General features: G+C 33.0%; 1 protein-coding gene across 1 annotated transcript; it reads right to left on the bottom strand.

Moving 5' to 3' along the window:
• Positions 1 to 30,001: 30,001 nt before the first annotated feature.
• Positions 30,002 to 73,537, bottom strand: LOC148284012 (uncharacterized; the record flags this gene model as incomplete). The annotated part of the gene is made up of 2 exons (XM_088242831.1): positions 73,289 to 73,537; positions 30,002 to 31,024 (listed from the first exon to the last, which is right to left on the bottom strand). A coding segment is annotated over exon 2 (841 nt), but the record flags the coding sequence as incomplete, so codon positions are not given.
• Between the last annotated feature and the right edge of the window lie 70,642 nt (positions 73,538 to 144,179).

A 144,179-nucleotide genomic window follows, 5' to 3' on the forward strand; every position in this document is an offset into this window, starting at 1 on the left:
GTTGTTCTTAATATATGCTTTAAAAAAAAGTTTAAATTATTTACGTCCGAATTAAGTTGTGATAACTCCTGGGAATGGAATTCAAATGTGTTTTACTTTATAAGTGATTTATATAATCAATAAATAAATAATATTTAAAAAAAAAAAATAATTTGATATGTTTAAAACTTGCCTTACATACTCGTATTATTATGTTAAATTTATGTTTATGCAATCATTTTTACTTGTAGTATTCTTTAACAATATTTGTCTTTATATGAATAAATAAAAAATATAAATTTTATAAGAACGACAGGAATTCGCTCAAAAACAAACAAACTAGCCAGAAGCTAGCTTCCAAAGTTAAAAACAAACTTTTCTGTGTAATGCTGATTTCCGATATATACAAAAAAAAATAGAGACGTGCTTAAGGGTTGTAGTCATTAGAAAATAAAATCACCGATTTGGAATTTTGATAGATACGTGAGTGAAAAATCTTTAAATTCGTGTATACCTGGGATAAAGGGGTCAAAATGATCAATTTCAACGTGTTCGCGATAAATCTTTGGGTATTAATTGTTCTGAGAAGAAAATATTACTTTTTTTTAAAGATTCAGGTGTTGAGTCATTTTCTATTTTTGCCAGTGAAATTAATTAAAACGAAGGCTTAAAATAACGCCAAGAAAATACAAAAAAATCTAACAGAAGCGAATCGAAACTTTAGTTTGACAGGTCCTCTTGTGGCAACTAGCAGCTACTTTAGTAGTGATAAATCCTCGCAATAAATTTGCCGGACTCGAGGGAGAGGGCGAAAGGGACGGCGACATATTTTACCATAAACCCCCTTTAGAACGAGCGAGACAAAAAAATTGGCAACAGGAAGCGAAAAAGACATACCGACATTTTTTTAAATCTGTGATACGGCGCGTGAAGGGGACGAAGATATAATTTTCGTTCATGGAAGACGGCGACAGGAGTATTTTGGGGTGTGGGTTGCTGAAGATTTCGACGTTTGAAAATGGAACGAGATTAATAATTGAATGTAGTTATGCAGAAAGCAGCCAGTCCAGAATTTAGAAAAAATGAGATTTTGGTGTTATCGGGTGCAGTAAGGTTAATTCTATGTTCTGCCAAAAACAGCCAGGCCGCTTTTATACAAAAAAAAATATGTAATAATGCGCTCTATAGCAGAAAGACATGATGTAATCTAGCTCCTATCTGTTATTGAATTAAATAATAATTTTAAACGAGGAACTTGAATCCCAAACGTCAATGCGCAATGTAGCTGCAAGACGTGTTGGGATATTGTAAAGCGCCCTTGAGGTGATTTTCACAAAAATGGCGCTATATACATTATCCACAATAATAGTAGCTGCTTCAATCAGTCCATGCGCTCAGTAGCTGCAAGACTTGTTGTAATCTAAATTCAATTTTTTTTTTTTTGAATATCACTTAAACTCTTAACTTCATTGCCACATAAAATATTTTTAAAAAATGTAAATAGGGGCTAGATTGCTTAGTGTCCATGCGCTCTGTAGCTGCAAGACGTGCTGTAATCTAGGTCCTATATATCGGAATTGTAATATTTCATAATTGGAGACAAGGAACTAGAATCCCAATCGTCCATGCGCTCTGTAGCTGCAAGACGTGCTGAGATATTTATTTATTGTACAGCGCCCTTGAGGTGATTTTCACATAAATGGCGCTATGTTAACTATCCAAATATATACATAATCGCCTTCTAAAAATAGTGTAGATCGCAAAAACGGCATTTCTCAATTTGCAAAAAACACCCACAGCACTAGAAAAATCTTACGGTATAGCTGCTGATGGGAACATTAATGCCTCCAGAAATCTAGTTTTAATATGTTTTAATACAGAATCTCACCTCATACATTCAAAATTTGAATAGTTTTACTGTTAATGTGTTTACTGCACACCAAAATAAAACAGGGACGAGTTTAAAGCTAGGGTTTCCTAGGACAGCGGTGCCCGTATTTTAACGGCCGTAGTGAACGGTGATGCGGTGGATAACCGTCGTAACGGTGACTAGAGTGTGGTTTTCTAGGAAAACGGTGTTATCAACACCATTTAACACCGTTTCCCTAGGAAACCACTCTCTAGTCGACGTTTCGACGGCTGTCTACCGCATCACCGTTTACTACGGCCGTTAAAATACGGGCACCGCTGTCCTAGGAAACCCTAGCTTAAGTATCGTCTATTGTCTTGTTAACCTCAATAATAAGTTAAGGAATGGTATCTTTGTTTAGTTTTTTACATTTTACTTTTTGTGCTGTTACATGTTCACTTAATTGCCATACTTACTAGTTCTTTGCTCAATGTATTATTATTGCGTTTCTAAAAATTATTTTTAATTATTAACTTTTTAAAATCATTCTTATGTTGTTGAAATTCCATTTGTCGATGCGTTTTGAAGCTGCAAGACTTTTTGGGATGTTAGCTATCATATTATTTTTATCATATTATGTAAATGTTATCAAATATCTAAATTTAGTAAATCGGGTCTAGAATTTCAACCGTCCATGCGCTCAGTAGCTGCAAGACTTGTTGTTATCTAAATTCAAATTTTATAAATTTGCTTTTTATTTCGTTTTTAAAATATCACTTAAACTCTAAACTTCATTGTCAAATAAAAAAATAAAAAATAAAAATGTAAATAGGGGCTAGATTTCTTATTGTCCATGCGCTCTGCAGCTGCAAGACGTACTGAAACCTAGCTACTATATATCAGAATTGTAATATATCACAATTGGAGACAAGGAACTAGAATTCCAATCGTCCATGCGCTCTGTAGCTGCACGACGTGCTGGGATATTTATTTATTGTACAGCGCCCTTGAGGTGATTTTCACAAAAATGGCGCTATATAAATTATCCAAATATATATATATAATCGCCTTCTGAAAATAGTGTAGATTACAAAAACGGCATTTCTCAATTTGCAGAAAACACCCACAGCACTAGGAAAATCTTACGGTATAGCTGCTGATGGGAACATATGCCTCCAGAAATCTAGTTCAAAATATGTTTTAATACAGAATCTCACCTCATACATTCAAGGTTTGAATATGGTATTATTCAATATTAGATCTGACTGTCTTCTGCAAAATACATATTTCTTGTGTGGTCAGAAAAACTTAACAAAACCACCAACATTCATTTAACACATAAAAAAGTTATTTTTAAAGTTACTACACCAAATCATTTAAGTGATTCTTTACAATTAAGTACCCTTATATAAATATAAAATACATTACATAATAATACACGAGAGTTTTACTAGGGCTGTCTGTTTTCTGCAAAATGCATACTTTATGTTGTGTGGTAAACTAGAGATTAAAAACGATCAAAAATTGTCAATTACATAGTTAAATTATTTTTTGTATTATGAAACAAACGAATGTAAGCATTATTTATCATTTGTTAAAGTAAAAAAACATTCCAACTGTTGAATGGATTTGATTATTCACTCTTTTCACAAAAGTGCTATTATCTCAGTTTCACTTTTCTATAGCTGGCTGCTTTATATATATATTTTGATGATTTATTTAGCGCCGTTTTTGTGAAAATCACCTCAAGGGCGCTGTACAATAAATAAATATCCCACCACGTCTTGCAGCTACAGAGCGCATAGACGGTTGGGATTCTTGTTCCTCGTCTCCAATTATAATATACAGGAGCTTGATTGCAGCACGTCTTGCAGCTACATAGCGCATAGACAATAAGAAATCTAGCCCCTATTAACATTTTTATTTTTTTATTTGACAATAAAGTTTAGACATTTAGTGATATTTTAAAAAATGAAATAAAAAATGCTTTCTGCATATTTACGTTCAATTAGTGATGTGGTTAGGCAATATTTTTTTTCACACAAATTAATTTTAAACCCATTTCTTCGTTAAAAAAAAACTAAAAAAGAAAAATTCATGGTCAAGAAATGATATATTTAAAACACGAGATTGTAATTAGTCAATATGCATATTTTCCAAATTAACACGAAACATTTCCAACAAAATCATTGAAAAGTAACTCTTAATAAATATTGCATGTTAATCTCATGCTCGGCAGTGTAATGCGCTAACCACTATACCACAAGTTGGACAAAATACTTTTTTTTTTTTAAATATTAGTAAATTATAATCATTTAATAAAATATAATGTGAAAAGAAAAGTAACATGCTGTATAAAATTTGTACATCTATGTGAGTACAGTAATGACCTTAACTTGCTACCAATACTGTTCATATATTTTTCATAACAAATTGATCCTTAACAATAAGTTTATAAATGAGTTATTTATTATTTATTAATTACTAAATAAATATTGCAACTAATTGTACTCACGTTGAAGATTCAGTTTGTCAAAATAATCTGGTACTTACCTGAAAAATAAGAAAATTGGGCATTAAAAAAATGAATACAATATCTAAATACAAACAAAAATAAATTATTAATGCCCACAACGTAAAAATATCAACATTCCCTTATATTGGTGTAAAATTGGTGCACCGATCGCCGAGAATCTTGAAAATTTATTGTTAAAATATGAATGAATAAAATTGATAAAAAATTCTCAAAGTTCTAACCGTGGTTTGAACAAACTTAATAAAGCATACATAAATAAATAAAAACACAATAATTATTTTAATTACATATGTTTAAGCAATCGACGCAGTATCATAAATGTACTTTACGCACCAAGAAAGTTCAGAGCGCCAAGTTGGTAGGTAACATTACATTCCCCATAAGGCGTTGGCGATTCTGAGAATGTTATTTTGGGCGAGAAGTCGCCCTCGGCGTCGACAGCATTTCTGGACCCAAAAATTAGCATTTTAATGTAAAAATATTTTGCAAAGGAGTAATACGTAGAATGTGCAAGCATACAATGTATCTTCAACAATGTTTGGAATATGCCCAAATGTTTGTAGACGGGTTAAATTTCCTCCCTAGGGAGTCATTTACATCTAAATTTTTGAGAAGGGAATACGAAGTCCAGATATTTACAGGACTTATGACCTTTCAGTGGCTGGTTAAAGTGGCCACTTTACACACTGAGTAGCATTCACCATTCTGCCTGTGTTTGAACATCTATGTTCCTTTATTTATTTTGCCTGCTAGTGATAGAATCAAACTTATATTTTGTTTGAATTCATTTAAAATAAAACACTTTGTAATTTTTACCACATAAGAGTTTTATACATAATAATACAACTTGTTTCAGGTATTCTGAATTACCCATCATCAGGTGTAAATATAAACTGAACTAAAATATATATACAGATTAGTACTTAGGTTCTGATGGGGTCGGGTGGAAGGGGCAAGCCAATGTGAGGTGGAGAGGGGTGGAATTTTCCTAATTATGGGGAATATTGATAGCAGGGGTGTAGAATTTTGGAATATAATATTATTAATTAACGTTTTCTCTGAATTCATTTTATTTTGAATTTCAATTTAATTTTTTTTCTTCTTATATTTAAAATAAAATCAAGTAAATTACGATTCTTTAATTTTAATTGTATTATTTTACTCTATTTTCTTACTTTAAAAACAAATATATACATTTCTTTAAACTATTTATTATGTTTATTATTTTATACGTATACAGTATTATGTCTGTACTCTTCTTATTTGATTATTAATTAAAACTAATGTATGATCACCCGATGACAAACTATTATTGAATAGTTTATCGGGACAAAATATATCTTAATACTTTGTTTTCTTTATAATGTATTAATATTGTAATAATGTGTATTTTATTGAATAAAAAAACTGAAAAAAAAATCATTTTTAATCATTTTCAAGTTAATTATCATAATACTTTTATTTGTGATAGAATGTATTCAATTTCATGTCAATAAAAAAAATGATTTGTATCCATAATATGGTTTGTGAATTAAAAAAAAACTATTGCTAGAAAGTCCACGGCGGTGTTCGTTAATACATTTTTTAATTTCTCACATATTGGCCAAAATATTTACTTAAAGTAATAGTAAAATTATATATTTAGTTAAAATTTATATATTAATTTATGTGTTAAGTGACAGTCCATTATTCAGAATAAAATTTGACTTCAATGGACGTACGAGAAACTTGAAATACTTCGATTGTTTTGCGGAAGAATGAGACGAATACTGATTCAAAATAATGTTCATGAAACGTTGGCATTTCTCGATCTGATGCAGAACGTTGTTTAAGGACGTCGGAAGAAACCTGTTGTGCCATGGACGCCAAATCTGAAAACTGGACACCCTGACGTATTCCGAGAGTCATTTTAAAAACAGATGCGATGTACCAGAAGGAACGCGAACGAATAATAGCTATCATCGATATTTCAACAATGTTTCGAGTGTGTCCAAATGCTTGTAGACAGGCTGAATTTACTCCCCAGGCAGTTATTAAGATCTAAATTTGTTGCAACAGAGAGGGAAAATATTTAATATAAGGAAACATGGAAGTCATTAATCTCTGAATCTCACCCATACCAATAAAGGTCAACACAAAAGTCAACGGATGGAAGAGTTGAGGAAATTTGGATGTTTAACATAGGCAGAATGGTGAATGCTACACAGTGCGTACATTGGTCACTAAAACCAGCCAATAACAGGTTATTGATCCTGTAAATGCCTAGGCTTTCATATTCCCTTCTTAAAAAATATTTTCCCTATCTGTTGCGACAAATTTAGATCTGAATAACTCCCAAGGGAGAAAATCCAGCCTGTCTACAAACGTTCGGACATACTCAAATCATTGTTCATTAATGAAACAAACAACAAACCATCACGTCCGATAGAACGCCACATCACTCTATCTTTGCATACAGATCTAGCTTCCTTTACATTCATACATCTTCTCATGCACGTGCGCCGATTGTTCCGACTTTTAACATGTCCATCTTTAAGTATTTGATGGACTTGATCGTGCCATGTCTTTCTAGGTCTTCCTCGTTTTCTGCATCCATCAACATTTGCATCGTAGATCCTTTTAGCCGTTCTTTCGCTGACCATTCGCTCTACGCGTCCAAACCAACGCAGCACCCCTTTCTTGATTCTGTCGATAATGCATGTCTCAGCCTTACACACTTCACGGATCTCGACATTTGTGCACCTATCATACATCGTTTTACCACACATTTGCCTTCAATGATCGCAATTCGACAGCATTCAACCTACTTTCATAATCATTTTGCCAATTCCATACTTCGCTCCAATACATTAGAGTTGGCACTAGAACTCCGTTGCGAATTGCTAGATTAGCCTCCTGCGATAAACATTTGTTTGCCAAAGTATATTTCAGTGCACCGCTCACCCTCCGGTCAATATCTTTCTCGGTCTTTCCACCCCTAGTAAACATACTTCCCAGGTACGCAAATTCTTCTACCTAATTCAGAATATCTCCGTTCACACTGAAATGCTTTCTCTAAACACATTTCTTCATAATACGTGCTCTAGAAAGGGTTGAAAAAATATATGGTAAAAAAAAGTATCGCATCGAAATCTACTGAATGTTGATATTGTAATGAATACATTGATTATCATGAGTTTTGAACAATAATTGATTGGCACAGGCGTAACCGCTATTAGTAATGATTACACGTTCAGGGGTTGGACAAAGTCTGGTTCATGAGGTTGGAATTAATATGAACTGTCTTATTTAATTGCCCCCCATAACTCATCAGCAGAGAATTATTTCATAGCCAACAATTCAAGGTATTATTTCATTAAATTACTGTGGTACAAAATGTTTCTAGCAAATTAGACAGTCATTACGAAAATGCAAAGTATGTATTTGTTATTAGGCATTGTTTTCTAATTTGGAAAACTTTTTAAAGAAACACATTGTTAATACATTTGCTTGAAAATTTATTTATTTTATTTATTTATTTAATCCAATATAAAAAATACAATACAATACAAATACATAGTTCACAAAAATGTCTATACAATAGGTAGGTACATTCAATATATATATATTTTTTATGGATATAGCCACTCCACTGGCCCACAGGCACGTTCCGGAGTGTCAGTGTATTTTTTATTTATACATAATTGTACATAATTTCACATCAATTGTGTAAAAATTAAAAAGAAATAAAAAAATTAAAAATTAAAACATATCTACATCAATAAAACGAAAAAGGATTTTCAAGAAACTACAATTACATTCTTATATATGAAACATATTCCTCAGCTTCCTGTCTAGTCTTTTTAGCAATCCATTTATGTACTCTAGCTTTGAAAATATTGTTTTTAATTTTGTTCGCCAATATGTCCTTGCTTAAAAAGTTGTATAGCTTAGGGGCCAGAAACGTATAATGCCTTTGTCCGTAATTTGTTTTTTTCTTTGGGAGCAGAAGTATTGTCTTTTGTCTTTGCCTAGTGTCGTAAATTTGTTGTCCGTCATTATGTCTGTCAGGATTTTGATGGAAATGTCTTAAAATTAACTTGAATTTCGTACATTTGTCGAAAAAACACAATTATGTAACTTTCTTCCTTCAAACCATTTTTTTGGAAAGCAGTTTACTCGTTTTCATTAAAAAAAAAACAAAAGACAAATGATTACTTAAACTACAAACTTTTCACTGTAATATTAATTTAAGTCTCTGGACTAGGGTGTGAAGCGTAAGACTTATCATCTCGTCTTTCACCAAAAAATAATGGATATATGCATCAATTGGTGTAAGAATGTAGTGTCCTATCTCGTAGGGGCGGAGACGCTAAAAAATAAATAATAAAAGTACTAGAAAACCCCTTTTAAAATACATCAAATATTGTAATTATTTCTTTCAAAGGTGTTATTTTAAGTTATATACATAGTCAAATAATCCTTTCTACGGAAACGCCAGAGAGATAAATTTTCCATTAATGGTCATTAATTGAATGCCCAACGATTACTGGATGAAACTCGACAATCGCAAATGAAACAAAATGTCCTTCCTTTGTTTTAGCAATAGATAACACAACATTACATAAATGCAACTATCATGGCGATCACATTTCATGCGGTTAACAATTAATGGCGCATTACACGCACGATACACGCGGTAACAACCCATTTGTTAAAATACTGTTTTAATTAGTGTGCACAATGATGGAAACAATTCGTAAGGAGAAAAATCAACAGCCCGCATTAAATTATACGTGATTCATAAAGTTTTATTCGTTAGTAGTACTCCGTTTTCCAATGACTCTGACCAATGAGATATAATCAACAATCAATTCATTTAACGTGATTTTTAAAGCTAGGGTTTTAGCGTTGTAAAATGTTAAGTGTTGATGGCCAGGTATGGTCTTATAGAGAAGTAAACATAAATGAAACAATGACTCAAATAACTAATATCGCAGATGACGTACAATTTATTTATTTATATCGTACATCCGATAAAACAGAGTCATAACGATGGCTTCCAGTCTCGACACGAATTTGAGTCTCGAGACTTTGAAACTATTCGATACTAAGGATAATTCGGTTTAAAAAATAGTACAATTGTACATGTAGTAAATATATCACATCACAGCATACTTTCAATGAAACTTTTTATTTAAGTGAAAAATATAATAATAATAACAAGAATCTTTTTTAACCAGAATGTACAATGTGATAAACCCTAAAATAAATAAATATTTTTTCATAAATAAAACAAAGGTATACACGGTTAAATGGTGGACTTATTGCCACTGGCAATTTCTTACAGTCTGACCAAATACAAATAAAAATATACAGTAATAAAAATTAAAGATGAATTAATAAAGTAAATAAATAAAAAGTGAGGTAAATACAAACAGTAAGTTATGGTGTCTATTGCTTACGTTATTTACATTTAATGCATTTTAATTCATTCAATCGCATCTTCCTAATATTCATTTATACTATAGAAATAATAGAGAACGGCCGAGGACGACGTAACATGATCAGATAAACCAAAATCTTAAGTCTGGTCATGTCAAAAGCAGGCAGAACTGAAGGGCATGTATGTGTGGAAGAAGCTAGAAATGTATGCCGGGATAGACGTGTGTGGCGGTCCATTCTCTCTGCCTACCCTTACGGAGAAATGGTGTGATGGTTGTAGTAGTAGTAGTAGTATATGTAACTAAAAATAAGATTTTTTTAAATTATGACTCAATTTTATCGGATGCGCGAATTATAGCCGGCATTTCTTTATGGGTTATACTATCCATTACGTGACGAAGACTGTGAATATCAGGTAGAATAACATAACGGGTGAAAACTTTTAAAAAAAGAGGGGTGATAGCTGCTAAACTGCCGATATGTATAGAAAAATATGTCCAGATTATGTGCAGAAGCCGTATTCAGAGAGTGAATCGCCCTATTAACATGTGAATTCTGACATCCATTTGTACGGCTTCCGGGTGCGTAAAACTACGCACGAGATCTTACTATGGTATAATTGGAAACATGCAAACTGATCTCTTTCAGTATAATACGTACTTGCTACTACTACTACCATCACGCCATTTCCCCGTAGGGGTAGGCAGAGAGAATGGACCGCCACACACGTCTATCCTGGCATACATTCCTAGCTTCTTCCACATTCATACATCTTGTCATACATGCCCTTCGGTTCTGTCTGCTTTTGACATGACCAGACTTAAGATGTTGGTTTATCTGATCATGCCACGTCTTTCTTGGTCGTCCTCGTCTCACGTTGCCGTTCATTTTCGCCATATGTACTTGTTTTACTATTATTTCGTCGTGCATTCGTTCTACGCGACCAAACCATTTCAAAGACCCTTTCTTAATCTTATCAATTATACTTGACTCAGATTTACACTCTCGCCTGATTTCATCATTCGTAACCCTGTCATACATTGATTTCCTACACATTCGTCTAAGAGATCGCATTTCAACTGCGTTCACTCGGCTTTCATCCTTCCTCTGCCAGTTCCATGTTTCACTTCCATACATAAGCGTTGGGACTAAAACTCCGTTGTGCACTGCCAGTTTAGCTTCGATTGACATATTTTTATTAGAAATTACTGTGCTTAGTGCTGCTATCATTTAGTTGCCCGCATTCACTCTTCTTTCAACATCTTTTTCTACTCTTCCATCTCTTGAAAACATGCTTCCCAGATATACAAATTCTTCTACTTGCTCGAGACATTCGTTGTTAACATTTATTATGCAGTCAGTAACCTCACTATCCCTTTCAAATACCATCACTTTTGACTTACTTTCGTTCATCGCCAATTCGCTCTCCAGGCATACATCATACATTTTAGAGACTATTTGCTGCAAATCAGCCTTGCTGCTTGCTAACAGAACTGCATCATCAGCATACAACAAGCAGCTTACTGAAAAATGTTCCATTTATGCTCCAATACCCATACATTCTATCTCTTTCATACAGTTGGCCATGTATAGATTAAACAACTAACAAAAAAAAATACGTACTTGGATTTAAAATTATACTTCCAGAAATCAACTTACAAAAATATTTCCATAACATAGAATTTACAATAAGAGACCGCTGCTTGACGGAAGTTGGTAAGTTGTTTTAAATAACATATTTAATAAATACACGAGAAATAGTCTTATTTACAAACTAAATCTGAATGTAGTATCATTTAGGGATTTTAATTGGGGTCAAAAATATTTCCTTGAGGAATTCCATTACACAAACAAAAAAATATGCCTATGCTAGGTAATAATTATACTAGATAAGAATCATACACATTTAACTAACTACATAATTTGGTCATGTACTGTGAAGGGAATACATGAATTAATTATGCCGTAAGCCATAATTTCATAGAACTTTAGTGCACAAAAAAAACAACGCACAGTTCTGTCCGTATGACCGTCTGTCGCCATATGCATTAGCTGTCAGTCATTCATAGATACGGTCCCCGCATTGACCAAGAGCCATTCCAGTAAGTGATTGATAACAAAACGGCCAAACCCTTTTGTGAAATGCGTATTTTATGATCATTTTTAAAACGATACACTTTTATCAAGTTTAACCATTTTGCAGGTGTTGTTTGGTCGAGTCCAACAAGTAACGCCCGTTATAAAAATTTAAGTTGTAGGACTGCATAAAAAGGGTAAATGTTTTATGTGAATGAATGCATCGGAGTTTTAATTTCTTTACAATGTGCCAGTAAATTATCGTCATGTTGAGTTTTTTATTCAAAATGCGGCACTTACAAAAAAATGTTCTTGTTATGGATGTAGCCTGAAGGCTTCTTGTTCAGGATACGCGGCGGCCTTGTTCCATCTCGCTTCACCAAACTGAAAGTGCATAAGGGAAAAGAGGGATGGAGCGAACACGCAAGGTAAGGTGCTGCATTTTGAGTAGTTTGCAATAATACATTGATTCTCAAGGCAGCTCGCAGGATTCTTTGTGAGGGTTAAAGTTTCAGCTCTAAGGATGCGCATTTTTAATTACTATAAAACAACTTTCCTTGTGAAGAGAAACTTAAAAGTTCTATTGTAAATATTTTTAGTTTAAAAATGTAAAAGCAAATTAAACAGTTTATTTTATAATATCAATTCGTAGCGCTAAACAGAACGCCATTTTATGAAACTAATTTGACGCATTTACTACTTAATTTGTATAAAAGACCGGGTTCGATTCCCAAATATGTCATCGGTAAATACTATTGAAAAGTTGCTATAAATACATCAAATTCGATATAATTATCTGTTACAAATATTTATAAACACAATACTTAGTTTAAATTTTATATTTGAAGGACTAACTTAGCGGTTATTCATTATAAAAAAATATATACGTACAAACAACTTAGTTTGTATCAACTTATTTCACATATGATTTAAAATAAGTTGTTAAAAACAAAGTTGTTTTTTTTATTTTATTACAATACTGAGTATTCTGTTACATAACATTAAAAGCAAAAACAATGGATAACATTTAGTTACGATACAAAAAAATACTGAAAATCACAGCAGTATCAAAATCTAGCGATAAAAATAATAATACAAAAAAGGAAGAATAAAAAAAAGACATACAAAAAAACTAAAAGGAACAATTACATTAAAAATAAATGCTCATCATCATCATCTTCATTTTCTTTTCGCACCTAATGGTGCATAGGGCACTGCATTGGCACACCAATCAAATTGGAAAATAGTTTTCAGGCGTTGCTTAGTAGGTGAATTGGTTCAGCCGGATGAATCTCACCCACATGATGAAATCAACAGATGGAAAAATTGTAGAAATATGGATTTTTAAAGTTTTTGTAAAGTGGCCACGTAAACCAGCCAACGACAGGTCGAAAGCGCGGTAAATGCCTAGACTAACATATTCCCTTTTCATAAATATTTTCGCCCTTTTGTTGCAACATATTTAGATCTAAATAACTCCCTTAAATCTAGCCTGTTTGCAAACATTTTGACATACTCAAAACAACGTTAATATCTTTATGATTATTTTTTCTCCGTAGTTTGATACTTAACATACCACTAATTCTTTCCTGATCATAAAAACCGACACATTTTAGCACTATCAAAAGTATCCTAATATATGTATATCTATTTTGAAAAAACCCAAATTTATCTTCTTATCAAACTTCAAGGATTAATTTTTTGTTACGATTTTAACACAATGGTTTACCATCGTCTACAAATCTCAAGCCTCTAGTCGAAAGGATATGTTTTTAGAAACGTTGCAGATCCTAACTTCTACAACTGGCTTGAACTCTTTTATATATTCATGATTACAGTTAGTGGATGGTTTCAAAACCTTTTTCTAAAACATATCCTGTGGCGCCATATAAGATACGATTCGAAGAAAAGCACTCCAAACTCTACCAGGTAAGTTTCGGTTACCCAGAAATGCTTGGAGATCGGTCTTTTAAGGAAAAATGTTACGCTTCGTTATTATTGACCACTCGAGGTTATTTTTAAACTTTAGTTAACGTAGAATTAGTATATATATAATAAATCTGATTTTATGATCAAACTACATACTTACAATAATTAATTGAATTAACCATGTTTTTTATCAAGGATGACGTAAATTTTATCGGCAGCATTCTAACCATCCACCATCCACCATCAAAGATGTTACTACATTATCTCTGTTTAAATCACGTCTGAAGAAACATCTCCTTTCTCTTCCTTAATCTCTCCTCCTTTCCTTTTTCCTCTTTTTTCCTTTTTCCCATTGAGTAATAGTTTTGATTTAAGGTAATTTATAAACAAATACGTTTATTTCTATTTTTATATATTTTTAACTTTCTAATCTTTTTTTTGTCTATTGAATATGTTCTGTAACTTGAATTATAAAAATAAAACTTTTATTTTATTGGTTGGTTGGAAGAAATTGATATTTGGCAATAAGCCCGCCAATGTACAAATAACATTATGCACAAAAAGTTAAATAAAGAAATAAAAAATAAAAAAACTTTTGATTTCCTATAACAATACTATTCAGAAAAAGGTCTGGCATAATTTCTCAAGCTTTTTACGAATTTCTTGGCAGAGTCTCCGATTGCATTAATGCCTTAACCCTTAACAAAAGGATGCCATAATAACTCAACGGCCATAATATATCATGTTTCAGGGCTCAGAATAAGTACAGAGCTGTTATCATATTCATTTTAAGCACACATTGTAGTCGACATCAACAATCACCGACCATATGGTACAAATTGATGGCGCGTGGGTCACGGGAACAAAACCGAAAAAACCTTTTGTTGAGAGTGTAGGAGGATTCTTGTGAATTTTAAGTGATAAATCAAGGTCCGCTATTTGGTAATACTTCGTGATATATTGTATCGAGAATAATGAAGATTCTAAGTAATTATTTTATGGTGAAAGTGAGGTGTAAAACAATAAACTTCCGCCCGATTTGATGGATATTCGATTAAAGATACGTATTTGATTTAGCCCACGGTTTTTCGGCAAGGTGTTACTTAATCTTGCAGAACATGGTATATACTGTGTCAGTGGTTTGGTGAAATGATGGTACGAGAAGCAAACGTGGAAATCTTTATTGAAGTAGTTACTGAGATATTTGCGAAAAACTTTAAAAAAAGAATTGTGAGATTTCTAATTATGCTTCACCAACTTAATGGAAAATGCTAAGTTTGCGGTGTCAAGTAGTATAATGGAAATGCGTGTATGTAAGATTTAGAGACGGTTTTAAATTACGCTGTTATTTAGGTAGTAGGTCTAGTAGGTTTTTATGTATAGTTTATTTTGGCATCAATAAATAATTTTCCGTTTTTGGTGGAGATTTCTAAGTGTGCTTCTAATACCCTAAAATCTATTTTATTTTTTATTTAAATCTTAAAGTAGGGCACACATATCATACATATTGTTATGTGTGTTCTAATAATAACATTGCAAATATATTTAATTTATAAATTGTTTATCACACATGTCTTGACTATTATTTTAAATTTTGATATGTTTTTTTCTTCATAAATATTTTTTTCCATTTCGTAATACTTTTTAATTGCTTTAAATAAAAGTGAATTTTGTGCGTTTGCCTTTTTCCTAAATGGAAGTCTAATTTTGTTCTTTTCTCTAGTATTGTGATCGTGTTCATGCTGGTTCCGATCAATTTTTTTCCAAAATTCTGTTTTTTTATTAGAGTTTATAATTTTATGAACAAATATCATTGTATTGTAAAATATTCTTTGTTTATATGTTAATAATTTCATTTCATTTACCATCGACTTTACCCTCGTATATCTGTTTTTTTTTCAAAATGATTCTAAAGGATTTATTTTGTAATACAGTTAGTTTATCTATGTTTTCTTTGTTTGATAAAAATAAAATGCTACTACAGTAGTTAACGTGTGGTTCAATAATTGCTTTGTAAATAGTTTTGCAAGAGTCCTTATCAATAAATCTTCTGATCCTTCCCAAAATTGATATTTTTTTGCAATCTTATTTATTACCATCTTAGCGTTTTGGTGAAATGTAAGTTTTGAATCCAACATTACACCTAAATATTTAATTTCAGTGACTTCGTTAAGTTTTTCATTTTCTATTACAATTGATGGTGTAATTTCTATTCTTTTGTTTCCTATATTCATATATTTAGTTTTGTTAACATTTAATTTTAATTAATTAATTTTTAGCCACAGTGATACATTATCTTAGACAAAAATATTTTCCTTAGCCTTGTAGACTAATAAATTAACCTAAATTTTGCATGTAATTGACTGCTATTTGTTTCTTATAGGTAAAAACCTAAAAAGTAATACTATAAACTTTAACGTTTTTTTCTTGAATGAGTATTTATATATTTACGGACGTGTTAACAACGTCAAATACATTTATTTATAATTTATACAGGTACAATTGAAATAAAATACAACTGAAGAAAATTAAAGCTAGGACAAAAATTAAATAATAATTACTCCTTCCAGACAAGATCTGGTATATCTTAGTGATTGAAAAAATCTAGAAAGACTTGCACCAAAAGAGTCCACATCTCGTCTCGAGTTTACAATGCGACACGATCGGGACATTGGTGAATGCACGCCATAGTTTGCGCTGTGCTGATCAAGGAGCAGCGCATAATTATTTCGCAACCGGTATGCAGAGAGCATGAAATGCAACCTTGCCCTATTTGCATACAGACCTCACATTACATTTATTCATCTTTTCACTCACACACGTCGATTATTCCGAATTTCCACGAGACAAGTATTTATTGTATTTGGTCACGCCATGTCTTTCTCGGTCTTCCTAGTTTTCTGCGTCCATCAGAATTCGCATCATCAATCTTTTAAGCCGTTCTTTTGTTGTTCATACGCTCCACATACATGTTCAAACCAATGCAGCATTCCTTTCATATATTGTTGTCGATAATACTCGTTTCAGTTTAGCATGCCGCATGAATTGTGCACTGTTCTTAGACACGATCGCCCGAGAAGGGTAATAATAAACAATAAATAAATAAAATTTAACAGTTGAAGCACTAACTTTGTGATTTTCCATGTTAACGATTAAACAAGGTGGAAATAAAATTTACAATACGAGCTATGAAACGCGTCTTAGAAGAAAATAGCTATACATGGCACCTAAAATGACATCATTTGGTCAAAGGAGTCAAATATACCTTGGACAGAGAATTTATAACAATATCCCATTTGCCACAAAAACAGATAAAAATCTTGAGAAATTCAAACTATTTGTAAAAAAATGGCTACTTGATTTGGGTCCCGAGAACTGTCTCGAGATGGTCACCCCACCAAAGCAGTAAACTTGTTTAAATATAATTATTTTTGCATTTCATGTTTTGTATTTGTATCCACACAGTGTCTCTATGAATATATGTCATATACTCGTATTTTTGGCATTTGTGCGGATGTTGGGCCACCGAGCTGACAGTAGCTTGTTACTTGATCTAATGTCTGCCCAGCAGTTAAATGTGTGAGCTGTGAGTTTTTCTTTTTTTTTTCTCTTACTATTATATATGTTTATATATATATATATATCTGTGTGGATTTAAATATGAATATGTAATAGTTTATATGTATTATATATATATTTTTTAGACACTATAAGTATAATAAATTAAATCATATAAATGAATGCCTCGACACGGGTTGTGCCCAGTGAGGTATTCATATTTTTTTTTGCGCTAAACCGGCTGTCATTTCGGATTTAGGTAAGAAAACCAGTCCAATTAAATTTTATTATGAGCAAACCTTATTTAATAAGCATCTAAGGGCGCGAGTTGCATTTTGTTTTGTAATAAATGGTAGCATTGTTTTAATGAGCCATTGTTTTCGTCAATATAAGCCAGGCGCTCAGCGGAATCAGTTCCGCGAAGTATAAACTTTTTTCATTTCGGTAGTTTTAAAACGTGTTCGAATTTGTAATGTGATTAAGTTATATCTTTACTAACAGAAAAATAATTTTATCAATATAATTAACAAAATGTTCGTCAGCGATAAACTTTAAACCTCGATTGAGGGCCAAAAGTAGTATGGATTTTTTTTTTTTTTGTTTTCGTTCAATGTGATCCAAAATGCAACTTTTTAGACCCCTTTCACTTTGATGTCTAAAAAGTAAAAAAATTCATACATCATCAGCCCACTCGACTGTACATAGACCGTCAAGTCGCAGAATATAACGTTCGTTGCCGAAGCAATATATATAAATTTGTTTACAAAACAACAAAACAAACCATCACGCCGTTTCCCCATAGGAGTAGGCAGAGAGGATAGAACGCCATATCACTTGGCATATATGGCATACATATATCTTGGCAGTAGCGTGCCTAGGGTTTACGAGTAAGGCAAGCCCATATATATATTTTTAAATCCACATGTGGTGTAATTTCCTGACGGCCTCATAGTATAGTGGTCAGCGCATTTGCCTGCCATGCAAAAGGTCTCGGGTTCGATTCCCGACATGGTTGATTTGAAATATTTATTTAAAAAGGTGTTTTTACACTAAAATGTGTCATAGTCCCTGGACTGGTACTTGAAGCGTAAGACTGATCATCTTACCTTCATGTAGTAAAAAATATTAAGATATACTGCGATTGCAGTGCTCTATGCACCATTAGGTGCGGAAAATGAATGATGATGAATTCACTTTTGTGAAAACATGATGTATGCTTTCGTCACTACAGTTGTACAGTCTACAAAGCATCCAAAACGTATATTATGACGGATAACAATATTTTATGAAAATATGCATAGGATAATCTTTCTGAGTTCGTTTAAATAAACGAAATAAAGAAAACACAATATTATTTTATATAAAGTAATTCCTCAGATATCAACCATTACCAATAAGTAACATTAATAAAATATAGCATGCGTAGAGTTGAATAATAGTCATCGGAACCCATAGATACATAAATATAATAAAGATAAATTATAATTGATATAGAATATTGGAAAAGGAAAAGGATAGTAGATAGGCAAATAAAAAAGAAACGTCGGCCATCTCCGAATTCTTTTTATATATGACGTTTGCACAAAATGAAGTAAATTATCATAAATCTTAACCAGTACGGGTCTTTAATCAATGAAGATAAAAATAACCGTTTAAAATTATCAAATTCCGCAAAAAAGAGCATAATAAACAATCGTAAAGTTTGTTCGATACGAAATACAAGATACGCTCTCTGCCAACTTTACCTTAAAGAAGCTGGCTTCAGATTCCCATATAAAACTCAACATATACAGACAAACATTTTATGAGTTTACTGTTTGTTTACATGCGAATTGCACCGTGAAATAAACCCCATAAGAACCCCACGTGCTAGAGTGAGATAAGAAGACATAGTGTCGTTCGCGCACACGGATTTCATACGGTTCGGATCTCGGGATGCGTACAATACCAACGTCGAACAGATCTCTAATTCTCATTTGGCGCGAAATTTAAACAACGAAATAAATTATTTTTAAGCGTATGGTCCAGATTTGGTAATTTTGAAATAAAATTAATAGGCAAGCCCGGCTTATGGGCTTCTATGGAAATACCGCCACTGTATCTTGGCATACAGACCTCGCTTCCTCTACATTCATACATCTTCTCACGGACGCACGCCGATTATTCCTACTTTTGACATGTCTATCTTCAAGTATTTTATGGACTTGATCGTGCCATGTCTTTCTCGACCTTCCTCGTTTTCTGCATCCATCAATATTTGCATCGTAGATCCCTTTAGCCGTTCTATCGTTGTCCATTCGCTCTACATGTCCAAACCAACGCAGAACCCTTATCTTGATTCTGTCGATAATGCATATCTCAGCCTGACACAGTTCACGGATCTCAAAATTTGTGCACCGCTCCTATCATACATCGTTTTACCACACATTTGCCTGAGGGATCGCATTTCGACAGCATTTAACCTACTTTCATCATCATTTTTCCAATTTCATACTTCGCTCCAATACATTAAAGTTGGCACTAGAACTCCGTTGTGAACTGCTAGTTTAGCCTCCTGCGATAAACATTTGTTTGCCAAAAGAGATTTCAGTGGACCGTTCACCCTGTTCCCGGCACTCACCCTCCTTTCAATATCTTTATCTGTCTTTCCATCCCTAGTAAATATACTTCTCAGGTACACATATTCTTCTACCTGATTCAGAATATCTCCGTTCACACTGATCTCACATTTAGTTATATTTTCATCCCTTCCAAAAACCATCACATTCGATTTATCAACATTCATAAGCAAATCGCTTTTCTCGCATACATCGTCGACTTGTTTACCATAATTAAATTATTGTTTTACTGAAAGCATTTCTTTTATCTGTGTTCAATGTACAGTGATACAGATAGTAAGTATTTTTTTACATTATTAATATAAAACATAATAAAAAAGACTCAGCTTTGGGGTTAAATGTGACGTTAGTTACCATAGAATTACCCAGTATGGTTTTAATGTCTAAGTGTGACGTTAGTTACTATAGAATTACCCAGTATAGTCTAAATGTGACGTTAGTTACCGTAGAATTACCCAGTATAGTCTAAATGTGACGTTAGTTACCGTAGAATACCCAGTATGGTCTAAATGTCTAAATGTGACGTTAGTTACCATAGAATTACCCAGTATGGTCTAAATGACGATTTAACAATCATTCGTTCAACTAGAAATTATAATAACGAATCCGACCACGCATTGTAGCGGAATCAGAGGTTTTAAAAGAAATAGTGCGACAGGCTACGTACTTTATTCCCGTTTGATTCCGGTCCCAGAACGGTAGCCGAGTCGTGACCGCTTAACATTAGCCGCACGCACTTGCGCTTAAAGTATCGGCCATATGCCTTATCACGTCAATTTGAAGGTGACTTCATGGTAATTAGTCTTATTTCTCCATAATTTATCTAATAGACGTACTTTATAATGTAAATTCGAAATGTGGGCTTAAAGATCTATTACCCGGGTTTTATGTGTGCCAAGCCGCGAGCGAAAGATCGATAGCGCCCATGGTTTTACTTCAGCTTTTATTTAATAAATTAAAAGTCATTATTACTATTATTATGGATAACTGATAAAGCGGCATTTTCGTAATATAATTTATTTATTTTTATTTGGGAAAAAAACAACAGTTTTTACATATATTGTATAAAAAAAATAAGAATACATACGTACGAAAATTCTGAAAACAGTGAATAAAAATTTTCCACTGTGGTGTAAGATATTTATTTATTTTTTATTAATTTATTAGTTTATACATACAATGTTACAAAAATGGCACAAAAAACACTCTGGCAAATTCTGCTAGTACTAGGAGTAGGCTCAGTATATGAAGGGTCGGCAAGCCAGAAATATTAATACGCCTAATGTTGCAATCGGTTCCTATATGGGCAAATGCCTGTTCTAAGAAACCGATTTGTTGCGGCAAATATGGTTTTCGAATATGTTTCCTATAAATAAAAGCAAGCAATATCGATTGAGTACATTATCAAAATAAAAGCAATTAACAATTGTTAGGCACTTAAAAATTGCAAATAAAATAAATAAAATGGGTACTTATTTACAGTTATAAAAATAAAGTTAATAGAAACAAGATAAATTTAAAGAATATGAAAAGAAAAAAGTTACATGAAAATAATGTAAAAGGTACAAAAATATAATAATGAATACCTCAAGGGCGCTTAACATAGTGATCCTATAGATAAATTAATTTAATTTAAGCTTTAACATTTGTAATTTAATTAAAACCACTTATTTTGTTATCACGTGCCACGGATTTATTCAAATGATTTAGAGAACAAGCGGGTTTTAAGATTTTTCCGAAACATCTCTTCACTCTCACAGCCTCGCACCTCTGCTGGGAGAGCAGTCCATGGCAGGGCCTGCGACCGCAAATGCGCGTTCACTGAATTTAGTGCGCTGTTTGCGTAGAGCTATAATAACTTTTTTTTGCCGCAGACGTAGACTTTTTAAAATTCTTATCGAGTCTTTTAGTCTTCTTATTGAAAAAAAATAATAAGTATTATATCTTTTAATTTTATTTGTCGGCCTCGTGGCGTAATGGTCAGCGCGTTAGCCTGCCATGCAAGAGGTCTCGGGTTCGATTCCCGACATGGTTGATATGAAACATTTATTTAAAAAGGGTATTTTCACACTAGAATATTTCATAGTCCCTGGACTGGTAACTGAAGCGTAAGACTGATCACCTTATCTTCATGTAACAAAAATTATCAAGAAACTCTGCGATTGGTGTACCAATGCAGTGCCCTATGCACCATTAGGTGCGGAAAGGGAATGATGATGATGATGATATTTTTTAATATGAGGTGTTTTTAAATACCACCAAATCCATTGTTATTATTAATTTGGATTATATATTTAAATATATATGATATTATAAAGCGTCATTTTCGTAATTTTATACCTAAGGCGACTTTACAAAATCTTTAAATGATTGTACATTTAACACGAAATTCCTGTAATACAAAAAATTAAATCGAATTCCATCAAACATTGTCTGCAAATCTCATAAAACTATTCTCCAATAGACTGGAACGTGGTTTGCCTCAAAGGTCTCAACTTTATTTTCAGGATATCTCAAATGAGATCTGGGAGTGCACTCTCCGGGTAAGTGACAAGGTCTCGAGTGCGTTGCTCTCCTGAAGCCTTGAGCAGGAGAGTCGTCGAGCTATCCAGATCAATATACCTAGACTCTCCATCGCGACTCTCATTAATCTAGTGTAGCAGTCGGAAAATTTTGGGCAAGAAGGTGTTATTTATAATTTCAACAAAAAACATCATGCCGTTTCTCGTAGAGGTAGTCAGAGAGGATAAAATGCCACATCACTTTGTCTTTGCATACAGACCTCACTTTCTCTATATGCATACATCATCTCATGCACACACGGCGATTACTCCGAATTTTGACCAGTCCATCATTAAGTATATGTTATATTTTGATATGCCATGTATATCTTGGTCTCGTTTTCTGCATTGATTAATATTCGCAACACCGTTTTATCGTCGTTCATTCACTCTACATTTAGCAGCCGAAATTCATTAATAATGAACGAGTTTATAATGTAATAAATGAGTTATTAAAATGCAAGCTTTACTGGACAGTATTCAAATTCCTTCATGAAATGTCTCCAAGATACCTATCGGACCTATGTATTAGAGAAAATACACGCCAAAGAAAATCTAGCGCTCCCCAAACACTAGATTCGGAGATCGTGCTTTTGCCGTTGCCGGCCCCTCTGCCTGGAATCAATTGCCTTCAAATGTACGAATCATCGACAGTCTCAGTTAGTTCAGATCCCAACTAAAATCTCACTTCTTTATTATACCTCAAAAAAAATATATATTTTAAATTCTCAACTCACTCTTTGATGCGCCTGAACTACTGAGCTCAATAAAATTAAATATCCCGACTAGAAAAATCAGACAGAACTCACTCTTTCATACTGATAACCACAGAACTAACTATGGTTTTCATTTCCCTATGTCCAGAATTCAACAACAATCCTGAATTCTTAGATCTGCCAACAAACATACCAGTCTTGATTTCTTTGATAAAAAGTTGTCTTCTTTCAAACGATAACTGAATCAAATTTAATTATAAACACCTCTCTCCCGCTTCCACTCCCACAAAGTCTACTAAATACCATTGAGTCTTTCTACTTTTTTTATAATATTTTTTTGTGAATAAATTTGTCTTTAACAATGCCCATTGGGCGTATATACTAATAAATAAATACCCTCATTTTAAATCAGAAAATATGTCGTTTTTGTTAGTTAGAATGTATGTTTACGTATACAATTGTAAAACGCCCTTGATGTGATTTTTAACAAAAATGGCGCTATATATATTCAGACAAATATTATTATTATTACTTGTGATGAGACACATTTCTTTTATGTATTATTTTTTTTAAAAGTCGGTGGATCACTGCACCGCACTGTCAGATTTCAAAATATCGTATAAACTCAAAACGAACCGATAAATAAAATCTACTGACGCAAAATGCACAATTTACAAATGATCTTGTTTACAGTTGTTCGATTCTGGTATATTTTAGAGTTTGCAGATGAAGGGGCAAGATAAGAACACGAACTTGTATGTTCAGAATGGTTGGTTCGATTTAAAATTGGCTGGACTTTACAATGTGCTATCGCAAAATGGCTGTCACAAAGGCAAACGTGGTATTCTTCCAAAGGCATGTTACCTAAGTAAAAAAAGCTTTACTTACTGAAGAGCAGTGACGGTAAAACTTTTTAGCCCGGCGTGTCAAAATTCTGAAAAAAACCCAGCTGACCCACGTGCCGTGTCACACGAAGGAATATCAACAATTTTTCCAGCCCTACTGAATAAAACGATTTTGTTTTTATTGAAAGGAGGGTGAGTGCTGAGAACAGGGTTGAATGGTGCACTGAAATCTACTTTGGCAAACAAATGTTTATCGCAGGAGGCTAAACTAGCAGTTCACAATGGAGTTCTAGTGTCAACTCTAATGTATGGGAGTGTTAACGAAAAGGCGGACTGTAAATGAAAATCGAATTTCATTCAGTTTTGTTATTGGGAAATATTTGAGAAAGGATAGGAACATGGAATGGATACCTACCTTTAATATGATCTGAATGTTCTTCAATTTCTGGCACCGGATGACAAAATGAACTATAAAATATAACAATGTTTTCCACGACGCGCGACGATTCCAACCACTTTTTATCCGATTTTATGTGAAGTCAAAAATGTTGCTTGGTTTTTGTTCTAAATCCGAATCTTCTAATTTTGAATATCTTCTTTCTTGATGTTAGGTAGGTACCATAAGGATGGGTCGAAGGAAGGATGGGAACGAAAGGTAATCGGCCAGGAGCTCAATCACAGATGGCTATCGACATGCTAAAAAACGTGCTAAGTATTTGAGCGATCACCACGAACAATCATGAACACGCTGAAGTTAAAGCGGTCGCGTTGCAAAACGAAATTCAACTTCGGTCAGTTCAAGAGGATTGGTTGAATCTCGCACAGGAACTTATCTATGGCGTTTTGCAACGCGACCGCTTTAACTTCAGCGTGTTCATGATTGTTCGTGGTGATCGCTCAAATACTTAGCACGTTTTTTAGCATGTCGATAGTTATCTGTGATTGAGCTCCTGGAATAGTATCGATAAATGCTGTTATTTACTTAACAGGGAGCGAAGTATGGAACTGGAAAAATGATGATGAAAGTAAGTTAAATACTGTCAAAATGCGATCCACCAGGCGAACGTGTGGCAAAACGATGTATAATAGGTGCACAGATGTCGAGATCCGTGAACTGTGTAAGGCTGAAATATGCACAATCGACAGAATCAAGAAAGGGGTGCTGCGTTGGTTCGGACATGTAGAGCGAATGGACAACGATAGAACGGCTAAAGGGATCTACGATGCAAATATTGATGGATGCAGAAAACGAGGAAGGTCGAGAAAGACATGGCACGATCAAGTCCATAAAATACTTGAAGATAGACATGTCAAAAGTAGGAATAATCGGCGTGCGTGCATGAGAAGATGTATGAATGTAGAGGAAGCGAGGTCTGTATCCAAAGATAGAGTGATGTGGCGTTCTATTCTCTCTGCCTACCCCTACTGAGAAACGGTATGATCGTTTGTTTGTTTGAACTATTTAATTATTATTATAGAAGCAAAAGCAAATATTTATTTATTTAAGTGACTTTTCTGGTGCGGGAATTTCATTTACTAAATTTTTAATAATTTAAGGTTGGTATTTCGTACATTTTCAACACAAGCAAGCGCTACAAACTTCCGTCGTCTGTCGGTTTCTTTAAATATCGTCGGGCCAATGCGAAGGTCTAGAATCTGCATTTTCCAGATAAACTAGCTGACAGGCGTCTCAATTTATTATACCTCTACGCAAACAGCGCACTAAATTTAGTGAACGCGCATTTGCGGTCGCAGGCCCTATGGCATGGAATGCTCTCCCAGCAGAGGTGCGAGGCTGTGAAAGTGAAGTAATATTTCGGAAAAAACTTAAAACCCACTTGTTCTCTTAATACGGATATTCTATTTAATTTTTTTTGTTACTATTATTGTATTTATTTATTTATTTATTATATTTTATTTGGGATTTTTACAGCTATTACATAAACAAAATAAGTAGAAAAATCTTAACAATGCTAAAGCCAATTTAAAAAATCCACTGTAAATATAATGACACATAATATATAAGTAAAGAACATTAGCGAAGCGGCGGACTTCTGTATTCTGTTTTATTAAATGTTCGTTATGTATCAAAATCATTATTAGATTAAAAATATGTTATTATTATTTTATTAGATTAATTTACTGTTTGTATAAAATATTTTTCTTTATAACATTTTCTGGCACATGTGTGCGAGTGTATTATGTTGACTATCCCAATACCATATGACAAATTTTATTTGGAATGGTGACCCTCAAATTCAAATATAAAAATACCACATCTGGATCCTGAAATCGTAAAATGAAATAACCATGAAAAATGCTTAATTCGATGTGGTTAATAAACTATGAAATTTACAGATTGTAATAATAATTGTTTCGTGACATCAAATTTGTATTTATTATATTGTCGTTGCGTCTGTAGTATCTATTAAGTAACATTGTAAAAATTGTTAAGGAGATTAACAGAAAATGTACCTTTTGATAATGGATTTTTTACAAATCTTTTTATTGATAGCAAAAAGGGATAAAAATATTTAAGTACATTTTGTAGAAATAAATTGCTTAATCTTAATGAGATATTAAAAATATTTTCAAATAGAGTAAAATCACTTGACAGATATTCTCGGCGCAACGACGATATATTTATAGCGAGATTGAATTTGAAATTAAAAGATAAATCGACATTAAATTGATAAAAAATAAATAACAAACTATATAGATAAAGAAGCATTCGGTGTAAGAGATTAGTAAAAATTCTTATCGTGCAGTCTATGTAGATTTGCAAGAATTTTTCAAACGTGTATTTCTTTCAATGTAAGATATAATAATAACAGTTTTAATTTTTTTGTAAATCAAAATACGATAGCGAATAAAAAACAATATTTTAAGTGTATCCAAATGTTTGTAGATAAGGCTGGAATTTAAAAAAAAGAGAGGAAATATGGATGTTATACAATGTGTAAAGAGTTATTTTGAATCACCCATTTATATAATTAGAATAATTTATATAGAGCCATTTTTGTGAAAATCACCCCAGGGGCGCTGTACAATAAGCATCCCAACACGATTGGCGGCTACATAGCGCATAGGGCTTTTGGGATTCTAGTTCCCCATTTGCAATAAGGTTAAATTTCTATAATTGTATAAGAGCTAGATTACAACACGTCTTGCAGCCACATAGCGTTTAGAAATCTAGTCCACATTTACACAGAACAAGAAAATGTAAATAATCGTTTACAAATATAGTCTAGATGACAGCGCATGGGCGGTTAAAGATCTAGATCCCATTTACAGTTGTTTATCTATATATACATATGTATAGTTGGATAATTTATACAGCGCCATTTTTGTGAAAATCACCTCAAGGGCGCAGATATAATATAACAGCTAACAATACCAAAAGTCACCATTGTCAGGTTGATTGCCGTGTAAATACCTAGACTTTCATATTTCATCTTCTGTTTTCCTTCCTGTCGCAATAAATTTCGAACCTATTAACATAAAATAAACACTTAAAAAATATATAATTTGGTAATATATCCAATATAAAACAAGTTAATTATAATTCTACTTTATTTTTTATAAAATATACAAAGGGTATATTGTGACGCGTTTCGTCTTGTTAGGACATTTTCAAACAAACTAACTTTAATATTTACAAAGTTTCATTATACACTAAAAACAATTGCTATTTTATGTTTGTTGATTTCTATACAAGCCAAAATAAGTCGAGTAATTAAAATTCAATTAGGGTATACTGAGTATATTAGAGGAATATTTTGGTCATATTTTATAAAAAATAAAGTAGAATTGTAATCCAATAAACTTGTTTTATTTTGTATACATTACCAAATTAAATATGGAATTCTACCAATTATCTGCATACACGATAAATAACTTAAAAATATATTTGTCCCTATCGTTCTTATGATAAAAGTTTAGGCAAAAGTCCTTAAAATACATATTTTGGGATGTGTATTTTATTTTCTTTCATTTTAGTAAGCAGTTAATTTAACATTGTAATTTTACATTTTAAAATAATTATATTGCACTATCGAACGTGTACCTTCTCTCATTAAGGAATATAATTCATGTAAACAAAAAAAGGGAGAGAGGGCAAAAATAGACTTAATTTTCAGCAAACAATTCTAATTGAATTCTTTAATGGTTGGAATGCGATCTATTAAAATAGCAAACCATCACGCCGTTTCCCGTAAGGGTAGGCAGAGAAGATAGAAAGCCACATCACTCTATCTTTGCATACAGATCTCGCTTCTTCTACATTCATACATCTTCTCATGCACGCGCGCCGATTATTCCGACTTTTGACATGTCCATCTTCAAGTATTTGTTGGATTTGGTCATGCCATGTCTTTCTCGGCCTACCTCTATTTCTGCATCCATCAACATTCGCATTGTAGATATTCTTAGCCGTTGTTTCGCTGTCCATTCGTTCTACATCGTATTAAAATAATGTGTGGGAAATCAATGTAAGACAGGGTTACGAATGATGAAATAAGGCGAGAGTGTAAATCTGAGTCATGTATAATTGATAAGATTAAGAAAGGGTCTCTGAGATGGTTTGGTCATGTAGAACGAATGGACGACGAGAGAATGGTAAAACAAGTATATATGGCGAAAATGAACGGCAACGTGAGACGAGGACGACCAAGGAAGACGTGGCATGATCAGATAAACCAAAATCTTAAGTCTAGTCATGTCAAAAGCAGACAGAACCGAAGGCCATGTATGACAATATCCATGAATGTGGAAGAAGCTAGAAATGTATGCCAGGATAGACGTGTGTGGCGGTCCATTCTCTCTGCCTACCCCTACGGGGAAATAGCGTGATGGTAGTAGTAGTAGTAATGGTAGAAACTTTTATAGTTTGTAAAATGTACGTTTATCTTATTATAAAAAAATAAATAAAATGTCTTTTTTTTAACGCTAAATACTACTAGATTAGGATTTTAATACCGCTATGTTAATTTCTATGAAGTTAATTAATAAACTAATTATCATTTTGTTTCAAGAAATAATATGATAGCTGTTTTTATAAACAAGTAATTTCACATGACGTTTTTGAAAATTGATCATCAAAACTGTACATTTTTACAAGGAGCGGTTTTTCCAGCTCATAAAAATATTATCATCTTATCAAATTCCATTAGGTATGCGTGAAAGCAAACAATGTGCTGTGTACTCTGAATATCGATTGGTATAAACTGATGATAAGGGTAACGTTGTTAGATTGTGACAGAAATTGATAGATTCCAAACATGATAAACATATATTAAAAAAGGATACGTTTCGAATTGACGCTTTGGAAGAAATGACAAGGATAACATTATGGTATTTATACGAATGGATAATAAAATGGAGTTGCTTCTGGCTGTTAACGGATTTTTTCGGTTTGCAAGATGCGACGCCGACCGTTTCCAACAAAAGGGAAAATAGAAAACCTTTAAAAGTTTCTGATTAATCTATCCATATTTTTAAAACGTATGGGGGTGTTTAATAAAGCTGTGACAAAACAGTGAACCACATACAGATTTTAATACTAAAATGAAATAATATTGTCGACAAGGAGAGTTATTAGTTATGAAACTGCCGTTCATAATTATCTTGTACATATGTACTAGACTAGAGTATTGATTTAAGAATTCGAAAACAATACATACCTAGCAAAAGTCAATGGTTTTTTTCGGATTTAGGAAATTTTGGTATTTGATAAATCAATTAGTTCAATGGAATTAAAAATGAACGCACGCCAGTTAATTGTTGTTACAGAGGCGAAGAGAAAATCAATAAAAATGGTCAAATGTTAAAAGTTGATTCAAGGATTTTTGTACTAAGTGAGTGAAAAGTATTCATATTTGTTAAAGTGCAAAATTCAATAAAGCAACTCACATTGAAAGAGGTTTCTCCAGCTGCCACTGAGAACCCTAAGGCACTTGTTGAGTGTAGTGGATCCTGTTTGCGCGTTTTGTTGGAGACCAGCTCTCCTCGACCCCAACGGGCTCAAGCTGAGAGGAATTTCTTTATCCAGAGCAGCGAGGTTCCCTTCGGAGGAACTCCTGGCCAAGGAGAATCTCATCTCCCCTAAACCGCGAAAACCACGCGTCAGGGAGTTAGTATGAAAACTAGCTCTTCCAACCGAATGAGGCCTAGAGAAAGGACTGCTTTTGACCGTAGCGTAAGTCAGTTTTGTTCTCGCATCGTCGTCCACCGCAGTTAGGTCTTCGCAACCTCTGCTGAATATTTCACTGAATGTCTTTAAAGGTATGGAGTCACTCTGATCATCGGGGGAATGCAAGAAATACTGCTTGCTCAATTCACTTCTGGCTCTATCCAGTTCATCACTAGCGTAACTTCTATCGAAACCGTTCACGAGACTCGAGCTTCTGAAGGAAAGATCGCCGTTTAAGCCCCCTTTGGTTCTATCGTCTGTAAATTTGGCTAACGTGAGGTTCAAGGCGTGTTTGCACTTTTTGAGAGAGTTTTTTCGCTTGTGGTGATGGTGGCACTTTTTCGAGTTTTTGTCGATCGGAGAGGGCACGTCTTCGGAGCTGATCACCAAGATTTCATCCAGAGGGTCTTTGAAGCTCATGTAAGTGGACGAAGTTAGATTCGCGTTCGTGCGGTTGTTATTCGAATGCGAGAAGCTGTTCTTCCGTTGAACGGTCTCCTTGCTACTGTTCGCCCGCTTGTTTGGCGGGAGAGGTGGAGGTCCAAAACATGTGGTCGACATTTTTTTGCCTGGCCAAATGTGGGTTCGTTTACTTAATCACTCTCCTAGCTCAACTTCAACTCAGTTCTCACACTAAACATGTCCGTATGTTGTCAATATGGATGTCCACTTATATCGCTCACCCGAGTCAAATAATCGTACATTATACCACTTAGTCGTAAATGTTGCAAATTATCACAAAACTGCAAGAAAAATAAAACAAAATAAATAAACGTGATCTTCATATAAAAAATATATTAAAGTAACGCGTGAAGGTATAGTTGTTGAATTCAATAATCTAAATTATTGATAAATTGATTTCAATAAAATCGATAAAAAAACGGTTCGTAGAATTGTTTATTAAGACTTCCTATTTTTATCTGATACCCAAATACAATAAGCTTATTTTATTGATAATGATATGGTTAAATATAATAAACAGATTTTAAGAATCCCATATCTTTTAGGATAGCACTAATATTCTTTATTACATTTTTTTATATTTTTTAAATATTTTTTTTAAATGTTTTTTTACAATAATCATTATTATAAAAGAGAGTTTCAAAAAAATAAAGCATAGTTACATATCAATGAAATACATATTAATAGAAAAATAGTAAACAAAAAATCCCAAAAAGGCATGGCCTGTTCGTGGGTATACAAGATTGTTTAAAATAGTTTGTTGACGCGTTTTCAGTGTAAAACGGAAGATTTTGTCTTGTCGGTCTAGATGGCACACGGAATGGAAGTCTTTCAAGTAGGTTTGGAGAATCAATTTTATTATTTATTAATTTGAATAAAAATAGCTGGTCTAACATTATTCTTCGATTTTTAAGTGAGTTTATTCCATGGTACTGCATACTTTCAGCATGATTAGAAAAGTTCATGTTTAACCGGTAGTCGACCTGCTTAAAAAAAAATTGTTGGACCCTTTCTAGTTATTGATACTTACATTATAGTAAGGTGACCAAATAGGAGTAAGTTCACGCTCAGCCACCGTACGGGCTGGGCGTGAAATATAGTTCCTCCCCAACCGTAGCTTATAATCTTATAATAAATCTGAAAATAAGTTGTTATATGTTAGAAAACAATGAGTTTATGTTTATAAATCATTAGTGTGTAGTAGTGTAGTCATGTTTCAACAAACAGTGGAAAAAAGAAGACTATTTATTTAATAGCATTGTTTTATACTTTATTCTTAACAAAATATGTGACAAATAGTGAACAATGGAAACTTACAAAAATAGTGCGTCTGTAACCTTAAAATCATAAAATTTTATATGAATCCTTTAAAACCGTTTAAGAATGCATCAGTTTTTGACGCGAAAGTACCTAAATTTTGCTATTTAGAACACTACACCCATAATTAAAAAATTACAACAGTGCTACTAAAAGTGAACTGACATTTATTGATAAATACATAATATTTCAAATATCTGCCTTCTAATAATATACAAAATTATAAATCAAACCGCTTATACACGCGTTTGTGTAATATTCATGTAAAGAAGTGAATTTGAACAGGAATGTTGCGTCTCATAAAACGAAATAATACGGACCAAAATGGACACCAAGTCGTTGGAACAATAGGCGTAATCCTGGGGTCTACACACGTGCGTTTCCAGAAATTCTCCAGCAGCCTAGTGGACCACATGGTGACGATATCTACCTACTGTCTACAAAAGATTCTCTTCGGACATCTATCTCCCTTTGTTAACCATGGAGTTGATACAGTGCTTTATTTATTTAGTTTTTTATTGCTTACTTCTTGGTATGAACACTTGACCAATTTACTACTATACTCTATTTTTTATAAATTTATTGATATTGTTTTAACTTTGCTGGAATTCCTCTCATCCATGCGCTTTGTAGCTGCACGATGATTGGTTATCTAGCTTTCATATTTCAACTTTAAAATACCTTAATTTTGTAAACGGGGTCTAGAATTCCAATCGTCTATGCGCTTAGTAGCAGCAAGGCGTGTTGTAATCTTACTCCTTTTTACTATTCATATTATTATTATTTTGTAATACACTAAATTTATTTGTCAATTTTTAAAATGTGTAAATGGGGGCTAAATTTCTAACTGTCTATGCGCTCTGTAGCTGCAAGACGTCCTGTAATCTAGCTCCTATCTATTATAATTTTTGATTGATCTTAATTGAAAACGAGGAACTAGAATCCCAACCGTCCATGCGCTCTGTAGCTGCAAGACGTACTGGGATATTTATTAATTGTACAGCGCCCTTGAGGTGATTTTCACAAAAATGGCGCTTTATAAATTATCCAACTATATATATACAGTATTCTAGCTGGGGACGAACAAATGTTTCGTAGAGTTTTTCATATGTCTCTGCATGTTTAAATGGTTTCGATACTTGCATAATAAGTCCGACCATTTTATATGTTTTTTTCAGGCCTGATTCAATATGAATATTAAACATTAAGATGATACGTGTGAAATAGGCTTTTCTCCGTCAGATATCACGCGGCTGGTTTGTTTATTTGGAAATTCTTGTAATAATGAACCGACTTTAGTGCCATGATCTAAGGTTCTCCCTAGAGCAGAGATATAGGAATACAACATTATTGGTACGTGTACTTGTACAAATCTGGATTTTCTCCCAAGGGGGAGTAGGTATATATTGTTACCGGTGTGGATACTCGCTAATAAGCGGAATGGGGAATGTTGTAGTACTTAAAGTGGCCACTTAACCCAGCCAATGACAGGTCATAAGCCCTGTAAACGCTCGAATATCCATAATCCTGAATTTGAAAAAATTCTACCTCATCTCTGTAGGGATATAAATAAAAAATATATACCTACTCCCCCTTGGGAGAAAATCCAGATTTGTACAAGTACACGTACCAATAATGTTGTGCAATAAGATCTAGTCAAATATAAGTAAAAATAAATTGCAGAGTCATCTGCAGGCGATTAATAGTACTTAATTTAACTCGGAAGAGTCTTAATTAATAAAAATAAAGTAATCTGCTTAATTAAAATACTTAACTTCAATATCAATACATAGATGGCCCTCCAACTCGCTTGTGGATGGTTTCTCAAATTCATAACATAAATACAAAAATCAAAAATGTTACCGGTGTGGATATTCGCTAATAAGCGGAATGGGGAATGTTGTAGTACTTAAAGTGGCCACTTAACCCAGCCAATGACAGGTCATAAGCCCTGTAAACGCTCGAATATCCATAATCCTGAATTTGAAAAAAATCTACCTCATCTCTGTAGGGATATAAATAAAAAATATATAGGAATACGTTTGTATGAAGAAAAGTCAGATCGTTCGATCTCTTAACCGGTCGGTATTATTATGAATAAGTTAACTGATTTTAAACAAAGATACAGTCGCAATCATGAGCCTTTTGGTTGCTATCGATTTCATTATTCGCTATCGTGCAATGATTCAGCGATAATTAATATTGTTTAATATTAATTACATTATTGTGATATAACTTATCATCTGAGACACGCTGGCTGTCGTGTCGGTTGACACATATGCGCAAATATAAATGATAAGCGAATGTATTCGTTTAATTTTCTCGCAATAAACAATTAGTAAACAGATATTTCGATAATAACAAAGTTGTTATTTTTTCTATAACACTTATGGGGCCCATTTTACACGCATCGGCTAAATCCACACGGCCCGGTAAAATTAAGATGGATGAACATTTATTACATTATTTTGCATTTATTTAAAATTTATTCAGCGTGCTGTCAGGTAAAAATCCTACACGATAAAATCGATAAAATCTATTCAAATCGATAATATCGATTCAATAGCGACTAGTCGACCTACAGGTGTACTGGTTATTGCGTTTATCTGGCATTGAATAAATAAACAAAAATTTAAAATATTATGATACAATAAATTTACAACAAACACAAACCATCACGCCGTTTCCCCGTTAAGGTAGGCAGAGAGGATAGAGCGCCACATCACTCTATCATGCTTCTTCTACATTCATACATGTTTTCATGTACGCACGCCGATTATTCCGACTTTTAACATGTCCATCTTCAAGTATTTGTTGGATTTGGTCATGCCATGTCTTTCTCGGTCTTCCTTTCAACAAAGTGATCGACAGTCAATTTGTAGTCACAAAGTTGTGTTACCGGCAGGACATTACAGAATTTAAAATAAACACCTTCGCCCATATGTTTCGTCTCACGGATTATACTATCCGGTACAATCCTCCCTAACGGTCTCACCTGAATATCATAAATTTTACCCAGATGAGACTGGAAGGTGAGACCCCAGACACGCACTCCGTAAGATATAATCGATTCAATGAGCGCTAACGTTTTGAAAGGTAGTACGCTTTTAAATTGCCTCTTTGTGGTCCAACAAGCCTAAAAATTAAATAAGAGTTGCGTTAAATATATAATTAATAAAACAGTTAGTCCTTAGAACACTTGAATTTATTTTAAAGCAATACTAGTTTCAGAAAGCACAAAGTCAATGCCGATTCAATCAATAATATAATATAATAGACTATCGGACCCGACAGACGTTGTCCTGCCCGAACGTTGGCAAAAGACTTTTCATTGATAAGTAGGTAACTAGATACTTGTTTGTGATTAAATTCCAAAACTAAAAATTGTTAATATTCAAATATTGAATTCAAGTAGGTACCTTGGTACTTGTTTATGGTTGAATTCCAAAACATAAAATGTATATATTTTTTCAAATATGGCATTCTTTTTGCAAACGTCAAACTCCGGTCTTCTCATCAAAATAGGGGTGTACTTATGTAGGAATACGATTTTTAAAAATGTATTGAATTTAATATTATTTTAGTATTACCAAAAATCCAGTAAAAAGAAATAAATGGGTAGAAATTGTAAGGAATTAAGGAAAGAATCTGATTGAGATCCACAAAAAACAAATGCTGTTTGTAAACATTCAAAAACAAACCTTTTATTTTACACAAAAAAACAACATGTTTCCATTTTTTTTGTAAATGCCTAGAATGCAACCCTGGTAGATCGATTAATAAAACTTTTATGCTCCTAGCTTATTTTTTACATATTCGATTGAAGATTTGAATACCTACGAACACGCACAGCGCAAAGATCTATATTTCTCTGAAAACCGCAAGTAAATCGAGTTCAGTGACACCACACGTACAGAGGAATTATATATATATATATATAAAGATGTGTTTAATGTATATTTGTAATGTATATATTATATTTAAATAAATTAATTGAACTGAATTGAAATAAAAAGTGGCCACTTTACAAACTGTGTAACATTTACTATTTTGAACATCCAGAAACCGTTTTAAAGACCATGGGTTTTCCTATCGGTTTGAATAATACATAAAGCAATGTTTTTTTTATCAATAAACGATTTACTATTTTTTAATTTTTTAATTTCGTGTATCTTGATTTTTATTGAATTTAACTATACTACTTTCAGTGCCGTTTCAATGTGTGTTTGGCAAATTATATGGAAGGCTCTTTTCGGATATTGTCATTCATCCTCACGACCATATTGCAAACACGAGTGGTTGCAAAAACTGTACACTAAAATCAACAGATGGAAGAATTTAAGAAATATGGATGTTCAGGCAAAATGGTGAATGTTACACAGTGTTTAAAGTGGCCACTTAAACCAGCCAATGACAGGTCATAGACCGTGTAAATGCCTAGACTTCAATATTTACTTATCTAAAATGTCCTCCATCTCTCTTGTAATTTGTAATATTACAACAAGTAAGTGACTTCAGAAAATCACTCAAGCATGTTTTTTATAATTGCATTTAAGTAAAGTCAAACTTAAGGATGAACTTTTGATTTTATTGTAAGAAAACTGTCTATAAAATAAATGTAATTTTTTACAAAATTAAATAAACCTTTTTTGATACACCATTCCCGTGTTGTAAAATTGAATAAAATAAAGGAGGTGAAACGACACATTTCGACGAAAGCGCAACAATTAGTTGACATTAAACGTTGTTTAAGTTAACTGTCCCTAAGACTGGTAATTAGTAATTACATGTCTTGAACACATTCTACTTATTTTAACTATAAGAGCACGGAGTCGTAATGATGGGGACATTGACCGAAGATTATGGTCAAAATACGGACGAAGGGAAATGTGGGAAGAATTGAGTATCCAATTCATAATAGCTTGAGCACTTTATTTATTGCACAAAGGTTAAAGGTTAATTAATTAATGCGGCGAACCGTTTAGATAAAATAAATATTCGTAGAGAAAAACAAACAATGACAACACAAATGATAAGCAAAACTTAATTTAAATTTATTTCAACAGAGAGGGAAAACATTTTTGAGAAGGGAATACTTCCATATGGAAGTAAATAATAGTAATAATAATAATAGAAAAATATAAATAAAAAAAAATTATAAATAATAAAGTTTTATGAGACTAAAATATGTTTGGCAGCCTCCGTAGTGTAATTGCTAAAACGCTTGACTCACGCACGGAAGGCTACGGGTTCGATTACCGGTGAGAACACAAACAAATTAAATGGGATTATTTTCAAGCCTGGGTGTTCTGTGCTGTAATTAGCCACTGAAATTGGGCCGGGCCTTCTGGCGTGTTGTGGTGTACAAAATATACATGATATATTTTTGTGTTATATGGTAAAATTAGAAAAAAAAAATTTTTTAATATAAGACTGGAACTTTATTTTAAAGGTCTTAACAGGCTGTGAAATAAGGGAGGTATAGTTTCAATGTCAACTGAGGTACAAAATGTTGAAATTCTTTAAATAAAAATAAAAGAAAAACAATAGAAATAAATATAAAACGGCATATGAAAAATCGCGACATTTACAGTCAGAAACTGGCAAGTTTTTATTGTGTTTTATTTTATTATTTGACAAAAAGTATTGAACCAGATGTTTTAATCTGTCTTCCTTACGGAAAGTGTAATATTTAGCATTTTGACGACATTTTGTGAAATATACATTCGGAATCACGAAGAAAAGATTTTAATTTTAGTCTTACTCACGTATCAATATTCCTCCAAGAACTGTGAAATCCAGGAAGCAAAAATGCAACAACTAGATTTTCAGATTATAATCATCGTTAATTTAGTTTTATTTAAGTTTAATTTATCATTTTTTATAAAATTTTAATACTAATCTTAATATGAAAACTTAATTAATATCTCGGTTTTTTATTTTCTTTTAAACTAACTACGACAATATCTTTTACCGCGTTTGACTCAGAAACATGTCTAACTGAGATCTGGGCGTGAAATATAGTTCCTCTCCAACCGTAGCTTATAATCTTATATTAAATTTGAAAATAAGTTGTTATATGTTAGAAAACAAAGAGTTAATATTTATAAGTCGTTAGTGTGTAGTAGTGTAGCCATGTTTAAACAAACAGTGGAAAAAAAGACTCCGTATTTAATAGCATTGTTTTATACTTTATTCTAAACAAAATATGTGACAAATAGTGAACAATGGAAACATACAAAAAAAAAGTGCGCCTGTAACCTTAAAATCGTAAAATTTTATATGAATCCTTTAAAACCGTTTAAGAATGCATCAGCTTTTGACGCGAAAGTACCTTAATTTTGCTATTTAGAACACTACACCCATAATTAATAAATTACAACAGTGCTATTAAAAGTGAACTGATATTTATTGATAACTACATAATATTTCAAATATCTGCCTTCTAACAACATACAAAATGATAAATCAAACCGCTCACACACGCGTTTGTGTAATATTCATGTAAAAAGGGGAATTGAACAGGAATGTTGCGTCTCATAAAACGAAATAATACGGACCAAAATGGACACCAAGTCGTTGGAACAAAAGGCATACTAGTACTACACACGTGCGTTTCCAGAAATTATCTAGCAGCCAGTGGGCCACATGGCGACGGTGTCTACCTACTGTCTACAAAAGCTTCTCTTTGGACATCTATCTCCCTTTGCTAACCATGGAGTTGAAACAGTGTTTGATTTATTTAGTTTTTTATTGCTTACTTCTTGGCATGAACACTTGATCAATTTACTACTATGCTCTATTTTTTATAATTTTTTTGATATTGTTTTAACTTTGCTGGAATTCCACTCGTCCATGCGCTTTGTAGCTGCACGATGATTGGTTATCTAGCTTTTATATATCAACTTTAAAATACCAAAATTTTGTAAATGGGGTCTAGAATTCCAACCGTCTATGCGCTTAGTAGCTGCAAGACGTGTTGTAATCTTACTCCTTTTAATTATTCATATTTTTTATTTTTTTAAATATCATTAATACACTAAATTTATTTGTCAATTTTTAAAATGTGTAAATGGGGCTAAATTTCTAACTGTCTATGCGTTCTGTAGCTGCAAGACGTACTGGGATATTTATTAATTGTACAGCGCCCTTGAGGTGATTTTCACAAAAATGGCGCTATATAAATTATCCAACTACAAATATATATATATATATACTGGACTTTTTATACGGGGGCAGTATTAGGAACAGATATTTGCCGGCGAGAGAGATACTGTATTTACATTTCAGGGGGTCAGAGAAACTAAGAAACAGGGAAGAAAGTTTGTGGGAAGTCAAGTGGGATGTGGGTGGACCTGTTCAGGTGACTGATCAAGCCAAAGCCAAGATATATTACTTGCACTGAAAAATGTAGCCAATAAATAATTACAAGACGCTGAGGATAAATCCAAAACAATATATGTCTGCTGGGCTGGCGCTAGTAACTAAACAGTTGGCGTGTGAAATTGCGATGAATTGTTAATAGCAATAGCAAGTGATAATTGTTGCCACGAAATTTAACGAAATACTGTTTTTTCTTTCTTTGTACGACAAGCAGTTTAACGATGTAAATGCACGGCCAGTTGCGTAGAAAAGGGCCAATAGAAAACTTAACAAAGTATCGATTTTGTTTAACACCAACTAAAGTTTTAGATATTTTTAAAACAAAATTTTGTGACTTCAAAAAAAAACTTTTTGAAACACTGTAAAATGAAACGTTTGTCAGTGTGTAATAAGTTTATGTTCCTTTAAATATGTTTATTTTATTATGATATCAAAATTTTGAATTGGTCAACTATATTTTGAAAATTACTTATCCCTTAATCTTCTTACGAGCTCTTTTTTTTTCTCATGTCTTATATAAATATATTATTTTTCACTTTACTGTGTAACATGTTCTCTCATTATATTTGTGAAAAGCTTTAACTTGATGTATGTACTATTTTTAATATTTTGTATTCTTATACAACTGTTGTTTTTCCTTAATAAATAAAAATAAAAATAAAGAAATCGTTAAAAAAACTAAGCAATTCAATGTGAACGAACTTTTTTAAGTGGAATCTTTAACATTAATTCATAAGTTAGCTACTGATATTATTGTAGACAAAGAACTAAAACATGAAAAAAATTGTAATACGCATGGACATAACACAAGAATATCAGAACAATATCACAAACAACATTCCAAAACAAGACAAGGTCAATCGAGACTAATAAATCAGGGACGGAAATTTTACAATAAACTACCAGACAAAACTAAACAAAAGAATCAGACAAACTTTTCAAAAGGCGTAAAAAATATAATTACCAACAGCAGAGTATAAATAAAAATGATATATTATTTTAAAATGAATATAATAATCCGTAAAGGTTAATAAATATTTTTTTGAATAAAATTTTTAAAAAAAACAAGAAAAATAGGCTGAACGAAAAAAGTTAACGAAATGCGTTGTTTTATGAGATGTTGTACAAAAAAAAACCAAAAATATATTTTACTTTTGCCATGCAACGTATTTTTATCATTTTTAAGGTAAACGTCATAATTTTTGACGACTAAGCTTTTTTTGAGCAACTGCCTTATTTGAAAAAAATGTAAATCTTTTGACCATTTTCGTGTTTTGAAAATATGCAAGCTTCAATTTTGAAAAATTCATAAATAGTGATGATTTATTTATAGTTTAAAGATAATTAGATTTAAGTTAATATTGGGACATTCATGTATTATAATGTGTGTACAATTTTAAGAGTAAATAAATAAATGAGAAAAAACTTTTATTTTTGTACATTGTTAGTCTATATTGTTTTATCAATGTAGTGATTAATATAACCCAAGGTTTAAGTATTAAAAAAATACATTTAAAATGCCGTACGTTTTTTATACCACCGTGCTACAAAAAGATATAGACATGACATTTCCACGAACATGTCGCTAATCTCTTGATTGATTTAAATAGTTGTTTATTATCTTACTGACACGGTAGTAGTCAAATTTATACCACCTGGAAAAGCGATTCCTATTTTAAAACTTTATAAAATAATCAGAGAAAATAAAAACATTGCCTCAAAGACATGTTGTATTATCACTGTCGTCATTGATTGACATGGACGATTCATATACATAATTGAATAATAAAGTGGCGACATTATCGAGTCTTTTTTTTCAAAAATTACATAGGCTTCATACAAAAATGTATGAAGCCTATGATAAAGATGTTAAATGCATCTACTAATCATTTGAATAAATCCGTAGCACGTGACAACAATATAAATTATTTTAATTAAATTACAAATTTAAAAGCTTCAATTAAATTAACTTAACAATAGAATCACCATGTAAAGCGCCCTTGAGGTATTTTATTACGAAAATGGCGCTTTATAAGTTATCCATAATAAATAATAAATAAATACTATAAGAAACAGTAAATCAAAACGACATAAACAGACTACACTAAGCACAGTAATTTCTAATAAAAATATGTCAATCGAAGCTAAACTGGCAGTGCACAACGGAGTTTTAGTCCCAACGCTTATGTATGGAAGTGAAACATGGAACTGTCAGAGGAAGGATGAAAGCCGAGTGAACGCAGTTGAAATGCGATCTCTTAGACGAATGTGTAGGAAATCAATGTATGACAGGGTTACGAATGATGAAATCAGGCGAGAGTGTAAATCTGAGTCAAGTATAATTGATAAGACCAAGAAAGGGTTTCTGAGATGGTTTGGTCATGTAGAACGATTCGACGAGACGAAAGAATGGTAAAACCAGCCCATATGGCGATAATTAACGGTGATGTGAGACGAGAACGACCAAGGAAGACGTGGCATGATCAGCTCAACCAAAATCTTAAGTCTGGTCATGTCAAAAGCAGACAGAACCGAAGAGCGTGGATGACAAGATATATGAATGTGGAAGAAGCTAGAAATGTATGCCAGGATAGACGTGTGTGGCGGTCCATTCTCTCCGTTTCCCCTACGAGGAAATGGCGTGATGGTCGTAGTAGTAGTAACAATAGAGTATGAATTTGACCCATTGCAACACGGCTTTGTGTGTCAGTGATAAATTGACATTGGTCGGCGATTCGCCGGTTTGTCTTTAAAGTGATTTTTTTACATTAAAACTGAAGGACCATAACTTTCTGCATAAAAATAACATATATAAGTATATTTCGGTTACTAATTTCATAATAACATGTTATAATCACAATTTGTTTTACATTATTTATAACAAAATATTAATTCAGTCTTAATGTTAATGTAATAAAAAAATGTGTCTAAATTAAATAGTGTGTTGTATGAACAAATTATGTCATCTTTATTAATAATGAAATGGATTAAAAAGGATACTATATTTTTATAAATGAATGTAATCCGTAAAGGTTTATAAATAAACGAAAAAAACATATACCACCATGATTAAAGGAATAAAATAAACTGTCGAAATTTAGCAATAGCATTATTATATTTTGCTGTTTCTGTTAGCACGCTATTTATTTTTAAATAAATTTGTACCGATTTCCATCACCAGTTGGCGCTGGGCGCGCAAGTTTATACCGCGAATTCTGCATTTCTTGCCCACGTCGCGTCATAAGAAACTGGAAAGAACACGGAATGCCGCGCAAGATCCTAGTCGTTAATTTGACTAGCGCACAAGAGAATGTGAAAGATATACGACGATTTGTCAATGTTTCCTTCAAAGCAACAAGTGCTTAGTAATGTTTAAACAATGACAACTCAAATCTACGAATTTGGGTAAACACTAAATAACCTACACTCACTGGAATACGTGCGGACTAACAGGTATTAAGATAACGTCATTATTACATATCGATGGCTCAGATCCATACAGAGTTGATTGGAAATTACTAGTTTTGAGAAATGGCTGACCAAAGTTTCGACAGATCTAAATTGATTTTAAATAAATAATTATTGATGTCACCTTAAATGAAGTACATATTACATAGTTCTACTTGCAAACCCAGCAAAATCCAAAATAAAAAAAGTGAGATATTAATTGAAACGTATTCAGAATACAATTTTTTATTGTCAGTTAAAAATACGGCTTTATTTGTAAGAACTTGACTTTTAAATTATCGGGATTTAAAAAAAAAAAAAAAACGAAATATTTGCGTTCTTATGATTTACCCAAATATTTAATTTTGAGGGGCGAGTTGTAAATAACTCACTATTAGAAAATGGAAATCAAGTTGGGGTAGAGTAGGATTCGAACCACGGACCTTTGGTCCGTGAGTCCGACACACTAGCCACAGGACCACAACCCGATTCGATGCAACCATGGCAACCTCTACTTGAGTTTTGTAATGTTGGAATGTAAATTTATTACTGTTTCTTGACATAATCATGCTTATGTCATCACTGCTTACGTTTAAAATATTTACTGATTATAATAAAAAATTGAAGTTTGAAAAATAGTTGAAGTTAAGTATTGTATCAGTTTTTTGTGATTTGTTCAAAATAAAGAAAGATGGATTTTGCCGGGTTCGTAAACGGTACCCTCGTATGTATGTATTGATGTTGATTAATTTATTCATAAAGATACATATTTAAACAAAATTAAATAAACATATTAAGGATGATATTTGGTGCTGTCAACCACCATAACGGGGTGTGAAGGAGACGGTTTAATCACGAATTAGAGGCACTGTATGGCGAACCCAACATTGCACAATTCATCTAAATAAGAAGATTACAATGGTCGGGCCATGTGCACAGAATGAATGATAACCGTACCCCAAAAAAGATTCTCTATTCCACTCTGGAAGGCAGACGAAGCAGAGGCAGACCAAAATTAAGATGGCTAGATAATGTGGAAAGTGGCATTGGAGCGATTGGCCTAACAAACTGGAGAAGAGCCGCAGAGTGCAGGGAGGGATGGAGACAAAATCTGGAGGATGCCAGGGCCCACAACGGGCTGTAGCGCCACTGATGATGATAATTTAAAAAAAAACCTATCTCTTACTTCATGAGCCGAAGAGCCCTGTGTTGAGTTGGGATACAATATAATAGAAAGTGGAAGCACACATATTATTAAAGAATACTACAAACAAAAATTATTACATAAACATAATTTTTAAAAACATCTGGACAACACGCCTAATAGATGGTTTTTCAGGGCTAGATCGCGAAACTTAAGAGGAACAATCCTCATTGTAAGCTTCAAAAACGATCCTAATTTTTTTTTTTTCAAAAAGTTATTTTAAATAAATTATTTTTTATTTTTTCAAAAGAGTTGCGAAACTGTGAGAGTGAAGTGATGTTTCGGAAAAAACTTAAAACCCACTTGTTCCCTAAACCATTTGAATAAATCCTTAGCATGTGATGACAAAGTTCGTTGTTTTTCTTAATTTACAAATTAAAAAAGTTAAAATTAAATATATTTCTTTATATAATCACTTTGTAAAGCGTCCTTGAAGTAATATATTGCGAAAATGGCGCTATATAAATCATCCATGATAATAATTAAGTGGCCGCGACACACTGTAAAACGCCTAGACTTTCTTTCATATCACTTCTTAAGAATGTTCTCCTCGTATGCCATAATACCTAAACCTATTTATCTCATTTATTTTAATTTAATGATTCATAATTAATTGCATTATTTAAGACGTGCCTTATCGATCAAATGTAAATTCTATATTATTTTTCCTAGAGAAGAAGGTGACTAATATGATTTAAGTTGTGCCAGTCAGTTTTACTTCAATTGCAAGCCACATTACGATTGCCGATTGAAGTCCGCGACTCTTATCGACTGGCATCGATATAGGAGCACTGTGCACAATGATGTAGATAAACATAAAATAATGTTTCGGGATCATGACCTGTGATGTCATGTTTTATGAACAGCTGACAAGCTAAGCATCGCTCTAAAACATAGGTGGTCAACATTAATATGAGACAAACTACTTTACGCTATTCTCGAGTTGTAAAAATAGAGAATATCAAAAATATAATAAATATTTAAAACGGATTTTTATGATTCCAATTATATATCACCATCAATAAATAAAATAAAGGAAAATATTTTCATTAATAATTTTCGGGTTAAAAAACGAGCGCATACAAAACGGCTGGTAGTTGGCGTCACGTCACTTGCGCTCCCAACAAATATTGCGTACAAGATGGCGCGGTAACGCAATACTTGCCGATTGTTCCATAGGGCGTGAAACGACTCATTTTCAGGTGGTAAAAATATGTTTATTTTAAACTATTGTAATTTTTGCTTTCTTAAAAATAATAAATGAAAAACCGTAAAAAGACAAAGAGGCTACATAAACGTGACAACGAATTTAATTTTATATTTTTATATTTGTTGTTCAACATCAACACATTTAAAGAAATGCTTTTAATAACGTTAGAATAATTTATTGGGTTCGAGCCACGCAGTGTTCGAGTCCCATTTTATGGGTATTAGTGTATTTCAACAATGTATTGAGTATGTCCAAATGTTGGCAGACAGGCTGGATTTTCTCCCTAGGGAGTTATTTAGATCTAAATTTGTTACAAGAGACAGGAAAAATATTTTTGAGAAGGGAATATGGAAGTCTAGGTATTTGTAGGTTTATAAACTGTCATTGACTGGTATAAGTGGCCATTTTACATACTGTATAAAATTCACCATTCAGCCTATGTTTAAACACACACATTTCCTTAACTCTTCCATATGTTGACTATTGTGAAGCTCTTTTACTATATCATTGGTTGATTTCAGAGAACTAATGACGTTGTACAAGGTAGTATTTTATTTTTTTAAAATTTCAAACTTTTTTCCGTAGCACTGAACTTCTTCATTGTTGCGTTTCAGTTGAAACGGACAAATTAAATATAAATGTAGTACGATTAAACAATCTATTTTGACCATTTTGAAAAAAACCGCAATAATTATTAATCTTTACATTTTTTAAACTTTATTATATAAATAAAACACGAGTGATACTTTAATCCACAAATTTGGAATATCCAGTGACCGGTTTCATCGCTTTCGCGACATCTTCGAGACTGGTCGATGTCGCGAAAGCGATGAAACCGGTCACTGGATATTCCAAATTTGTGGATTAAAGTATCACTCGTGTTTTATTTATATAATAAATTACAATGAACTTCCATCAAGAATTTTCACTTACAAACTTAAATGTTTTTTTTAACTTAACTTCTCTACGGGGCAACTGAGTGTTAGTGGGTTTATGTACGTTGTCCACGAAAAGTTAACATTTGGGTTCATATGACCCCGGTCCGCGGGCCGCAGGTTGGCTACCCATGCCCTAAGATTTAAACATATCATAATTCATTTTGCTCCTGACAGAAGCGGTCATTAGAAAATAACCAAAGCCCCGGATGCTAAATTGTTATATATTACTAAAAAAACATTGATTCATTAAGCATTTGAAAGTGACTGGAAATAATAATGTTTTGTTAATAATAAAAATGACCTTATATATCAAATCATTCTTGCGTATACACTGAAATGTTCATGTTCAAATCTGCATTGTTACAATATCACATCATGTGTAATTAAATCATGTGCGCATTGCAGTTGTTAAAAACATTTACAGACAATGACTCAATTCCGCTATTGAAAAAACAGAATAACACAAGCATTATTCAGATGTTATCAAACCATAAAAAACTTGAAAGGAAAACCGTATTTTTTCTAAACCTTTATAAACGTTTTAAAATTGCCCACTTTTTTTATTATCATCATATTATATACATAAAACTATACATTTTTACAACGTTGCTTTGACATAGTGAAAAATATAATAAAATACATATTAACATTTTACAACAGAGATGAAGAACATTTAAGAGAAGGTAATATAGAAGTCTAGGCATCTACGGGGCTTATGACCTGTCAATGGCTAGTTTAAGTGGCCACTTTACACACTGTGTAACATTCACCATTCTGCCTATATTTGAACATCTAAATTCCTTCAATTCTTTCGTCTGTTGATGTTTGTGAAGTTAAAGAGCTGAAACCTTTTTTTATTTTGTTTATTATTTTTATTTTATTTATTTCTCTGTTGTAAAATGTTCATATAAACAACTCCCCAGGGAGTTGAATCCAGTCCTTGTCTACAAAAATTTGGACAAACTCAAAATATTGTTGATAAAATACAGTTTAAAAAACAATAAAAAATGTAGTAAAAAATATATCTAGTAAAATGTATTTAAACACCCAGTAAAATACACAGTAAAAGAAAATACAAAGCAAGAAACAGTAAAATACATAGTAAAAAAACATATTTTAAGACCCAGTAAATACGTTGTAAAAAAACAAAATACATAGTAAAGACAAAGCAATAAAATATATACATTATTGTAATTTACATTATATTTTATTTAAATTATGCTTAGATATAGCATAATTGAAATAAAATATAAATTTCTAGATGTCTACAAAATTAAAATTGTTATTAGAATCTACAGTATGTGTAATCATCTGTTCTGTAATCAAGTGAGCATTTACTTTCATATTATTTATAATATAAGTGGTGTACCCTGCCTTATTTTATTTACATCATGATTTATAAGTGTGGTACAATTTATGTAACCAATTACGAGATAGGCTCTAATTGGACTTCATAAAATTTGTTAATAATTTGATGAACCGGGTTGTGGTCCGGTGGAAGTATTGTGGACTCACGGACCAAAGGTCCCAGGTTCCAATCCCATTCTACCGCAATTCGATTTCCATTTTTCCAGCACAAGTTATTTACGACTTTTAGGAAATGGTCTAAAAAATTTAAAATTTGAGTAAATAATAGGAACTCAAATATTTCTCATTATCTTAAAAAATAACATTTAAAAAAAATCTTAAAATTATATTATAATAAAATTTCTAAGTTTTTCAAGGGCTTGATATTTTTTTTAGTACGCTCCTGTCTAGTTTTAAAAATAGAATCGACCCCATCACTCGACACCTCCCATTTTAACAAAAACAAATTTGACTTGACTTATTAGGTCTATATCTTTAGATTTCATATTCAGTAGACACTTAAAATAAAATAGGATAAGATTCGATAAAATAAATAAAAACAACTTTGTTTATAACCACTTTTTTTTTTCTTTCTACCGACCGGTTTCAAAGCTATACAAGCTTCTTTATCAAAGTATACTTAACTAACGAATTCTATCCTATTTTATTTTATCAGTGTGCTGCCAAAATAACCACAAAGTTAGTGCTTCAAATATAAAATTCATATAGGATAAGATTCAATTGTAAATTATACCTTGATAAAGAAGCTCCTGTAGCTTTTAAATCGGTGGGTAGAAAAAAAAAAGTGGTTAAAAATAAAGCTGTTTTAATATTATCATTATAAAATGATCTGTTGACTTTCCAATAAAATAATGAATCAAATAAAGCCTACATTAATTTAAGATTTGACTATAAAAATAGTTTATATTACAATTGACTATTGAAAAGCCGTCACATTTGTATCCAATAGTTGTCTTTTTGTGGCGCAGTCAATTCGACAAGTGCACATACGAGTACATCAATTAGTGCACTGGAAGATTAATTAGAGAATTATTTCCTCCTCGTTTCTCATCCGTAAAGCAACTAATTAAAAATTGTGGAATGTTCAGAAATAGGTGTGGCTTACAGATTCATTGTTAATGCACTTATAACTGCCGACTGTGTCCAAGTTAAACTAAACGTTTGCGTTTTGCAGAGATGTTGGAAACATTAAAACGCGTGTAATTTGAAGACAAAAAAAAAGTCATTAAAATATTTTTTTTATTAATCAGTCATATCACACCACCAGTTAAGTATTTATTATATTTTCAAGAATTATATTTTTATTATTTAGATTATTTTTTCAATAGAGTATTGTCCCAGCGTTCTATCCCGCGCGGTAGAAGCTGTTCACGGAGCTGGGACAAGACAATATTATCATATCTATTGTATTGTCCGCATGTAAACGATATTTTACAGAATTGTATTGTAAAAAATTGTCCTAAAAATAAGGAACAGAAACTAACATTGAAGAATACGCGGTCAAAGGTCGAAAGTCTCAAGTAACTAGTCTATTTTTTTGCACCACAACAGGCCAAGAGACACAGAACACCCAGGTTTGAAAACGATCACATTCAATGTTTGCGTTGTCATCGGGAATCGAACCCAGAACCTTTCGGACGTGAGTCAAGCGTCTTCACTACTACACCACGGAGGCCGCCATATATAGTAAAGTGACTCAAAAGATAGTATTTTATGAAGCGTTGAGCAAATATCGGTTTTCGCAAATGGTCAATTTTTACTTGGTAAACCTTAATCCAAATCAGCTAAGGGTTATCACTAGAACGTTCAAAGGGAATCTCAAGCTAAACGAACACCCAAATGTGTCTTTCCAAATTTCCAAGTTGCAGGTTTTGCAATATGGAAGGTGAAACGTCCACATAAACAGCTGGGCTCTCGGGGGATTAATGATTAGACCTGAGTATGTGAGACCCCTCGCCCCTTGCTTAATAGCCCGGGTTATTAAAGACCTTAGCCTTAGAGGGTGCGATTTTACTAACGAGGACCCGTCACAATATATCTGCAGAGGTCGCAGTTACGTCAGGAACTTATTTAGCTATGGACCCTACTCGTATCTGGATAAGAATAATAGTCACACGATGAGATACCTAAAGAGTTTAATAGTTCTGTAAGAATCAGGAAATGAAAAACATTTTTGTAAAAAAAACAGAGGCTAAAGGATAAAAACCAAAAGATTGAAAAGATGTCTGTATTGAAGAAAACAAATACAAAAAATAGAATTTTATCGCATTGTACTATCAATCATCAGATTCAAAGGTTACTAAAACAGGAATATTTTAGACAAAACGTAAGTACGAGTATCACAGCTGTCACTGGACTGTATTTCAAAGGGCACGCCGTCCAGAAAAAAACTCTGGTTGTTTGATACACCTTTACTTGATCTTTTTCGTCCTTCCGCAACATGTTCTGCTGTTGATTCCATCAGGACTGAACACCATCTTGCGTCGTATTGTTATAATGGTTGCAGTAAAAACAGTGTTGCAATCGGATATATAGGTGGATGCCCAAACCGCAAAGAAATCTCGTCAGCAAGTGAACATTTCCTTTTATCCGAAGATATTTGCTGAGCTAACGCAAGGTCGCGTGGCGCGTCGGGACTGGAATTTTAATTTAATTAATCAGACAATAGCATTAAACATATAATAATAATTTTGCAAAAAGTTGACGCATGGCACAAAACATGGTCTACAAAGTCATCGAATGTTGAGCAAAACATGGCATGTTGACCTGTACCCAGTTGAGATGCAGATAACTTTGAGTAAACCGACATTTGATACGCTAATTAAAAGTATTTGCTTTTCTTATCACTGTGTTTCTACATATAATTAAATTAATTTAATTATTAAGCAAGCCGCAGTAAATTAATTAATATATCGTTCTCTTGGGAACCGCGAGAAGATGCATTATGTTCGGACAGAACTTTTTTATCATTGGAATGAATAAATCACAATTAAAACGACGAAAAAACAAGAAAACTAAAAACTGTGTTAGGTTAGTTTGTAATCAATGGAATAAGAACCATTTATTAAATCAATTAAAAACTGCTTACTCCATTTTATTTTTTAAACTCTGAGCGCTGAATAATATTCACCAACGAGGAAGTTCAGTGGTTTTTTTATTTGTTAATAGACCATTAAACTAAGTAAAAAAAAAAATATTTTTTTTACACCGTATTATCAGCGCTACGACTTTTTAAAGTTTTGTATTTCTGAAATAACTCCGCGTGTAACGCCAGAGGTTCATTTCCGCTTATTCTCATTCGGTTCTTCCCATTGGTCCAGAAGCGACAAGCAGACCGGAAATCTTCCATAGCTCTCAGATCATAGGTTGATTCACATGAACCACTGACGTCATTCAAAGTAGTGCGTTTTTATCAAAATATTTTTTATTATTTTTTCCGTAAATTTTCAAGAAACTTTGCAGTGCAATTTAATGCTCTAATTTTTACCCTGCGTAAGAAAACATTGGTAAAAAAAAAATGGAAAATTTAATAAATATTTCATTTTCAAAATCAATTCTATACTAACCTTACAGTAAAAAACAAGAATCTTACCGATAAGTACGAGTATGTATCATTTCATTTAATAACAACTAAGTGAATGTGTTATTAGCTATGTATGTAATTGCGAATATGTTGATAATAAGTATAATTATTACGAAATGTAGTAATAATTAGTAAGACGCCAGAGAATATTGTATTTTCAACTGTGGTAAAATTTAAAATCATTGCAAGCCGAGCAAAATAGGTGACTATTAGTAATGTATAATGGGTGGATTGATATTTTTGAATACATCGTGATTCATGCCAAAAATAACTTATTAAAAATGACGCCATAAGATAGGAGAGATGTTATCTTTTGGCAGAAATCACGGCAATTATAATGCCTTGAAGACGGCGCATGGCCGGCAAATGGGTAAGCAAGCAACCTGCATAAGATAGCAAAATGAGGAAATTCAGTGGTTTTTCTTATTTTTTTTAAATTTTAAGATATTTAAAGTTTTGAATTTCTCAAATCAATTCCCGTGTGACGTCTCAAGTTCTCTTCCCCTTCTTCTCGGTTAGTTTTGCCGATTGGTCCATTGATGGTGAGGACACCGGAAATCTTCCACAGCTCTAATAACCTTCTATTTTATTTATTTTATTTTTGCACCACAACAGGCCAGGAGGCCCAATTACAGTGGTGATTTACATCACAGAACAACCCAGGCTTGAGAAAAATCACATTTTAATTTTTGTGTTCTCACCGGGAATCGAAGCCGGAACCTTTCGTGCGTGAGTCAAGCGTCTTGACCACTACACCACGGAGGCCGCCGATCGCCGCCGCTATCACAACACCTCTATCACAACATAGACTACCTCTTCGCTCTAGTAACGAGAAAACCCTTTTCATACCCCTCACCGCTCTAATTTTCTTACCTCCTCTGATTTTTTAATGCATTTTCGAGAAACTACGCCGAAAAATTAAATGCTCTAATTTTTACCGCGTGTAAGAAAATATTTTTTATATACAATTTCCCGTAGCAGTGAACTTGTTGTGTTTTTCCGTCTTATTTCGTCAAGATGAAATTAATTCAATGTCCAGCTTTTTTAGGAAAAACTGTAATAGTAAATACATATTATGACATGGAATTTATCTTTTGATCATGTAAATGGTCAGATTTTAAATGCAGCGTAGTACGATCATCTGTTACATTAAGGTAATATGATCAGTCTTACGCTTCAGGTGCCAGTCCAGGAACAATGAATTATTGCAGTTTAAACAACCGTTTTAATCAAAATTTACGTCCGCTCTTCTAGAAATCGAACGCAGGACCTCGAGAACGACAGGTGAACGCGCCAACCATTTCACAATGAGGCGGTCTTATCTCCACTCGATTTTCTTATTTAGAATTTTTACATGAGAGCAGCCATTCAGTCTAAAATACTCTATTTCACACACAGAACCGCATTCTTCATCCGCCTGGATACAGAAAAATGTAGGTATATACGAGTATAATATATTGCGTAGGTGCTAGAATTATTATGGAAAAATTCATAAGTACTCATAAAAATATACGGAAAAAAAAACACGACGGGATTAGTTTTTAATTATTTTTTGGTGTAAACAAAGAACTTTTTGAAAACTTGACAGATTGATGTGTTTTTAATACTCGTACATTTTATCAGATTTATGACTGAATTAAAACCTCATTGGTTTATGGCCGGGCAAACATAGCCCCCGGTAATATTCGACGAGGAGATATCAAAACACATTTCATGCTAATGGTGATCTCACCGATGTTTTCAGAGACCATCTGTTGGATTGTAATAATAATTTTGGTATATTATGAAATGAAAATCGTTACAGATTCTGCGTACATTTTCGTAAATAAATTTTAAAACATTAAATTCTTCCATCAATTTATTTTTGTGAAGTAAAAGTGATGAGATTTCAGTTGTTTTAGGGGTGATACAAGCGATTTATTTTACCTTCTAGAAAACGCCTGAAAATACATACTTCACCTTTTTACGACTTAATTTATTTTATTTTATTTGGGATTTTTACAGCTATTACATAAACAAAATAAGTAGAAAAATATTAACAATACTAGAGCCAATTTTAAAAATCCACTGTACATCTAATGACACATATATAAGAAAAGAGTTTACGTAATTGTATGTGTGTGACGTTTGTATTCATGTGTAGGTGAATGTGTGTATGCGTGAATGAATGAGGGAGAGGGTACATACAAGAAAGAGGTAATTTATTTGATCCATTTTAACCACCTCCTCTCCTCATAGTGATATTTATATTAATGCGTCGGCCTCGTCGAGTAATGGTCAGCGCGTTTGCCTAGTACAGAATATTTCATGGTCCCTTGACTGGTACCTGAAGCGTAAGACTGATCATCTTACCTTCATGTAACAAAAATGATCAAGATACGCTGCTTATTAGATATGGTGTGCCAATGCAGTGCCGTGCAGGTGTATTATACAAAAAAACAATAATGAGTCTCGGACAAAAAATGGCTAAATGACCCAATAAATTATTATATTTCAAATAAAAGCGTTTCTTTCCGTTTTCACGTTGAAAAGAAAAATATATCAATAGAACTCAATTCATTGCCAAGTTAATGTGAGCTCTGAATAGACGAGTGAGCATAATAATTAATAGATTTATTAATATAAAATACCGCTGCTTGTGTTTGTCACGTAGGAGATTTAGGAGAACATTTGAACGTAGTTATGCAGAAAGCAGCCAGTCCACAATTTTGAAAAAATTAGATATTGTTTTTTTTTTACATGTTTTTTTACACCACAACAGGCCAGGAGCACCCAGGCTTGAGAAAAATCACATTTAAATTTTTTTGTTCTCACCGGGAATCGAACCCGGAACCTTCCGTGCGTGAGTCAAGTGTCTTGACCACTACACCACGGTGGCCGCCATTGATGTTATCGGGCGCAGTAAGGTCAATTCTATGTTTTTCTAAAAACAGCCAGACCGCTTTCATACAAAAAGATGTTTTAATCACCTTCTGAAAATGGTATCAATCACAAAATCGGTATTTCTCAATTTGCAGAAAACACCCACAGCACTAGAAAATCTTAAGGAATTGAAAAATCATTAAAACTGGTCAAATACGTAATTAAGTTCTTGTTTGTAAAGTAAAGAAAAAACGAATATATTCCTTGTTTATCATTTGTTTAAGTCAAAAACATTCCAACTGTTGTGGAAATTTGTTTATTCACTCTTTTCACAAAGGTGCTATTATCTCAGTTTCGCTTTCCTATTACTGGCTGTTTTCTGCATAACTACGTTCATTTAAAGTTATGAGATTAGTTAAACCAACGTCCAACCACCGGCTTTTATTTTTTTCATATAAAATCATCAAATCACATATTGTACTACTAGATAATGTGTTTAAATTAAGTTCATACATGAATGCATTATAATGAATTACGCGTATGTTGTTTGTTTAATGATCTTACCGATCTTCGAGATTTACTGGTGAGATTATTATTCTTTGAAGAAGAACACAGTTCCCATGATGTTTCCAACAATTGTTCACTTAGATTTAGCACCTCGGAGTCCATTACATTAGCCACTCGGCCGGCTCGCCTCCCACGCGACCATTAGCAAGTGCAAGGTATATTTATTCTTTGGAATTATTGTCAACTGGCATAATGACATCATTAGGAGCAAGTGGAGTGTATTATCTGTGAGGAAGACAGAGGCGTTTGTTACCAGACTAAGTTGGTAGCTGGATTGGTAATCATTTCATTAGCACGCGAATTAGAATATAATAAGAATGCTAATTAAAATAGCACAAACGGGTTGTAGAAGTCGAGGAAGGCCGAGAAAGACATGGCATGATCAAGTACAACAAATTCTTGAAAGTGGTCATGTGAAAAGTCGGAATAATCGACGTGCGTGCATGAGAAGATGTATGAATGTGAAGGAAGCAAAGGAAGTGTGCCAGGACAGAGTGGTGTGGCGTTCTATCCTCTCTGCCTACCCCTCCGGAAAAATGGCGTGATGGTTAGTTAGTTTGTTAGTTAGTTAAACGCAATTAGGAAATTTAGCGGTTATTTTTATTTATTTATGAATATTATTATTATTTTATTTTATTCCAATAAAATGGCTGTATAGTGCAGAGCCAATTCTATTATTTAAACATGCACATAATTATGAGCATAACCATAAACATAAATATAAACAAAATCTTAACAATTAACATAAATAAAACAAGAAACGTAAATATGAACATAAAATAAAATTGTATATTTGCAGCACTTATGGTGGTCTTAGCATATCGCGCCATCGCTCGAACAACGGTGAATGGATCCACCCTGCAGTGGCTTGGAGAATTTCGTTATTAGAGCCTTTCAGGCGTTCCCATAGGCTCCAGGCTCTTTGGCGAAGTAGGGCAGCGAAGGTGTTTATTCGTCCAGCTGTAAACATTTCAGAGGCACTGCAGTACCTAGGCAATTCGAATAATTGTCTGTATGAATGATTATACGTAATACTTAATTTATTCCATGCTGCTTGCGTATTGTTGTTCCATAGTTCCGCTGTATACATGGACGTCAAATACGAGGTAAAGATGATTTTCTTCACTTCATTACTGCATTGAAAGAAGCGTCTCGCTAGCATAGAGGCCCTGGCATTGATGGCTCTTCTCTGTCTCTCTATGTCCTGATCGTCTTTACAATTATCAGTCAGTATGTGCCCTGGATATTTGACCTTTGCAGTTACCGTTAAACTGGTGTTGTCTAGGAATACAGGTGGTGATGGGTGCACGAACTCAGAAAGTGACGTCCTGTGTTTAAACATAAGTACGGCAGATTTTTTTGCATTGTATATCATATTGTGGTGATTTGCATATTTTTCGCAAATATTGAGCAACAATCTCATACTATTAATAGATGGAGTCAATAATACCATATCATCTGCATAACTAATATTGCTAGCGCAGACGCCGTTAACATGACATCCGACTTTGGATGAATTAAGGAACACGGTGAGATCATCCATATACATATAAATTAAAAAGTTATTAAGTGCCGGAGACTATATCACTATACCATACTATATATACTAAATCATCTTTTTTTTAAATTTTATGCATGGTATTAGCAGCGCTCTGATTTTTTGAAGTTTTGTATTTCTGAAATTACTCTGCGTGTGACGTCTCAAGTTCTCTTCCGCTTCTCCTCGGTTAGTTCTGCCGATTGGTCCGTTGACGTTGAGTAAACCGGAAATCATTTACGACACTCTTGACATTGGTTGATTCGTGTGAACTAGTGACGTCATCCAAAATAGGTCGATTTTATTAAACCACTTTTAAAAAACTTTGCCGTATAATTAAATTGACTGTTCAATAATCTATTTTCTATGATTTAAAAAAAAAATCATCTATCATAATTTAGGCACGTTATAGCAAAATACGACTTAGTTATTTAAAAAAAGGAGAGACACGTATAAGTTGTGTATTCTATACACGGTTTTTCATTTTTGACCATTAAATTGAGAGTGTCCAATTACTGTAGTACCCACCTAAGGTGATCCGACATTTCGAACGTCTTTGATGTTGATGGTCGACACGACTGCTAATTAAAAAATATTATTAAATAATATTTTTAATGATTATTTATATCAACTTGACAGTTAGAGTTAATTTTAAAATTAGCAAAAACCAATAACAATGCATTATGAATAATGATCACACGATGCTAATGCTAATTATGTCATGACTAGGTAAATAGAGACTATTACACGGAGTAGGCGGCGCGGCGTAAGGAATCTGAGAATTAACATGATAACTTCTTAGAATGACTGGGATTTTCTGCTGAAGTTAGCGACTTTAGAGTCAATTAAGAAAATCAAAACACTCCCGTTTAGATTTGACGTTCCTCCGTGGGCAGGTTCCAGTGCATTAGACGCATATTTTGGTTTATATTAGGAGCTACCCACAGAGGCTATGAGCAGCAAACGAAATTTTTCGACTAAAATCACAAAATGATATAAATCGTCGGTCGGCGTGCATTACCGCTCCTTTACTAAATCAACTTTTTCGAGCAGACAGACAGACAAAATTCGACTAACCTGGAAATAATAACAAAATGTCCGCCTTGTTTTATTTTACAATCTGACAGACGATAAAATAATCGAATTCATAAATAATATAATTTGTGAATTCGCTACTTACACATGAAATGTGATCCCATCTTATTTACTTTTAATCCCAGCAGTATTTTGACACTCAAAAACGACACAACACGGCGTAATTGAATTAAAATCGGCAGTTGCGTTGTAAGCGACGTCTACAGAGTAATTATGCGTACGCGTACGCGGTTCCTGGGCTATTATGATTCTATGGTTCGGAGATTAGATTTCGAACCATTTGTACAATTGTGTATGCATTTTAGTACAAAAACATTTATTTTCATTTTTTAAAAGGGTTCTTATGATACATGAGTTTTTATTTTTAAATTACATATTTCAATATTTATTTACAATATTTTCTAAAAATTGTAAATAACTTGTGCTGGAAAAATGGAAACCGAGTTTTGGTAGTGGGATTTGGAACTCGGACCTTTGGCTCGTGAGTCCACAATACTACCACGGTACCACACTCCGGTTCATTACAAAATGTTTTTTATCGACATGTTTTTAATATTGAAAAAAAAACGGTAGTTATTCTAAGCAATAACACAGTATCTAGAAATTCATAAGCAAAATCACAGTGTAGATATGACAGAAACAGGTTTTGTACTTGGAAAAAATTGACATAAGTTGTTTTTAGTTGTGATTATTTACAGTTTTTTTTAAATTTGCAAAAAGGTGATAAATATTAATAAGAGCTATATCTTAAAATATGACATTGGCAAATAGCTGCTTTTTTACTTACGAGGGCAGTGGGACATACATATTAGTGTATTTAGTGTCCTGAGGAATAGACGGGCACGATCTATTTAATTGATTGATGGGTTCACTAGCTAGTGCAGGCTTAAAGATAGATGCACGGTCCAAGGACTGAATAATTGCATCTCAGTTACCTCTAGCACCATGCTGGGATCCGATCCATCAGCCTTCATACGCTAATCCCTCACACCTCGACATTGATCTCATTGACTCCTTCATAGGAAGACGACCCCTGGTCTTTGAGATGGGAGCTAGCTAATCTGACTAGAGAAAGATAGATGCAGCTTGTACATATGTAATGGATTCTCGGAGCTTACTGCACAAGTGCACATTTATTGAAACAGGCGGGCTTGGGATAAAATATGCAATGTCACAAATGTCGAAAATATATACGAGTAACCACCAGGGTTGCAATTCTACCAAAATTCTCCAGGAAATGCGGCTCTCGGAATGCAGCATAAATCTCCCGAGGTAGGAGCAAACCATTTCACAAATTGAATATCTAAGTAACAGTTTAGAGCAGCGTTAGCAAAAATCTGGTACACGCAGCTGCTAAAACAGTTTCAGAAAAAAAATAATAACGGTTACTTCTAACGAAAAACTAGACAGGATATGTAAAACTGTTTCTAAAATAACAGCTTAGATCAGTATGAGCAAAATACGTGGCCTCCACCTAGGATCGCACTTTTTTGTTCCGCTTGAGAAGTCGCGGTTTAATTTGTGAATTAATAATATCCTGTCTTCACAAAAACATTTTTTTTCTACCATCTTTAATAACTATTCATAGCGAAAAGTTCGTTAAGTTGCGGCGAGCGAAACAAAGGGGTAGATTTGTTTTTTTTTTATTGTGTCACATTTATTTATCAATCCCAATTGCAAATGCCACAGCTTGGTGCGCAATTTTGAGAAAATATTCCTAGTTGCGGCATTGTTTTTTTACTATCGATAATTTAAAAAATTAAGTTGTGTAAATGGACACATAACATTATGCTGTTTTGTTTTAAAGTAAATTTTAGTCGTTTTTAATTGAACCTTCAGGATTTTCAGTGTGGTACTTTTTCAATAGGGAAATATCACATACTACGAATACCGATAAAAATATATAAAATAGATTTAGAACAATAATATATTGTATTGTCAAAATCAGTATGGATATTGTGGAGAAATGTTTACATATTTATTTATTTTTTAAATACGTCACTAGGAAAACGCGACATGTCTGGCCTTGATAGTTATGACGTCAAGATTCGTGAAAATGTTCTAAACAAATTTGAATGGCCAGGAACAAATAAACATGAATAGTGACGTATCAGGGGCGTGGCCAGTGGAATGACCATTTTTGCGGGAATTTAAATTACAAATAAAAAAAATAAATAATGCTATTGGTAGCAACAAAACAAAAAATATTACTTTTACTGTGTAGTATTTTATAAACCTTTATTACTTTAAAAATGTAAATCACGTTAAAAGCAACCGTGAATAATTCGCCAGTAAAACTGAAGTGGTTGGACTTGCTAAGACCCCCTAAAGGATTTCTGTTGCCAACACATATATAAAAGGATCTAGTTTTTTTTAAATGTAAAGCATAGTATTACACTCTCCCTAGTTTGTTGAATAAAATGTTCAATGATTTCACTATGCGACACCTCAAATTACTGTTGCATATAAAAAATCAAGATTTTGTTTAATAACTCGAATAAATAAAATTCCAATTAAAGACTTAAAATGACGTAAGGGTAGCCTAACATTACGTAATTCTCTTCCTCTACGTGCATGCATCTTCTGAAGCACGCAGGCCGATAACTACATTTTATATAATGGCTTCCAGATGGATGATCAATAATAAATAAATAAATAAAGTTTGGTAATATCCACAGCGCTTTAGTCGCCCAGGAAAACGATTCGTTTTTGTGTCATGAATATTAAAACAAACGCCGTAAACCGGGGTTAGTAGGCATTTAGATGATATTAAAAATAAGAAGTAATAACATAACATACTTCACTTTTGAAAGCGTTTTTTGTTTTTATTTTGGACTAAATAGTTGACAAATCGAATCTCTACCACAATTTACACCAACAACATATATTTATTCAACAATATTTAGAATATTTTGAGATTATTTTTCCAAAAATAATAAATAGTGTTATTTTTTATTTTTGGAAAAAAAATCAAGAAGTATGTAAGTCAACAAAAAATGGTATTTTAGCAAATATGTGTAAAGAAATACACAAATGTTTTTTTTTTTTTCAAAAAAAAAAGTAAATAAATGTCTTGAAAAATACACAGTAAATAAAAGAACACGAAGAGAGGAGTGCTTAAGGAAGAGATAGTAGTAAAAAATTCTTTTGACGTGATTCCGTATTCGAGACACTGTAAATCAATTTTATTAATATATATATATTTTGTTTTTTATTATTTATTCGGATAACCAACCGCCACATTTATCATATTAAATTACTAAAATTGCACTCGTCCATTCGCTTTGAAGCTGCAAAACGATTTGTAATCTTGATTAAATATGTAAATGTTATCAACCATATAATACTTAAAATTTCGAAACAGGGTCTAGAATTTCGACAGTCCAGCTGCTCAGTAGCTGCCATACTTAAGAAAATCTAACTCCTATTTCAAAAACTTTTTTTTTCATTTTATTTATTTTGACATCATTCAAACAATCAACTTCACTGTCAAATCAAAACATAATGAAATGGGGGCTAAATTTTTTACCGTCCATACGCTCGGTAGCTGAAAGACGTGCCGTAATCTCAAACTCCTATGTTTTTTAATTGAAATATATCATAATTTGAAACAAGGAGCTAGAATTCCAATCGTACATGCGCTCTGTAGCTGCAAGACGTGCTGAGATGTTTACTTATTGTACAGCGCTCTTGAGGTAATTTTCACAAAAATTGCGCTACATAAATTATCCAAGTATAATAATAATAATAAAGATAATTAAAAAAGTGATTTGTGAAAAAAGAGGCCATTATTTTTAAGATTATAAGTTAGAAGCATAATATTATGTATCTTATATTACATACATCAATAAAAATAACCAACAAACAAACGACAAATGATCCTTAGTTTATCTGCCGGTTACCAACTCTTAGGCAGCATTTCATATTAAAAATATCAGTAAATGTCCGCATCGTGGTGTGATGGTCAGCGCGTTTGCCTACCATGCGAGATGTCTCGGGTTCGATTCTCGGCATGGTAGACAAGGAATATTGATTTTAAAAGGCGTTTTTTTACTAGGGTATTTCATTCCTTGGATTGGCACTTAAAGCGAAAGAATGATCATCTCTTACCTCCATGTTACAAAAAATATTACTGGGTTCGATTCTCGGCGAGAACTCAGAAATTAAAATATGATTTTTCTTAAGCCTGCATGTTTTGAGCTGTAATTCACTACTGAAATTGTGCCGCCTGGCCTGTTGCGGTGCAAAAAAAAATAACACTCACCCCATTTTGCCTCAGAATCTGTTTCTCCGTCAATTACTCCCGGAATCTTAATCAATTCGCTTAGCAGATAGAAGTGAACACTTTTTACTATAATTCTACGGAAATTCGTAATCGAGCCACTAGTAGGCAAGGCACGTTGCACAAAAAGGGAAAACTTTTAGCTCTTGGTGTGCCAAAAACATCCGGAATTAGGCTCGACTTAATCTACATTTTTAAGCAAATCGCACTTAATTTAAATATTTAAACGGGCCAGCCGCGAGCACCAGATGAATGAATGAAAAGTAACATTAGAATAAATCTTAAGCGATACTTAACCAACAACAGCGATACAAAAACCAAACAATGAAGAAGGTCAGTGCTACGGGAAATTGGATATGAAAAATGTTTAAACCCGTTGCAACAGAGAGAGAAAACACTTCGGGAAGGAATATAGAAGTCTAGGCATTTATTTTATTTTGTTTTTGAAAATAAATAAAAGTATTTTAAATCACACAAATTTTGTGGATTTTTTCTGAAATTCTTGGGTACAATATACGTAATGCCTTTAGTAATCGTTTAAAAAAAACAGTTGTAATATTGTACTTCAAACCCTTTATTGTATAAATTCAAAGAATATTTTAGTTGTGACTTTTTAACTCCTACAGTATGTTATTAGCAAAATTTTAGTACCGTCAAAAGGTCGATACAACCATCATGGCGTAGCGCAGAGGCTTGCCATGGCGAATCGTTACGGGGAGTATGTCCCTGGTCCTTCGACATGGTCCACGAAGGCGTGGCCGAAACAGACGACGCCGCAGCATCACTAATCAAGAGGGAAGGATCTCGGAATCGTCTGGAGATAGGGATTCGCCACGCATCACGGGAACAAAGGAATAACAAGGATCACCGGAGGGGAACTCCCACGCCCGAGAGGAATGATTTAAGGTGATATTAGTTAAAGGTTGAACGTGGAAAGACACATAAAATATTCATAAATTAACTTATTTGAATATGATTCAAAAGACGTTATAGAGAAAAACCAACACGTGTTGACTAAACGTTTTCCGGAATAAGATAATAATAAACGAAATTTCATTTTCTATTATTCTCTTCTTCTCGTCTACATCCGATCCCAGGTCTAGCGGAGCAGTGAAAGCACTTCCTCCACATACTTGAAGACCGTTTTAAAGACCGTGGGTCTTCCTATCAGTTACGCTCGTACCAAAAACCAATGTTTTTTGTTAATAAACGAGTTAACCCTTCCAGGCTAAGTCCCCCCCTCCCCCCTAGGGCCCCCCACTAAAAATATTTTTATTAAAACTTTTTTGTTAATCATTATTTTTATCATTTTTTGCATAATCCAAACCCATAATGTAAAGAATGTATCAAAATTAATAAAATATTTTTCTGACAAATTCTTTCAATAATAATTCTCTAATGTCTTTGCTTTTCCCCGTGCAAAAACAAATATTACAATTCGTCGCTCAACAGTTTAGTTTAATGATCTTTGATATATTGGTCAGTTTGCACCCGCTTTTTGCTATTTAGTGGTTTTTTTCCAGCCATAACCACAAAAATCCGGATTTCATGCTTTAAATTTTGCATTCATTCCCACTCCCTAATCCCGCTGTAGCGCCGCAATATAAGGATTTTTCATTTTAATAACCCACAATTTTAATTTAATTTAATTCTACTAATTTTATTTACAAATCGGCAAATTATATGGGGGGGGCTTATGTCGGATATTTTCATTCTACCCTATGACCGTATTGCAAACACGAATGATAGCAAAACTGTGTTAACTTGTATTGAATTCAGTTAGAAAAGTCTATTGTTTATTACAATTCCATTCTCTTTAAATCATAAAAACCTATGTTTAGTCTGAACGTAAGTTTTACCCAAATTACGCTAAATTTCAAGAGGCGTAATCTACCGGTCAAAAAGGATATAAAGTAATGGTTATACAAAACTTTTATGTGTATTTTTTATCAGAAATACCTTAGAATCTGATTGTGTTTATCCAAAGTTTTTTTACTTTATTTTTTTAATGTCGCGATTTCGAAATAACGGCGTTTAAAAAAGGCAAAATTGTAAGATTTCCTTACATTTTTTTATCAGACTAATGTCTTGAGAACCATCATATATTCATACACTTTCTCTACGCCAAATTTGTTTTCAGGTCACACCTGAGCCCAATACATTCATTTGACAATCTGTGTTCCAAGGAGACTATATAATTCATTCAGTAACTATTGTCACGAACCAATTTATTATCTTTCAATTTATTTCTAAACGTTTATGAAGATAAATTTGAGATAATTTAGAAACTGACAAACGTGCCCACGATTCCTTTCGAAAGAAAAAAAGAATACAAGCGTAGTTTGAAGAATGGCGAACGTTACACAGCGGAAAAGGTGATCATTTAAACCAGGTTTTAACAGGGCATAAGCCCTGTACATGTTCTTAGTTACTACTGCTACTAACTTTTACCATTACGCCATTTCTCCTTGGGGTAGGCAGAGGCTGGACTGCCACACACGTCTATCTTGGATATACATTCCTAGCTCCGTACAAATCCACACGTGCGTTTCCAGAAATTCTCCAGCAGCCTAGTGGACCACATGGTGAAGATATCTACCTACTGTCTACAAAAGATTCTCTTCGGACATCTATCTCCCTTTGTTAACCATGGAGTTGATACAGTGCTTTATTTATTTAGTTTTTTATTGCTTAGTTCTTGGCATGAACACTTGACAAACTTACTACTATGCTGTATTTTTTATAAATTTATTGATATCATTCTAACTTTGCTAGAATTCCACTCGTCCATGCGCTTTGTAGCTGCACGATGATTGGTTATCTAGCTTTCATATACCAACTTAAAAATACATAAATTTTATAAATGAGGTCTAGAATTCCAATCGTCTATGCGCTTAGTAGCTGCAAGACGTGTTGTAATCTTACTCCTTTTTATTATTCATATTATTATTTAATTTTTTTTAGTATCATTAATACACTAAATTTATTTGTCAATTTTTAAAATGTGTAAATGGGGGCTAAATTTCTAACTGTCTATGCGCTCTGTAGCTGCAAGACGTCCTGTAATCTAGCTCCTATCTGTTATAATTTTTTATTGATCTTAATTGAAAACGAGGAACTATAATCCCAACCGTCCATGCGCTCTGTAGCTGCAAGACGTACTGGGATGTTTATTAATTGTACAGCGCCCTTGAGGTGATTTTCACAAAAATGGCGCTATATAAATTATCCAACTATATATATATAAATCCATGCCCCTCGGTTCTGTCTACTTTTGACATAACATTACTTGAGATTTTGGTTTATCTAATCATACTGCGTCTTTCACGGCCGTCCTCGTCTATTTTACTATTATTTCATCATCCATTTATATGATCAAATCATATTTGTGACCCTTCCTTAATCTAAAACATTTAAGTTTGTAAGTGAAAATTCTTGATGGAAGTTCATTGTAATTTATTATTTAAATAAAACACGAGTGATACTTTAATCCACAAATTTGGAATATCCAGTGACCGGTTTCATCGCTTTCGCGACATCTTCGAGACTGGTATCTTTATTAAAAAGTTAAATGTATTTATACAGAACAGAGGTAAGGATACATAATTCAAAGTTATATGTAAGTAAATTAAATAAAGTTATTTTTATCTTAAGGATCATTATCGACAAATTTTCTATGGGTTAACTAATGAATGGATATTATGTTATTTTAATGAGTTTAAGTATTTTATTTAATGGGTATAATGTTATTTTAATGATTGAAGTATTTTATTTTATTAACAACAATAAAATAAAATACTTAAACTCATTAAAATAACATTATATCCATTCATTAGTTAACCCATAGAAAATTTGTCGATAATGATCCTTAAGATAAAAATAACTTTATGTAATTTACTTACATATAACTTTGAATTATGTATCCTTACCTCTGTTCTGTATAAATACGTTTAACTTTTTAATAAAGATACCAGTCTCGAAGATGTCGCGAAAGCGATGAAACCGGTCACTGGATATTCCAAATTTGTGGATTAAAGTATCACTCGTGTTTTATTTATATAATAAACTTCCTTAATCTTATTAATTACACCTGTATCAGATTTGCACTCTCGCCTGATTCCATCTTATCTTTCATAAACTTGCCATATATTAAATGATTTAAGTTAAAGAATTTAAGTAACAAGTATGCTACAATATTTAATAATGTTAATTTCATTTTACTGCTTAATACTACTATTGCGATAAACGCACTTAGGTATACCCTTTTTTTTTTAACAATTTACGTTTTAATACTATATTATATATGGGCTTTATGTAACATTAGTTGTTATTTTACCAAAATAAATTTAAAAAATAAGATTTTTTAAAGTCTCCCAACAGTCTGACAATGTCACTGGTGAAAATTTCATATATTTAAATTGATTTATTTATTACGTCAAACAGAAATGTATCCCAAACTCCATAAGACCAAAAGCCATGTGTTGAGTTGGGATACAACATAATGGCAAATGGAAGCACACATAAGTATTTCTTCATAATAATTATAAAACAAATATCTATTCCAAATCATCATCTGAATAGATCAAGTAAAAAGACAACGAAATTAAGTATGTTTATTGTTAAGATTAAAATGTAGTTCCACCAAGAACTTTTAGTATAGAAAACCTATTAAAACATTTAAAATTAGCAAGAAAATTGCAGAGTGGATGTTATTTCATACAAAATAAATTAACCTTAAGTTGCAAATTCGTAACATTGTATTGTACACCTATATAAACACTCGTTTATCTTATTGTTTATTAATATTTTTCATTACATCTTTACGCAATGGACCACCAGAATGGAAACATAATACCTTTATTATTGATAGCTTGAAAAGCATGATTCTCATGTTAATTTTATCACATTTTGATGTGTAAAATATGCAAAATTCATGTACACGTAACATAATGGGAATACGTAATGATTGTATTAAAATTTGAGAACACGATGATTTTCCTTGCGTCCTGTGAAGTAAGAAGTATGTTGTTCAAAATAATACCTTGACTAAACCCAACAAACAATTTAAAACTGAGAAACAGGCATGTTACATAAATTTTAAAATGCAAACCGTATTTTTCGGACCATAAGACGCACTTTTTTTAGTATGAAAATTCAACCAAAAATTGGGGTGCGTCTTATGGTCGTATGCGTCTTATCGTCCGCAAAATCCGGTAGGTATACTTTTTGATTAAATAAAACTTATTTAAAAATTAACTTATATAACCGACGTTTCTTTTTGGAACTAGATTATAATCAACACTTCATTTATTTTTCTAAAATTATACGTGAATATTTTGCATTACTCAAAACTCTGATAATTTTTACAATGCAATATTATTATGTATAGTATACATACTTTTAAAGGAACACATTTACTGATTTGGTAAGGTATTCAAGATAAAACGCTTTTATTGGATTTAGTTCTACTTTTTTAAAATTAATATTTGTGACGCGTTTCGTCACATTGGACCTTTTTTAACTATAAATTATATTCCGAATGTTGAAATAGCATTTTCTAGATTAGATCATATTTATCAAACTGCCTTAAATATTTACAAAGTTTCCTTATATACTAACAATAATTTATGTTTAATGATATAGGTGTTTAATAGTGCTAATAGTGGGGGTATTTAACAAGTATTGAGGTTTTTTTATATGGACTAAGAAAAGTAAATCGAAAATCAATTATTTAAATATTTACATCAGTTTGATGATGTCCTAATAAGACGAAACACATCACATATATTAAAAAATAAATAAAAAATTCAACAAAAGTGTTTTATATTGGATACCTCAACGAATTTTAATATGGAATTCTACTAATTATCTGCATACACAATAAATACATTTACTGATATCGAAAAATATTGCCAAAATATTGGAATTTCAAATACATATTACTAACCATTGATATTTAATAACACAACAAAAAAATACAATTTGGACAAATCAGGTTTCGGCTCATTGCCACGCTAATCTTAATCTAATTTGAGTATGTATTACATACAAGATTATTGCACAATAACAAACACGATAAATCAACTTTAATTAAATAGTTATACATACGATACTTATTTTTTAAAAAACATTATGATTTTTAGTAAGCATAAAACGTGCTAAATTTTAATTTACGTCGATTAATTAACGTCAGTCACACTAAACAGAAGGATTACGTCGAAATAAATCATATGCGTTAACTGCCGGTTTGCGGTTAAGCCCACGTATAAAAACATCTTTCACGCCAGTTCCACAGAAAGATTACGAGAGGTCGCGCGCGCACCTGTCACTAAACGTCAAAATATCTCGAAAACTATAGGGCTTTTTTCTAAAATGACCAATGGGGATCATGCCGCCATCTTTAAATATTTCATACCCAGTTTTTGATTTTTCGAATTCGGAACGGAACGCTAGAAATACGGTTACTAAATGTCAGAAGACGTTTCTAGGTGAAAACTAGATAACACATACAACATATCCGATCTGCGTGCGGATTTTAAATGTGTATGAAAAAATAATTATTAGTACAGTAAAATACATACGAATTGATGAGTGAAAATAAAAATAACTTTTGATTTATGTATGATATTCAATATTATTATATTTTTTTTTACGAAAAAATACTTCAAAAATAAAATGTATTTTTTGTAAATTTCTTTCATTTTTAAAACTGTTTCTTTTAATTCAGGAAATAATCATTATATGTATGTATTTATGAATGTATACGTATTTTTAAAATTTATTTTTATCTTAATTTCGTTTTTTTTTTCCTCATGTATATTCGAAATTATATAAATTACTAAATAACTATAACAGCAAGGTTTTGAGTATACGATTTATTGTTTCAGCATTTACTTTGTGGAAAAACATTTTGAATTTATTTAAAATAAAACACTTTGTAAATGTTCACATTTACACCTGAGGATGGGTAATACTGATTACCCGAAACTAGTCGTGTTTTAATGTATTAAACTCTTATGTGGTAAATTTACAAAGTGTTTTATTTATAATAAATTTAATGTTTTGAGTATGGCCAAATGTTCGCTGACAGGCTGGATTTCCTTCCTTGGAAGTTATTTAGATATAAATGTTAATTATTTTCAAACGTAGTGTTGTGGGTGAAATGGTTCAGCCGGATGAACCTCACCCACATAATAAAGGTTTCAGCTCTTTTACTTCGCAAAAGTCAACAGATGGAAGCGTTAGGAAAATGTGGATGTTGAAGCCTTGTAAATGCCTATGACTTCCATATTACCTTCTCAAAAATATTTTCCCTCTCTGTTGCAACAAATTTGAACTAATGCAAGTCATTCTCCAAGCACAGGAGCTGGTCTCTTTTTTGGAAAATTAAGATTAATTATATAAGATGAAATAAATAACTAAAAGTAGAGTGTAATAGAAAAAAACATGTATCATTTTACGTTACTATATTAATAAATAAAAAAATATACAAATATGCATAAAGTAAGAAAAAAAATATGTATAATTTTAAATAAGTTTAGTATCTTTTGTAACAAATAAAAATATACATGGGTAACGTAATTTTTATGCGCATAAGTATACTTATATAAGGTATTTTAAGCACAATATTTCAATTTTGAAAAAATAACCTTAATGAAACCATTTAAAATTATGTGCGCAAATAAGTTGACTGATAAAAGAAAATTAAAGTATAAAATTTGGGTAAGAAAATAAAATTTCAGACAGTTGGATTCTTAGCAAGTGTTATAATCTACAACGCAATGACATAAATAATCGTTTATATTTCCATACACATATGATAACAAAAAGGTCGACCACTGCCAATTGCATCAATAAAAGTAAAGTTTAACAAAGTTAAAACATTGTTGCATTTTTGAGAAGATTAAAAAAAAAAAAAAACATCAATTTCACCAACTTAACTATCTTTGGTGCAACTGACCCTTTGGAATATTGGTAAATCGAAGGATATTATGACAAATTCTCTTGCGCATTTAGCCTTTGATCGGAGGAGTTCTCTTCCAGTAGCTCAATTACAAATAACTATTGACGTGCAAATAAGCGACGTGATAACAATATCTCACCATGGTTGTTTATCGTATTCGCGATCACATTGCAACATCCGTGAACACCTAATATTAAATGTCAAAATATTTACGTTTCGCGACGTATAATCCTGCTGCGCAGTCACATCTTTGAATTTCACCGGTGTAAATATGGAAAATATTCCAAAACTAATACTTTTATTTATTTATTATTCATCATGCTATTTATTGCATTTAGACGGCGGTTGGCGAGCCAGATGTCAAGAAAGCAGTCGCCATAGTAATTGTAATTTAATTTTCACATTTTTTTTGTTTTAGATACTCCTTACTATTTTGCGAATGCGATATATTGTATTATTTTTCATAGTAAACGCCGATTTTTCGCCAGTGAACTGTATTTATTTACGAGGAAAACAAAAAACAAACCGATACGAGCATTAACTTAGAGATTACACACGCGTTGACTTATGATTGCGATAACTTAAGCATGGTCATTATTGTTCATTGTGATCGTTCAAATGCTTAGCGTGGTTTTAAGCACGTCGATAGTTATTTGTGATTAAGCTACAGTAGTGTTCTTTAAATATTATAATTTAAATCAATGATACTGATATTTATGTTTCCAATCCAGTTCAAAGATGGCTAAATATGATATTATGTCTGTTTTTTTATTATATCACAGGACTTTCGAGCAATTTTGTGCAAATACGCTATCTATGGTGGAAAAAAAACCCGAATGGACAAATTAATGTTAAATGCATCTTACTCACACTAGAATTAGGTTAGTAAACTAGAACTCCGATTTTTCAAACTCCATCAAACTTTAGAATCGCTCTATTTCACAAATTATAAAAAAAATACATTTCAGGTTTTGCCATCTTTCAACAGAATCCATAACTTCAATTTTGCACAGGATATTTAGAGCTTAGAGAAAATTGTCCCTTAACGACTGTGCAGATATATGAAAGTGGCAGTTCTTTTACTACTTCCACAATGCTAATTAGTATCAATTCCGTGTCATCCTGGAATAAATTTTTACTGTTCCATGGTTTAGTTATTAGGTAACATCATGTCAAAGGTAGATATTTTTATTGATCTACGATACCAATTTGTAAAGCGTTTTCGAAAACTTGTAAATTCGCAAGTGAAAACAAAAAATGTAATAAATGTGTTTTGATTTTCTTGGTAAACCTCTTATTCTAGCAAAGAACAAGTTGTATCGTCGCCTTAGTGCAATAAATCACTAACTCAGCGGATGTTAAAAACGCAATTAAAACTTTACGACTCTTTCGCTCTAGATAGGCGTTTTTTATATGTAAATACAGTAGGTAGTGGTGTTTTGTACATTGTGAAACATCTTTTAATTGGATATTAGGCGTAGATTTATGCAAAACTGACTATTCTGGTTCAGAAGTCTTAAGCCAAATTTATAAATATGATACCTGTTAATATTAATATAAAAATAACTAGCTTTTAAGAAATAAAAAACTTCGTTAAAAAGATATCAATTTTCAAGTTAGGATATTTTGAATAATTTTGGAAGGGGAAAGTCTTACAGGTTGTCTCGCACCTTCTCGCACAGAGAAACTGTGTAACTTAATCAAGCAAATACTATAATATCCGTAATCTATAAGTGGGAAACCACTAAAATCAATTATATGAATCAAAGGTACTAGTTTTGTCTGCTTAAAGGTCTTATGGACAGGGCATTTGCTTACCATCCAAAAAAGGTCTTAAGTTGTATTCCCGACATGGAAAAAACTTTTTTTTAAAAATACGTTTACACATATTTCACAGTCTCATCCCTAACTGGCATCTAAAGCGTAAGACTGGTCATCTAACCATCATGAAACAATTATGATTATGATGATGATGAACGTATCACATAGTATCTGTGCATACTAAAAGTGTATAATATTCCAATTTCAAAATGAGTCAGTTTCTGTCATTTAAGCAAAAAAACAGGATTGCGAATCTTTTTTATTTTGATGGATCAATAAACTGTGTAATTTATGATCATTGGTTGCATAGGGCACTGGAGTTGGAACGAAATTTTAATTGCGAAAAAGAAATAGAGTGAAATTTTTACATTTTTTTTTTTTAAACTTGAAATTTTAAGTCCCGAAGATGAAGAACTAACATCGAACCCGGTCGACGTATAACTCAATAGTTAAAGTGGTTTTTACAAATTTATAAATAAATATGTATGTAGGTCAGTGTAAAAGGTTATACGTACCACCGAGCAAAACATGTTTTCAATATTTTATTTTTTTTAAATTTAAATTTCATTGATAAACCCTTACGGGATACATACATTTAACAAAAAAATTTCACTTTGAAATACACATTCTACTGTTAATAAAAATATTTTTAACATCTTTTGTAAAGGTTGTATGAGTCTTTTGTTTAGTTTTGTCGGCTAGTTTATTGTATAATTTCAGTCCATGGTTTATTAGTCTATATTGTCCGTTTCTCGTTTTAAAAGATTGTTTATGATATTTTTCTGATATTCTCGTATTGTGTTCATGTTTACTACAGTTTTTTTCAAGTTTTAATTCTTCGTCTACAATTACATCAGTGGCTAATTTATGAATAAATTTTAAAGATTCTAGTTTAAAGAGTTCAGTTACATTTAATTGTTTAGTTTGTTCAAAAAGTTCTTTAGTTGCTGTTAGATAGGGAAGGTCATATCCTAACTTTAATATTTTATTTTGCTGTCTTTGTAGTCTGTTTATGTCATTTTGATTTCCTGTTCCCCATAGTAGTTACATATAACATATTTTAGTTTTTACATAGGCTTCATACATTTTTTTTTTTTCCTTTATTGGAACAAAGTTTTTGATTTAAAAAAATAAAGTCGCCACTTTGCTAATTAAATTGTTGATATGAATTGTCCATGTCGATTGTCAGTCTATTGTTAGTCCTAAGTATTTTACATGTTCAATTTCAGTTAGTCGTTCATTATTTATGCAAGCATCTACTTTGTGACATTTTTTTCTAGATTCAAAATGGAAAATGTTGCATTTTTTTTCATTAAGTGAAAGTAAGTTTGTGTTTGTCAATTTAGTCAACATAGTAAGGTCTTCGCTTATGTCATTGTTTGTTAATACGTCTGTTTGATTTTTATAGAAAAGTCCAATGTCGTCGGCATACATAATATTTTTTCCTTTAAAATTATACAGTGATAAGTCATTAATATATAAAATATATAATAGTGGACCCAAAATAGATCTTTGTGGGATTCCAAAATTTACTGTTTGTATTTTACTTTTTTTTTTCATTTACAAAGGTATACTGCTTCCGATTTGTTAAGTATGATTTTCATTGTTTGCATTCTTGAGATTTTAAAATTTAAAATAAAAAATCTCTCTATATAAATGTTTCATGTCGATTCAGACGGGAATCGAACCCAGACCCGCGTTTTCAATATACAACCACTACCACTACGCTACCGGAGGCTCATATCTCAAATTATATTAATTTGTCTGATAGATTCTCTTTTTTTGCGCTACAATACAGGCAATTGAGGCCGCGAATTAGACAGCGAACTATCACAGAACATAAAGCTTCATAGAAACAAATTACACATAACAAAATTAAGTAGCCACATTTTGCACTAAGTCGACGATACAATGCATATTTAAGATAAAATTTAAATGCAAAAATTAAAAAAAATAATAAAAAATTACCGTGTGAAATCATCACAATTATAAAAACATCACTATAAATCACAAAATGCACTTCATATTTTCGATAAAAAAAACTTCACAAATGAGTTCGAACAATGCACTATGTTTACTTTTCGATTGATATATTTTCGTTGTTCGGTTGGAATGTGTAAATACGAAATACACACGTGGGTCGAGGTACCGGCGACACGTGGTCGTAAGCGACGCGCGACGGACGACCGTACAGCGCGACTGACTGAGCGCGAATGCGCGTAGTTTGGTGGCTGACGATACTGCAAGAGCTTTGTAGGCGGTTAACACTTAACACCTTAGCTGCCTATTGGCGAAAAAATATATCTTTACGTATTTTTTAATATTTAAAAATATGCTATTTTATGCAGAGGAAAATTACATGAAAGGCGCTTTACAATAAATTGTGTTATTATTGTAAAACTCTCCGGTGTGAACACGTAAAAAAAAAACGAAAATCACATGCCTATTTGAATTTATGGAAATGAGCGATTAGCATGAACTGACCATTGATCGTGTATTTATTTTACACCACAACAGCCCCAGAAGGCCCAATTACAGTTGTAACGGACGGTTAAATATGTGAATGAAATGCAATAATATAGTTAGGGCCCCCGGTATCTGTAGGCTAAATGTTGGACCCACAATAAAGGATGAATATTCCACTTTCGGGTCTGACTTTAGCGATACCGGGGTACTATAGAGCAGAAATTTGTGTTACAGGCCCTAAAAAGGGCCTGAATCTAGACGTTTGACCCGTTATTGCCCTAACATGCATTTGTATAAAGACTAAGGACTGCCTTAAAAAAGGCATTTTGTAATTGATGTGGCGCGTGCGGCGGCTCCCAGCGAAGTGACCGGGCCGAGCGCCGGCACCTCCCTATATGCACTTTGGGGGAGGCGCGCCGGCCGGGTATAGTGGAGCGGTATTTCCCCCCCCACTCCCGTATTGGCCTAACGCCGGTTCGGACGCAGGTAGCGGGAGCCCGCAACACGCCCTATATAATGTGTACATTTAAAACAATAAACATTGAGTTCGCCTCGAGACATCAAGTTAGTCTGATCGTTTCATTTCGTCACCCCGCCCGACCTCCCGCTCTACTACTGGATCTACACCTTGGACTTGACCATCGCTTCACCCCAGGACTACGAACCAGTATCTTCCACCGACCTACGCAGTGACACCGGACTTGAGAGGAATTTCGAGACTTCATAACTTTCGGGATTTACGACCCCGAGAGCGACGACGGCAGCGAGACACGGCCAACACCTACCCCTTGCTACAGGATTGTGGAATACAGTCCAAACTGTTACTTGTACAGTACAACAGTGGTAAATAAGAGCACAGAATACCCACGCATACCCGGGTCCGTTTTAGAGGTATTGTGGCCTTTTATCAGATTTGCAATGGCAAAGCTAAACTTTTAAGTTTTGATAAACGGTTAATTACCATAAACTAAACAGTGCACGTAAGGGTTGCTTATTCAAACGCATATCGTGTTGGTATTATATTTTTGTGCAACGGTGATGGCGAATAGTTGGTTTTGCGTGTTGGTTTAATTCATGTCCTGACGAAGTAACGGGTACGCCTTAAAACCGGTAGACATAGAAAAGTCGGTAAGTGGTTTTATACAAATATTTATGAGCGTTTACGTTACTTACTTTTTTTTCGCTACTCCTTGTTTACAAAAAAAAATATTTATTTAGTCGCATTAAATTGTTGCGTTCTTACCAGGATCCGATCACGAAACCTTCCGTTCGTGAGTTGGACGCGATAGTCGTTAAACCACGGAGGCCGCCAATTTGACTGAGTTATTTTTATTGTTATAACTACTTGTATATTAAAAGCAGATTGTCAATCTTATGCTTATGGCGCAAGTATATGTACACATATTAAAAAGGTGAACTGATAACAAAATACATAAGGAACTATGCGTGTACAAATTGGTATTAAACAGATTAGAAAAGAAGCATTGTTTTTTTTATATAGGTAGTTGTATTGTGCAAAAGAACTATGTTAAAAATATTCTAAAAATAAGTTTTAAATTAATAAAAAATGGCCGAAACCTTGAGTACCTACGATAATAACCCAACGCTTTAACGTGTTTTTCATGTTTTTACTGAGAAAAGGAGGAATATTTTATTTTTAAAAATGATTGAAAAATAATCATTTATTGTAAGTTACTAGGAAACTTTGAAAAAAAATAAATGGAATGAATAAAAAGTCATGGCAAAACATTTATAAAACATTTATTTATTATCTATAGAATCACTATGTAAAGCGTCCTTGAGGTATTATATTACAAAAACGGCGCTGTATAAGTTATCCAAAACAATAGTAATAATAATAACGAAATGGCATTTATCAGAAGTTATTATATAGGTCTGATAATGGTCTTGTTTTTTAAAGTAAAAATATTGATTGTATTTTAAAAAATATTATAAACATCAAAGAACTCAATAAAAAAATATATTAAAAAAATAATGCCGGAAGGAAACGTGTTGAAAGAGGTAAATATTTTTGTATGGCTAGGTAGGCTGCACATTGTAGAGGAAAAGAAAGGGGTTTTATCGGTTGCAGTGTAAAAATGCAGTCGATGGGCACCGAGTAAGTAATATTTTTCTATACGAGACTTTGGTGAACATAATGCAATATACGTTCAAATATTTTAGCTAAGTGTTTTTTTTTATGACACGAATCGAGTTCGATAGTAATTTATGACTGAAACTTAATCTAGCATTGTTCCTGATAATATTATCTTATCTAAATGGATAAAGAGTTTATTAATAGAAATGACACATTAGAATGTAACAGACACTGTGGCGCGATCAATATGCATTATAAATACGCGGAAATCTTCCACATAACATGTCATTTTTTCAAAGATTAACTCCCCCAGTCAATAATCGAGTAATTTTCTTAGAATTGATAAGGCGGCAGATGTAAGACTATAAAATGATAACGTTTTATAATATCTTCATATAATTTCTTCCACAATCGCTCCCAAAAGGCCGGTTTTATAAATATCGGTAAGTTAATTTTGATACCATTTTTAACTAATACTTTTATAAGAGTTTTAGAGCCGGTCTAATAATAACTACCCGACTTCGGCAGATCGATGCATAAAGCTAGGGTTTCCTAGGACAGGGGTGCCCGTATCTTAACGGCCGTAGTGAACGGTGATGCGGTGGACAGCCTTCGTAACGGTGACTAGAGAGTGGTTTTATTTTTTAACGATGTTTTCAACACCGTTTTCCTAGGAAACCACTATCTAGTCACCGTTACGACGGCTGTCCACCGCATCACCGTTCACTACGGCCGTTAAGATACGGGCACCGCTGTCCTAGGAAACTCTAGCTTTACGATCCGTTATTTTCAGCGCCGCTGCCGTATTTGACACAGACAGATGTTCGAAAAATGGACTTTTTATCAATTCTTTCGTTCTACGCTTAATTAATTTGCGATAAGTGATTATTTCTTGTGTTAGTTACCAATCTGATATGTTTTTACTCCGCGTTGCACAGGGTGGGTTTGTTTTTTTTAAAAATAACTTTAGGATGAAACAGAATTTCAAAATTCAAAATTTACTGATAGGTAGATTTAATGGTTTTGATAAATTTGTTTGAAATATGATGTCGATCAAGTGCCCGCCCGCCTCTTTCGGTGGCTAAAATACTATTTTATTTATTTATAATTTTACAATGTTTGTATTCTTTTTTTTTATACAGAATAATGTTCCCTCACTGGGGTGCCCCGTGCCGAAGTAATCATTTAACAATAAGTAAAACATGCCTTAAATTAGTTATTTAACAAAGTTAACAAAATAATAAAATAAAAACGTAATTAATCTAAATTAACTTAATTACAAACACAAACAAACAAACAAACCATCACGGAAAGAACCCCATAACACTCTATCTTGGCATACAGACCTCGCTTCCTCTACATTCATACATCTTCTCATGCACGCACGCCGATTATTCCTACTTTTGACATGTCCATCTTCAAGTATTTGATGTACTTGATCGTGCCATGCCTTTCTCGGTCTTCCTCGTTTTCTGCATCCATCAACATTTGCATCGTAGATCCTTTTAGCCGTTTTAAGCCGTAACTTAATTATCATTAACATAATAAGCAATATAAACTTAGTTTTAAGTGGTTACCTCTCCACGTGAGCAAATGCTGAGAAGTTCCTGATTAGCCCACATTAATATATCCCTCCTGATCCCAATAGTTTAGATAAATTTTAAGATATTTAATTACAGAAAAATCCACTTTTTGAAATATAAACCTTGTATATTATAAGCAAGGTAAATAATAAAGCAACTCCCATATATAAAAAAAAAGCAATATAAACTAGAATAAGTATAAAAAAGAAAACCAATTTATATATACCTCTAGACCAAATTTTATAAACAGGACACAAATTTTTACCTATTTGGCTTGATCCACTCATCGATCCGTGCGCAACCCACCTCCACCATCCATTTTTTAATAACAATTTTATATTGTGAGTACTTACTTATTGTCCTTATGGATAATGGAAGTAGAATGTAGGCCAATCCTCTTTGACCGAAAGTTGTATAATTTTTTTATTGTTTTTGCAGCATCAGGGAACATTTTTGCAGACTTCAGGTGTTATTTCGGGGGTAGTCAAAGTAGAGGATCGTGGGAGCCAGTCGATATCACCACCTTTTGACATTATTACGGGAGAACAGTATAAGGGTTTGTTTATTTGCTTGTTCGGCCGGGAGAAGATCCTCCGAAAATTTGCATCGTCGCATGTGACGTGGTACGATCTAGTTTGTATCACAAATGACCAATTCTGGTATAGAAAGATTTCTATAATTTCATGACAGTTTTCCAACATCTTAATTCCTGCGCACGGCGCCGATGAGAGGTGCCCGGACGTTCTCAAACACTGTGCCTCACAGCATCAATATTTTCTGGTGTATGATAGTAACATCGTTGTCCAGAATTTGGATTATCTCCCAGTGTACAAAAATAATAAATTCACTTGTTTGGCACCGAAAAAATCACGGATTTTTTTTCAGTATGTATACACATAATCGACCAGTCTCCGCAACAGTCAAATATGAGCCGAAAAATTAATGACAACCCAAACAAAATGGCGGCCAGACAACATCGGCCAGAAACACAAAACGCACAGTTTTAGGTATACAAAGAACAAAACAAACATCCCTAAATACCTGCCTTAAAAATCATTCATTTTCATACATTGCATATTGCTACTTACTGTTTACGCGATTTTTACTTTTTTAAATTGCAGAACTTGTTTTAAAAACCTTAAATGTCACAAAACAACAATTTTGCAGAAGAGTGTTTAAAACTGAATACCACGGATTTACTATTGCTTTTATTTACAGGCGCTTTTCAAAGATTTTTTCTTAATTGGTCTGGGTGTTGTGATGTATTTTTTTATTACCTCCTTCCATATCCCCTCTATCCTACCTGCTGACAAGCCTCCAAATAGAGGCTTAGCGGGTTATTCCTTTTTAAAAAAAAATGTATTTCAATGAAATAAAATCATACATATACTTTAAGTGCATTGTATAGCAAATGAAAATTAAATAAATATTGAATTTCAGGTTAATGCGACATTTGATATTTTAAAATAATATTCGAACTTTTGTGGTTTTGAGTGCAAACTAAATTAAAAAAATTACGAATAGCTGAACTCTCCATATTTAGATATGTAAAAATATTCAGTAAACACTGCTAAAAATCGAAATAAAAGAATACCCAGAACCCCTTGAACTGTCAAACAATAAGTAATAGTGGCGCTACATCGTAGTAGAAATGCTCATTTAATAATATTTTTTGTTTATTCATACAAATTGATGTGGGCAGTTGCTATTTTCAAAGAAACACCGTATTTTTAACAGTGATTTGAGGTCTACCTTAAGCGTAAGACTGATCATCTTATCTTCATGAAACAAAAAAAAATATCAAGATACGCTGTGATTGGTGTACCAATGCACTGCTCAACGCACCACGAGGTGAGGAAAAGGAATGACGATGATGATTTGTGGTACCAACGATTCTTCTAGAAATATTTAGAAAGAACTAATGCATGGACCATAAACAGAGTACAATAAAATTCAATAATATCGTTATTTTAACCCAGAAGATAGCAATACGTAATTGCGATAAAAAGTTATATTATGGACGATCGACAAAAAAAAAAGAAATTAGGAGTGTTTGAATTTCGATCAAAACTCTTACAGACAACAAATATCTGGTTTTTTAAACAAACAGCCGCCAGTTTTCCTTATTTATTTCGACGGCTTGCGCCTTTAAAAATGTATTTAATAATATGGAAAAACGATTATAATGAAACAAAACACCTGAACACAAGTAAAGAAAATGTAGAAAATGTAGACATGAAATAAAATAGGCAGAAAAGAAATAAATGTATAGAAAGTATTGAAGTAACAGAGGCGATGTATCATAGTATAAACAGTAAAACAAATATAATACTTAGTACATTACAATATTTCACTCCCGAGGGGGCGAAATACAGTCTTTTGTCTACGAACATTTGGACAAACTCAAATATTGTAATGAAACCAACTGGTCCAAGATGTTTAAAAATTATAAAATTATTTTCAGGCGTTGCCTAGTTCACAACAATAAAGGTTTCAGCTCTTTAACATCACTAAAATCAACAAATGGAAGAATTGAAGAAATATGGACGTTCAAACATAGGCAAAATGGTGAATGTTACACTGTGTGTAAAGTGGCCACTTAAACCAGCCAATGACAGGTCATAAGCCCTGTAAATGCCTAGTCTGTCATATTCCCTTATTTAAGGTATTCTCCATCCCTGTTGTAAATTGTTAAACTTAGTAAATTTTTATTATTCAGAAAAGAAATGATTAAAAAGTAATGATTTTAATTTGTATAAAGATGGTAGAAATAAATCTAAGTTTCAATGTTTGTTTGCTAACATGTGGAGCCGTGGAATAGGTGAGTATTTAGCATATTATGAATGGCGGTTCGTAGCGCTGACGGAAATAAGATAGATTGTTTATAAAACCAGCCATATGTGGAGCAAGTGGACATTACCAGACAGACGTCACTATCTCCAGGAGACTATTACCAGTCAGCACTCTTGATCTTCATAAACCTGCTAAAAATACGACCTTCGCTCGAAGTTAATAAGAACAAAAAACAAGAATGTGATCACACCGTAGTTTGATTAAACTATAAAACGGACGTACCACTATTTATAAGATGTTTTCTAAAAAATTGTAAGCGATTCGCATAAATTATTTGCATGTTTTTGAGGCGTGGGAGGTCGCCTCTATTGAGAGCTGACAGCGAGACAATAAATTTATCAAAAGAAACAAGAAACAAAAATGTTTTAATAGGATTATAATAGACTACCGTCGGTCGCCAAAGTGTTAACTAATATTCGTGGCATTTTGAATTCAAAATAATTTGATGTTTATTTTGGCAAGATCGTTTCTTCAGGGTAGTAGAAAGTAAATAATGATGATGCAATAGATTTTATTTTTATTCTTAAGTTTATCTCTATCATATTTAAATTTGTTGCAACAGAGAGGGAAAACATTTTTGAGAAGAGAATATGAGAGTCTAGGCATTTACAGGGCTTATGAACTGTCATTAGCTGGTTTAAGTGATCACTTAACACACTGTGTAACATTCACCATTCTGCCTATGTTCCTTTAATTATGTTGCCTGCTATATTTATAAATATATATATACATGTACATATATGTTTAGGCAATTTAAATGGAGCCATTTTTGTGAAAATCACTTCAAGGGGGCGCTGTACAATAAATAAATATCCCAGCGCGTCTTGCAGCTACAGAGCGCATGGACGGTTGGGATTCTAGTTCCTCGTGTCCAATTATGATATATAACAATAATGATATATAGGACCAAGATTACAGCACGTCTTGCAGCTACAGAGCGCATAGACAGTAAGAAATCTATCCCGTTTTTACATTTTTTATTTTATTTTATTTGACAATGAAGTTTATGAAATATTCGAGTGTGAAAAGACCCTTTTAAATATGTGTTTGACAATGCTGTCGAAATGCGATCTCTCAGGCGAATGTGTGGTAAAACTATGAGACAAGCATTATCGACAAAATCAAGAAAAGAGCTCTGCGCTGGTTTGGACATGTAGAACGAATGGACAGCGAAAGAACGGCTAAGAATATTTACAATGCGAATGTGGATGGATGCAGAAATAGAGGAAGACCGAGAAAGACATGGTATGACCAAATCCAACAAATACTCAAAGATGGACATGTCAAAAGTCGGAATAATCGGCGCGCGTGCATGAGAAGATCTATGAATGTAGAGGAAGCGAGATCTGTATGCAAATAAAGAGTGTTGTGGCGTGTTACCCTCTCTGCCTACCTTTACGGGGAAACGGCGTGATGGTTTGTTGTTGTTGTTGTCATTTAACATCAGCCGCCATGGCTGGAATCGAACTCGAGACCTCTTGCTCGGTAGGCAAAGCCTAAACGATCTTCGGGTATGTTGAGTGAGAGCTTTAACTAGCCAATGAAAAGTTACTTAAGTCCTGTCAATTTATTTCCATATTTCATTCTTAAATGAATTTTCTCTGTAGATCTAAAAGTAACAATATTCAAATTTTCGTTAATCTTTTACAAAAAGTATTTATTATCTTACCTAATGTTGTGGTAACGTACTGCGTTTTATCTTCTCCAGGTAAAACATCTTTTATCCTGTTCATTCCAGAAAAAAATGTACAAGGACGAAACGTTTCCTGCCCATTGTTTAAAAAAGGAACAAGAAATTACTTAAGGCCTGTTTACAAACATTGAGAAAGGATCTATCCTCTTAGGCAGACCCACGTCAAAAGATTAAAGGATTCTAATGGATTTCGTTATGTTACAAGTTACAAGTTACCTACAACAATTAGGTCTAATCTCACTAAAAACTCTTAAGAAGTTAAGTCATTCAGAGACAGCCAAAAAATTTCAGCCTTAAAAACCTTCTGAGATAATCTTCGATTCAAATTAACAGTCAAATTCCTTGATCTAGTTTTACTATTCTACAAAAAATTAGTTCTGAGGAGAAGGATGCGATCGCTCAGGCGAATTGGTGGTAAAACGATGCATGATAGGTGCACAAATGTCGAGATCCGTGAACTGTGTAAGGCTGAGATATGCATCATCGACAGAATCAAGAAAGGGGTGCCGCGTTGGTTTGGACATGTAGAGCGAATGGACAGCGAAAGAACGGCTAAAAGAATCTACGACGCGAATGTCGATGGATCCAGAAAACGAGGAAGACCGAAAAAGATATGGCTCGATCAAGTCCATCACATACTTGAAGATGGACATGTCAAAAGTAGGAATAATCGGCGTGCGTGCATGAGAAGATGTATGAATGTAGAGGAAGCGAGGTCTGTATGCAAAGACAGCGAAAGAACGGCTAAAAGAATCTACGACGCGAATGTTGATGGATCCAGAAAACGAGGAAGACCTAAAAAGACATGGCTCTATTAAGTCCATCACATACTTGAAGATGGACATGTCAAAAGTAGGAATAATCGGCGTGCGTGCATGAGAAGATGTATGAATGTAGAGGAAGCGAGGTCCGTATGCAAAGATAGAGTGATAGGCGTTCTATCCTCTCTGCCTAACCCTGCGCGGGGAAACGGCGTGATGGTTTGTTTGTTTGTTGTAGTAGTATTTTGTTTTTGGCAACTGAAGGGGAAAAAAATAAACTTACTGTTCTGCAGAATGAGAGTAATTTTGAAAAAAAAAAATACACCAGAATAAAGTTGATGCTGAAACAAGCAAAAATTATGACAGTACGTCAACTAATATATTTGAATGTAATGTTTTTTATTCATAAAATGATTAATGGTTATACCTTAAAAGAGTTGACTCAAAAGGTTTTTTCTAATCAATGTGAACATGTATATAAAACAAGAAATAAACATGAAGTAAGACTACCATTTCGTAGGAAAACAAGTACACAGAACTCGTTGATGCACCGAGCTGTACAGTTATATTATAAGGAAATACCATTGGAAATAAGAGAGCAAAAAAATATTATTTCATTTAAATGTCAATTAAAAAAACATGTGTTTAGCAGATAAATTTTATAAAGTAATCTTATTCGTGTTAGCTTTATAGAAGTTTTCTTTTTAAGTGTACGTATATCGTTTGAAAAATGTTAATAATTAGTATATGTTTTAATAATGATTAGACATAAGTCAATATTGGGACATTCATTTATTATGTTTGTACTATTTTAAGACAAAATAAAATAAATATAATATGTAATGTTTCTCAAATAAAATGATAAATAATGTAGGTTAAGTATGAAAAAAATCGAAGCAATATATAAGAACCTGCTGACGAGTTGTATGTATGCAACTCAGCAGGCCTTTAATTTAAAAAAACTTTGTAAATATTTTTAAAAAAATTATTAAAAAATAGCTTAATACTGATCTTGTGATTAATTAAAGTTTTACTAAGTGAATAATAATAGTAAATCACGGGGTGAAATCGGACTTAAGTAGACTTAACCACAAACCACAGACAACCTTGTCTACTGGAGAAAAAATGGACACGGGGATTATTAAATTTGATTACGGGGTTTATTAAAAAACTACCTGATGTTAATAGGCCCTTAATGGAGTTTATATAATATACTGTCTCAGTCAACAGCATAAAGTGACGTGGGACCTCCTCTTGGGAGTTTTGGGGATAGGTAATGTGTATTTTATAGAATACACACCTATTACTATTAATTTATACAGTAAACTAATACAGTAAACTTGTTATTATTTATTTATTAATTAATTACATTAATAATTGTAATTATGGATAACTTATAAAGCGCCATTTTCGTAATATAATACCTCAAGGGTTCTTTACAAAGTGATTATATAAAGATATAAAATTAATTTTAACTTTTAATTTAAGAAAAAAATGTACTTTTTCACACTACTTTTCCACCACATGCTAAGAATTTATTTAAATGATTTAAAGAACAAGTGAGTTTTAAGTTTCTTCCGAAACCTCACTTCACTCTCACAGTTTCGGACCTCTGCTGGGAGAGCATTCCATGCAGTAGGGCCTGCGACCGCAAATGCACGTTCGCCGAATTTAGTGCGTTATTTGCGTATAGGTATAATAACTTTTCCTTTCGACGTAGATGTACGAGTAGCTGATCTAAGCGTAAGACGTCTGTCAGCTAGTTCATCTGGAATGCAGAGTTCCCTTGGATATTCTGGAGCAGAGTTGTGCAGTAACTTATACATAAGCCAACAGAGTTTGTATTCCACCCTCTGTGGAAAACGTAACCAGTGCGATTCCCGAAGTAGTGGAGTGATATGACTGAATTTAGACATTCCAAAAATAAGTCTCGCTGCGGCATTTAATACAGCCTGTAGGCGAGTCATTTTATTCATCGGTAGACCTGCGTAGATACCATTACAATAATCGACTCTAGACACTACAAACGCATTTATTAATTGACGGGCGGCATAAACTGGCAAATTTTTGCGTATGCATTTAATCTGTCTCAGCTGGTAAAAGCGTGAACTTATTGTTCTACTAATACATACATACATACATTTGTTAAGGACAGAGACACAGTTTATAGCGACACAATCAGGAACGACCCATGTCTGTGAATTTGTTCCGACTCGCTAGAAAATCCGTGTTGAGTTGGGGCACTTGTAATGCATTCATAACCATACATTCACACACATATATACATATATATTCGCACATACATATTTATATTATATATAATACATACATATACATATATATTAAGTTTATACACATCATTGATACTTTATACATTGTAACATTTTACATTTATAAATACATATTAATCATTTACCAGTTAGTCCACATTTGATCCCAGAAATCCATTCATTATATAATTATTTTTGCTTTTCTTGTGTTGTATTTGTATCCACACAGTGTCTGTATGAATATATGTCATATACTCGTATATTTGGCATTTGTACGGATGTTGGGCCATCGGGAGCTGACAGAAGCTTGTTACTTGACCTAATGTCTGCACAACAGTTAAATGTGTGAGCTGTACTAATAATATAATGTTGTTTTCTTTTTCTTCTCTTTTTTTCTTTATTTTTTTCTCTTACTATTATATATGTATATATATCTGTGTGCATTTAAATATGAATATATAATATTTTATATGTATTTTATATATATTTTTTAGACACTATAAGTATAATATATTAAATCATGTAAATGAATGCCTCGACACGGGTTGTGCCCAGTGAGGTATTCATATTTAAAAAAAAAGTTTTATATAAAACGTGAAATAATAAATAAATACAGCGCCATTTTTGTCATATTTTTTAGTGTTCGCAATTATACTGAAGTCAGGTTCATTTATTTGACTAATTTTCATATACGCCTAGAGGGCTTTTATATAAAAGATACATAATTACAATGCAAGCGTTTCGAGGAATAACAAGACAATATGTAGGTCTAATAAATATGTATAAATCTAGTTAACAGTTTTTTTTAAAGTACCAAATTACAATATGCTTTATATATTGATATACAATTGAACGTAGTTATGCAGAAAGCAGCAAGCGAAAGCAATAAAAAGAAAAGTGAAACTGACATAATAGGACCTTTCTGAAAAGAGTGAATAAACAAATCTCCACAACAGTTGGAATGTTTTTGACTTTAACAAATGATAAACAAGGAATATATTAGTTTTTTTTTACAGTACAAACAATAATTTAATTATGTATTTGACCAGTTTTAATGATTTTTAAATTTGTTAAGATTTTCTAGTGCTGTGGGTGTTTTCTACAAATTGAGAAATACCGTTTTTGTGATTGATACCATTTTTAGAAAGTGATTAAACCTTTTTTGTATGAAAGCGGTCTGGCTGTTTTTAGCATAACGTAGAATTGACCTTACTGCACCCGATAACATCAATATCTATTTTTTTCAAAATTGTAGACTGGCTGCTTTCTGCATAACTACGTTCAATTATACCTCGAATTTATTCATTAGACTAAAACCTGTAGAAATTATAATGGACTCGGTATTGATGTAGGCATTTTAAACTGCGCGTTGCATTTATACAGAAAATTTCTTCATGGGGTCGATTATTTGGGATAGTTGCTGAATGTGCTATGTATATGTGCCGCATGTAATGTGTATGTTTTATATGTGCGTTCATGTGTGTGTGTGTGGATGGCTCGGAGTGTGCATTCGGTATTTTTATTTATTTTGATTGATTACCAACGATAACCTCCATGGAAAACACAAAATTAACAATGATTATTTTCTCACTTGAATTTCTTATTTATTATTATTTTTTGTGACATTTAATGTTTACATCTTTTGCATAATTTATGAAAACTAAATTAGTCTTTATATGTTAAAAATTGTTGTTTTTAATTTATTTATTCATATTTTTCGCTTACAAACTATAATTAATAATAAAAATAATGTGACCTCACTGGGGTTTCCCGTGCCGAGGACACTTAACAATTTAGTTTTATGAAATTACATTTGAGAATAACTGGAAGAATAACTGCAGAAGAAATGGACCAGGTAATTTATCAACAATATTTTGAGTTTGTCCAAATTTTTGTAGACAAGGACTGGATTCAACTCCCTGGGGAGCTGTTTATATTAACATATTACAACAGAGATGAAGAAAATTTAAGAGAACGTTACAAAAATTTGGACAAACTCAAAATATTGTTGATAAATTACCTGGTCCATGAAGAAGTATAGAAATTGAAAAAATAACATTTTCAGGCGTTGCCTAGTATGTAGGTGAAATAATTCACTTAAATGAATCTCACCCGCATAAATAAAGGTTTCAGCTCTTTAACTTCACAAACATAAACAGATGAAAGAATTGAAGGAATATAGATGTTCACATATAGGCAGAAAGGTGAATGTTACACACAACAAAATAAATTATTTTAATTAAATTACAAATTTAAAAGCGTCAATTAAATTAACTTAACAATAGAATCACCATGTAAAGCGCCCTTGAGGTATTTTATTACGAAAATGGCGCTATCTAAGTTATCCATAATAAATAGTGTGTAAAGTGGCCACTTAAACCAGCCATTGACAGGTCATAAGCCCTGTAGATGCCTAGACTTCTTAATAACCTTCTCTTAAATGTTCTTCATCTCTGTTGTAATATGTTAATATAAACAGCTCCCCAGGGAGTTGAATCCAGTCCTATTCTACAAAAATTTGGACAAACTCAAAATATTGTTGAGAAAAGAGAAACTTACAGTAAAATATTTGTTTAAAACTTTTTTTTAAATTTTGTTATTTCGCTCTGTATTTATTAATAAGTTAAGTGTTGAATGTCCTCGGCACGGGTTAAATCAGTAAGGTCCCTTTTTTTTATTGTTTATAATGCATAAAAAAATAGGGTTCGCTGTACCAAAAAGTTTGACTTAAATACGCAAGTGTAAAATGAATTAATGTTACACACATATATGTAATGTAGGAATTATAAATAGCTGAGTAGATTAAAGCGGATAGTTGGCGGAGATTAGGGATGAACCTCATTCGTTGAGGGTCAACTTTGACCGCGAAATGTCGGTAGAGTTATGGCGAAACTTGGACCACGAATACAAGGAATTACAAACGGTATTGCTATTGTTAACAAACGCTAGAATAATCGTTGTTATATGTCTGTGAAACCTTTGTCTGTAGTGTTTATATTCTGATAGATACTGGACGGAGGGTGAGTACTGGAAGCAGGGTCAAATGCTTGTCGCAGGGGGCGAAATCAGCTGTACACAATGGACTCCTGGTGCAGACCTTTATGTACGGAAGCCAAGTATGGAACTGGAAATAACAAGGATGAAAGAACGTTTAATGCTGTCGGAATGGGATCTCTCAGGCGAATATGAATGAGATGGTAAATAAAGCCACAAAAACCCTAGGCTTTGTTATCAGAACAACGAGAGAGTTTAAGTCTGTTGATGCATTAAAACTATTATACACGACCCTAGTAAGAAGCCAGTCAGAATATGGGTCCTCAGTTTGGTCTCCTCATTATGTTACCCATATAAACAATATGGAGAAGGTCCAACGCAAGTTTTTAAGATTTATAAATTTCAAATTAATATGTATTAGTGAAAGAAGGGAAATTTCAGATTTAGTGCTGCTTTTCAAGTTATTTAATAATGTTCTTGACAGTCCCGAGCTTTTAAATTGTGTTAATTTTTATGTGAGACAGCGTGGGACGAAACAAAATACTTCTTTTGCTGTTTATTTGCATAGTTCAAACTAATAACATACTTCAAACTAATAATAAACTTCTAATAACATACAAAATGATAAATCAAACTTCTATAACTAACTTATACAAAAATATATTCATTTAAAAAAGTGAATTGAACAGGAATGTTGCGTCTCATAAAATGAAATAATACGGACCAAAATGGACACCAAGTCGTTGGAACAATAGGCATAATCCCCCAGTCTACACACGTGCGTTTCCAGAAATTCTCCAGCAGCCTAGTGGACCACATGGTGACGATATCTACCTACTGTCTACAAAAGATTCTCTTCGGACATCTATCTCCCTTTGCTAACCATGGAGTTGATACAGTGCTTTATTTATTTAGTTTTTTATTGCTTACTTCTTGGCATGAATACTTGACAAACTTACTACTATGCTCTATTTTTTATAAATTTATTGATATCATTCTAACTTTGCTAGAATTCCACTCGTCCATGCGCTTTGTAGCTGCACGATGATTGGTTATCTAGCTTTCATATACCAACTTAAAAATTTCTAAATTTTATAAATGGGGTCTAGAATTCCAATCGTCTATGCGCTTAGTAGCTGCAAGACGTGTTGTAATCTTACTCCTTTTTATTATCATTAATACACTAAATTTATTTGTCAATTTTTTAAATGTGTAAATGGGGGCTAAATTTCTAACTGTATATGCGCTCTGTAGCTGCAAGACGTCCTGTAATCTAGCTCCTATCTGTTATAATTTTTTATTGATCTTAATTGAAAACGAGGAACTAGAATCCCAACCGTCCATGCGCTCTGTAGCTGCAAGACGTACTGGGATATTTATTAATTGTACAGCGCCCTTGAGGTGATTTTCACAAAAATGGCGCTATATAAATTATCCAACTATAAATATGCCAAATACTCACCTATTCCACGGTTCCACATGATAGCGAACAAACATGGAAACTTAGACTTATTTAATTTGTCTTTATATCAATTAAAATCATTACTTTTTAATCACTTATTTTCTTAATTATAAAAACGTACTAAGTGTTATATTTGTTTTACTGTTCATGCTATAATACATCGCCTCTGTTACTTCTTTATTCATTGTTAATTTGCGGCATACTTATGTTATAATTTTTAGTTTAATTTTCCTTTATTATTTCTTTCTTTTCTGCCGATTTTATTTTATGCATCTATATTTTCTATACTTGTGTACAGGTGTTTTGTTTCATTATTATTGTTTTTCAATATTATTTTATACTTTGCCAAAGGCGTAAGCCGTCGAAATAAATAAATATGCGGTCACATGTCGCGATCCGTGTATTCAGTAAGGCTGAATTGAACGTGCGTTTGTTGCAGGCCCTATTTCTAAAACCTGCAAAATCACTTCGAATCATTCAAAAAAGCGGTCAACGGTCTTTTTTTAAACATGGAAAATAGTCAACGTGATGCGGAATGCGGAAAAAACAAGAAAACGATATATATTTACAAAATTCACTTCGAAATGTTGTGTGAAATTAGTTAAGTGAAAAATGCGTGCGTGGGAAAATCATAAACGCACTTAAGTTTAAATATATTTGATTAAAAAATTGACCCAAACTATAAACAAAGACAAAATTTAATCGCTACGTTGATCACAATGAAATGGTATACAGTGTATTTAATTAGTTTTGTATTAAAAACTTTAAGAAATGTGAGAACTGACCGCTTATTTATGGGTAAATAAATCACACCGAGCTTTTGTTAAATAACACCTTAAATCTCTGACCCAGAGACTATAATAGGAAAACGTAAATAAATCTTGGTTACAATTTGAAATTTAAATGATCGCGTTTGAAAGGTGATTTTAACGTTTATTCCCGCCTACTTTCTCAAGGGCTTCACTCTGGAATAGCACTGTTGCATATCCCAATATCTTGAATCGTAAAATGCAACTGAAACCATATTGATACAAAATTTATGTAAAGAGATTTGGCCGAAATCCATATTTTTGTTCAAATTACCAGTAAACGACCGAAGTTTCGGTTTTGGCCAATAAAACTAGTATCGGCCGCGGTTTCAGTTTCGGCCAAAAGTTGGCATAAACTTTGGCTCAGCCGAAACCTGCGGTCGGGATGAGTCGGATTAGGTTCTGCTGTACTCGGGTGCATCTTATGGCTCGTTACTCGGCCACGTGACCTGTCGCATTTAGTTTGTTTCTGCTATCGGTCGGTGAGTGTTGTTAGTAATATGTATAAAATAACAACGAACAAATTATAAAAATAAAAATATGGCGCACTTTAATAATAATAATAATGTTTGGATAATTTATATAACGCCATTTTTGTGAAAATCACCTCAAGGGCGCAAATGTATTAAAACCACTGTCGGCTCCTAACCGAAAACATTGGCAATGCATTTCTTTACATTTTGTCAACTTGTAACTTGTATATTAAGTTCAAGAATATTATAACAATATGACATGATAAACGGGCAATAGCATGACAGATGACAGCCCGCGCACCGGAACCAGGAACGCTAAATTCGCCTAACATTATACGCACGTTATAGGACACTAAATCAACTAAATTCGTACTAATATCATGTCATTACGCATGTTCAAAGTGACATTGCAAACGCACTTTAAACTTCAACTATGCGCATGCGTTGGCAATGCCCGGAGTATGTATATTATCTTCTCTCTCTAACGCACGATTCACCGGTATGAAGCGTTGTTTATCTCGCTCAAATGACGGTCTTAGGAGAAATTACATATTTCATACAAATTCAGGGTAAATAATTGTGCAAAACAGAACATGCACAGGGACGATTGCGCATGCGTACACAAGATGTGAAAATCGTCCGCTAGAGTCGATCTCGCTAGATCTTTTGGCGCTAGTATTGAATATTATGATGTTTACGAGTATAATATTGCAACGAATCCCTGTTTTTTTGTCGCTACCTAAAAAATATTTTTACTATCAATAAAATTACTAATTTATTTGCACATATTTTTACTTGGCAGTGCACTGCACTTATGCACATACTAAGAAACCGCCTCTGATTATAACGTATGTTAAGATTATATAATTACGTAGAAAGTAATGCCGATATTGATATCTTTAATGATACATTAAATAGAATATACATAAAAGAAATTCAACGCAATTTATAAAATCAAATAGTCCCTTATGTTAGTTACGAGTAGGTAAAATAATTTGTAATAACCTGTAAGTAAAATTTATTTTAATATCTTTCATAATATTTACAGAATTCAAATCATCATCGTTCCCTTTCCGCACTAAATGATGCATAGGGCACTGCATTGGTGCACTCACAAATCGCAGCGTATCTCGATCATTTTTTGACACATGAAGGTAAGATGATTAGTCCAACGTTTCAAGTACCAGTCCAGGGACTATGAAATATTCTGGTGTGAAAACACCATTTTCAATAAATATTTCATATCAACCAGGTCGGAAATCGAACCCGAGACCTCTCGCATGGTAGGCAAACGCGCTGACTATTACACCACGAGACCGACGAAATCGATTAATCTAGAATATTGACAAAATATGTATATTTTTTTTAACTTATCTGTGCATGTTGTGTTCACAATTAACTGATATAAAATATCTAAACATAACAAAATATGCTTATAATACGAATGTCGTATGTATTGTTTATTGTTTGTGAATCACAATAAAAAAGAAAATAAATAAAAAACGCTTAAAATAAAAATTCATGCCTTTTATCTCATTGTGTATTTTATATATAACTGATTTTAATGAGCTCCTTTAGCAATAAAAATAACGTCAAAATCCTAAGAAATGGAAATATAACATCGTAATCATTTTCTATCGTAAACATCTAGAGTGATGGCTGCCAGTTTTGTCAGTTTGGTCGTCATTAGATCTCACGATTCAGCGATCAGTTTTGCGACGTGTTACCACGAGACAAGATTCTCACGATCACAAACCTGTGATCGTTCATCTTTACGAATATTACGAACAGGACAACCTTACGACTTATGACACGACATTACTTCTTTAGACATTGTCTAAAATAGGAAATATTATCAGATGTGCTTTACTTTTACATATTCATTACAATAGGTGTGCAAATATTAATTGGAAAAGAGTAATAACAGCGGGAGAATCTGGTATCAGACATAATTGAAGGACTATACGACAAGATGTATGAGGGTGGACATAGCTTAAAGCTTAGGACGAATTGGAACAACATCAAGCTCGAGAAAATGGCATGACGTTAGTAGTGGTATATAGTACTTACATTTAGTATACGAGATGGGTCACCACCTGAAGCCAGTTTAAAGCTTCAAATAAACTCTGGAAATTCGTACCAATTATTGAAACCAGTTGATAATATAAAATATCTAGGCATTGTAATTGACAGAAATTTGCGATGGGAGACACAGGTTCAAGTCCCTGGTATCTAGATTAAGAAAACTGTGTCATGTCTTTAGCTCACTCAGAAACATCCTGGACGTTAGCACTCTTAAAAATGTCTACTTTGCGCTTTTTCAATCGGCGGCTGTTTATGGCATAATTCGCTGGGGAGGTTGCTCGACAATTGTCATGAACCCCCTAATCAAGATGCAAAAACTAATTCTTAGAGTTGTGTTTTGGTGCCCTCCGACCTACCCATCTGAACCATTGTTTCAATTGTTAAAAGTTCTTGATATTCGTCAAATCAATATCAAAAATGTATTGACAATTTTCTGGTCAGGCGACTACGGAAGGAGGTCCCAACAGAATGCCCGTACGAGGTTTTCGCGTAACCTAAAATACTTAATACCGAGAACGCGTACGATGTTTGCTCGGAGACACTTTTCATACATAGCTCCAAGAGTGTTCAACGTCTTGGATGAACATATTAAGTTCTCCAAAACAACGTCTATATTTAAGATGAAGATCCATAATTGGATTGTATCGAGGGGTAGAGACCACTGTATGAGATTGCTTCGGGAATAAATGCATAACATCGCTGCTGTTTTCATTATTATCCATATACGTATATCGTATATGAGTATGTCATCACTGTCATACGTATTATTATATAACTTTTGATTCCATTTTTCCATTCCATATTTGATTATATTGTTTTGATTATTTTGCATATTGTTTTAATTACCTGTATATTGTTTTAATATGTAAATAAATATTTCTGATTTATATATCGAAGAGTCCCGACTTTACACGAAATTTTCTAACAAGTTGGGACATAAAAAACATATAATTGTGTCTATGTAAAATTGTGTATTTTGTGCATTAAAAAATAAATAAATTAAATAAGTGGTAGAAGAAATATGCAGGACTACTACTTCTACTACTAGCACCACGCTTTTCCCAAAGGGGTAGGCAAAGTGGATGGATCACCACACACGTCTATCCTAGCATACATTCCTGTCTTTTTCTACATTTATACATCTTGTCACACGTGGCCATCGGTTCTGTCTGCTTTCGGCATGACCAGAATTAAGATTTTAATTTAGCTGATCACGCTACGTTTTTCTTGGACGCCCTCGTCCTGCGTTACCGTTCATTCTCGTCAAATATATCTGTTTTACCATTATGGGAATCTATTCGTTCATCGCCAATTCACTCTCCAGGCATACATCAACATTCTAGAGGTTATTTGCTGCAAATCCCTTGCGCCCTTGAGGTATTATATTACGAAAATGGCGCTTAATAAGTTATCCATAATTATTATTATTATTAAATCCTCCTTGCTGCTTGCTGAAAGAACTGCATCGTCAGCGTACAACAAACAGCAGGCAAAAGGGGAAAAAAACAAAAATATGGCATGAGGATAAACGAGACAAATTTTGATAAAACTTACTAATAGTCAAATGAAATTTTAGCAAGAAGGAAATACAAAACTAGCGAAAAATTTCTGGACTGAACCTGAAGCAAAAGCGCAATTGCCAGGTTTTTATGTACACATTTTTTTTTTGATCAGTAAAAGGTATACAAATACACCATTTGGTGGGGTAAAGAAAAAAAACCGCAAATAATTTGTAGGGAAAATTAAAAAAAAAATACAAAAATCAGTATCAAAATAGGAGAAAGAGTTGTTAGAGAAGTCGGACATATCAAAAACTGAGAATAAAAAGCTAAAACCTTTTTATCCCATATCTTCATCATTCTCTTTTATGTAAATTGAAAAAGATACGCACGGTCCCTCAAATTCCAATTGCTTAGGTATGAATAGAAATAATAAAAGATTTGAAGTGAATAAGTTTAGAACATAAAACTGAAATGTGTTAAGATTCAGATAAACCACAGACCCAAGATTATATTGTCGCATAAAAAAGAACAGAATAAAAATCGAGTATATCACAAGCTAACATCGACTACTTAGACAAAATGAATTTCGCATTAATACAGTAGATTGAAAAAGTGTAAGCCCCGAAAAAGAATTTTGAAGAAGGTCCCACAAACTAGCACTAAACTTGTCACGAACAGATAAAGGGACCCATCTGGTATGAAAAACATTTATCAATTTTTCTCCTAACAAAATTCGGCCACTGAGTAGAAACTGAACGGTTATTTCTTACGACACCTTACTAAAATTAATGGGTGATCGAGAATTTTGAAGAGGGTACGCCAAACTAACTAAGTACCTGTCATACCCCGGACAAAAGAGACATTCATTTTGAGCCGAGGGTTTTGTCTGTACCGAAATGCCGGTCAGGTCGTAGTGTTTTTTCTTCCTTTCGTCTACCGACCCCTGTTGCTTTTTTGAGGAACCCATTATTTATTTATTTGCAATGTCCCATGAAAGGTTCTGGGTGATTTACGATCCGGGTATAGAAAGGTGGAGAGCCGCAGGGATCAGTTTTCGGCCCACTATAAAAGTTGTCAATAGGTTTTCTACTGTAAATTATAAATCCTCCGACGTGTGTGCTATAAAGACTTGTAAATTGAGTTCAAAATGTGGAGGCAACATGTTTTAGATTTGGTTTATTGGGATTAGAATATTGACACAGCGAAAAACGAACATAGTGTGGCTTTTTGCATCGAGCGAAATCAAACGTTAAGTTACCCATACCTAGTCATAAAAAAGCATTTTTAAATTTAACCATCAATACGCAATATTAAAACATAAATAAGACAACTCTAACGATTCTCTAATAAGAAAAAAGAAGAATAATAAAAGGATTTTAGACGCAAATTTTAATCAGGAAGCAGGAAACGAGGAAGACCGAGAAAAACAAGACACGACCAGATCCAATAAATACTTAAAAATAGAGACGTCAGAAGTCGGAATAATCGGAGAGCGGGCATGAGAAGACAGTAATATGGCGTTATATCCTCTCTGCCTACCCCTATGGGAAAACGGCGGTGTTTTTCTATTTTTCCAATCTAGATTTGTTCAAGCTGGTAAAATTTGAAGATTAAAAAAAAAAATTGGTTCAATTACCGGACAGTTAATATTATTTGGAAAATTAAGTTCTATAGTACAGATTAATTTATGGTTTAACATTCAAAAAAATTACATGGACTCAGATCGAATAACAGATGTAGACGAATAGTACAATGTATGTGAAGAAATATTTTTTAAATTTTAAAATTTTATTTATTTATTTTTGAAACCAACACAGTCATAGTAATAAACAATATATAAAGAATATCAACAAGTTTTTGCTTGTATATGTAATTTTTAATACTATTTAAATGTTATTTGTGTTTTTTTTCTTTTTATATACTTTTTTTGGCTTGTATACATAATTTCAATACGTTTTTGATAAAAAAAAATTAACCTGTATTGGGTGTGCGCATATTTTGTTAATTAAAAAAAATGATTTTATTTTGTACTAGTTCAGTATGTATATATACATACATGTAATTTTTAAACTTTTTCAATTTTCTTTCCCAGATTGCATAATGTAAACATTATTTTGAATTTATTTCCATCCCTAGTATTCTGTTTATTTTGTTATTTTCAAGTATTTTTCATACCCTTTTTAATTTGTAGTATATCATAATTTTAATTTTTCTGCTTTTGTAAATAATATTATAGTTTAAAATTTAAAAACGTCTCTAAAAAAATTATTATCTGTATGTCCCTAAATGAGTTTTTTTTTAAAAAAAACTCCTTGGGAATATTGTATATAATTATGTATAATATGTTTTCAATATAATAAAAAAAAAAATAAAAAAAAATAACAAGACCAATAATAATGGGTTTCATATAGGAACAAAAATATAAAGAAACAAAACGTACAGTTCGCTAGGGGTGAAAAGAAGTGGGATGGGAAAATAGGGAAGGAGAAGAAATAGTAAGTAAATATAAAACGATGAAAAAATAAATAAAAATACATTTAAATGTGCACATACAACATTCATACATATACATACACACACACACACATCCATATATATACATACATACACATACATATATTAGGGTGTCCCAGAAAAATTAAAGTTTTATTTTTTCAATGCATACCCTCTAATTTTGTTTGAATGATGTCAAAACACTTATAAATAAAATTTCACGTAAATTGAATCACGGCAACCCGTGCCGACTTGCATCGGAACTTGTCAGAACTTACATAGTACGGCGAGCGCGAACTAAGTGTTAATGTGCTTGTTATATCGTGTTTGTTTTTATTAGAGAACGCATTGTTTTCGTTATGTCAACATGTCTGTGGAGTTACGCAGTTCTTAAAAGGAAATATTTTTGGTTGGGGATATAAAACATCAAATTACAGGTCCTAAAATTCCCTCTAATGGACGAGTGCTGGCGGTTTTATTTTATAATATTCGCAAAGTCAATTTAAGCGTCAATGAAAGTTCAAATCTTACTATTCGTGAGTGCATTATTTATTGGGAAAAGGCACGTATACCGGCTAAATCTTTACCTAACTGTGTTAAGAAACTTGTATTATTATTATTATGGATAACTTATACAGCGCCATTTTCGTAACAAAATACCTCAAGGGCGCTTTACATAGTGATTCTTTTAAATTTGTAATTAAATTAAAATAATTTATTTTGTTTTCACATGCTACGGATTTATTCAAATGATTTAGAGAAAAAGTGGGTTTTAAGTTTTTTCCGAAACATCACTTCACTTTCACAGCCTCGCACCTCTGCTGGGAGAGCATTCCATGCCATAGGGCCTGCGACCGCAAATGCGCATTTACTTAATTTAGTGCGCTGTTTGCGTAGAGGTAAAATAACTTTTCCTCTCGCCGTAGACGTAGCTGATCTAAGCGTTAGACGCCTGTCAGCTAGTTCATCTGGAATGCATAGTTCCCTTAGATATTCCGGAGCACAGTTGTGCAGTGACTTATACATAAGCCAACAGAGTTTGTATTCGACCCTCTGTGGAAAACGTAGCCAGTGTAGCCTTATACCAAGATTGGAGAAATTTGCAAAAAGATGCAAACAAAACTCAAGATGTGTTTGAGCAGCGTCGACAAGAGTTTGTTACAAATACAAAAAAAATGTTTGATATTGTACATGCCGATGCGCTTCAATTAATAAAGGTAAATGAAGATAAGATTTTCTTACAAAAGCAGAGAGAGCCAGGACGACCCGGTCATTTAGCTGGAGTGGACAAAAAATTGACAGAAAAGGAGGAAAAGGCGAGTCTTAGAAATATCCAGGAGCAAAAGCGGCTGCCTACTTATTTGGCATCCTTAACACCCTCTACGTCTTCTCATGAGCCATTACAAGAAACTTCATCTTCTGATTCTGAAGTAACGGACTTATAAGAAGATTTGTCCATTCCAATTGAGAGGAAACAGCTCGATACTATTAAAACTTCTGTGAAGAAAAATTTCGTTACTCCGAAACTAGTGGCGGCATTAGACAGGTGTCAGTTAAGTATGAGAAATTCTGTCTTTATTATTGAAGCAACTATTGAAGCACTTGGCCACAACACTGACGAATTTCCTATGAGCAAGTCCTCCATCCAAAGAATTCGCACAGAAAAGCGAAAACAGCGCGCAGAAGCTATAAAACTTAATTTTCAAAACGATGCACCAGATACTGTAACTGTCCACTGGGATGGAAAACTGTTGCCGGCTTTAGATGTACGCAAATCTAAAGAGGAACGTCTACCAACCGTTATTTCATACGATAATAAAGAACAATGTATTGCTGTGCCAAAATTAGAAAACTCATCGGGAAGCGAACAGGCACAAGCAGTTTGGAATGCTATTGTTGACTGGAATCTTGAAGATAAAGCACAGATCCTCTGTTGTGATACTACTGCTTCTAACACAGGCCGAATTAATGGTGCATGTGTGCTTCTCGAACAGAAATTTAACAGAGAAATGTTCATTTTTGCTTGCCGCCATCACATCTACGAATTGGTACTAAAAGCTGTGTTTGAGGCCAAAATCAGCCAAGTCACTACAAGTCCCGATATCCCTTTATTAATTTTTTTTCGATCAAACTGGAAAAACATCAATGTAGAGAAGATACAAAGCCACAAAGAAACGCTATTACGTCTGAACGGTTCTAAAATTGATGAACTTTTAGAGTTTTACGGAACTGAATTGACCAAAGAAATTGTAAGAGATGACTATCGACAGTTCATAGAGCTCTGCATAATGTTTCTTGGCGGAGATAAAGTTAATGAATTTAAAATTCAGCCTTCAGGCGCCATGCACCAAGCAAGATGGATGGCGAGAGCTATTTATTCATTAAAAATATCGTTGTTTAGCTCTCAATTCAAAATATCAAATAAGGACAAAACAGCTCTATTAGACGTCTGCCTGTTTATCGCAACATCCTATGTCAAGCCTTGGCTGCAATGCACTTTAGCGGTAAAAGCGCCCTACCAAGACTTGTGCTTTTGGAAGGCTGTGAAGGCATACGAAATGGTCGACAAAACTATATCAAAAGCGGCTATACAGAAGTTTTGCCAGCATTTGTGGTATTTAGCAGACGAAGTATCTATCTTGTCTCTATTTGACGATGATATTAACCAATAAAGTAAGGTAAAAATAGTTGCTTATTTGGCCAAAGAAAATCCATCGGTCCACAATAAACGCTACATTCTATCGAAAGAAGAACTTAGTAGGCCTCTTTTCGAAAAAAACATCGATGACTTTGTTTCCATGAACAGCCGATCCTTTTTCAGGCGACTTAAAATTGATGACAGTTTTCTCATGGAGTGTCCTACTTCGTGGCCTGCTAATGCTTCGTTTCAACACGTTAAAATGAAGGTGCAGTCACTGAAAGCAGTTAATGATACGGCTGAAAGAGCTGTTAAGTTGATGCAAGACTTTCATGGTTTAATCACAGTGGACGAGGAACAAAAACAATATTTATTACGTATCGTACAAGAACACAGAAAAGTATATCTTGACTGTAAAAAACAAACCTTAAAAAGAAAATTTAATTAATAATGTCCTTTAAATAATTAATATGTATAATACATAATAAATATGATACAATAATCAAAGTACTATTGTTTTATTTACAAAATAAATATTAAGTTAACATATTCCCCCATGGTTTCCATACAAACTTTTATATTCAAAGTTTGACATCAAGTCGGCACGGGTTATCGCTATCTGATTTCAATAATATTTATTATTTCAGTTATTAAGGTCAAATGGAACAAAATAAGACGGTATGCGTGTCCTCAATCTGTAAAAAAAAAAATTGCCCTCAAAGTCTGGGACACCCTAACATACATACATACACATGTACATACATACATATACACACATGAACATGCATATATATATATATATACACACATACATACACACATGAACATATACGCATACACTAATGCACATACTTTCGCGTACATATATTTAATTAATAATAAAAATAATTAACACTAATAAGTAAAACGATAAAAAAATAATGACTAAAAATTTTGCTCTTATGACGTCTCTATCGCAAATTTGATATATTTTTAAAAACAGTGTTTTTTTTTTGTTAAAACGATCTATGGCGCTAAAATTTTTATCATATGAAGAGCATACTCGATACATGTATTCATTTTTACCCAGATAATATAATGTGTCAATCATTCCCTTTTCGTACCCTTACTACAGTCAACCATATCGAGAATCGAACCCAAGATCTTTTGCATCGTAGGCAAACGCGCTGACCATTATTAGACCACGAGGTGGTACAATGATTACATGAAAAGAAAGAAAGAAAAAAAACATAAATATACTTGAAGTAAATGGGGTGGGGGTAGGACAGGGATGCGTATTAAAATGATAATGTACCCTGAGCAAGCATTTTTACATAATATGACGTTTTATTTATTGGCTACATTCTTTATGAATTTATTTAACTCTTTGTACATTCATATTTGAAAACTGGCGGGGTTGTTGCCAAATAGCAATTGCTTCAATATTCAAATATCGATTGGAGAATTTAAGTTACGACTAACATCTATAAATCTCTCACTGTCTCTTTTAAATCGGGGTCCTGAACTCAATCTCATACATTTTTTTAGAACCCTCAACCTGTGGCTAAAAAATATTTTTGAACCACCGCAATTCAACATATTTATAAATGCAACAAATAAACACAGCATAGTTAACACTTTATATTTTATAAATATATTTAGTTTTTTAGTGCTTACTTCTTGGCATGAACACTTGACAAACTTACTACTATGCTCTATTTTAGGTAAATTTATTGATATTATTCTAACTGTGCTAGAATTCCACTCGTCCATGCGCTTTGTAGCTGCACGATGATTGGCTATCTAGCTTTCATATACCAACTTTAAAATACCTAAATTTTATAAATGGGGTCTAGAATTCCAATCGTCTATGCGCTTAGTAGCAGCAAGACGTCTTGTAATCGTACTCCTTTTTATTATTCATATTTTTTTAGTATCATATATACACTAAATTTATATGTCAATTTTTAAAATGTGTAAATGGGGCTAAATTTCTAACTGTATATGCGCTCTGTAACTGCAAGACGTCCTGTAATTTAGCTCCTATCTGTTATAATTTTTTATTGATCTCAATTGAAAACGAGGAACTAGAATCCCAACCGTCCATGCGCTCTGTAGCTGCAAGACGTACTGGGATATTTATTAATTGTACAGCGCCCTTGAGGTGATTTTCACAAAAATGGCGCTATATAAATTATCCAACTATATATATATATATATATAGCGAATGGACAACGAAAGAACGGCTAAAAGGATCTACGATGCGAATGTTGATGGATGCAGAAAACGAGAAAGGCCGAGAAAGACATGGCACGATCACGTCCACCAAATACTTGAAGATGGACATGTCAAAAGTCGAGATGTCGAGATGACAAGTCGGTAGAACATCATAATCATCATCGTTCATTTCATTTCATATCAACCATGGCGGGAATCGAACCAGAGACCTCTCGCACGGTAGGCAAACGCGCTGACCATTACACCACGAGGTGGTAGAACACACCAAAATATATAAGAATAGTGCAGATGTTACCGATGAAGATGGCCTTTGTAATCGCGGCCCATGTCTTCTTTATGAGTGGACGTGGATGCACGGATCAAATTTTTGCGCTGCGAATTGTGGGGCGTGTTGGAAAAGTAAGGAGTAAACAATAAACTTATACGTGCTGTATCGTCCCTCTATAAGGAGAGTTCAGCGTGTGTAAGAGTTAATGGGGGATTTGCATCATGGTTTGCGATCTCAAAAGGCGTGAAACAGGGATATGTAATGTCACCATGGTTGTTTGATCTATACATGGACAACAAAAGAGATAGAATGTATTGGAGCAAAAATGGATCATTTTTCAGTAAGCTGCTTGTAGTATGCTGATGATGCAGCTCTGTTAGCAAGCAGCAAGGTTGATTTGCAGCAAATAGTCTCTAGAATGTATGATGTATGCCTGGAGAGCGAATTAGCGATGAACGAAAGTAAGTCGAAAGTGATGGTATTTGAAAGAGATAGTGAGGTTACTGACTGCATAATAAATGTAAACAAAGAATGTCTCGAGCAAGTAGAAGAATTTGTGTATCTGGAAAGCATGTTTTCAAGAGATGGAAGAGTAGAAAAAGATGATGAAAGTAGAGTGAATGCGGGCAACAAAATGAACGGAGCACTAAGCACAGTAATTTCTAATAAAAATATGGCAATCGAAGCTAAACTGGCAGTGCACAAAGTTTTAGTCCCAACACTTATGTATGGAAGTGAAACATGGAACTGGCAGAAGAAGGATGAAAGCAGAGTGAACGCGTTTGAAATGCGATCTCTTAGACGAATGTGTGGGAAATCAATGTATGACAGGGTTACGAATTATGAAATCAGGCGAGAGTGTAAATCTGAGTCAAGTATAGTTAATAAGATTAAGAAAGGGTCTCTGAGATGGAATGGACGACGAAAGAATGGTAAAACAAGTATATATGGCGAAAATGAACGGCAACGTGAGACGAGGACGACCAAGGAAGACGTGGCATGATCAGATAAACCAACATCTTAAGTCTGGTCATGTCAAAAGCAGACAGAACCGATGGGCATGTATGACAAGATGTAATGTGGAGGAAGCTAGGAATTTATGCCAGGATAGACGTGTGTGGCGGTCCATTCTCTCTGCCTACCCCTACGGGGAAATGGCGTGATGGTAGTAGTAGTATGTCTTCTTTGAAAAATGCTATGTGAAATTGATTTTTTTTACCAGCACACCGGAAACTAATACAATTAAACCAAAGTATAAGAACGGAAATCTGATTACTCGCACACATTGAAGGGGACAATCAATCACTATTGAAGATATATTTACTTGCGTATTCATAAACCTTAGTCTAGCCATAAACGAAAGAGCAACACGGCACTTTGTAAATGTGATCGTTAGGAAGATGCGTCCCATTAAGTGCTGAAGACAAGGCTTTGTCTGTTTTGTGTGAGTTCTCGGGTATTATTCGTAAGCTTTTGATCCGCTCGTCTAGGTGGGGTGGTACTAGGCCAAACCCAAGCCATTGTTCTTACGGGCGTTGAGGCAAATCGCTTTTAACGATTGCTAGTCATGCCCGGACATTGAAGCACTAATTTAAATAATTGTAGGCAATACTATGATGTTAACTATATTTCAAGTTGTGCACAGTTTGAGCGGTAATGAGGAAGTTCAGTGCTACGGAAAATTGGATATAAATTTATTTTTCTTACATGTGGTAATAATTAGAGCATTTAATTGTGCGGCGAAGATTCTCAAAAATGTACGAGAAAAACATGGTATTAATAAAAATGAACTACTTTGAATGACGTCATAAGTTCTTGTGAACAACCAATCAATCTTTATCTGGAAATTAAATCGGATTGTTCGTGCCAGATTTTAAAATCAGTTGATTACATTATCAGGAGACAGTTAGTATTATTCCTAGGGCATTCAATATACATAGCAACAATATCATCAAATCAATGATTTATGATTTTTGCTATTTCGAATATACCGCGTTATCTTTATTTTCATTATTTTTCTACCTAAGTATGTTAAGTATTAAAATCCCAAAGTTATTAAATAGAACATTTATAAAACAACTGTGTAATATGTATAGATATATTATTTTTATATTATTTCATAATTTTGTAATAGAACACTGTATGTTAATTGTATTTATGTTTATGTTTATAAAAGGCATTTGTGCCGTGTATACACTAATATATAAAAATTAGTATCTAGGAATAATAACTATTATATATATATTTTTGGATTATTTATATAGCGCCATTTTTGTAAAAATCACCTCAAGGGCGTTGTACAGTAAATAAATATCCCAGCACGTCTTGCAGCTACAGAGCGCATGTGCAGTTGGGATTCTAGTTCCTCATCTCCAATTATGATATAAAGGAGCTGGATTACAGCACGTCTTGCAGCTACAGAGCGCATGGACAATTACATATTTACATTCCATTTATTTTTTATTTGACAATGAAGTTTAGAGTTTTAGTGATATTTTAAAAAATGAAATAAAAACAAATATATGAAAATAGAAGTTAGATTACAATAAGTCTTGCAGCTACTAAGCGCATGTACGGTTGGAATTCTACAACTCATTTACTAAATTTAGATATTTGATAAAATTTCCCTATTAAAGCTAGATTACTAATCGTCTTGCAGCTACAAAGTGCATGGACGAGTGAAATGTTAGCAACTTATTAAATTATCAATAAATTTATAAAATGAACATTGAGCAGAATAGTTATTTTTTAAAGTTTTTATTGACAGAAATCTACGATTGGAGGTTCAGGTCTAATCGCTGGTTTCCAGATTAAGAAAGCTGTGACATGTATTCTGCTCACTTGGGAACATCTTGGACATTGGCACTCTCAGAACTGTGTATTTCGTGAGTCAATTCAAAATAACAAACCGTAAAAAAATCATAGCGCTAATAACAGGAAAAGTATTTTTTTTATTTGCCTTTTTTTAAAAGTCTATTAACAAGTAGAATAAGAAAAACACTTAACATTTTTATTGATTTCATACGGGTGAGCAAGAAGATGGATCGCCACACATGACTATCCTGACATACATTCCCAGCTTCTTCCACATTAATATATTTTGTCAGACATGCCTGACGCTAATGAGCTGCTAATTTTCTCGCTCTCGCGGCAGAAATATAAGTAAAATTAGTTTAAAAAAACGCTTTTAGCGAATATACGAGTAGTAATTATTTGATTAAAGTAATGAAATTCCAACAAAAAATCCAATCAATTATCGAAATGTATAAATTAAATAATAGAGCATTATCACTGACAAGCGTATTAAGAATCGGTAATGTTGTATGTAAACACTTCAGAATTTGACCGACATAGTTCTCTGACACCACGTCAAATTTGTCAACCGATCGGCACGCGATGTCAATCTAGTGAAAGGGAAAATGGAAAATGGCAGATGAAAAATGGTCGTAAACACGTCGCAGGGCGCACCCTCCTCCTACACGCGAGGGGAGGGAACTAGATTACTAAATATCACCTGAAAACCTCCCCGAAAAATGAAACTTACTGAAAATACGAATCGTTTTTTTGGTACCTTAATAAATATTCTGTAAATAGTTTTACACGTAAAAAAATCTTTGTTAATTTTTTAATGAGTCCAAACGGGTAAAAAATACAGTTCTTTGCGTAAAATGCAGCAAGAATCATGGACGAGTAATTTTGATTCCTGGCTAATCTCAGGTAAAAATCTCAAAAAAGGAAATTGAGTGGGGAAATGTCAGCCTCGCGGTGTAGTGCTTGACGCGTTTGCCTACCGTACTTGAGGTTCTGGGTTAAATTTCTGGGAAGGCCGATATGAAATATTTGTTTATAAGGTGGTTTAACACCGCAGTACTTAACTGTCCCTGGACTGGCACCTGAAGACGCTTCACGGACTGATCACCTTGCTACAGACACATATAATAAAAAATTAAAAAATCAAATAACTGTACGACGTCACTCCTCATTATGTACACAAGAATTGTTTTATCTTTTAGGAAATGGGGAACGTAAATGTAAATTTATATTTAAAAAAATATTTAGTAGTTATATTGTTTACTTAAATATTTTTTTTATCTGAATAAATGAAACAATAAAAGCGCTCACCCTTCTCCTAAAACTGTTCATAAAGTCGAGTGTCTTTCATTAGTTTCGCATATCCACAATATATTTCATGTTTATTTCCAATCAAACCGCAAAAATAACAAAACATAGAAACTTTAAAAGCTTTCATTGTACCCCTCACTGCAGTGTTGTCAAATTGTGATCAATCAAATACACATTTGCTTTATTCTATTTCCCTGCATGACAGGGATGGAATACAGAGACATACAGACTAATCGCCTTGTCTTCCTAAGGGAGATAATCGAGATATGTTGCATTTATATTACAAGAACAATGCATTATGCACTACGAGATGCGGAGAGTAGCTAGATGACTCGTGTTAAATTAAAATCTAGGTTGTTTAGTTTCATAAATGTTTTTTTTAGCGATCTCGTGCCGATAATATGTTTTGAATGATAAATTTTATCAAATAAAATCATCATTAATAATGAAATAATTGCAAATAAATTAAATATTTAACACGTCAAACAATTAAACCATATTATTAATTAGTTTAAAATCAATCAAAAATATACCTTTAATAACCGTTTAAAATGATAAAAAGGTATTGTATTTTATAAAAAAGGCCGACATAATAGCACAAAGTAAATAATACTTCTTTTAAGTAAAGATCCCAATAAAAAGGATATAAAAACTCTCTACCTTATATTACAAGTCGTACCTTTATTTTTACACACATCACTTCACACAACACGGGGAATTTACGGCGGGAACTTCTAAAATGGCTCAGTACTTCCTCTCGCTCGTTCAGAAGATTTCACTACGTAGTAAATAGTAAAACATCGCGATTCCACTACATCCGGTCGCGAGAACGAGCGTCGGCGTCGGGTCGCAGGGCATCGCGACGCCCGCAGAAAACAGACGCGTCGGGTTTCGAGCGAGTATAGTTTACGACTGACCGGTAAGCTTTCTTTACTCCTTATGGGAGTAGATACTAAAATATAGACAACATTGTATTGCGTTCATTATTGGGTGAAAAAACTATCATTTGAGAAAAAAATAAGGTTTTTAGACGATGAATAATACACAATGAACGCAATAAAATACGTTAAAAAGGTAATGAGATTGAACTGAACATTTAAAACATAAATTTATTTATTAATTCGACGGCTTACGACTTGAGTTAACCTTTTTTAAAAACATAAAAAATTGTAGAAAGATACAAAATGTACATTACTACAAATCTCTCAAAACAGTGGCAAATATAGATGTAACAAAAGAAATTAAAAACTTGTAATTAATGTATAAATAAAATAAAAAAATAATAAAATATAACAATTAATATTTTACGAAAAGTATAAGAGTAAAAGAGACTATGTATCATATTGTGTTCCTTAATCATAGGTAATCAGCGCCTGAGATAAACAAAATACGAGTATCTCCAAAACATCAATATCAATAATATTTTTCATTATAGACAAACTTATTCGCCTAGGTGACCGGATTGCGTCATATCTAACATCATCAAATAGGCAGGAGCTTACAGCATTTAAACCAAACATGTAATTCCTGGAAATATGATTAGAAATACGTTTCACGTTAGTTTCATAGGAGATTTTCTCAAGAATTTAATACGTACAATGCAAAATGAATTGATCCTTTGTTATTCAAATAAAAAAGAGCGGCCTTAGGGCCTAAACGCCTCAAGTTAGCCTTCAAAATTATAAACGTCAGTGGAGTTTACCAAAATTGCGCCATTTTACAATTGAAAATATTTATTATGTGACCCTTAAAAAAATAATCGCTTATAATTTAACACCATCTCATCCGAAAGGATTTTGATTTCAAAAAAGGATCGATTTGATTTACGATAGTATTCGATCAAACAATTAGTTAAGTCGAGCAATGACATGCATACTTTAATCGCTTTTTGACGACAGAAATTGAATAAATACCAACACAAAACATTTAGCGACGTTCAAAAAACCATTTTGAGTTTACCAACCCTTGAAAGAGGGACGAAACGGTGTATTGTGATAAGGATGATCGATATGTCATAACAATTGTCGATAAAGAAATAGGTCATTATCTATTATGTTATCGAACTTTTATTTATTTTGAAGAGGGCGGGTTTAGATAATATTTTGTCAAACGTACCTAGAAGAAAATATTATTAATAAATGAAGATACGTCATTTAAATAAAATTAAAACACTTACGAGCTTAACCTTCGGTCCTTCGGGGGGTCCGGAAGAGAAGTACTTATAAGAAAGTTTCACATACCTGAAAAGAAATAAAACGTATTAATTTATTAATTAATTAATTATGGATAACTTATATAGCGCCATTTTCGTAATAAAATACCTCAAGGGCGCTTTACATGGTGATTCTATTGTTAAGTTAATTTAATGTATGCGTTAGAAAAACTTATTGTACGTAAAGATATAGATTTCTGCAACTAGCAGGCATATTATTATTTTGAATCTTGAAGTAGGGCACACATAAACATATTATTTTGTGTGGTCTTATAATTACAGTGCATATACATATTAACGCAACTATTATGGGGAGCAGGATATCAAAATGACATAAACAGACTACAAAGACAACAAAATAAAATATTAAAGTAAGTGTATGACCTTCCCTATTTAACTGCAACTAGAGAACTTTTTAAACAAACTAAGCAATTAAATATAACTGAACTCTTTCAACTAGAATCATTAAAATTTATCCATAAATTAGCCACTAATGTAATTGTAGACGAAGAACTAAAACTAGTAAAAAAATGTAGTCAACATGGACATAATACGAGAATATCAGACAAATACCATATAAGACAAGGACAATCAAGACTAATGAACCAGGGACTGAAATTATATAATAAACTACCAGACAAAACTAAACAAAAGACTCAGACAAACTTTTCAAAAGACGTAAAAAATATTATCTTGAACAACAGAGTATAAATTAAAAATGTATATATTATTTTATGTAATATGAATGTAATAATCCGTACGGGTTTATAAATAAATTTTCAAATAAAAAAAAAAATTATATTATAGAATTTTCCATAGTCCCTGGACTGGTACTTGAAGCGTAAGACTGATCATCTTACCTTCATGTAATAAAAATGATTTTTTAATACTTTTTTTTTACAAGATACGCTGCGATTGGTGTACCAATGCAGTGCCCTATGCACCATTAGGCGCAGAAAGGAAACGATGATTATTATTATTACAATATAATATGATTATTTAAAATTAGTTTTGTAAATCATATTTGTATAATTCAGATCAGTCAGAATCTGAGGATGCGAAATCGCGAGCGCTGTTTTACCGGTAATTAATCTACAAAACTAAGTATTATAAATTTAATGAAACGACGAATTAATGAAAGTATTTAAAACAGTGTCTCATCATGTTTCGTTTACGTCAATTTTAAGAAGGCTATTGAGGTTTTGTGAAATATACCGCTCAATTGAAAATGTCAGACAAAAATGTTTTGAATACAATATTGATACAGTGATTGATAAATTATTCATTTGTCCAACGATTGTGTAAGCATCAATAAATTTACTTAAATCAAAACACGCTTAGACATTACTTATCTACGATAAAGATTAAGAGGAAGCTTTTGATTTCATATGAATTAAAATTGTTATTTTATAATCATAATATTTAGGATTATATACATTATTACAAAAAACACTCAGGAGTATTTTGTAATCCCATGTTAAGGCACTCGGAATACAAAAATTTTCGTCCAAAATACAAAGAATTTTGTTAATGACTTTTTATCAACAATATTTTAAGTTTGTCCGAATTTTTGTAGACAAGGACTGGATTTAACTCCCTTGGGAGCAGTTGGGCAGAGCTGAAATATGGGCAGAACGATGAATGTAACACAGTGTGTAAAGTGGCCTTGACAGGTCATAAGCCCAGTAGATGCCTAGACTTCTATATTACCTTCTTTTTTAAATGTTCTTCATCTCTGTTGTAATATGTTAATGACTTTTAAAATTGAAATTTTCTACTTGTGACTATTTCTTTTTGAAAAATATATTATATACATAAATAACTTCGCGATTTTCCATGTTGAAATATTTACAAAAATGTTTATAATTAAATTATTTATTGTTTTTCAAGGCACTGTTCCTGTGTTAAAAAATACACAGATTCAATCTGCATCTGATAATTTAAAAAAAATAATTTCAACCATTTTTATTGTTCATTTTATCTAAATTCGTATTTCACCAATGTTTTCATGTGTATATAAGATGTGTTTTATGTGAATGAATAAATTTTTACAATGATTTACTTCCAATTTTAATAATTTATATTGTTTTTTTTTTTAATATGTATTCATTAGTGTTTACACGTAATCGATGAAAAATAAGTATTGTCTTTTTTTCATATTTATTAATATTTCTGAACATTATATATTATTTTTTATTATTACAATTATAATTATTATTTTAGATAACTTATGTAGCGCCACTTTCGTAATATAATACCTCAAGGGCGCTTTATGATTTTATGATTTTATAATGAGATAAATTTGATTGAAGCTTTAAAATTTGTAATTTAATTAAATGGGTCCAATGGCCTGTTGTGGTGCAAAAATAAATAATAATAATAATAAAACAATTAATTTAACTTATATAGCGCCATTTTCGTAATAAAATACCTCAAGGGCGCTTTACATAGTGATTTTATTGTTAAATTAATTTAATTGAAGCTTTTAAATTTGTAATTTAATTAAAATAATTTACTTTGTTGTCACATGCTACGGATTCATTCAAATGATTTAGAGAACAAGTGGGTTTTAAGTTTTTTCCTAAATATCACTTCACTCTTACAGCGTCGCACCTCTGATGGGAGAGCATTCCATGCCGTAGGGCCAGCGACCGCAGCACATGACGCGTTCACTGAATTTAGTGCGCTGTTTGCGTAGAGTTGTAATAACTTTTTCTCTCGCCGTAGACGTAGCTGATCTAAGCGTAAGACGCCTGTCAGCTAGTTCATCTGGAATGCATAGTTCCCTTAGATATTCCGGAGCAGAGTTTGAGAGAGGGAGAGGAATTGTTTGTAAACGAAATAAATTAATAAAATAATTCATTTTACAAATAGTAAAAATTAATAAAATCATAAATAAATTCTTATTATAATTTCTATAAATAGTGTATTATACTGTGTCTTATGTTTCTAATAATATGTTTTCATACTATTTTGGATTTTATTAACTGATATTGTATATTGTCACAAAATTATTTTCATTTTATGTACCGTCCTAAACGAGTTTTTTTTTTATAACTCCTGTGCCCCGATTACAATGGGAAGTTAACAGAATTATCTTCGACTGTCTATAAAGAAAAACCGATATTTGTGTTCGAAAATGAGTATATTTGAATGAATATTTATAGTATCTTCGTCGGTAACCTAAAGGTGAACACTGAACACGTTTAGAAGAAAAAAATGTATGCATATTCTGCTTTTCATATATAAAACTTAATTTTACTTTGTAGATAAAATTGAAGATAAATATCAACTTCCCATTGTAATCGGGTACGGGTGTAATACCTTAAATGCGATTATGAACGGCTATCTTCATTGGTATATACTGAGACGGTTTAAACTAATGTCGATATTTATGTACGAAAGCGTGTATATTTGTATGAAAATTCAAAGTGTATTCGTCGGTAACTAATAATTGAACATGTTTAGAAAAAAAAATTGTAAACATTTTCTATTTTTCTTACAGAAAACCATATTTTACTTTGTAGATATAATTGAAGATAAATTTTGACTTTCCATCATAATCGAGGCCCTGGAAGTATAATATGTATCTTGTTCACGTATTATGTTTGATTAAAAAAAAACGTAAAAACAATAATACGTTAAAAAAATATGCTATAAAAACTGAATTTATGCACTTAAAAAATAAAAAAAAAACGACATAAACAAAATACGAAAGGAAATTGATGAAATCATAAAATTGAAGAGTGACAAAGAAAAAATATGTTTTTGACATATTTTATCTAGCTAGTCATTGAAAATGTGACAGAGCTATTTTGAATTAAATTACGTGAAACAAATGTATTGCATATCTCAGGATGTCAGTCAAGGCCTTTCTTTTGAAAAATACGAAAAAAACCTTGTAAAAAGTATGCAACAATATTCATCATTCAAAGTAGATATTATTCCATTTGATTCTAAACACGTAACTCGAAGGCATTGTAAAAATTTGTGTTTTTTCAAATTTACGTTTATCTTCGTAGTAAACCATTAGTCAAAAAATTTCAAACACCTTGGCGCCGAAATGAAAACAAATCCCACAAAAACATTTAAATAATTTATGCAGAAGACCGAATCGTACTAGGTATACAAATATGTGCGTCGCCAACAAAGGCCGAGTTTATTGTTTGAGATTTACATAAAACAATAATAAAATTGTGTCAGGATTGAGTGGGTTTAGGCAGTTTGACAACCGTGAGACAGGAGAGGTTGTAATTGTTAAATTTGACAGTTATTTGACAATAATTGACGTAATTGTGTGACATCTTCTTCACATGACTCGATCAAGTTGTTAAGTAATAAATCAGTCATCAAGTAATAAAATATCGGAATAATAATAAATAATCATCGAAGCATTTCATCAATAAGGAAGTTCTGTGATTTTTTATATTTTATTTTTATTTTTTAATATACTATCAAATTAACCCACAGCAAAAATGTTTCATTTTATGTGTCGTATTATCAGCGAAATATTTTTTTAAACTTTTTGCAATTTTGAAACTACCCCGCCAGAGACGTCACAAGTTATCTTCTGCCAGATCTGCTGATGGGTGAATTCAGTCACTTTACCCGTACCACGAGTAAGACGACGAATATTCTAAGTGAATGGTTTATTTAAAAAAATTATACGATATTCCCAAAAGATATTTCAACAAGAAAATACCTTTCAGTGGATAAATGAATTATTTACATATTACAACAGACATTAAGAACTTTTTAGAGAAGGGCATATAGAAGTCTAGGCGTCAGGACAGACAGGGCTTATGACCTGTCATAAGCAGCTGGTTTAAGTGTAAATATCTACATTCCTTCGGCACCTCTATCTGTTGACGTTTGGGAAGTTAAAGAACTGAAACCTTTATTGTTGCGGGTGAGATTAACTTGATTGAATTGTTTCACCTACATACTAGGCAACGCCTGAAAATATTTTTTAATTGTTATACTTCTTGGACCAGAATGGTTCATTAACAATGTTTTGAGTTTATCCAATTTTTTGTAGGCAGAATAGTGAATGTTACACAGTGTGTAAAGACTGTAAAATGGCCACCTAAATCGGCCAACGACATGTCATAAGCCCTGTAAATGTCCAGACTTTCAAAAGGTTTTTTCTAAAATGTTCTCCATGGTTGCTGTTATTTTTAAATCTTAATAACTCCCTGGGTGGTAAAATCTAGATTTTGTCTACAAACATTTGGACGAACTCAAAATATTGAAATTATTTATACTTTCGAATTAAAAAATCGTGGTAACTGTTATAATTTAGACAGAGATATTTAAACTGTTTAGTATCGTCAACTTCAGGGTCTCCCCTAACTTAAAAAAATAATTTAGAAATCCTAAATAATTTATTTTTTTACCAAAGATGAGTGATGGAAATTTTAGGCAGATGGGCGCCACCTGTGTTGCGTGATTTTAATGTTTTTAACACCACATTTTATGTATTGCATGATGTTTGCAAAACCAGATTATAAAACGGGTTGGCATTAAGATTATAATTTAGTCCTACGCGTATTTTTTGCGTGTCAGAATCACAGTGGTCGAATTTGCATACCAAATCCATCTAAATGCGTTTAGCGTTCGCCATAAACTAACAACTGTCAGTCGCCATTTTGGACGGAGAATTGACTGCGGAGTCACCGACATTCTTATTATCCAATAGGAAATCACCCTTAAAACGGCATAATACTATTGAATTTTGATGATATTCATTTGGCAAGAATGCGTGAGAATAAAACTAATAATATCAATGAAGAATGTTATCAAATCATACTTTTTTAACATTATTTTTATTACATTTATAAATCATAAATATTATGCAAATAAATTACATTCGCAGGCGTTACTAAAACATAAAAAAACACATATTCAGTACGACTAAGAAACAAAGCAAGTTAACATCTTTACAACTTAATACATGCAAACTTTATATTAACAAAAAAAAAATATTCTTCAAACAAAATGAATAAATAAAAACGCTTTCAAAAATGCTGAATCTAGGACTAAGGGAGATAAGGTCGTTAACATTACATGCTACACAGACGATGCAATTATAGTGGCAGAATTTTAACATACGCGTAAATTAAATTACCAGTCCCTAACTCCCCAGTTCCTATATTGATTTAAATCTAAAAACATATCCGAAAAACATAAGCCCTGTAAGTGCCTAGACTTCCATATTCCTACTCAAAAATGTTTTTTTCTCTGTTGCAATAAATTTCAATTAAGTACTTCCGCTTATTATTTGACCAATTAGTACCTTTCTTTTGCAAAGAAATATTTTTTGTAAATTTTGCTCTATCTTCCTGTATCAGCTTTCGTCTGCTTATTCGGGGCGTATAAACATCTTCATAATCGAACCCTGTTACGCTAGGGTCGGCTAATATTCGAACCACGAATCGAAAATTCCGTAAGTCGTTAAAAATACTTGCGGGTAGGTGCTGACCCTTTTTACTACTGCCCACGCACGTGTCGATTCCAACCGAACTCTTAGTGAGATAAGATGTCTATTTTCGGAGACAAAATTTAAATGAATCATGTTTATGAATTCTCTCAAAATGTAACATTCCAATTTCTTTCTTTGAGATTATGATATTTTGTATTTTCAAATCATCGTTGCGTTGGCAATATCAATCTGTGATCAAAACTTGTTTTTTTGTTAATTATTTTACATTAGGATTACACAATATTGTGTTATAACAAAACATACTTAAATACTTTTTTAAAATATAATTACGTAATTTCCATATAGTTGTGAAAAAAAAAAAAAAAAAAACATCATTAAAAGATACATTGTTTGAATAATCATCATCGTCATTCCCTTTCCGCACCTAATGGTGCATAGGGCACTGCATTGGTACACCAATCGCAGCGTATCTTGATCATTTTTGTTACATGAAGGTAAGATGATCAAACTTACGCTTCAGGTGCCAGTCCTGGGACTATGAAATATTCTAGAGTAAAAACACCCTTTTAAATAATATTTCATATCAACCATGTCGGGAATCGAACCCGAGACCTCTTGCATGGTAGGCAAATGCACTGACCATACACTACGACAAATAATACTATTCATTAAAAAAAATAATGTTCAACAGATATTGCCGGTATAACATTATGGGTAACTAATAAAAAGCCAGTTTTATAATATAAACTCTCAAGGGCGCTTTACAAATATGTACATGGATATTGATTTTTAATTTTTATTAGGGATGACTTATGTAGCGCATCCGAGATCCTAATTGACCGAGGCCCGAAAGGCCCGAGTCCCGTAGGGCTAATTTCATAAGGCCAAGAAGACAGATTAGCATGTTACAGTCACCAACAGCAAACTGTTATTATTTTAAATAACAGAATTTTCACAACCTTTGAAATTTGAATCGCTCAATAACCCAACTTGCCTAAATATTTAATACATTTGTTTGATTTGTATGGTTTTGGTAGAATTATTTTGAGTGACAGTTTATTTTTTATTACCTACATTTAGATTAATCTGAACAACAACAAATAAATTGTGAGGCTTAATGGGGCGATATTTAAGGTGCCTGAGATCCTAAACAATCGAGGCCCGATAAGCCGGTCAATTGTGGCCTATATAGCCGGTAAATCTAGGCCTACAAGGCCGATAATGTGAGACCCGATGGGCCGAATTTTCTCGTTTCTTTAAATCCTCCTCCTGTAAAATCGCGTTTTGTAAGATACGATATTATACGTAGAAGTTTCGAGATATTGGTGGCGCGTCGACGATAAATTGAATTAAATGAGTTTTTTCACCAAAACTAACTATGGACCACCAAAATGCTACCAGATAAAACAATAACAATGTAATCTACTTCACAAAATAACGTCTAAGCAATATTGTTATTTGCTGCGTAATTCCAATAAGATACGATTGGACGTCGGACCGTAATAAGGGAATGTCCAATCGCCTTGTTATGATGATATCTGTTATTATGAGTGAGTAGGAATTCTTATCACAGGGGGAAGGATCTAATCTCCAATGAGTCATACTACCGGAGGGATATCCGAACTGGGCGAAACAATTATCCCAAACTTCTATAAAGATGTCCCACTATTCTAATACCCATTATATTCATGCGGTGTCACAAAACTGATGTGACATCATTTTATTATTTATTTATTGCTTACAAAAATCTGGGCTGGTATTCCAAACGCTCTTGTGGCCGTATTATCTCGTGTATTTACATACAAAATACACGAAAAAAAAACGTTTTCTCGTGCCACGAGAGTGGTTCAGGATAGTACCCAGAACCAGTCTCCCTGACAATGCTTTTCTATTGCTCGATTTGAGTACATACTCGTATACAGATTAAATGAACACAATCGAACAACAACAACAAACCATCACGCCATTCCCCCGTAAGGGTAGGCAGAGATGATAGAACGCCACATCACTCTATCTTTGCATACATATCTCGCTTCCTCTACATTGATACATCTTCTCATGCACGCGCGCCAATTATTCAGACTTTTGACAGGTCCATCTTCAAGAATATGTTGAATTTGGTCATGCCATGTCTTTCTCGGTCTTCCTCTGTTTCTGCATCCATCAACATTCGCATTGTAAATATTCTTAGCCGTTCTTTATTTATTTATTTTTGAGCCACAACAGGCCAGGAGGTCCAATTACAGTGGTGAATTACATCACAGAACACCCAGGCTTAAGAAAAATCACATTTTAATTTTTGTGTTCTCACCGGGAATCAAACCCGGAACCTTTCGTGTGTGAGTCAAGCGTCTTGACCACTACACCACGGAGGCCGCCAATTAAAGGTAAGTTTACAGTCCATGATATCTCCTAGGTCCTTAATAGACTTGATTACATCTAAAACATTTAAGTTTGTAAGTGAAGACTCTTGATGGAAGTTCATTGTAATTTATTATATAAATAAAACACGAGTGATACTTTAATCCACAAATTTAGAATATCCAGTGACCGGTTTCATCGCTTTCGCGACATCTTCGAGACTGGTCTCAAAGATGTCGAAGATGTGAATAAATTGATTACATCTAAATTAATATTTTCAATTTTGTAATAAAAAAGATATGTTTTTTCATTCTATAAAAAGAAAATATTTTATTTAATTTTGATAAATAGGTATTAAAACATTGTTTTCCTGTGACTGTCTTCTAGATGCCTCCTCGATACTGCTTGAAAAAGACAACAGCATGTCAGATCCTTTGTAAGAATAGACAAAATCAACGATTTGTTATCCCATTTTCCGCACCTCAAAACTGAACGGATTTTGTTATTTTTTTGACGTGATTGTAAAGAAATATTACGTTTTCACTTAAAAGTTTTGTAACGCTTTGGACTGGGAGCATGGAGAATTTAAGAGAAGTCGTTAAGGAGGCCCTTCATAATCCTCGTCACAAAGTGTCCCACCAACGAGCTCAGTCTTTCATAAGTTACTCCATAAAAATATATTTCAATTGACAACACTCACAGATTTTCCACGGGTGAATAAAAAATGTCCGAATGGTATATTAAAAAGTTTATTACAAGATAAAAATATATATGGATAACTAAAATCTGAAGTTCAATTTTTAAATCTACAATAAACGCTCAGTTTGTACTTTTACAACAACGGTAATTTTAACAAAAATACAATATTTTTAGTGTTTCAGTCATCTGCTTGAGAACATCGATAATGAATTCCATTCAATGGTCATCATCTTCATAATTTTTTTCTCATTGATTATTCGAACTGCCGAAGATTCCTTACGAAATGGGTATTTTCTTATTTGCAACTACCTCTCATTTTATACTTCAATAAATGTAAAATAAGTTTTTATGACGGGATAATCCCCAATAAAATATAAATATGTAGTGAATTCCTCATCCGAAAGCTTGAATATTATATCTTATTTTCAAGATGCACAGAAAAAATAGATTCCAAACTTATTCAAGTATGAACATGACATTATAATTAAGGTTATGAAGGTGGGGCCCAATCAAAATTTAATCAGATTAGTACCTCGTTCAGTTCTACATTAATTAAATCAATTATGGGGTTTTAACTTACGATTCGACCCCGATCCTTCTGGTTTAAGGTGACATCTTGTTTTCTGTGTAAGTCACCATATCGTGCTCAAATCGAATATGCTTCCTTGTCAACGACATTGTGACACGAGAGAGACACGAGTCTTTATGAACAGTTTCGGAGAAGGGGTGGGTACGATTGTATCAAACAATTTGGAGAAAGGGCAGGTTTCTTTTTTTTAGGTATCATTGTGCAAGTTTCATATAATTTATAAGGAGTAAGGACCCAGACTTTTGAGACACCGTTTATTATTAAACAGTTAGTAGAGAAAGGGACAGTCACGATTTAGGCATGAATCAAATGTACGATCCAGAAATAAGTAGTAAGGGACGATGGACATTTTGGGAGCCGTTAACTATGTAATTTATACACTTTATAATAATTATTTTAATTTATCACGTCAATTAAGTAAACTCGAATCGAACATTAATAATTATTTTATCCGTTTCTTTCAAACGCTGTTTTAACAGTGATCACAGTGTTGAATTAGATGGAGAAGATCTTGAGAATGTTGAAAGCATAAAATATCAAGGAGTTTGGATTGACTCTAAATTATCTTTTTCAAAAAATGCAGACTATACGAGTAAGAAAATCGCAAAGAAGGTATCCCTGTTAGGAAGGATAAGGAATAAATTAGACATTAAAACCTCTCTGCTGATATTTAAAAGTATTGTCGTTCCCCACATTGATTATTGCTCCAGTATTTTATATTTAAGTAATGAAGGAGGTCTAAAGAGACTCCAAATAATACAAAACAAAGCGATGAGGATAATATTAAGATGTGGGAGACGAACAAAAGTTAAGAAAATGATTCAACTTCTAGATATCACGACAATTGATCAAAGAATCAAATTCAATGTTGCCAATGAAATAAACAAAATTATTAAAGGAATAGTTCCGAGATATTTTCAAAATAAACTAAAAAATAATGAGTTCTTTCATAACTATGCAACAAGAGGATCTAAAAATATAAGACTGGAAAAGAAATCAAAAGCAATGTCCCAGAACTGCCTTATTTACAAGGGAATACAACTATTTGAGGAAATGCCAGAAAGCATAAAAAATGAAATTAATGTAAATATATTTAAAATTAAATGCAAAAAGTATATATGTGAAAAATATTAGGTAGTATATAGTGTAAATAGTGAATATAATTAATGAAAATGTACATATGAAACCGTTAATATTATAAATTAGGACATTAAGTGTATAATAGTGATAAATAATGTTAGAATAAGTATACATGTTAATATTGTGTTGTAAATATATATAAAGACTATGTTACATAGAACTAAATAAAATAAATAAATTTAAAAATTTAAAAAAACTTAAGCAATATCTTCTAACAAGCCAAAAATAGACCGGAGTTGACCGGCCAAGACGTGAACTACTGATTATTATAGCTAATGAGGAACTTCAGCCCTACGTGAAATTGGATACAAAAAATGTTTTCTTGCGCGCGGTAAAAATTAGAGCATTAAATTGTACTGTAAAATTTCTTAAAAATGTACGAAAAAAAATAATATTTTAATAAAAACGCACTACTTTGAATGACGTCACTGGTTCATATGAACCATACAATGATATGAGAGCTTTGAAGGATATTCGGTTTGGTCACCGTAAATGAACCAGACGAAAGAACTGTCATAGAACGACCTCTGACGTCACACGCGGAGTTATTTCAGAAATACAAAACTTGAAAAAATCATAGCGCTGATAATACGATATATAAAAAAAAATGGCTAAGTTTAATATTCTATTAACAAATAAAAAAAGACACTGAACCTTCTCATTGTTGGAAAAGGGCGTAAAAGGAAGAAAAATAATTTTATGTCTCCTTTCCCGGTAATGTGAAGCTAGTTTACATTTTTTTATATTTAATTTTTTTATTCAAAATGTATTTATGTAAAATTTATTGAGACACAAATCCCAATTCCATGTAACCAAAGTCCTGTGTTGGGTTGGGACGAATATATTATGTTTACTTTAAGGACAAACATATCACCCTTTATGTTATGATCATCATTCCCTTTCCGCACCCAATGGTGCATAGGGCACTGTATTGGTACACCAATCGCAGCGTATTTTGTTTTTTTTTTGTTGCATGAAGGTAAGATGATCAGTCTTACGCTTCAAGTGTCAGTCCAGGGTACGTATTCCGATGGGAAGTTATAATTTATCCCCAATTATATCTACAAAGTAAAATTAAGTTTTCACTATGAAAAATAGAATTTGTATAACCGACGAAGATACTTTGAATTTTCATACAAATACGCGCACTTTCATACATAAATATCGATTTAAGTTTTACCGTCTCAGTAAATACCGATGAAGATAGCTGTTCATAATTGCGGCCGAGGGACTATAATAATAATAATTATTATTATGGGTAACTTATATAGCGCCATTTTCGTAATATAATACCTCAAGGGCGCTTTACAAAGTGATTATATAAAGATAAAAATTTAATTTTAACTTTTCAATTTAAGAAAAATAATGTACTTTGTCACCACATGCTAAGAATTTATTCAAATGATTTAGAGAACAAGTGGGTTTTAAATTTCTTCCGAAACATCACTTCACTCTCACAGTTTCGGACCTCTGCTGGGAGAGCATTCCATGCCGTAGGGCCTGCGACCGCAAATGCGCGTACGCCAAATTTAGTGCGCTGTTTGCGTAGAGGTATAATAACTTTTCCTTTCGACGTTTATGTAGCTGATCTAAGCGTAAGACGTCTGTCAGCTATTTCATCTGGAATGTAGAGTTCTCTTAGATATTATTTATTTTAGATGTTCCCTTATTTATTATTATTCTATTGGAGCAGAGTTGTGCAGTAACTTATACATAAGCCAACAGAGCTCATATTCCACCCTCTGTGGTAAACGTAGCCAGTGTAATTCCCGAAGTAGTGGAGTAATATGACTGAACTTAGAGATTCCAAAAATAAGTCTCGCTGCAGCATTCAATACAGATTGTAAGCGAGTCATTTTATTCATTGGTAGACCTGCGTAGATACCATTGCAATAATCGACTCTAGACACTACAAACGCATTTATTAATTGACGGGCGGCATCAACTGGCAAATTTTTGCGTATGCATTTAATCTGTCTCAGCTGGTAAAAGCATGAACTTATCGTTTTACTAATTTGAGCGTTAAGAGAAAGGTCAGAATTAAGGAAGACTCCCAGTAGTTTAACGGTGGGTAAAGCGGTACTCCTTACATCGGGTAGTGCCGTATCCTGAATCAAATTCTGTCGTCTGGCTGAAGCCATCCACAGTTGTTCCTTTTTAGATGTGTTAAGTGTTAGTCTATTTTCAGCCATCCAGTTTCCTATTTTCTCAATGCATCCAGTAATCAAATTAACAAGCACATTTCTTTCGCGTATGAAATATTCTAGTGTAAAAACACCGTTTTAAATAAATATTTTATGTGAATCATGCCGGGAATCAAACCTAAGACCTCTTGCACGGTAGGCAAACAAACGCACTGACCATTACGCTACGAGCTGACCAAAAAAACTTGAATAATTACGATACAAATTATTAATGACACGAGTGGAAATTACAAAGCATTTTTTTGTATACGTTTATTATTTTTGCTGAAGAATGTTCTTTATACATCATTCCCCAAGCGCTGAATTCGGGGGAAAATTATTGTTTAGTAACCTATATAATAAAATAACACGAATGTGACATATTCCCAATAGAACAGGTGTGGTCTTCATCGCTACGCATCATGACTCGGCAATTCATTATTTGACGTGGGTGACCGAAGTTTTCATACAGCGAATAGTGCAAGTCATCCATAAAACAACCAATAATTTTTTCAATATTCATCAGTCACGTTCTGAAATTTAATATTGACTTTAGAAAAAAATATTTACGAAACGTTTTTTGTTGTCCTAAATAAATGCGTATAAAGCACAATCAATTAGTAAAAAAAATTATACTTGAATATTAACATAATCAAATGATTTTTTTTATTTTTATTTATATCCCTACAGAGATGAGGTAGATTTTTTTTCAAATTCAGGATTATGGATATTCGAGCGTTTACAGGGCTTATGACCTGTCATTGGCTGGGTTAAGTGGCCACTTTAAGTACTACAACATTCCCCATTCCGCTTATTAGCGAATATCCACACAGATAACATTTTTGATTTTTGTATATATCTTACTAAACGAGAAACCATTATAAAAAATATATACCTACTCCCCCTTGGGAGAAATCCAGATTTGTGTACAAATACACGTACCAAAATAATGTTGTATAATCAATTGATTTGTTAATGAACATATTATCTTGGCAGAATCTCTACTTCGATTACCAACACATCATTTCCTCGTAGGGGTAGGCAAAGAGGATAGGCCGCCACGTCTATCCTGACCTAGCTTCTTACACATTTTGTCGTACTGCTTTTGACATGAGATGATGACAAGATTTTGGTTTATCTGATCATTCCACGACTTCCTTTCATCCTCGCCATGTACATCTGTTTAACTATACTTTCATCATCCATTTGTATTCTTGTTTAATCGTATCAATTGAACGTAGTTATGCAGAAAGCAGCCAGTCCACAATTTTAAAAAAAATTGATATATTAATGTTATCGGGTGCAGTAAGGTCAATTATATGTTCTGCTAAAAACAGCAAGACCCTTTTCATACAAAAAACTGTATTAATCACGTTCTGAAACGGTGTTGATCACAAAAACGGTATTTCTCAATTTGCAGAAAACACTCACTGCGATAGAAAAATTTTAAGTTCCTTTAAAAATCACTAAACCTAGTCAAATATATAACTAGATTATTGTTTGTAATATATAAAAAACTAATGTATTCATTATTTATAATTTGTTAAAGTCAAATACATTCAAACTGCTGTGTAAATTTGATCATTCACTCTTTTCACAAAGGTGCTATTATTTCAGTATCACTTTTTTATGACTGGCTGCTTTCTGTATGTCTACATTCAATTACACATGTCTAAAATTTGCACTGTCGCCTAATTCAAACATTCTTAACCCTGTCATACATCTATTGAAAGAATCTCAGCTGGGACAAATGTAAAATCTAAAGATGAACATGAAAAATCTGCATTGTTTGTGATTTCGAGATACTCCAAATATTATTGACGAAAACATCAAGTCTAGAAGTACTAATAACAAAACAAATATATTATGAGTATACTAATAATTGAAGCATGAGTAATAAATAAATATTTATGAAAAACCAAATAAGCGTTTTCGCATGAGAGTAATAAATAATTAGGAAGAATTTTACGTACAACAAAACGGTTTAAGATATTTGTTTCTTCATAAAAACCATGAATGGAAAAATACGGATGTTTAAACATAGGTAGAATGGTGAATGTAATGTTAGTAATGAGATCATTTTAACTAAAAATATCTAAACCATACGCTTAAAAATAAAAATCGTAAAAGTATTTTTACCAGGAGCGCAGCGAAACGAAGAGACCCAACCTTAAGGAAATGCATTATGAAAACAAACACGAGAATGAAAAAAAAAACACAGTAGAAGCTTGCATGGAAATTTATGCCATACCCAAAACACGCGATGCAAACAATATGGGAGTACCTTCCATTATGAAGGCGGATGGATTTATGAGTTTTCTGATATAATAACGAGCACAGTCGAGGAAAAATCATCAGTTAAGAATTATACAATATTAAACGTTCAGAAATATGTAAGGTCTGGATTCGGTTAAATTCGGCACACAAGCAATGCATCATAATTTTGTGTAAAAGCATGTTCGATGATTTAGTAAGAGAAATACTGAAAATAAAAGATTAATAACATGTGCCTTGACGTTCGTTACAAGTAAAAATGTAAAATATATTAAAATAATAATAGTTTTACGTCAAAATTCGAATGTTAATGTAATTGCCTTTTATTTCTTTGCGTTAAATATAATATAAAAAAATAAGAAAAAACGTGTTGGTTTTTTACAGTTTTAGAGAATTTTAACAATGTAATACTAATAAATTATTATTTATTCGTATTTTTTCTTAGAGTAAAATTGTACACAATACATGCATTGTTCGACGTAACACAAAAATATGTAGACATAAAAATAAAAATTATAAACAGTTGGTTAGACGGCCAACTGTGAAACTGACGTCACGGGTTCGATTCTCGCCAGTTGCAAGAAAAAAAATCCAAGAAAGATTTTTTTCTCAATTGGTCTGGGTGTTGTGGTGTATTTTTCATTACCTCCTTCCATATCCCCTCTATCCCACCTGCTGACAAGCCTCAAAATAGAGACTTAGCGGGTTATTCCTTAAAAAAAAAACTGTTACATTGAATACCGTTAAATACGTTTTAATATCGACGTGTATTATTATTATTATGGATAACTTATACAGCGCCATTTTCGTAATAAAATACCTCAAGGACGCTTTACATAGTGAAATATCACATACTATGAATACCGATAAAATTATATGAAATGAATTGATTTTAAAAATTATTATGGATATTGTGGAAAAATGTTTTCATACATAACATTAAAAAAAAATATTTAAAATATTTATCTACAAAATTCGACATCTTTGATCTTGGTAATTGTGACCTCAAGATTTGTGACGATGTTCTACATATTTAAATTAAAATGGTCACAAATAAAGTTCAAAATATATCCGAATCGTGACGGATTAGGAGCGTGTCTAATGCAATGGTCTGTTTTCGCGGGAATTCAAAATTACATTACAATTTTTTTTAACGCTAATATACAGTATTTTATGGACCTTTATTAATTTGAAATTGTAAAAAATAAAAACGTGATATCTTATGTTCATAATAATGTAAATTGCGTAAATAAAATAAAATTATCAAAATAAACATTATAAAACATATAAAATAAAATGATCTGATTTTTGATTCGACTCGATCGATCGATCCTAAGTTAAAAACGGTCACCAAAAAATGTTTTGTTCCCACAGGTATTAGGAGCGCAGAGCGCAAAGGAAGTGATTTATACCAAATTTTAAATGCCAATTTACATGGCGCTTCGTCCTTATCGCAGGTTAGAATGTTAGAGACTACCCACCCCTGCAGATTTATGTCGGCCCGGTTGCCTAGACAACGCCGGCATAATGCGATTCATATCTCTCGCTTTAATGAATATTGATATCCATTTTTCTTAGACAAGATAATCGTGTCTACCTTCCGGAGATTATGCGCTCCTGATACAAGCTAATATAAAAGTCTAATATAGTGGGCGCATTTTTTCAATATAAAAACAGTTAAAATATCAAATAATTTAATTATAATAAAGAAGCTGACTGGTTTCGGACGCAAAAATGGTTAAATTTTAGTTAAAGTAATTGGATTTTTAATTACTTGTTAAAATATTTATGTAAGGGGCTAATAAAGCCATCGTCACTCTGAAATTTAAGGCCCGATCAGATGAGACATCTTTATTTATTACCCAGGGGTCATTTCCGGTATCAACCGGATGTGGGAGTTGCAGGGACCGGAAGTATAGCAGAAGCGAAAGTAGATTAGTCTGAGATGAAAGTCTTTAGAGTAAATATGAAAGCATTAAAATTATGAATTGATAACAAATCATAATGTAAAACTATTTTAAGTATGTCTAAATGTTTGTAGACAAGGTAGGATTTCACCTACAAAGAAGGTATTGATATTGAAATTTATTGATTCCCGGAATTATCTAGTACGTAAGATAATTCGTTCAGATGAATCTCACCGAAATCAATGAAGGTTTCAACGCTTTAAATTCATAAAAGTCAACAGAGAAGAGTTGGGAAATTAGGATATTTAAACATAGGCAGAATGGTGAATGTTACACAGTGTATGAAGTGGACACTATAAACAGCAAACAACAGGCAAATGTAAAGGCCCAGTAAATGCCTGAACTTCTATTTCCCTTCTCAAAAATGTATTCCCCGTCTGTCGCAATATAATTCTGATATGTAACAACTTAAATTACACTTATTAAGTAATATAAAAAAAAATATATTTAATAATATAACTGTTTCTTATGTGCCTCTGTGTTGTAATATAAAACAAATTATGTGTTTTTAAATTAAAAAGCTGTTTATGCCTTATTCGTATTTTTTTGTTGGTTTATACCACGTTTATACAATAATCACACCTAAACTTTCCATTAAAATTTATCGTTTCACTATCCGCACCTAATAATGCATAGGATCAGGATTGGTACACCGACTTTAGCATATTTCGATAATACTTGTAAGATAAAGGTAAGACGATCAGTATTATGCTTTAGCTGCCAATCCTGGGACAATGAAAATTTCTATTGCAATACACATTTTTTTAAATGAAAATTTTCATACACAAATAAACATGTCATTTATCGCATAATCGAGAATCAAACCCGAGAGCTCTTGCATGGTATACAATTGCGCTGACTATTAGACCGCGAGGCTATGTACCGAGTTGTGGTCTAGTAGTAGTATTGTGGACTCACGAACCAAAGGTCAGAGGTTCAAATCCCATTCTACCAGAATTCGATTTTAATTTTTCCAGCACAAGGTATTTACGACTTTTAGGAAATGGTCTGAAAATTGTAATATTTGCGTAAATAATAAAAACTCAAGTATCTATTCCTCTCTTTTTTCAAAGAAAAAATCGTATTCTTAACACCTATAGCATTTTTTGCCTGTTATGATCGTATTTTTGCCGTCAATTTAGATCTAAATAAAATCAACGACATTTTGAGTTCGTCCAAATTTTTAAAGACAAAGCCCTGATTTATCCTCCCAAGGATTTATAGGTACGTAGGTTTTCACGGTCACTGTTACCAATATGTATCTTTTTTGGATGATCCCGTGTCAGTTGGATTCGTTCCGACGTTTCGGCTACCATTGCAGGAGCCATTTTGAGGGTAAACTGTGTGTTATGTAGAAAAATTATAGTAGTACATAAACACGTATGATTTTCTCATTCAATCGCTATATAAATGTATAACGAAGGAAAAACTCTTAACCCACTATTTTCACTACACTAAACCCACCATTTCTTATATTTGCAAAGATATAAAAGTTATTATAATCCTTAAAATATAGCATGATTAGAATGACAGTTGTCAGAAAAACCGACGACATAACTTTGTAGTAACGTCTAAGGAGTGATTTATATTGACACATGAAAAATCATTCGTATTTGGTATGTTAATTAATTTTTTTAATACTTTTAATACTATACTTCGACACATAAATCAACATTTATGTATAAAATTAGCTTTAAAACAAAAAAAAAACTAAAATAAACCTAATTATTAACGACGTTCTTACAAGGTTACATCATTTTGCAAAAACGTTAGAGATGGACAAATTGATCAATGTAAATAAAAAAATAGTTCATTTGATGTTGTTCATGAAAAAAGTATAAATGTCTTGAATAAATGTAAAATTTTGTGAATAATTGTGTTAAACACACTATAATAGACTTGTTTTTGCGTTTTTTATATCAATTTTCGGAAACAGAGTTTCATGATTGCATGAAATAACTGATAAAATCGATTTGATCAGTGATCAGTAATTTCCCATCACTAATAAAATTATTTTGACAGCTGTCATTCTAATCAAGCCATATTTTAAGGACTATAGATGTAATGCGTTTCAGCTACACATTACCGAGAAGGGAGAGTTAACAATCACAATACTTGTAATGTCATGAAAAAGAGCTATGATCATAAAGCGTACACTTTATTTATAGTGATACAAAAATATGCGTATTATAACAAAAAAAATAAAACTAATTTATGTAGATTGTAGGTACTTATATAAGTGTGTAAAAATGTAGTTAGTGCACTCTCTACTTGTCAGTTCGCTCATTAGTTTTGTAATTACGTGCACATTACACGGACGGGAGGTAGAGCCTTATCATTCCAGTCTGGCGGACATTTTTCGACTCTCGCTGTCGACAGCATGCTACGTATAGAGTAATGAGTTTAGCAAAATACGACTTACAAGTTACGCTTCAAAGTACACGTCTTAATCATTTAATAACGTAGACATGCTAGGTACCTCCATATATCATTAAAAAAAGGAAACATCTATTTTTTTTATATTACAAAAAGATCGAAATGAAATAACCGAAAGATTAAAAAATGGGAGCCAACATTGGGTTATTTAACTATATTGATGTTTATTGCTGATATTTCTTGACTTAACTCCATAGTTAATGATTTAGATAAAATTATGAATAAAACTTCTTGGTTTAGTTTCACTTTTATTCAATTTTGACCAACGAGTGCTTTCGCCTAAGAAGGAATCTTCAGCACTGATGAATTGTTGCAACATTTTGAACTTTTATAATGTTTGTAGCAAGGTTTGGGTATAAGAAGATCACATCAGTATTTTATTAAGGGGCAGACAGCATAAATATTATTACAACCGGTTTTTAAAAACTGTTAAAGTTTTATACCGAAATTGGGATTAAGTCCTTGTAATGTTAATAATTATTTATTATTTAAAATAGCCCCGTCACACTATGCTCCGTGCGCTGCTCATGCTTATGCTCCCCACGCTGCCGCCCTCTCGCCCGATGTTGCCCTCTCTGCCTTTAAACTCCTCTACTCGTGCAATTAATCACGACGCTCCGCACTTATCATTTTCCTTTGCTATATATATACAATGGACTATGAAACTGTGGCAGCATGCGTGCTATGCATTTTTAGTATGGCTAATTATATCAATGTCATACAAAGAAATATACATCATCCAAAAATGACGCATGCGTCTTTTGTGAGCCCTCGATACGTACTGCGACTGCGCGATTGGGTGGCCAGCCACTCGCGCTCATATTGCCGGGCCTTTGACTCGCGCTAAAAAAAACAGACGAAATAGGGAGCGGTGGGCACGACGAGGAGCATGACGTGCGGCATGACGAGTAATGTTTCCACACTACGTCTCTGCGTCCTTTCCTCGCTACTTCCCATGCCACTCGTTGAGTGTGTGGCAGGCCCAAAGGGTAAGTAAAGAACATATGGAAGAAGTAACAGAGTGATAAATACACTTTTTAGCAGACGTTTAACTGTCTTTTGTATGCCGTAAACAGGACCAGCAATTCTTGGTAAAAAAAATGTAAGATGTGTGCAAAGGGAAGCGGTTTGCTGATGAATGTTGATTGAATGAATGTGACGGTTATGTATGACTAGATGTGAGATTACTGAAAATGGGCGAAACAGGTAGAGAAATTTGTGTCTGGGAAGTATGTTGATTGGGGATGGAAATACTAAGAAAGATGTTGAAAAGAGGGTGAGTGCCGGGAAGAGGGTGAACGTTGCACTGAGATAAACCTTGGTAAATAAATGTTTGTCGCAGAATGCGAAATTAACCGTTCACAAAAGTCATTATAGTCAAGGTGCTGACTCTTGTGTACAAACGCGAACTGTGAAGTTGTAAAAACAAGGATGAAAGTAGGCAGAATGCTTCCGAATTGCGATCTTTCAGGCGAAAGTGTGGTAAAACTATGAAAAAATGGCGAGATTCGTGCATAACGTGAGGCAAGCGTTATCGACAAAATCAAGAAAGGAGCGCAGCGTTGGTTTGGACATGTAGAGCGAAACGACAGAGAAAGAACGGCTAAAAATATTTAAGACGCGAATGATGATGGATGCTGAGAAAGACATGGCAAGACCTAATCCCACAAATATTTAAAGACGGATATGCCAAAAGTTAGAATTATGTCGTATTGCAAAAATCGAGAAAATCGACGATTCGCAATCCAGTTTTCCGCTCCCCAAAACTGAACCGATTTGGTTTTTTGAAATGAATGAATTTTTCTATGTACGTTTACTGTTTTCCAAAATTATTTATCATATTTGTAAGACGTACGTCCGAAGATGGCAGATAAAGCTGGGCGCTTTTTTGTGTTTCCAGGGGGTCCTAGCTCCCAATAGAAACAATTTATCGAAAAAACAAAACGATAGAAACACGCCAATGGTAAATATCTAAAGTGAGTAAAAAAAACATTGCTCTAGTGCAATAATCCAGGGAGAAAATACTGTAATACGTTTGCATGAAGAAAAGTGAGACCGCATTTCCTCTTAACATTCGTTTGAAAGTAAATCCATTATTACAGCGAAATGTTAAGTAATTTGTGTCCTCTCGACAAATATAATGGGCGCTATAAAACACCGGGCTACAATAATAATCTCGACGTATTATTTATATCGACTGTGGAAATTCTAAACGAATTTCTGAATTGTAGATAGTAACACACAACGAAAAGAAAACAAGAAGTGAAAAAAACTAAAGGAGTTGAATAATTTCGGCTTTCCCACACGTAGAAAAGAAAAAAAAAGGAGAAAAATCATTTTAACATATCGAGCAATAATCGGCAGAACAACGTAAGCAACCAATAATGAATTGTGCAAGAAAAGGTTTTTTTTAATTTTTTGTTCCATAAATATATTTTTTTAATAATTCGGTAAATGGGATTTATAATGGTTGGTAACTGCCAATAGTTAAATGACAGCCAAATGGTTTGTTTGAAAAATCCGGCCGAATTCACACAGAGTTTACCCTGTGCCCGGCCCATTTTCGTGAAATTTCATGCTTTGTGAAGGGTTTCTTAAAAGTGTCATAATTATGAAAATACTGGGTTAAATCAATTGAAACTTCCCAGTTTTATTTGAAATAATAAAATAAGTAATTTTTGTATGATAGTTTTGCCAACATTGGCCTTTATGGTGAGCCACATTGCGCATTGCAATGTTCGCACATATACAGGGCCTCACACATTTTTTTTGTGCTTTGTATCACGGAGCCGTGTAAACACGTGATTATAATAACCATGCGTTTTGTCCCGGTCCCGTGTTTTCACGTGGTTTACCAGCAGCAGCAAAGTTCTTATAAAAGTCACTAGATGTCAATCAAATGCACCTTTGTAGACAGCTGATAAACCACGTGAAAACACGGGACCGGGACACAACGCATGGTCAAGAAAGTGGCGGTAACGCTGTTTTGCCTATAACTCTACTAACAGCGGTGCGAGCTACATATTCATCAGTTACGTTGTTTTGCTTAGCTTAAAAATAATATGTCGACGAATATTTTTATTTTTTCAAGAGTGGAGTGATACGGAGTAATACATAGAAAACTATAATTGGCCTGTAATTTTGTTTTATTTGTAAATATAGTTTTTTTGTTGTTAAAATGACTGTTGTTTTCTTTAAATAAATAAATATCCTAAAATGTGGCAGGTGAATTTTATAAAGCTATAATATTTTTAACGCTTGTGCAGGGGGCACTGAGGAACACCTTTCCTTAAAAAAACGCAATCCGCAAAAAATTTCGCTTACGTTGTTCTGCCGATTATGGCTCGATATTACAGCAGAGATGCAGAACATTTTAGAGAAAGTAATATGAAGATCTAGAAAATTATAAGGGGGCTTACGATCTGTTATTGGCTGGTTTTAGTGGCCACTACGCACAACGTAACATTCACAATTCTGCGAATTTTATTACTTTAACATCTAGTTAATTTTATTTACTTGTTAAAATATCTGATTTACTTTTTACTTAATTATTTACATGTAGGTTTATAAAACATATTTAATAATTTTGTAGATCCATTTTCTGTTACTTACTTATTTATGCGTTGTTTATGTGTTAGACAGCGGAGAAACTAACACTCCCTCTCACTTCTGTTCAAAGTACTTCATAGTACTAGTGGTCTTATTCGCCTCCGTGAAAAATTTCAACGCTTACCAGTTCATGGCTTACCTCTTCGTTATTATTCCCAAAGAACTCTCTTAATACCCATCCACAATTCCCCTTTCTTCTGTAACTCATATAGTGTTCTTGCGGCTCGACTGTGGAATCATCTTCCATCCACAATCAAAGATGTTACTACAGTACCTACATCTGTTTAAATCACGTCTAAAGAAACATCTCCTTTCACTTCCTTAATCTCTCCCTTTCCTGTTTCCTCTTTTTTCTCTTTTCCCATTGAGTAAAGGTATTAATTAAAAATAATTTATACAGAAATACATTTATTTATATTTTTATATATCTTAAGCTTTATTATTTTTATTTTCTATTGAATATGTTTTGTAACTTGAATTATAAAAATAAAACTTTTATTTTATTGGTTGGTTGGAGGAAATTGACATTTGGCAATAAGCCCGCCAACGTACAATTGACCTAAGTAAAAAAAGTTAAGTAAACAAAAATAAACTTTTAACATGTTTTTATTTGATATAATACTCAATTTACCGTATTAAACGCATTTCATTTCATATTTGTTATCTCTTCTTTTAAACTATTTTTTATTAATTATTTTTTTTAAACTAATTCTAAAATATATTTTTCAAACAGTCTACTACTCTCACAGCTACGTTTAGTGTCTTTTTAGTAATAATAATATTATAAATGAAAAATTTTATGTTGCGCCCGTAAACAAAAAAAAAAGTGTACAATCTACTTACATTATCCATAAAGACAATAAATCAGTACTCCAATTATAAAACTGAAAATGGAGATATGTTGCGCACGGATCAATAGGTGGATCAAGCCAAGTAGATAAAAAAAGAGTTCTTATTTTTAAAAGCTTTTGTTTATAAGTATTCATCATCATCATTCCCTTTCCGCACCTAATGGTGCATAGGGCACTACATTCATACACCAATCGCAGCGTATCGTGATAATTTTTGTTACATGAAGGAAATATGATCAGTCTTACGCTTCAGGTATCGATCCAGGGACTGAAATATTCTAGTTTAAAAACACCCCTTTGAATAAATATTTCACATCAACCATGTCGGGAATCGAACCCGAAACCTCGTGCATGCTCTGACACTACGAGGCCGATAAGTATTACATGATTTTGTTATGTTTATCATGTATAATACTTATTTTAGTAATGTTTCAAAATAATGTTAATTGTTTAATTTTTTTCCTCGACACGGGACTCCAATGAGAGAATTTTAACTAAATGTAAAAAAAAAAAAATACAAAAAAAGGTGAAAGAAAAAAGAAACACAGGTCATAAGCCCTGCCCTGTAAATGCCGAGACTTCCATATTCCCTTTCTCAAAAATGTTTTTCCTCTATGTTGAAATAAAGTTTAATATGAATAACTCCCTAGGGAGGAAATCCAGCCAGTCTGCAAGCATTTGGACATACTCAAACATTGTTGAATTACTACCTGGTAAAAGAAGAAGTATAAAAATTGAAAAAGATGTTTTCAGGCGTTGCCTAGTAAGTGATTTGGTTCAGCCGGATGAATCTCACCCACGCGATAAAGGTTTCAGCTCTTTTACTTCACAAAAGTCAACAGATGGAAGAGTTGAGGAAATGTGGATGTTGAAACATGGGCAGAATGGTGAATGTTACACAGTGTGTAAAGTGGCCACTTAAACTAGCCAATGACAGATCATAAGCCCTGTAAATGCCTAGACTTCCATATTCCCTTCTCAAAAATGTTTGCCCTCTCTGTTAAAGTAAATTTAAAGTATTTTAGGAAAGCTATGCGTATTTTACTTTCTGGTAAATATTAGAAAGTAAATCTTGCCGTGGAACGTTGCCAAGTTTTAACAAATGAGACGGTGGCACAGTGATTCAAATGGGCCATTTCAGAGATGTATTAGATATTGTATTAGTCCCTTCACTCCGTACACCCCGTACTTGCTGCAACGCATAATACGCTCATTCCTCATAAAAACTATCCGAGGGGTTAACTGCCGCATCGCTCACTGGCAAAAATAAGAACGCCATAAAAAAAGTTCGTACTAGTAAATGGCATGCCAATAAGTAGATTGGAAGCATGAAACGCCTACATATGAATTAACTCAGGCTCTCTCGGGACATGGATGCATGAGGGAATATCTGCATCGCTTTGGGCTGCGAGACGATAGTTGCTGTCCATGTGATGGCATCACTGAGCAGACTGTGGAACATCTTCTTGTATACTGTCCAATGTTTGATAGGCCGAGGTGGGAGCTTGAATGCAAAATAAACACTCGGATTGTTGCGACTAATAACCTGGCTGAGCTCCTGAACTGTAATGATACACGAAGAGAGACCGTTCGATTCATTACAGGGACAATCAAGCAGGCTAAGTTATTCAATGGTGGTATCTAGCTCCTTTTGTTATTTTGTGTCCAACTTTTACGATTTTTCATTTTTTATTATTTTTTAATGTAATATTTCTAGAATTATTTTGTTTATTATGATTCTGCTTTATTTTTATTATTGTAAGTCTACGGTGAAAAATGTTGAAGTCAACGGAATATAATTTAAAGATAAATGTATTCGATAAAACCTTGCACATAACAAAAGCAAGGTACAAATAATTTGCAACTACAAAAAAAAAAAAAAAAATAAGTAGATTAAAATCTCTGAGACACTTCTTTTTATCACTATCCGCATTTCTTTAATAAAGGAATTGCGTTCTTATAAACGTTCCTTCTTTCTGTGTCCAGGTGGATGAAGAATACAGTCATGTGTGTGAATTACAACCAGAACCCAGGACGAGGTTAGCAAAGTGATGGCTGCCCTAAGGTAAAAATCTTATAGAATGAAATCTAGTAGAGGTAGGTCTGATTCATTGTGTCGTGGTCGACTACCATTCTTGGGATCCTGGGTTCGATTATTGGTAGCGTGGAGTGGAAAATTGCTTTCAAAGGTGGTTCAACACTGAAATATTTCATTTTTTCTGTACTGGCACCTGAAGCGTAAGACTGCCCACCTTATCTTCAATGTAACAAAACTGATCTAGATACGCTGCAATTAAAGTGACAAAACTGTGTCCGATGTATAAAAAGCAAATACCACAGGGAAAAAATTATGATGGAATCAAAAAGTAAAAATTATAGCTACTGCTACTACTACTACTGCTATCATCACGCCTTTTTTCCGTAGGGGTAGGCAGAGAGGATGGACTGCCACACACTTCTATCCAGACATATATTTATACATCTTCATACATGCTTGTTTGCTTTTGACATGACCAGACTTAAGATTTTGGTTTATCTGATCATGCCACGTCTTCCTTGGTCGTCCTCGTTTTACGTTACCGTTCATTCTCGCCATATCGTCGGCGATACTGCAATACCGCGTAACCTGTTTTTTTACGAAAATGTTTTACTAAAAAATTTAAAAAAAAAAAAAAAAAATCAACTGTACATAATATGAATTCTACACTGGCGGGCTGATTGCCAAATGGCAATTTCTTCCAATCAACTACTAGAATAAAAGTTTTATTTTTATATTCTCCATCCCTTTATTTTAAAATGTTCTCCATCTCTGTTGTAATTTGTTAATCTTAATGACTCCCGAGGAGTGAAATCCAGTCTTTTGTCTACAAACATTTGGAAAAACTCAAAAATTGTAATTTTGAATCCTCTATCCTGACCTCTGTTTTGTATAAATGCACTGAATTCCTTTATAAATATACCAGTCTCGAAGATGTCGCGAAAGCGATGAAACCGGTCACAGGATATTCCGAATTTGTGGATGAAAGTATCACTCGTCCTTAATTTCTATAATTAATCACATATTTTTCTACTGACATATGAAAACCGTTGTAAAAATTCTATAAAATATTTGTTTTTATTAGAAAAAAAAATTATAAATCTATTCGTTCTACATGACCAAACCATCTCAATGACCTTTTCAGTTTTAAATTTATTGTAGCAATAAAATTATTTTGATTTGCACCCATTATAAGGTGGGTAAAATTTTTAAATACAGTTTTTTAATAAAAGGGATTGTAATAGATCGCAAAGGGTAAGGTACGCGAAGAGGGGAGTTTGGGTGTTATCGACAGGAGGGTGCATCAATCAAGTAGGAATAAAATCAATGGAAGTAAACGAAATTGGGTTCGCGTGTGGGGGTGGTTTAAGGGCATTGCATTCTGCTGATATAATGAATAGGGTTAGGCTGATTTCTGACGTGAAGAAATTTAGGTCAAAGAGGGGAAATGAAGGATAATAAATAGGACGAACTAGTAAATATGTACGTTTTGAGTTTTTTTCAACCCCTTACGGCATAGGTTTTTTTTCGGTTTAAAAAAAAACGTTATGAAAGAGATTTTTATTAATCTAGGAAAAGTAATAAGGAAAAAATATTTTTTTTAAATAAAAAACGGTGAAGTAAAATAAATCAGGCCATATCATGGCCTTTTTTGTTTTACACCTTATCTACATATACATACCGTCCATGCGTTCAGTAGCTGCAAGACTTGTTGTTATCTAACTTCCAACTTTATAAATTTGATTTTTATTTCGTTTTTAAAATATCACCTAAACTCTAAACTTCATTGTCAAATAAAAAATTTAAAAATAAAAATGTAAAAAGGGGCTAGATTTCTTATTGTCCATGCGCTCTGTAGCTGCAAGACGTGTTGGGATATTTATTTATTCTACAGTGCCCTTGAGGTAATTTTCACAAAAATGGCGCTATATAAATTATCTCTACATCATTTTATACACATATAGGGGCGGACATATTGCCAAAAGGCAATTTCTTTCTATCCAAACCGCTTAAGCTAGGGTTTCCTAGGACAGCGGCGCCCGTATTTAACGGTGATGCGGTGGACAGCCGTCGTAACGGTGACTAGACAGTGGTTTCCTAGGAAAACGATGTTGATAACATCGTTAAAAAATAAAAACACTCTCCAGTCACTGTTACGACGGCTATCCACCGTATCACCGTTCACTACGGCCGCTAAGATACGGGCACCGCTGTCCTAGGAAACCCTAGCTTTTAGGTTTTTTAAGCTAGGGTTTCCTAGGACAGCGGTGCCCGTATCTTTACGGCCGTAGTGAACGGTGATGCGGTGGACAGCCGTCGTAACGGTGACTAGAGAGTTGTTTCCTAGGAAAACGGTGTTGGTAACACCGTTAAAAAATAAAACCACTCTCTAGCAACCTCTACGACGGCTGTCCACCGCATCACCGTTCACTACGGCCGTAAAGATACGGGCACCGCTGTCCTAGGAAACCCTAGCTTTAGTTTGAGAAAATAAGAAGTATAATATGTGGACATACTCTATTATATTTATTTATTATTTTTATTTATTTGAAAATTCAACAAGAATACACAAAATACATACATTTTTTAAGTAAGCATTACTAACATTCTTTATATTTATCCTAAATTATAGAACTCCACCATCTTTCATAAATTATATTAAATAAGTGAGTAAAATTAATTTAAGTAATAAAAAAGATTACGTTTAGTGAAAGACAAGAACAAAGATTGAGTTCAACATAAGAAACTACTTTTTTTTTTTAAGAAAAGAAAAGAGAAAATATCATAATCATTGTTTCAAATTTTTAAATTTGTTCATAAATGTTTTAATTTTTGTTATTTTTTTTAAATACAATATAGTACTACAATTTTTATTATAATATAATTGATTTTTAATAAATTTTTATTTATTTATTTAACTTTTTGTACATAATGTTATTTGTACATTGGCGGGCTTATTGCCAAATGGCAAATTCTTCCAACCAACCAATAAAATAAAAGTTTTATTTTTATAATTCAAGTTACAGAACATATTCAATAGAAAAAAAAAGATTAAAAAGTTAAAAATATATAAAAATAGAAATAAACGTATTTGTTTATAAATTACCTTAAATAAAAACTATTACTCAATGGGAAAAAGGAAAAAAGAGGAAAGAGGAAAAGGGAAAGGAGGAGAGATTAAGGAAGAGAAAGGAGATGTTTCTTCAGACGTGATTTAAACAGAGATAATGTAGTAACATCTTTGATGGTGGATGGGAGATGATTCCACAGTCGAGCCGCATGGACACTATATGAGTTAGAGAAGAAAGAGGAATTGTGTATGGGTATTAAGAGAGTGCCTTGAGAATAAGAACGAAGAGGTAAACCATGAACTGATAAGCGTTGAAATTTTTCACACAGGTATATAGGAGCGTTAGGACTATGAAGTACATTGAACAGAAGTGAGAGGGAGTGATTGTCTCTCGCTGTCTAATTTTGAGCCATGTCAGTTGATGAAATGTATTACTTATAAATGTAGCTTTAGAACAGGTAATTTTGTATCTAGTGACGCTGTTATGATTTTTTTCTTGTAATTCAATTCGATGTCAAATACTTATTTTGTTTTATTTTGTATTGCATGTATTTACTTTTATTTTTTGTCAATAAACGCCGTATTTTGGCACTGAACCTTAACTCGTTTAATGCCAAAAAACAATGTTTTCAAAACGGTTTTCGGATATGTGGAGAGGGTGCTATCACTGAAATAATATTTCTGTGAAATAGAACCAAAATCATGGGCTGGTCAATTCGACTCGGTGATCGCTCTCAGGTAAAAGTCTAGTGGAGATAAGTTCGCATCGTAGCTTGCGTGAAAAATATGAAAATATCAGGTTAAGATAAGGGTAGAAAACTGTGGCGGTATTTGTAGGCAAGTTAGTCATAGTATTTTAACATTAGTATGTAGTGTACAAGGGGGCTGACAGTAGCACGCGCTGCAGTGATTAATTATTACAAATTGCTTTTGTGTTCCCGACTAATACATACAAATGAACCGAAACATACTTGTAATATTATTTAATGCCTCAGCCAACAAACGTAAGCAGGTTTGTGAAAAACATAGCCTAGATTTAAACGGAGATTTTCGAAGCCCACGACCTGTGGAAAAATAGTATCTATGTATCTGATGTTCAAACATGACACAACTTGACTGGATGTCGAAAATAAAATATAAAAATAAAGAATAATTTAAAAAATATATATATACGGATGGTAACCATGAAGTTTCGCATTATAAATAAATTGTCTATGTTTTATGAATGTATGTATGTATGAATGTATGTATGCGCATGGGTGTATGTACGTATGTCTGTATGTACATGTGTATATATGTGTGTATATATGTGTATGTGCGTATGTATATGTATCAAAATGTGTATACGAGTAAGTTTATATTGTATTAGTCTGTGCTCTCTATTAATTTGTTAACTGTTATCATATATTGGAATGTAATTGCCTAGCTTGGAACGGGGTATGTACCCTTGTTAGCTGGACAAAGTGAACGTAAAATTGTATTTTTGATAAAAACAAAAAAAAAAAACTTTTAACTAAAATAATATAATAAATATAAAACAACCTTGTTTTTAACCACATCTTTTTATTTTTTCTACCGACCGGTTTCAAAGCTACAAAAGCTTCTTTATCAAGGTGTACTTAACTAATAAATCTTATCCTATTTTATTTTAGCAGTGATTACTAAATATAATCGAATGAATATACATCGAAACATATGGAGCTAAAAAGTCTTTATGTCATGTTGCTTTTGGAAAAATGGGAATCGTAAAGTGAGATGAATACGATCATTAAAACTAGACAGGAGTGGACTAAAGGAAATATTGTTTATAGCACTTACTATGCACAACACTCTTTCCTCTATCGTTCTTGCTCTAACTATAATGCTGTTTAGATATATTTAACATGCCCCTTAATTTAAAAAAAAATAAATTAAGACTCCTTATTTCTTTCTGGCTGCGATACGATCCCACTTACTATTTAATGATGCTCACACTTACACACACCTGAACACTTAATCTTACACTAATACACATAAACACACATCTAAACTTACTCTCATACAAATACACATAAACACACCTTTTGTTGTAACACAATTTAATAATATGTATGATTCTTATTTAGAAACTTTGCTGGTCTGTCTTTAAATTGTACTTTTTTAATATTACTATATCATTGTCGACTGTTTGTTTCTTTAAAATAAATAAATATGTTTTTTTTTTCTTATTATAAATCGTTTTTTTAATTTCTAAGATTTCCAAGTTGTCTAATTTAAATATTTTCTTTTCAACATGAAGAACTTTTATTCCAGTGTCTTAATTGAAATTATGACCTGAGAATGAAGAAAGAGATCTTAATCTAAATGAACGACCTGTAGTTTAACACTTATACTTTGGGTAATATCACAACCAGTGATTGAAATTGGAGATCTTAAATAATATAAAAAATATTTCAGAAATAACATACTTTTACAAACCTATTTGAAAGCATATAAAAAATAACAAAAAAAACAGTTAATAATGATTTCACACTTAAGTTGACTTACGTGTTACATCTTAGCACAAATCAATTGTTGTAAATATTCCTACCACGACATATGTAGATATTTTTTTTTTATTTCGGAAAGTTTAGATTTTAAAATGAACAGTTCCATTTTAATTAGAAAATATGTCAATCGAAGCTAAACTGGCAGTGGACAACGGAGTTTTAGTTCCAACACTTATGTATGGAAGTGAAACATGGAACTGGCAGAGGAAGGATGAAAGCCGAGTGAACGCGGTTGAAATGCGATCTCTCTCGAATGTGTGGGAAATCAATGTATGACAAGGTTACGAATGATGAAATCAGGCGAGAGTGTAAATCTGAGTCAAGTATAATTGATAAGATTAAGAAAGGGTCTCTGAGATGGTTTGGTCACGTAGAACGAATGGTCGACGAAAGAATGGTGAAACAAGTCTATATGGCGAAAATGAACGGTGAAGTGAGACGAGGACGACCAAGAAAGACGTGGTATAATCAGATAAACCAAAAGGATAAGTCTGGTCATGTCAAAAGCAGGCAGAACCGAAGGGCATGTATGACAAGATGTGTGAATGTGGAAGAAGCTAGGAACATATGCCAGGATAGACGTGTGTGGCTGTCCAATCTCTCAGCCTACCCCTACGGAGAAATAGCGTGATGGTGGTAGTAGTAGAAGAATTTCAAGACGAAGTTCCACTTCTTTTATAATATTAATTTACAGTACATCAGTTAAAATGTGGAATTTATATAAAACAATATTTCTGTTTTCGTTAAATTCCTAATTATTTTTTTTATTAACATATTACAACAGAGAAGAAGAACATTTAAGAGAAGGTAATACAGAAGTCTAGGCATCTACAGGGCTTATGACCTGTCAATGGCTGGTTTAAGTGGCCACTATTTTTTTTTGTCACAAAAAAACTTTTCGTGAAAACATCTCTTTTTGTAGATATTTCGCTGCGTGAAAACGGTCCTCAATTGAGGAATAATATGATGTTCAAACAAAGACAGAATGGTTAATGTATATATAGTGTATAAAGGATCACATAAATCAGCCGATGAAAGGTCGCAGGCCTTTTAAATGCCTAGACTTCTCCATATTCCCTTCTCAAAAGTGTCCTCATGACCATTGTAATAAACATAATCATTTAAATAGCAACAAATTTGTAAAAATAATTTTAGAATTAAAAAGGAACTCAAAATCCGATAGTTCAATTTTCGACAGAAACCGATAACTAAATACGACAAAATTAAAATAACTTAGATGCACATTGTGTTACAGAGGGGGGCTTAATTTCCTTTCTACAGTAGGCAGTGGGTAATAATAAGGCCAATTCGCAAAGAGGAAGAAATAAAAACGTATCAATTATGGAGACCGCAAAAGGGCCACAAGAATAATACCCTAATTTAGAGAAATTCTCATAAATTCCCGTCTAAAAGGACATTATGGCACTTATTTCCTACGGATCATGGCCAATATATTCAGCTCTTAACACTGGCGCGTAATGAAAAACAGGACCCTCTCTTTCGGCTGAATTTTTTATACGCGATAATATGTACGCTATTTCATTACCTGTCTTTTGGGCCGGGTTTATCAATACCGACTTAAACGTATAATTTAACAAAAATTGCGTAACGTAAATAAGCTAATTATCATTATATATTACAACAGAGATGAAGAACATTTAAGAGAAGGTAATATAGAAGTCCAGGCATCTACAGGGCTTATGACCTGTCAATGGCTGGTTTAAGTGGCCACTTTACACACTGTATAACACATTCACCATTCTGCCTATATTTGAACATCTATTCCTTCAATTCTTTCATCTGTTGATGTTTGTGAAGTTTAAGAGCTGAAACCTTTATTTATGTGGGTGAGATTCATCTAATTGAATTATTTCACCTACATACTAGGCAACGCCTGAAAATATTAATTTTTCAATTTCTATACTTCTTCATGGACCAGGTAATTTATCAACAATATCGATGAAAGAATTGAAGGAATAGATGTTCAAATATAGGCAGAATGGTGAATATTACACAGTGTGTAAAGTGGCCACGTAAACCAGCCATTGACAGGTCATAAGCCCTGTAGATGCCTGGACTTCTATATTACCTTCTCTTAAATGTTCTTCATCTCTGTTGTAATATGTTAATATAAACAGCTCCCCAGGGAGTTGAATCCAGTCCTTGTCTACAAAAATTTGGACAAACTCAAAATATTGTTGAATTATCATTATATTTCCAGAGGAATTTGAATATCCACCTTGTGGAGCAGCGGGAGGCACAATTGTCTGCCAACCGTGCACAACGTTCCGGGTCAGACTGCCTACAAGGTCAACAGATAATGTTATATTTGAAATATAAATGAAATTGTTTTTATTTTGTGGTAATTGGTGAACTTTTTTGAATAAATGTATCAGATATCTGATCATCTTTCTTTTGTGCGACGAATCAACGAAACAAGCTGCATTTGATGTATTAATGCACTTTAAGTAATGATAAAAATTATGCGTGAGAAACGCACTGCATATCCCTCAATAAATTATTCCAAGAAACTGACATCATGGATATAAAAACAGTGAATTTATTGCGTTTAAAATACTTATTTTCAAGTTATTAAAACATGTTATGGTAACTGCTTTATCGGATTTAGCTTCTTTTTTACACACGATATAATATGTAGTCAAAATACATTTTTAAATCTCAGAATGTCTGTTTTTTTATTACTTTGTGTAATTTTAAATCGTTTTGCATACAATTATGAAAATATTTTAGTTACTTTATTCTGAGTTCTCGGGACGAAACTTTAGGATAATTAAAATAAATTAATTATGGATAGCGCCATTTTCGTAATAAAATACCTCAAGGGCGCTTTACATGGTAATTCTATTGTTAAGTTAATTTAATTGAAGCTTTTAAATTTGTAATTTAATTAAAATAATTTATTTTGTTGTCACGTGCTACGGATTTATTCAAATGATTTAGAGAACAAGTGGGTTTTAAGTTTTTTCCGAAACATCACTTCACTTTCACAGCCTCGCACCTCTGCTGGGAGAGCATTCCATGCCATAGGGCCTGCGACCGCAAATGCGCGTTAACCAAATTTAGTGCGCTGTTTGCGTAGAGGTATAATAACTTTTCCTCTCGCATTAGACGTAGCTGATCTAAGCGTGAGACGCCTGTCAACTAGTTCATCTGGAATGCATAGTTCCCTTAGATATTCCGGAGCCGATGATAACTTATACACATCTGCGCTGTACGATAAACACCCCTACACGTCTTGCAGCTTCAGCGCGCATAGGCGGTTGGGATCCTAGTTCTACGTTTCCAATTATTTAAATTTTTAAACATTTTAAAGAAGTTAGATTTGCGAGGAGCTAGAGCGCCCTTTAAGTTATTACTCACGAAAACAAAAAAAAATATGACAAAATGTATTATTTGTTATTGTAAATCAGTTGAATGCAGAAAACGAGAACGACATAGCTTGACCAAATTTAACAGATGCTTGAAGATGGGTATGTCAAAAGTCGGAATAATAGAGGAAGCGAGGTCTGTCTGCAAATATAGAGTGATGTGACGTTCTATCCTCTCTGCCTACCACTGCGGAGAAACTGTGTTATAGCTCGTTTTGTTTTGTTATAACAACTCACTTTTACAGAGATTTAAACTGTTTTTGATAAACCCGGCTTCCGTACAT

The sequence above is a fragment of the Micrasema longulum genome, unplaced genomic scaffold (assembly GCF_059751315.1).
Source record: "Micrasema longulum isolate JH-2025_06_02 unplaced genomic scaffold, ASM5975131v1 h1tg000168l, whole genome shotgun sequence".
NCBI lineage: Eukaryota > Metazoa > Arthropoda > Insecta > Trichoptera > Brachycentridae > Micrasema > Micrasema longulum.